The sequence below is a fragment of the Gossypium raimondii genome, chromosome 13 (assembly GCF_025698545.1).
Source record: "Gossypium raimondii isolate GPD5lz chromosome 13, ASM2569854v1, whole genome shotgun sequence".
Taxonomy (NCBI): Eukaryota; Viridiplantae; Streptophyta; class Magnoliopsida; order Malvales; family Malvaceae; genus Gossypium; species Gossypium raimondii.
This window is the reverse complement of record NC_068577.1, coordinates 7,914,994-8,038,672: the sequence shown is the minus strand read 5'-3', so window position 1 is coordinate 8,038,672 and position 123,679 is coordinate 7,914,994. Positions and strand designations below refer to the sequence as shown.

Sequence of the window (123,679 nt, the reverse complement as noted above, 5' to 3'; positions counted from 1 at the left end):
CATTCAAACCAAGACATATTCAACATGTTAATTTCATGCAATCATCAATAAAATTTCAAACATCATATGCCAAAATCATTCATTTATACCACTTTCCAAAGGCAAACATACTCATCCGAAATCCATAAGTTACCAAAACCAAAGTGACCATTTCCACCTCTATTCACCAAATAGGACCCCAAATAACAAACTACCATCTAACTTTACCTTTTCATCACCAAAACCATGATTTAACTTTTATCAGAATTATTCATACATAAAACTCAAACATACCATTATCTTAGTACACATTCAAAACTTACCATATCCAGGAATCAACACGTATACCTTAGCTATCAACTAACACATATATCAAGCGTTTCATTCAAGTTTATTCATTTCTCAACCATCTCATAATCTAATACCCAAGCATACCATAGTGGCCGTTAGATTCTTACCATTAAACTACATTCCAACTTCAACTTAGTACTTCCAAACCATCAACCTAAAATAAACTATATACATGCCACAAAACCAGGACAAAAGAGTCAGAATCTATCAAGATTGAAGCTTGATAGTGTGAGCCTTGATGTTGATCTGACTGCCTAGTTCCTCAAAATATCAACTATAGGAAACAGGAAAGGAAACAAAGTAAGCTTATAAAGCTTAGTAAGTTCATAGGTTTTTAAACAAAACTTTTACCTCAATTTACAATTAAGTAAACGAATATAGCTAAATTTAATACGATTTCCTATCAATACATTTAAAACAATTAGGTAAGCGTTTCACATATCAATCATATAATCTCTCAATCATTTAATATGTAAAATTTTCGTATCATTCAATAGGAAAGATTCAACATATAAATCATATCAACCATTTAATCATGTCAATTCATATTCATATTCCATTTCTTTTAACCACATACTCATCATCAATATCGTATTTACAAAGTGAGTGTTTCATTTCAATAACTATAAACTTTCCATATAATTCATATCGCTTTAAATAACCTTTAAACACATAATAACTATTTATTCAATATCATCATTTAACATTTCAATATTCATATAAACATATCATCTCCAAATAATTCGTGAATTCAATACATATATTTTCTTTCAACGGGTGACTCGATGAACTATACCAAAGTAATTTGGATATTCAGGTACCCCAAAACACACTTGAGAGCATCAAAATTCTAACAGAGGCACCGTAGTGCAAACAGAGGCACCGAAGTTCAATCCCATACAAGTGAGCGTTCTAACTAGAGGTGTTCATGGGCCGGGCCGGGCCGGGTTCGAGCCGGGCCCATAAAAAATTTTCAGCCGGCCCGGGCCGAAATATGGGCCTAAAATTTTGTCTAGGCCCGGCCCGAGAAAAAATTCTTAGGCCCAAGCCCGGCCCGGCCCGATCCGTTTTTTTAAAATAAACACCAATTTTTTTTAAAATTTTAAAAAAACATTATTTTAAAAATATAAAAAATATTTTTTATTATATATTCGGGCCGGGCTCGGGCCAAAAAAGTCGTGCCCAGTTTTTTTGCCCAAACCCATGTTTTGGGCCTATATTTTTACCCGAACCCTATTGGCATGCCAACCATATCCTAATCATTTACTATGTTCAAACGAGCATTTAAATAAAATTATTAACATTTATATATTAGAGTCACTTCCATAATAGCCATACACATGCAATAAATCCGTTACGTTCATTCCAAGATCATATAACTCACATTTCACAATCATTCAACGATTTCCAATTAAATACTTTATTACCTTATACTTAATTGTAAATGATTTATAATTATAATCCGATATTAAATATTCAACCATATATCAATTTAATCTAATTCAAAACAATATAAATTCCAATTATTTATATATACATTCATCACATTTCAAGTAAGTCTTACTCACCTTACATTCAACCGTAAATAATTAATATCCTTAATTCAATATCAAGAATTCAACCAAAATTTAATTAACTAATTCATACAGCATATAAAATGAACATATAAACATATATCTATTCTATGAATTTACCTAATACAATCAACAAGCAAATTTGTTTATAGGGACTATTCGCAATTGTCCCTTTTCTCAACTTTCCTCCATACAATTCAATCATTCATTTATATAATAATTAAATTCAATTTATTAAATTAAAATACATTATCATATTCATTTTTATGTATATGACTTATAATTCCCATTTTACAAATTTTCCCTACACTTTTACACTTTATTCAGTTTAGCCCCTAAAGTCGAAACTATTAAAAATTTTACATTTAAGCCCCATTGCACATAACCGATTCTAATTCCGTCCATAAACAGCCTTCAGTCCCTTAAAAATTACAATAATTTCATGCTAAGTGTAACAAATTTACATATCACTCCTTAAATGCAAAACTAACAAAATTCTCTTAAATAAATAGTCCTAAAACATTTGCAAGCTTCAAAATATTTCATTTAATATCAAGAACATCCAAAAATCATCAATGGTAATTTTAACAAACTTTTACAGTTTTGAAAACGAAAATACGGGTTAGTTGGATCTAGTTGCAACGATATCAAAAATATAAAAACGAAAAACTGATAAAGGAATCACTTACATGCATCCATTTTAATGGAGGTGTTTCTTTTGTTTTTCGGTAATGGAAGAAGATGAATGAATTAAAACCTTTTTTTTCATGTTTAATATTTTTATTGTAATTAATTTTAACTTAATTTAATATTATAAATAACAAATTTTACAAATAAACAACTCCCATCCCACTTATTATAAAAGTGGTTAAATTGCCATGCAAACCCTTGAAAACTTCTAATCTGAGCCTTTTGTTAACCAAAATTCAATAATAATCAACTTTTACTATTTTTACGATTTAGTTTTTTTTCATAATTAACTATCAAATCATTAAAATTTCCAAACCAACTTCGACAGACTAATAGAATAACTCTGTAAATATTGAATAAAAATATTTACGGGCTCGATTTACAGAAACAAGATCTCGAAATCTCATTTTTCAAAACCATTTGACTTTAGAAACAAGCTACTTGTATTTAACTTTTCATTCAATTAAAAAATATTCAAATCAAAACTTAATAAAACATTATAATTCAACTCTTAATATTAATAAATAATATTTACGGACTCACTTGTTGGAATTGTGGCCCCGAAACCATTGTTTCTGACACCACTGAAAAACGGGCTTTTACAATCCCAGACTCAAGAGTTGGTGATAGTTTATTTTGGGTCATGGCATGTACCTAAGGAGTCTTTGGTTAAACAATTCTTAATTTTGATCTTGTTAGCATTTTGAGAACTTTGTATATATGCTTGTATATGTAAATGATGACAATGTTATCTTATTGATTTGGTTGGTGTTTTGGTTATAAATTGATAAGGTAATATGCTTGAGATAAGTTAGTAAAATAATGATATGTAATTGCTAGGTTGAATGGTTTTGGTATGACTTGGTGCTTGTTTATATGTTTGATCTTGAATCATGGTTATATGGTGTATGAAATGGTCAAAAGATGTATGATATGCTACTTGTTTTGAGGTGCCTTGGAAAACATATTGGACTTGTTTGAATATGAATCTATATTTAAGTTTGAATTGTTGAATTGAGGTGTCAATTGTGGCATATTGGTTAAGCACTTAGGTTGGTTAAGATAAGTATGTTTAGGTGTTGTATTGATGCATTTTGAATTGGCTGAACTTGGTCTACAATGTTGCTTGTGGTATAAGTGAATTAGGTTTAAAAGTCTTGTTTTGGAAGGTACCTACAGGTTGATACAACTTGATACACGGCCTGGCACACGATCGTGTGTTATAAACGGGCATATGGCATGCTCGTGTTGTTTGTAAGTTTTTAGGTGATTTTAGTGCACACAGCTATAGTCTGTTACATGGTCCAGCGACACGATCATGTGAAATATTTTTAAATATTTACACCTTTGACCCACACGGCCTTGACGAGTGAATATGGTTGTTTGCACAACTATGTGACTCCAACACCACAAGGCATCAGTCTACTGCACGATTTGCCCACACAGCCATATGATCCACCCATATGGCCTCGACCTTTCCACAAGGTCAAGGGACATGGCCATGTGACCCATGAATTCATATTTTTCCCAAGTTTTTGTTTTAGTTTCAAAATTATCCTTGTGTACTACCGAGTTAGTTTTAAGCTTTTGTAAGCTTGATATTAACCTGAAATTGATGGAATTGCATGCTATATATGATTTAATGTAGTTAATTGATATTGAGATTATATTTTGGACTATGAAATAAAATCAAATGTTCTATATTTTGCTTGTAGCACCTTATGGCTCAGGTTTGACGATCGAACTGGGTATATGGGGTGTTACATTCTAACTATGCAATTTCGAGTAACCATATAATACACATTTTTATCAATTATTTAGGCATGCAAATTAGAACAACATTATAATACATTCCAATTTGTTTAGTAATAACCATAATTGTAATAATTTATTCAATTCAAAACCAACATTTAAATGGTCTTATATGTATGATAATAACACATCATCACACAATTAATTATTAAAAATTATTATATAAGGCATTACACTAGTTGGGACACTTAAATTTGTTTGCCCTGTTTCAGACCAAACTAATCAGCAGCAAATTGGGTATTTAAAATGTCCAAGTTTAAGTTTCCAACACCATAAATTCATAGAAATTAAAACTGCCACTTGACCACTTTCAAATATCATTTTAAGCACCTTTAAATATCATCAAAGCATACAATCAGACACCAAAATTTTTCAGCTATTAAATCTGCCATTTAACAAATTTCGGACATCATTTAAATCATCTCAATACGAATTCAATTTCACATTTTTAATAATACATAGTACTTTTAATATATATTCAATTTAATCCTTATGACAAACAACCAATCAAATCAAATCGATTTCACTCGATTTATCATTTATAACCCGCCTTATGATCTTACCATGTAAATGAGTTCATAAATGCAACAATTGAAGAGGTTCAAGATATAAAATTACAAACTGTAAACTCCGATTCTTCGACAACTTTACTTTTCCTTTCTTTTTTGAGAAATTCGGGTTAACGTTAGCTACGGATTAACATAAACACGACAAATCGTCAATATACAAACAAATTCACACTTAATTGAAAATTTAAACAACATTTAGAATTTATTCAGTTTAGCCCCTAAAATCGGGACTAACCTAACTTTCAATTAAAACTCAAATATTCAACCCGATTTCATCATAGTCCAATTTGGACCTCTTATTTTTCATTTCTAACACAAAATTTTCAATTTATGCATTTTAATCCCTATTGTAAGAAACTATCAAACAAATTCACAATCTAGTCCTTTTTCACTTTTAAGCTTAAAGTCTACCAATTTAATACCTACAACTTCAAAGATTCATCAATGGCATCTTTCCAAACTTTAACATTTATAGAAAAATAACATATGAGTCAACTGAATTAAACTCTCCAAATTTCAAAAATATAAAAATTATAAGAAAATAACTAAAATGTACTAACCAATTAAAGCTCCAAACTTCAAAACCCTTATGGCGGAATGTTTCTTTCTTTGTATCATATAGTGAATTCACTATTTGGGATAGATGAGAGTAACTTCTATTTCTTTCCACTCTCAAGTTTTATTACATGATTTGTTTTATCTTATTTTTAATATAAATGTTATAAAATAATTAAATTTTATACTAGGACACATTATCAAACCATCCACCACCGTCCACTATTAATAATATGGTGGCCTAATTCCCACATAAGTCCATTAACTATGATCTAAATAAATATTTTTAGAAATTGAACTTTTACAACTTTTACAATTTAGCCTCTGTACCTTAATTAATTACTAATTCGATAAAATTACCTATCCAAAACTCAAATCACATAGAATATACTTACCTAAATATTTATTAAAAATATTTACGGTCTTGATTTACGAAAACGGGTCCCAAAATCAGATTTTCCAATACCACTGACTTTATTATCATTACACTTGTACCTTAGTTAACTATTAATTAAACAAGACTATCAGACCAAACTTTATTATATTTCTATACTAGCCTTGTAAATATTAAATTACGAAAATGACATTTTGGAATGGTAACTTCCAATACCACTAGAAGCCGAGTCATTACAATTAAAGACTTAAATGAACTCTTATGTGATAGTAACGAAGTGTAGAGTGATATAATAATTATTGAATTTTCATGAATTTAAGAACTAATTTGTAAAATGTTCAAAAGTTACTATGTGTGCTAAAATAGTGAAATGACTATTTAAGAAAGAGTGTTTTATGAAAGTAAAGTCTTATATGAAAGTGAATTAAAATCTAAAGTGTAAAGCATTGTAAATATGTGATACGTTAGTGTTCAAGTGAACTAATGTATGAAGTGAGGACGTATTACATGTGGTTATGTAATTCAAAGTGACTAAGTAATATGATACAAAGTGATATATATTATATGTCAAGTATGTTATATGAAAGTGAATATACGAATGTGTGAAATGAAAATATTATGTATATGTTCATATGATTTAAAATAAACAAATAAAATGTTATGTGAATAAATGCCTTAGTGAGCTCAAAGGATATAAGATATGTGATAATGAGAGGATTTGGAAGTTGAGAGGGATTGGAGGTTCGGATGGGACACGGGCTAGTGTTGTGGAGGTTCGAAAGTGATTAAGAGAGGAGAAATGAGTTATATAATGTATTTAATGGAGTTCTGTATATTGTTTGGAGTTCTGTTATCAAAATCCTGTTAAAGGCCAGGAGTTCTATTTTGGCCTGAAGCTTTGGAATTTATCAAAATATAATGTGCTCTAATTAATTGAAACGCCTTTGAGACTCATTAAGGACTGCAAAAGTGACATGAGAAAGTAAAAGCATTACATGTGAATTAAGTGTTTATGTTCTGTTTGTGATATGAGAAATTTTTTTTGATATGTGAAAGCGAAAGTTGATTACTGACTATACATGTGAAAGTAAAAACTATAAGTTATAAAGTTAATTTAAATGATTTTATGTTTTGGAAATGAATTTAAGGTTTAAGTATATTAGTGAAAGAAACTTTGTGGATAAATGTTATTAAAATATTATTTAAATTGTATATATAATATATATATATATAAATTGTAATATTAAATTTGGTTGAGTACTTACTAAATTTGGTGAATGAAAGTAGATTGATGGTACGTGGACTACTTTACGAGGATTGTTACTTCAACTTGGAGCACATCACTAATCCAAGCTACAAGATCAAGATCTTTTTGGTACATATATAATTTATGGACTTTAGAGATGACATGTATTTAGGTTTTGGTAGTGTAAATATGAACTATAAATGTATAATAAAAATGTTATAAAACAAGTGTATGGATGTGATTTCAAAAGATAATTATGTGCTTAAGTGTAACATCTCTTACTCGGATATGTTATTGGAACAGATGAGAGGTGTTACACTACAATCAAGATCAATGGGCTGACAAGTGTCCTATAGGGGTATAGTATAATATTTTTAAAAGAGGCACATGACAATTTTTTAAGGCTACTTGTGAAATAAAAAAAATACATTGCCAGTGTATCAAATACTCACCCATTAAATAAACTCATTATATTTTAACTTTAAAAAAATTAAAAAGAAATATTTTATATATAATTTGTATACGATTTTTAAATTGTATTATTTTTAATGTATTTAATTTGCTTTAAATTTTGTTTGTGTTTCTAACATGTTATAATTAATTAATGGGATAAATCTCTAAATTATACATGAACTTTAATTTGGTGTAATTATGCATGTGAAACTTCAATTGTGGTTCAAATGTATACTTAAAACTTTAATTTTCATTTAACCATACACATTTAAATAAATAAATAAATTTATTTTTATATTGGATAAATATAATTATTTATGTATGCAATATATAAACATAAAATGATGTTATAACAATAATTGTGTTGATAATTTACAAGAATTGAATCAAATCAAAATTTCTTGTATAAAATTTCACAAAATCAAAATTCATGTATACAATTGCACATTAAACGATAATTGATGTATAATTTTGATAATTATCCCTTAATTAATTCATATTTTCTTTTTAATACTTTTTTCTATGATATATCATTACTTTTAATCATTTTTATTTTAAAGTCTGCCTTGTAGCACGAATTAGGGTTTTCTCTGTCTGCCTTGTTACACAAGTTTGTTTCTTGGGATTTATTTGCTAAGGTTTTGTCGTTTGCGGGACTTTTGGTTTTTAGATTTGTGGATGCGACGTGGCTAATCTCAGTATGGTGGGTGCAAATCTGGCCAATCTTAACATTATGGATGAAGAGGAAGATCCCTTGGTGGTGGTAGGGGACGATATAGTTGCTGATCCAGAATATGGGTTGTGCCTAGTAGGGAGAGTTCTTACGGATAGTATTGTGAATTTTCCATCTTTAAAAAATAATATGGTTGATTTGTAGCATCTGCTGAGAGGGATGTCTATTAAGAAAATTGAAGACAAGCATATTTTGTTTCAGTTTTATAGCGAGATTGACTTGAATCGGGTTATGGATGGTATGCCATGGTTTTTCAATCGACACCTGATAGTGTTCTATAGACTAATAAGTGGTGAGGAACCATCTACGGTTTTACTCTGGACTACGATTTTCTGGGTGCAGATCCACAATTTACTAGTTGGACTTATAACGGAAGGGATTGCGCGACAATTCAGGGATTTTATTGGAAAATTCATGGAGTATGATGCGTCATTGGTGATGAGGGGGATAAGTAAATTTATGCAGATTAGAGTTGTAATAGATATTAGGCTTCCACTTAAAAGGAAGAAACGTATTGGTACTGGGCAGAATAAATCTATATCGTTGTTTCAATATGAAAAATTATCGTTGTTTTGTTTTTTATGTGACCGTCTTGATCATGGCGAGAGTTTCTGTCCAATTAGATTAACATTAGGGAATCATCAAGTGGATTTTGGTTAGGACTTGTCTTTGAGGGCTATGCCAAGAAAGGGAGGGCAGTTGGTAAGCAAATGGTTGCGGGAGGAATCAGGGAATGATAGGTGGGAAAGTATAGAAATCGACGGGGAGAGTAAGGCAAGGAGATTTAGTGTTGATGTAACCAATTAAAGTTACCATAAAGGAGGTACGGGTTCAGTGGGGCGTTTTGTGCGACACATAAGGAAGCCTATGGATTTGAGGATTGAAGATAGTATGGGGCAAATTGAGGAAATGGGAGATGGATCGGAATTGGAAGACATGCCTGTAGAATTTGTTGATGGGAAGAAAAGGCAGAGATTTAATTTAGAAGTGAGAGATTCTGATAAAAATAGGGGATTGGTGGAGTTAGGATTGGAAAATGCAATATTGGCGGTTGCTACCAAGCAGACCGACCGGGCACAATGAAAATTCTCAGTTGGAATATTCGTGGCTTGAGGCAACCACGAACAATCAATCGTCTAAAAAACAAGTTAAGACACATTCAGCCTCATATTTTGTTTCTTATGGAAACAAAGGTTGCTAGTAAACAGATGGAGAAAATAAAAAGGCAGTGTAGGTTTGAACATGGAATTGATGTCGACGCGGAAGGGAGAAGAGGGGGCTTATCGTTAGGGTGGAAAGAATGGTTGAATTTAACTTTAAAAAGTTTTTCGAAGTCTCATATTGACGTGGAGGTGGATGAAGGAAATGAGATGATAGTATAGAGATTTACGGGTTTTTATGGAGTGCTTGCAGAGTATGATAGAAAGGAGTCATGGGACTTATTAAGGCATCTAAAGCGTGGGAATGATAAGTCGTGGCTAATTTTGAGAGATTTTAATGAAATCATGTTTCCTTTTGAAAAATAAGGAGGTAGAATTCGTGAGGAAAGAAAGATGGTTACTTTTAGGGAAGTGCTAGAAGATTGTGAGATGAGTGATTTCAGCTTTTTTAGCCAATGGTACACATGGGAGAGAGGTAGTTTGGTTGGAAATAATATTAGGGAAAGATTGGACAAAGGGGTAGCTAACCCAGGATGGTGGGATCTTTTTATAGAGTACTCGGCGAATTATTTACAACATAGTTTTTTAGATTATTGTCTTGTGTTTATGGATACAAATAGGGATGGGAGATTGATATTTGGAGAATGACAAAGGTAATTTCATTTCAATGTCGATTGGATATTGAATAAAGGTTTTGAAGAGCAAGTTAAACATGGGTGGGTTTCAAATGAACAAGATGATTGGTGAAGCTGAGGGAGTTGGGGGTAAGTTTGAGCAATTGGGTAAAAAATGAGAAAGGATTACTGGAACGTTGAACAACAAAATTAAATTCTAGACTGTTTGAATTGAGTACTGATGAGATTAGTGATAAGGTTCTGACGGAGATTACAGAGGTTAAATTGGAGATGAATCTCGAAGCTGACAAGGAGAAACTTTTTTGGAAACAAAGGGCGAGAATCAATTGGCTTCAGATAGAGGTAGAAATATGACATTCTTTCATAGGTGTGCTTTTTACCGCAAGAAAAAGAGCATGATTAAAAGGCTGGAGAGTGATTCCGGGAAATGGTGTAACACCCCTAATTTTGGCGTAGAAGAAATAGGTTTTGAACAAGGGAGCAGATAGGAGACTGTACATAAATATTTAGTTGTGCAAGGAAGTGACATAAATGAATGTTTGTTTCAGTGGTTAAGAGATTTAGGAGTGTTTGGAAATGCCTGAGAAGTCAGAGGTTTAAGCCTTGGCTTATGCAAAATTTTTTTATTTTAAGTGAATAAAATCCTTGGATCTAGATAGTAGGTTCTTAAAGTATTGTGGTTAAAATATGATACAAAGGAGTTATTGGTCTAATGGTAAGGGGTGTGTAGAGTGTACATGGGGTCTAAGGTTGGTGGCGCATCAAAAAAAGGAGTATTTATTTTACTGCCTAATTCGTGTGGGTGGTAGGGTTGGATTGAAATACTGCTAAATGGAGTTTGAACTGGTCATAGAGAGAATTGAGGAGGGATATTTGGAGCGATTTGATGAGAGAATATTGAGATTTGGGGAAGGTTGTTGTTGTGGAGAGATATATATCCATCACATTTGTTCCTTGTTCTCGATGGGAGATCGGCAAGGTTTTCAAGGTTTTCGTCACTTTCTCCAACTTGAATTACTTCCATTCCTAACTGGTGGTGGTCGAGGTTGTTTGGCACTATAACCACCCCACTGTAACTGTAAAACGGTAAAATTCGAATAGCCGAAATACGGCATTGAGACCACATGAGTGTGCGATTGCTCGTGTGGAAAGCCAAACCTGCGAATCATGGGCAATAAACTGTAGATGCCTCCATGAGCATTTCTATGGGCTTAGGCCTTAATGGGTCACGTTGGGCCGAAATGGGGTGTGTGGGTTCAATGGGCTTGTGGGCCCCTACGGATGAAATCTACGATTTGTGGTAAATTCTGGACTGGGTTGTGTAGATCTCATAACCGTGGCGAAATCTGGGCTGAACGGGCCACACGAGCGTGTGGGCCTACTTGGGCCGAGTAATGGGCCTTGGGCCCATTTACACTGTTATAACCAAAATACCTCCATAGGGTTAAATTATCGAAATACCCCCATACGATAGAATGGCCGAAATACCTCCATAGAGTAAAATGATCGAAATACCCCCATAGGATAGAATGACCAAAATACCCCCATAGGGTAAAATAACTGAAATACCCTCATAAGGTAAAATAACCGAAATACCCTTATAGGGTAAAATAACTAAAATACCCCCATAGGGTAAAATGATCGAAATACCCCCATAGGATAAAATGACTAAAATACCCCCATAGGGTAGAATGACCGAAATACTTCCATAGGTTAAAATGACTGAAATCCTCATAGGGTAAAATGACTTTTATACCCCTAGGAGATGAAATTATTGTTATGGCTTTATGTTATGTATGACTGATTTGCTCTATAATATGTATAACTATGATTGAGCATGACATTTTACATACATGTATAATATTATGCCACGATATATTACATGGGGATGGGTTGTTATATTTGGAGGAAGTGTACCGTACTGATAAGGTTGCACGGGCCACCCAAGACGACTGTGGACCTACTGATGGCTATATGCTGTTTATTTTACTGGCAGTTTTACTACAATACTGTTTAGTGCTGTAACAGGTGCTAATCTTGGTGTGTCTGGCTGGGTGGGTCAATTTTATCCCCACATGGTGTGTTTGGCAGGACGGAGTGGTGTGTAGAGGTTGGATTGGGTAGGATATCTAACTGCATATCTGTACTGATTAATGATTTTGTACTGTTACTGCATTGATTAATGATATTATATATTGTTCACTGCATGACCGATATATGTTTCTGTTATGGGCCAAGGCCCTACTGATAATATTATTGAAATTGTGCAAAGGCCCTACTGATTACTGGCTTTGTGATGGGCTCAAGCCCAATCGTTTACTGTTACGAAAAAGGGCTTAGGCCCACACTGAACTGGACTGTTTCTGTAACGGGCTCAGGCCCAAACTGCATTTATCTACTGTTTAATTGATTGTTTGCTTGTTAGGGGATTCCACACTGAGTTTTCGTAAACTCACCCCTCTGTTTAACTGTACAGGTAATCCCCAATTGTAGGCAGGTCGGTGCTGCGAGGACTCGGAGGTGGCCATACAACTACAGCTATGCTACACTTGCTTTTATTTAAAATTAAAGTTTGTGTTGGGTTTTGTTTATGTAATAAGGTCATTTATGTTTGTTTAAATTTTTAGTTGGGCTTTTGTTTACTTATTTTAAACTGCTAGTTTAGCAGAAAATGAATTTTCAAAATAATTATTGTTTTCAAAGACATGAAATTTAAATATTAGAGTTTTCAAAAGCGTCCGTAATTTTAGATCAACCTTTTATAACAATAGCAGATAACAAGGTAAACGTTTTTGACTAGATGATTTGTTAAAAATAATAATATGGTTTTTAAACCTAAAAACAAATTTTTACCGAGTTCAATTTTCACTAAACACCTCAATGTGACACCGTCAGATTCGGCCATAACTCTTAGGCTGGGTTTGGGGTGTTACAGATGGATTAATGATCTCAACAAAATGTTTAAAACTGCTACAAGGTATTTCAAAGAATTGTTTTTGTCAAAGAGGTTGTCAATTGTGATAGATTACTCTCGGTAATATCACCATGTATTACGAAAGAGCTTAATGAGAAATTAATGGTGAAATTTAAAGCAGAAGAGGTTGTTGAAGCAACAAAAACCATAGCCCCTCTTAAAGCATCGAGCAAAGATGGCTTTCCTACAATATTTTTTCAAAAGTATTGGCATGTAGTAGGGGATGAAGTCACTAGGTATTGTTTGGACGTGCTAAATAGTCGAAGGAACATAGAGGAGGTGAATCATACAAGTATTGTTCTTATCCCTAAGGTGAATTCACCGAAGTCTATGAGTCAGTTTCGACCCATTAGCATTTGCAATGTGATTTATAAAATTATTTCGAAAGTGTTAGTCAACTGGTTTTGTCAAGTGCTTCATTATTGTATAGAAGATACCCAAAGGGCGTTCGTACTAGGAAGGCAAATCACAGATAACAATTTTGTGGCTTACGAAATTTTGCACTCGTTCAAGAGAAGAAGAGGGAATTTGAATAGAGGTTTTAGAGGTTTTGCTTTAAAACTCGATATGAGCAAAGCATATGACAAGGTCGAGTGGTTTTTTTAGAGAAACTGATGCGTAGAATGGGTTTTTACGGGGAGTGGATTTCTCTTATAAAGAGGTGTATCACTACCGTATTGTATACAGTGGTGATTAATGGAAAACATGGGGAAGAGTTTTGACCTACAAGAGGATTGAGGCAAGGAGATCCCCTAAGCCCGTATTTGTTTTTAATTTGTGCTGAAGGATTCTCACGTTTAATTGACATGGCCAGGAAGGAGGGGAAGCTTTTTGGGGCAAGGGTAGGGAGAAGTGGTATTTTGGTAACGCATCTATTTTTTTGTTGATGACAGTGTGTTGTTTGGAGAAGCATCGGCTGACGGTGCAAATATTATGAAAAATATGATCAATGAGTATGAAGCAATATCGGGATAAATGGTTAATTTCGGCAATCTCTAATCTATTTCAGTGGAAATGTTTAACAAGAAATATAGGAACAGGTGGGCAGAATTTTGGGAGTGCAGATTTTTAATAATCCAGATAAGTATTTAAGATTGCCAACAATGGTCGAATGGAGGAAAAAACATGCTTTTGTTGGAATTAAAGAACATTTTGTTAATATGATAAATAATTAGAGCGTACACTACTTATCGGTTGGGTACACTACTTATCGGTTGGGGGTAAGGAAGTATTTCTAAAATCCGTTTTACAAGCTATTCCAATCTACACGATGCAATGTTTTAAGTTACCAGTTTCATTTTGTTGTGAACTTGAAAAAATAATGTGCAAGTTTTGGTGACGTAACTCCAAAACCAACAAAGGCATAGGTGCAAGTGGAGTGAAATGTGTATCCTCAAAGCGAATGGAGGGTTGGGATTTAAGGAACTATTAATATTTAATGCGGGCCTGTTGACGAAGTAAGGGTGAAAAATTATTACGCAGCCTAATTGTTTATTTGCACACGTAATGAAAGCAACATACTTCCCAAGGGGGATTTTATGAGTGCAAGAGTAGGATCTTACCCTTCCTATACCTAGTGAAGTATATGGGGAGCTAGACGACTACTTGAGGAAGGGGTTAGATGGAAAATCAGGGACGGTAAGACAGTAAATATCTGGAATCACGCATGGTTGCCGAGACCTAGAAATGGAAGGGTGCAATCTCAGCATATTGGCATTTGATATTCTATGGTCTCAGATTTAATTGAAAGGGATTCTATTACTTGGAAGCAAAATGCCATTCGTTCATTATTTGGTGAGGAACAGCTGCAGAGAATTCTCTTAATCCCATTAACGAGCAGTAAACCACAGAATGCGTTAATATAGAGAGGCGATAATATAGGGACTTATACAGTCAAAAGTGGCTATAATTGGCTAAATACAACGGAGGAAACTAGGATACAACATGAATCTCTATCTAAGTTTTTTTACAAACATATGGGATCTTAAGGTGCCAAGCAAGATTCGCATACATTTGTGGAGGGTTGCTAACAAGTTCATGCTTGTACTGTATAATCTGAGAGCTCATAAGCTGGTGGTAAACACGCTTTGTCCAGTATGCCGAGCAGAAGAGAAAACGGTGAGCCACATTTTTCGGGATTACAACTTTACTCAACAGGTATTGCGGGAGTTAGGAGTGTTTAATTCAATAACCAACAGAGAACCAAATTGGAAAAAATGGTTAGCATTAGAATTTGAGAATCATAGTAATGAAGAATGCAAAATCCAAACTATCTCTTTCTGGGCTATTTGGTACAACCGAAATAGAATTTATCATGAAGGGAAATGGGAGCGAGTGCATGAAATTGTGGGCTTTATCAATGCATATTGTACAAAAATAAAGCATATAGGTGAGATCTTGAAGAATGTACATGAGATTAACAGTAATGTGTGGCAACCACCTAGTGATAATGTTATAAAAATAAACTTTGATGCTTCATTTAATCAGAATTCTCGTAGATCATATTCAGGAATCATTGCACGGAATAAGGAAGGATTGGTGATGGCAGTGTGTACTTACACATGTGAGAATATTTCAGATCTGACTATGGCCGAGGCGAAGGCATGTTTGCAGGCTGTTACTATGGCAAAAGAAATGGGAGTTTAAGATATATGTATTGAGGGAAATGCGTTAACTGTAATCAGAAAACTAATCTCTACAGAAGAAGATAGATCATGTATTAGCAGTCTGATCCAAAAAATCAAAGGGAAAATCCTCAAATTTAGAAGTTTGCGTTTCAAATAGTACCAAGGGGAGCCAATAAAGCGACACATGGGTTGGCGTTGAAAGGGCGAAGATATGAAGGTCCTTGATACTGGATGGAAGAGGTACCGCGTGCGGTGGAAGGATTGGTGAACCGCGATAGGAGTAGCAACGATGACGGAGGATAACTGGTATTGTTGAGTCCAGACTTTGTAACGTCTGGTCGGCCCGATTAACTCGCGGAGAGTGACAGAGACTGGAGTTTGAAAAGTCAGTATTTGGTTGTTCATGGGTGATCCGTCTCTAGAGTGGCTGATGCACAAATAGAGTTTGCTTAAAGTGATAAGGAAAGAATGAGATTCCAGGCCTAGTTTTTCTTCATTTTTGTTCAAATTGAGTCCATTGGCTTTCTTTTCCAAGTTTGTTTTTCCTGTGTGCTTTCCTTTTCTTTTATTTATAATTTTACGAGTTTCAAAGCACTGTTCTAGTGGCCAATTAATGAAGGACAATTGTAGGGACATTTATTTTCAAGTCTATAATCGTTTCAGTTTCTTTTCTAATTAATAAAGGATCAGTTGGTATTAAAAAATCATTTTTATTTTAAAATTGATAATTTATCTATAATATCATTTTATTTAAAAATTCAATAGATAATTATAAACTAAAAAATAAATACAAAAAAGAGAAATCACCGCTTGTTGCGATTTTAATGCGTACCTCATTATATGATATGATACACGATAAATAATATATACTTCAAAATATATATAAATAAAATATAATAACATATATTATTTACAGTTACACATCGTATTAATAGAGAAAACTAATTACTATTGATATTTCAAATAAAGAAAAATGAAAATCCAACAAAAGGTGAAAGTATCGTGAAAGCCTCTATATTAAGAATTAAATTATATTTTACCTCTTAGTTACATTATATCAAAAGTAAATTAATTATTCTGTTAAAATTTTATTTATTTTTCTGTTAAAAATTTATCTTTATATATCCGTATAAAATACATGTGACATTTCACAAATTATTATTTAATTATTTTATCAATCATGTTAATTTTTAACCGTAAAAATAGATAAATTTTTTTTATAGAAAAAACAAATGCAACTGCTAATCCTGAAAATTTCATTATAGATTTACGTGGGACGAAATTAAACCAAACTCATCTCTAGTGCCGATTCGGTTCTTATGGGGGGCTAAATTAGTCCTTCACTTCCACGGCGCGCGCAATGAAACGAAGATATATAATTCGCTGCTTCAATAAAACCCTAAACCCCGAAAAAAATATCCTTTTCTACTTTTTCATATCCCGCTAATTTTTCTCTAACAATATCAAAAACAAAACGATCACATCTCCGATTTTACGATCTCTTTCCAGTAGCCATGGGAAAATCAAGCAAAAAATCGACCCCCAAAGTAGTCTTCATCTTTCACTCTTCAATAGTTTTCTCCAGTTTGTTTCGTCGTTTTAAAAGAAAAAAAAAAACTAATTTTGATTTTGGTTTAACTTTTTGTGTTTTTCTTCTCTCTTCAATAGGTTGAAGCAGCACCTGCTGTAGCTTCTCCCAAGTCCGGGAAAAAAGGTATGTATATTTTCTAATTTCTTTTTTTTTAGCATATGTGATAAGCATTTAGATTATTTTGCATGGTTCGGTAGCTGCTTATTTATGGGTTTTTTTTCTTATTATGATTATATAGGAAAGAGAGAAGCTCAAGAAACTCTTGAGAAACAAGTGACTGTGAAAAAGCAGAAGAAAAACGATGGGGTCGCACAGGCTATTGTAAAGAAGAAGGTTGAAGCAAAGACCCAAAAGAAGAAGAAAGACGAAACCAGTAGTTCTTCAGACGATTCTTCTGACTCCGAGGATGTATGCCCAATACAAACTAATCCCATTTACTTATATGATTTTACATTTGTTAGTGATGTTGATTTATGCTGATTGTTCACTTTTCATATCATGTTCTGTTTTGTGTTGTTTCTTTGCATTATGTTTGACGGTTAGCTCATAATTCTCTTAATTGTATGAGTAATGCGTTTTTAGGATAATAAAAATGAATCATAAGAAGGCATATCTGAACCTGCTTTGTGTCTTTAATGTCACTTTATTTTGTGGTTCAGGAACCGGTGCCTCTGAAAAAACAGGCAGCTACTACCAAGAGTGGCTCTGTACCTGCAAAGAAAGCAAAGCAAGCTAGCAGTTTGAAGTCTTCCGAGTCTAGTAGCGAGGAAGATTCATCTTCTGACGAAGTGAGTATTCAGCTCATGCTTATAATATGACACGCTCATTGGTGGGTTAAAACTGTAACACTGACTGATAACTGATTTCTAGGGGCATCATAATATTAGCATGGTCAAGATGTATTCTTTGTATGATCGTTAATGTTCAAATATTTTTTTAATATTCCAGGAAGCTCCTCAGAATAAAAAACCTGTAGTTTCTAAAAATGGCCCTGTTCCAGCTGCCAAGACAGTGAAAGCTGATAGTGGTTCTGAGTCTAGCAGTGAGGAAGATTCATCCTCTGACGAAGTGAGTATCATGCTCATGCTTGTAATATAGCTTGGTTGGTTATATTCTTTTCTATGATTTTTGATGTTCAATATTTTGTTTTATCCAGGAAGCTCCTGCTAAGAAGAAAAACCCTGTAGTTGCTAAAAAAGGCTCTGTTCCAGCTGCCAAGACACTGAAAGCTGATAGCAGTTCTTCAAGTAGTGAGGAAGATTCATCCTCTGATGAAGTGAGTATTATGCTCTTGCTAGTTAAAACGTTCGCATAATTGGACCTTCTTTTGTATAATTGTTAATGTTCAATTGTTTTTTTTTCAGGAAGCTCCTGCTCAGAATAAAAAACCTGTACCTGCAAAACCTGGCTCTATTCCGGCTGCTAAGACTGTTAAAGCTGATAGTAGTTCTGAGTCTAGTAGCGAAGAAGACTCATCCTCTGATGAAGTGAGTAATATGCATGGTTTTATTTTGAGTATGGTTGGGAGTGTTCTTTTGCATGATTGTTGATGTTCAATATTTTGTCTTATCCCAGGAAGCTCCTGCACAGAATAAAAAATCTGTAGCCACTAAAAGTGTATCTGTTCCAGATGCTAAGACTGTGAAAGCTGATAGTAGTTCTGAGTCTAGTAGTGAGGAGGGTTCATCCTCTGACGAAGTGACTATTATACTCATGCTTGTAATATTAGCATGGTTGGGAATATTCTTTTGCATGATTGTTAATGTTCAATTGTCTGTTTTATTCCAGGAAGCTTCTGTTCAGAAGAAAAAACCCGTAGTTGCTAAAAGTGGCTCTATACCAGTTGCTAAGACAGTGAAAGCTGATAGTAGTTCAGAGTCTAGTAGTGAGGAAGATTCATCCTCCGATGAAGTAAGTATTATGCTCGTATTATATTAGCTTCTTCTTTTGTATGATTGTCAATATTCATTTAAAAAAAAAATCCAGGAAGCTCCTGCTCGGAATAAAAACCTGTAGTCGCTAAAAATGGTTCTGTTCCAACTGCTAAGACAGTAAAAGCTGAAAGCAGTTCAGAACGCAAGAATTCCTAAATAAGGTCTTAATTTTTTATCTTTGTTGTCAAATCTTGGTTAGGAACGTGTTGCAAAAACAAAGGTAGTGACAGCTGTTAAAAATGACTCTGCACCTGCTAAGAAAGGTGAGTCCTCCAGCAGCTCTGATGCTTCAGATGAAGATAGCAGCTCAGATGAAAATGAAGTAAGTGCTGGATTGTTGAATGATATTTGCTTTTTAGTTCAACTGGGTAGCTTGTATTATAGTTTGTTAATATAAGCATTTGCCTTTTGCATATACAGGAAAAATCAAAACCTGCCACTAAGAAAGGACCTACCACTGTTCCAAAAAAAGGGACTAGTGAAAGTTCAGAAAGTGATATCTCTTCTGATGAAGAGGATGTGAGTGCTGCATTGTCTGCAATGTCACAATAAATGTGCCGACCTTTTTAATTATTATTGAATTCCTTTTTGATGTTTGTACAGGAACCTCCTCAGAAGGCTACTTTACCTGCTTCTGCTGCGAAGAATGTACCTTCAGCAGTTGCAAAGGGTAAAACTGCATCCAGTGATAGCAGCTCTGAGGAGGATTCTGATGAAGAGGTGTGATTTATCATTAAAGTTTCCTTTTCCAGTTTTTTTGGTTTCCAGGCAGCATTTTTTATTACTTTTGTTGCTTGGACTAGGATGTAAAGAAAGCCACTGTTGTGAAGAAAGCTTCTGCTCCCACACCGAAGAAAATGGAGGATTCCAGTAGTAGCTCCTCTGATGACAGTGATTCTGAGGAAGAAGAGGTGTGATTTGTTAGTATATCAAATTGTTTATGGTTCTTCCTTTCTGTTGTTCTTATTGTTAATGAATAAATTTTAGCAGAAAGATGAAACAAAGGGTGGTAAGAAACCTGTTACTGGGAAAACTGCAAAGAAAGAAGATTCTTCTGAAAGTTCCGAAGACACTGATTCCTCCGAGGATGAGGTAATTGGTAATCCTGTTGTCTTTAGTCTGGTGGAAAATTTCTTTCTAACAAGATCCTGAGTACAAAGAATTAACAATTTCTCCAAGGAGGTTTTTCCTATTATGGTGTTTTCTGTTAGACGTTGAACTTGTACTAATTTGTGTCTGCATTAATATCAAACTGCAGGCTCCTACAAACAATGTTCCTGTTGGTTCAAAAAGGCCAGCCCCCACAGCTGGGAGAAAAACTGAACAGGTTTCTTCTCTTACAGTTTTGTGCTTGTAGTTGCTCTCCTGCATTTGTGCAACTCCTGATATTATGTATACCTGCTTGGATATGTTAATATTTTTTTTTCTAATGAATTTTTATCTTAATTTAATGGGCTTGTATTCTCTTGTGCATTAATCAGACTGTCTGTTTTGGTATTTGCTAAGTATTGATAAGGGGATGATAATTTGTCTATGCTTTGCTTGAATTTTTGGGTTGGTCTTTTTTATTTTGTCATGTGTTTTTCTTGCCGGTGATGATTTTCTGAGATTTGCTCAGCAATTCTAATTTTTCCAATGGATTAATTGATTCAGGGATTTAAATGTATAAACATTATTTATAAACCTTTCAACATCGTTTGAACTATGACCAAAATATGATTATTTTTCTTACCAACCTTCCTTCTGTCATTGCAGGATAGTGATGATAATGAAGATGATAGCTCTGATGAGAGTGAGGATGAACAACCTGTAGCTGCCAAAAAGGTCTAATTTTCTAGATCATCCATGTTTAGATGTTCCTTTTATTACCTAACATTGTTTTACTGAGTTGTCGAGTTTTATAAGCTGCAGTCTAAGGTTGTTTCAGATGCTGGAAAAGATGCCAAGGCTGTTAAGAAAGTAAGCAGTAGTGAAGAGGAGGAATCTGAAGAATCATCTGATGATGAGGAAAATGATGAAGAAACTCTTAAGAGAAAGGTTGGGTCTTTGGAATCTGTATTCTTCTTTTTACTTTTTGAAGGTTGATATGATGATTTTCTAATGAAATTTTGTATATTGGAATCAGGACACTGATGTAGAAATGGTAGATGCTACAACACCACAGAAAATTACCAAGCAGGAGGATTTGAAGTCTGGGAAGAAAGCTGTAAGTGCCAATTTCGGCTCCAGTTTCTTTCAAATCTTAACTCAATTGCTTCTTTGTGTCATTTTGTCAATCAGGTGGGAATCTAATGAGGTTCTTTTTGCAGCCCCAAACTCCCACAACTCCTCAAGTTCAATCTACAGGATCAAAGACACTGTTCGTTGGAAACTTACCTTTCCAAGTAGAACAAGCTGATATGTAGGTTTAGGTTCTCCGGCCCTTTTAATTTGTATTTTTTTTTTTACTTTCTTTTGATCAATGTTATTCTGCAGAAAGAATTTCTTTAAAGATGCTGGTGAGGTCGTGGATATTCGTTTATCCACTGATTTTGAAGGGAACTTTAAGGGGTATGGACATGTTGAATTTGCTACTGCAGAGGCTGCACAGAAGGTAATATCTTTGTCTGAGTTTTGGATTTGGACATGGTCGTCTGATCTATAAACTAAGCTCAATATATATTTTTTTTTTGTAATTAATCGATCAGTCTGTGTTAACTGTGTACAAAAATAGATTTGTCAAGCATGTGCTTTGAGTGTGATATGTGGAATAATTCTAGGCAGCATGTCAGTCTATTAGTGTAAGGTCTTGTTTAATGAGCTGCGAATTTCAATCATGAAAAACTGCTGAAATTTAGAATTGAAATCTATAAGCCTTGCATTCCTTCCGTAAAAAATTTTTAACCAATGAAAACTAAACAACAAATAGATTTAGATTTTTGTAAAATGGTAATTCAGATGAAAATATTCTATTAATGGTTGTATAAAATTGTAACCAAACCTCGTTAAATACTTTTACACATTACAGAACTATCTTGAAGTAATTAATTGTAAAGCTATTAGCTAACATCATCCTGCATTCCAGGCTTTAGAGTTGAATGGTGAATATTTGATGAATCGTTCCCTTAGACTTGATTTGGCTCGTGAAAGGGGTGCATATACACCAAGCAGTGGGTAATTTTTCACTACTTGAACCCTTGACTCCGTATTTTACTTTTGTAACCTTAATCTTACATTGCCATTTATCGGATCAATTCATTCAACCTTTTTCTGGCACCTTTTTATCACAGCAGTGGTAACAATTCATTCCAGAAAGGTGGAAGAGGTCAGGCTCGAACAATATATGTTAGAGGATTTGATCAATCTCTTAGCCAGGACGAGGTGGGTTGTTTTGTTTTTAGTATCAGCTTTTATTGCTCCCTAATCATGCTCCACTCTAATCTTCTGTGTCCAATACATTTGCAGGCTAAGCAATCATTGGAGGAGCACTTTGGTTCTTGTGGCGAGATTTCTCGGGTCGCGATACCTGTGGACCGGGAAACTGGTTATGTGAGAGGGTTTGTATCTAAAAATTCCTCTTTAGTGATATATATATGAGTGTGTGAGATTGTAGATAAGAAGCTTTAAGCCTTTGCTGCAGCTTTTAGCTCTTTTAGTTGTACAAAATATCTGATTATTATAACAATGGATTGCAGCTATGCTTATTTGGATTTCAACGAAGGTGATAGTTTCAACAAAGCTTTAGAACTTAATGGATCTGAACTTAATAACTATTCCTTGACCGTGGATGAGGCAAAGCCGAGAGGTGAATTCCGTGATGGTCCTGGCAGTGGAAGAGGTGGTGGCAGGAGCGGGGGAAGGGACGGAGGTGGCAGGAGTGGTGGATGGAGCGGGGGAAGAGATGGTGGTGGCCGCGGGGGTCGTGGTGGTAGACGTGGGGGTGGTCGATTTGGTGGAGGACGTGGAACACCTAACAAACCAAACCTTGCTGCTGCTGGTACAGGTATCTTTATTAGTACCATTTATTTTTATTGCATTACTTAATATCGCAGCTTGGTTTGCTTGAAGATAGATTAACATCATCTCATGCTTTCTCTCTTTTTTTTTTAATTAAGTTTAGTTATAATGCAGGAAAGAAGACTACTTTCAATGATGACGATTAATTGAAAGGCCTTTCCACCTGCTTGCTTATGGCGATTAATTATTTTGGTGCTAGATTATTATTATTATTATTATTATTATTGTTGTTGTTGTTTTGGGCGGCCACCATATTTTTGTTATCATCTTAATTGGTGTCGAATTTCTTGAAATCTCAGGTGTGGCTATGTAGTTATTTTTGATAGCTGTGTTATAGAAATATGAAGCGGATAATTGTTGAGGTAATGATGAAACAAATAATTCAAGACCAAATTTCATCATATGTAAAAAATGGGGCTGTGCAACAAAACTGGAAAAACCTAAGTACCTTGTGTTTGCTTTGATTTTAATTCAAGTTGTGAAGTTGCCATCATGCGAATAAAACTCAACTTCATTTCTCTAGTTATTCATTTTATATTACAAAAATTAACTATCTGTATATAAATTAACCAAATTAATTACTTTCTATTCTATAAGTGATTTGGATATTATACATTCTATTCTATATTTGACTTGTATTCCAAAATTACCTCAAACCAGCAATGCAGATTTATCATTATGGTGCTTTAAAATCATATGATCAAGTAAGTTTGCAGACTTTAATAATAAACCAAAATTTGCTCTTCAACTTATGGTATGGAAACATACCCGGAGGGTAAAAGTATCCCAAAACCGAGAAAATAAATAAATTAGAGTAAAACAGTATTTTCATTAAAATTACACCCTTAAATGTTTTATGAGACGTAATATTAAATTTAGTAAAATTTTAAACTAATAAGGTCAAAAGGTTCTTAACAAAATTAATTAAACCCTTTTAAATTTAGAAAGAAATCATAAAATGTTATAAAAAAAATTGGGTAAGATATTTTCGCTCTTTTTATTTTTCCTCAAACATATTGTTGATTAAAGTAGAAGAGAGGCTCACCCTTTTTTAATCTGGAAATGCAATAATAAGAGGTGTTATGCTTAACTAACCCACAATTGAACGTGCATCCACATGCAAAGCTTATTACTTGTTTCGTTGTGGGGCTGCATCTGTCTATTGATTCATGATCTGAAGTCATTAATTCGGGTTTTATACAAAGGCAATGCACAAATGGTAACATCAGGATTTAGTTTCTACACTTCTTTCCTCTCTTTTTTATTTTAAATTTCAACACTCATCAATTTTATTATATTATATTTTATTAATTTTAAAATTTTATATGATAAATATATTATCACAGTAATGTTATGTCTCTTATTATTTCTTAATACTTACAAAAAATCTTCATCATTTTAATTAATGGATTCAATTGTTATCATTTGAGTTTAAAAAATCATCCGATAAATTTCAAATTGATCCGTTTCAATTGAAGTAGATTTTTTTTTTTTAGAAGTGAATATGGGGCGAGGTGGATATTTTTATTAGAAAATAGGTATGGAGCATTAATGATAATTGCTTACCCCGCTCCACCCGCCTCACTATATGAAGCTACCATTTAACTCTTGTATATGTAACTATTACAAGGGCAAAATTATAATAATTGTTATAAAAAAAAAACTCATATATTTTATGTTTATTTTTTTGAAGAATTATTTATAAATATTTATTTGTCTTTAAAAAGATTGAAAATATTGCAAATGTTAGTAAAAATTAAATTGAAGTGGAGTAAGGTGGGTTGAGACGGGAAATGGATACATTATGGAGGTGGTAATAATTTTCAAGATTATACATCTATAATGGAGCGGAGTGGGTGGTGGAGTTGAGTGTACCAACTATTGAGCGATGGTGAATTTGGTAACATCTACCACTGCCCTTCTTCATTTTCCCTATTTGAGTTAACACTGAAACTTCAAAATTAAACAATTATAAATAAAAATATCAAATTGCAAAAAATAAAACCACAATTTAAGCATATTATGAAACTAATGGTAGAATTTGACCAATTGCTATCATTTGAGTTAATATTGAAATTTTAAAAATTGAAAAGTATATAGACTAAAATTAACCAAATTAGAGGATAAAATTAATTCCATAACTTACATATAATGCCTAATAATAGAATTTGACCTTATTATAAGTTAAGATATGCCATAGGTCACCGTAAGCTTCACAAATTTAGAATTTAGTCCTCTACTTTTCATATTTCAAATTTTAGCATTATTAAATTTGGTGTGACATTTTGAAACAAAAAAATACTCACTGTGTAGTAGTGTAAGTAAAAAATGGTGTTGTAATGAAATTAACTTAAATGAAAACTTTCAAATAGTTCAGTGACCATTTTATAACTTTTTAAAGTTGAGTGATCAAAATGTAAACTTACTAATAATTTAGTGACATTGAATGGAGTTTACCTAAAATTTTAGTTTAATCATTACCATAGTTGGTAATTTTCCATTAAAGTTTATTTAACTTCACATGTTGATTGGATTGCTCTGACATGTGATTAATAAGTTATGATGAAATTACCAATAAGAATTTTTGGTAAATGGAGTAAATTTTAAACTTTGTTACAATATAAGGACTGAAATGATATTTTAACCAAATAAAATTATACGGGGCGGGTGGTTTAATTGACTTGTTCATAGCTACGGTTTTAGGTTTGATTTATGAAATTATGTGTCAACTTTTTATTATTATATAATTTAAAGTTCATTGTAATAAACTCAACTGCAGTTTTCTTTTTCTTTTAACTTTCCAAATTTAAATTCAATATGTTTCCATAAAAATAAAATAAATGTGTCAAAATTAAATTTGAAAATATTATGGTATTTCAACAGGTTCGAATTCTAAATGGATATGCCGTTGGTGGAGTTCGACATATAAAATTCAAAAAAAAAAAAAACAATATGGATAATATAAAAATAATAAAAAATAAATTAGAAAGCATTATTTTTCCCCCGATTAAGTGTTAATTTGATTGGTATCGGCAATGTTGTTTAGTACAGGAGAATGTGGGTTCGAGTGTACTGAAGCGTAAATTCAGAAGATTACATTGATCACCGAAGTGACCCAGAGAGCTATCAGGGTTTTAAAAACAGACGTTTTGAAACATTTTTTTAATTTGGTAGAAAACTTAGTTAGATATCATTTTATTAATCCTTAAAATTTAGTTGTAATTTAACAGTGGTAAGTAATATCTAGTTGTTTTTAATAAAATCGGGGTTCATGCATAATAATTAACAATCATAACATAGTATCCTAAAAATTTAAAATAAAGTGTCAAACAAAAGAAAAAACAAACTCAAATCCTAAGTCTCATACCATAATTCAAAAGAAATAAAGTTTTTAAGTAAAAATAATAATCTTAAAACACTTTAATAAAATAAATCCTTTCGAGCCAAGACCCTCCAGATGTCACGTTCGCGTCCTAACCTGGTGGGTTATTTGTAAGGATGAAGATTAAAAGGGGAGTGAGTATAACGCTCAATGTGAGTCCATTGGCAAAAAAAATCAATTCGACAGTTATTAAGACATATTAATTAACATTGCATAAAATAATCATAGATAGCAATTCAATTCATAGTATCGATTTTACAACGCAAACATCATTATTATCTATGAACTCACAATAGCAATTTTCAAAATAACCAAATTCTCAGATTTTCCCATAATAATCATATCCACTCACATATATACATATATATTCACTCATATATATCGTAACATAATTTTCCAGATTTGTATGCACATGTTTTAAGTGATGTCATACAATTTTGGTTTTAAACAGAATATATCCTACCCCACTGCTACACATCACAATAGGAGTTCCCTAGAACTAAAATCGCCAACACATTAGAATGTGGATTATCCACCAATAGTTTGCAGTTTTACTGCCAATGACTATGAACACACAACAAAATACTGCAGATGAAATCTGAATACGATTGTGGGTACACAACAAAGTATTGCAGATGAAATCTACCAATGACCGTGGAAGTACAACTTGCTTGCAAATACAAGTTGTCAAAGGGTTATGAGTGCAAAACAAAACGTCGCAGGTGGAATCTGCTATGGTTGTGGGTACAGAGCAAGACTATCGCAGATGGAATCTGCCTATGGCTGTAGGTACACATAAAAAATAAATGCAAATATATTGTCAATATTTTCTCCAATCATATCATCCCATCCTATGCAATGCAGTGTAGTAAATTTAATACAAATCACATGTGGTAGCATTTAATGTACTAAAACATGGCGAATTAGTGGCAAAATCATGCTTTTCATGAATTCAGATTAACAGTAATATAGGGCATGTCGTTCATATGGTCGCAGGTATTTAGATAGAATAGTAACATATATTGTTCAGAATTTATACATATATATAAGCAAATAAATATCACCTTAATTCGATCAATCAGTGAATCTAACATATCAATCAGTGAATCTAACATACTTCATAATATCAGGGACCAAACCACATAATTTAATTCACTAAAACTAGTTCAAAACCTATTTAGGGACTAATATGATCAAAACATAATATTTTGGGTTAAAACTGTAAAATTTGAATAACAAGGGACACATGATGGTGTGGCTAGGCCATGTGTGATGCCTTAAGCCATGTGGAGGGGTTACATGACCGTGTAGCCAAGCCGTGTAACAGACTGAGGCTGTGTGGTAATTGTAAAATCAAGGTACAGGAGAGACACGACCGTGTGGAAGGCTTTGGGTCGTGTGAGATTCAAAATTCTTAGGGTTTCAGGGGGATATGGCCGTGTGAGGGGCCGGGTGTCCACACGCCCATGTGGCTGGTCGTGTGGCCTTATTTCGAGACACAGTTTGCCCTAATTCGCTTGTAAAAGAACACACACATGTCTTTGGGTTCACAAACGTCATTTCTTATGCTTAGATTTGGTCCGAGGTACCTAAACCGGGTCCTTCAAACGTCAATAACCAAGAATTAACATTTGATTTCAAGAATCGACAGCGTTGTTGAAACATTCGACAAGTATCGAGAAAGATTTAGAAAGCGGGTTTCAAGATTAATGTAGATCAATACTATTTTGATAATTGCAAATTTTACTATTAAAAACGATCGGACTTACCGAACTTGGATGAGAGAAACGGGGTTAGAAATAACAAGATTTGCTATAGGTGGAAGGACAATTCATGCTCGGGATTGATCTTTGATTCGAGAGAGTGTAAACAATTTTCAGTAAGGAAAGAAATTATTTGCAAAAAGGAAAGGATGAAAAAGAAAAAGGGAAGATATAGGGGAAACAATTATTCTTTAGGTTGAAAAGGGAAACCAAAAATCTATTATGATTAGGAAGGGGATTAAATAACTAAGTTAAGTAGATTTAGAGGGTTTTTTTGGTAAATTATCCATATTATCGAAAATGAGAGAAAAAAATAAGGGAGAGTGGCGTGGATAGAACTTAGGATTTAAGGAGAATGGGGTGATATTTAACCATTAGACCTCTACTCAATCTTGGTTATTTTCTACTACATTTAATATATATACTAGATTGATTTTGCTCCTTAGTTGCTGAAAAAAATAAAAGGAAAATAATGGGAAGAGTATGGTTTAAACCTAGGATTTCTTAAGGATTTCTCTAACTACATAATCATCAAGACTAAGCCATTTCTTGGTGATTAATTAAATTTCTAACCCTATGTTTTTTGTAAAGAAATTTTGTCCTCGAAATTTATCTGGTTTGAATAGATAAGGATATTGTTAACGAAACGTGTCTTTTATTTCCCATGTGGCCTCCTCAACTCCATTGTTTCGCCACAGGATTTTAACCAGAAGGATTTGCTTCCTTCTCAGAATCTTTACATCAGATCCTAGAATTTGCACAAGTTCCTCTTCAAATGACAAATCCGATCACACCTCGATCTTTTCGATTGGAATGATGTGAGAAGGGTCAGAACGATAACATCTCAACATGGAGACGTGGAAGATGTCATGAATTTGATCTAATTTGGGAGGAAATTCGAGTTGGTAAGCAACTAGATCGATTCTTCTAAAGATTTCGTAAAGTCCTATGAATCGTGGACTTAGTTTACCCTTTCAACCAAACCTTAACATCTTTCGCCATTGGGATACTTTCAGAAAGACTTAGTCGTTGATATTGTACTTAATGTCTTTTCTTTTTACATCTACATACGACTTCTGTTTATCAGAAGTCACTTTTAGTCTTTCTTGAATCAGTTTGATTCTCCCTCGGGACCCAAATCTTTTCTTTTACCTAGTTCGGTCCAACACAAAGATGTTCAGTATTTGCGACCATACAATGCCTGATAAGGTGCCATTTGGATATTTGATTGGAAGCTATTGTTGTAGGCAAATTCGACTAAGGGTAAATGTTCTTCCCAACTGCCCCGGAATTCGATAATACAACCTCTTAACATATCTTCCATAATTTGAATCACTCGCTCGGATTGCTCGTCAGTTTATGTTCCACACACGTTAGTGAAATAAACAATAATGTAAAATATTTATTTAAATCACAAGATCGAACCAAAACAATATAGATATATATATTAGAAATAAAAATTGGATCGAAAATTTTATACTCGTGGGTACACAGGAAAAACTGACTGGTAGTTGAGGCCTATTTTCACAGTTTCCTTAAGACAGATTCGGTCGCTCCTTTGGTGCTAGAGAAACGTTGGTCGACTGTCTCCCAAGATACAACAATGAGATGAGCACGGCAGTAGCACGACTATAGTGATCAACGAACTGTAGCCTTACTTTCTTCTATCACTAAAAATAGGTTCGAAATATGCAGGGAAAAGATCTCGAAATTTTGGAAATTTTAGTTTGTATATCTTTTCCTGCAAATTATTTGGTTTTAAAGAAAATTCAAAAATTAAAAGAACTTTTAGAAATTTTGACTAATGGAGCTAATAACATTTGTGAATTGAGGAGTCATTAACTTTTGAATTAAATGAGCCATTAACCTCAATTTAATATTTGTCCTTTTAATTCCAAGCAGAATTTGAAGAGATAAACTCTGGTGAGAAAAATAAAAGTACATATTAGGCTAAAATATCTGCAAACCTAAAATAAAATAAAATAACCTATTTTCATAGATTCGGTCGCTCCTTTGCTGCTGGAGAAATGTTGGTCGACTGTCTCCCAAGATACAACAATGAGATGAGCACGGCAGTAGCACGGCTACAGTGATCAACGAACTGTAGCCTTACCTTATTCTATCACTGAAAATAGGTTCGAAATATGCAGGGAAAAGATCTTGAAATATCTGAAATTTTAGTTTGTATATCTTTTCCTGCAAATTATTTGGTTTTAAAGAAAATTCAAAAATTAAAAGAACTTTTAGAAATTTTGACTAATGGAGCTAATAACATCTGTGAATTAAGGAGTCATTAACTTTTGAATTAAATGAGTCATTAACCTCAATTTAATATTTGTCCTTTTAATTCCAAGCAGAATTTGGAGAGATAAACTTTGGTGAGAAAAATAAAATTACATATTAGGCCAAAATATCTGTGACCCTGACAAGTTTAGTTTCACACCCCCTCTTGTGCTTGAAAGAAATCATTAATTTAGTCATTTAATAACTACAAAGTTGGTTTATATATATAAACATATTCCACATTTGATATCTAATGAATGTGGGGCTAAGCTTTCCATTTTCCTCAACATAATTCACAAGTGACTTACTTTGAGCATCAATTTCTCATTCATCATTCGACCATTTTGAGCATAAAATGTACCGTTATAAAGGTCTCATGAGGTAGAATATAAAACTATAATTTTATGATTTAAATCTCCACATTTACTAATCAAGAATATGCCTCAAAGCTTCCAAAATTCTATTTTTTCCAACAGGCAATGAATAGTTTTAAACATTGTATCATTCTAAAAAGAACATATATTATAAAAACCTATAATAAGATTAATGTAAAAATAAAATAAAATTAGAGAGACGTTTGGTTTTGGTGAAATGAGAGGAAAGAATAAAATAAATAAAATTTTGTTTTGTGCAAAATGAATGAAAAACAAAGGTCTAATTTTGATTTTAATCCACCTATTATGCTGCAAATTTGAATTTAATCAGTTTTCTACACATTATAAATGTTTACATGCAGTGTTATCAATTTCAACATAGAAATAATAATATTATAAGAGTTGAGGTCTCGTTAATAATTTTTAAAAAAGGGTAAAAGACCATAGTTAGGTCTAATTTGCCCCACAGCCCTAAACTATTCAAAAAAAATTATAATTATTTTATTTTTAACTTCAAGAGTCTAGTCTTTTATTTGGCGGATTTAAAAAATCAAAATCTAATTGATAATTTTTTAAAATTTGAAAATAAAACTTTGAATATTAACATACTGCATATTCAAAATTAACAAAAAGTGCTAGGACTTGTTCGGAATTGGAGTTGGAGTTCTTTTTCAGTCCCTAAATAACATGAATTCAGATCTTGTCATCCCTACCTCCCTCTACAAGTTAACCAAAATTCATTAATAATATCATCCATTCAAGTTTTAACATTTAAGTCAGAACTATAAATAAAAACAAAAAAGACAACAAATAACAAGGACACCAAGTCAGGTCAAATTAGAGCAAGGACATAGAGGGACTAAAACCAGAATTAGACCAGAAAAAGAAACAAAGGGACAGCCGCCGAGTGAGCCGACCGACAAAACGGGGTTGGCAAAAGGCGCCGAGGTTTCGGTGGGGACATCCCTATTCCCTACTGTAACACGTATAACGCCACCTGTTACTAATGTACCAAATGCACGTTGTTTTTAAATTATATATTTGTTTGTTATCAGTCCCTGTACTTTTCTCCATATTTGAATTTAATCTCTTTCCTTTTAGTTCCATCAATTTAATCCTCTACTATTTTGATGTCCAATTGATAGTCATTAAGTTGAACTATTTGACATTTAGAAAAAAAAGTTACTGAAGATAATAACTTTATAATTTTAATATTTGATTTGCTCATTTAGTCTAGTAATCCAATGTATCCGAAGTCGTGTTTGAAGAATTAATTCTTGATATTGAAAAGTAAAGAGATGAAATTTCAAATAATGTAAAAAGCATAGGGATTGAGAGAAAAATTAAACCTTATTATTATAATTATTTTTCAGTTTATAAATAATTTGTTGAAATAATAAAATATTTAGTTAGCCTTCCCTTCCATTACCTTGACCTTCTCTGCTTCCCCTCAGAACTTTTTATTTTATTTTATTTTTTATTTTTTATTATATTTTTTGTTTTGTTTTTCATGAAAACAGCGTAGAGGATCCATCATTCATTTTCCCGGAAATACTGGAACCAATGCCCCCTTCCGTTTAACTGTTAATCTTATTCACGATTTCCCCCACACCATATATCTACGTTTTTTTTTCTTTTTCTTTTTCACTTAAAAAACCGTATATTCCTTCTTCTTTTTTTCAAATAATTTCGATTCAATTTGGTTTCTTCGCTTCAATGCTCCAGATTTTTTAAATTTTGAATTCAACCCCCCGAAGAAAACCCAAGAATTCAAAGGTCAAAGGGAGGAGACTGATTAGATTAGGGTAAAAGAAAATTGGGATTTTTTTGTTTTTTTTTAAAAAAAAAAAGGGAAAACGGGGGAAATGCTGATGGAAAGGGAGAGGCGGAATGGCATCAATACAATTGAACAGTACAGTTACGATACGAATGGCCATTACAGTCATTTTTGCAATGATTATAGTCTATTAGAGAAGGATAAGATTCAAAATTTACCCTCTTCAACGATACCGTCTGCCGGTTTCATTGAACATCCCGTTTCCCGCTTCGATACCCTCGCCGGCGTCGCCATCAAGTACGGCGTTGAGGTAACCATGTTCGTCCTTTCATTTCTTTTCTTGCATTCGAAATTCAGGATTCTCAAATAAATTTTCTTTTGGGGCCGTGTTTTATTAGGAATTAAATCTATAATTTATGTCATCATTGGTAAATGACAAAATTATTGTTGTTGAAATAATTCAGGTAGCTGACATAAAAAGGATGAATGGACTGGTTACAGATCTTCAAATGTTTGCTCTTAAGACACTCCAGATCCCTTTACCAGGGCGGCATCCACCATCACCTTGCTTGTCAAATGATTCCACCACACCAGGGTATTATGTTTTTTCTTTGTTACTTGTTTATGAACTTTACCTTAAATTTTTTAACTCTCTTTGCTCCCTCATTAAGATGGTTGCATACAATATAATATGTTTTTTTTTTTCGTATTTTTCGCCTGCAATTCTGAAATGTTTTGTCAAGAAATCGAAAAAAACTCAAGGGGGATTATGGGTTTGTTTTAACAGTCAGTAAATCATGTGTTCTTACGATTATGAGTTATGACTTGAATTGTTATTTTGGGGTTTGGGGATAACTTAACCTATTGATGCTCTTGTTTCTTATGTTGTAATGTAGTAAGAATCTTAAGCTAGTTCATTTTGATAATAAAGTAATTAGGTGCATTCTTGCTTATTACCCCTTAAGTTATGAACTTCTCTTCACTCCATTAAGATGGTTGCATACAACATAATATGTCTTTTTGGTATTTTCTGCCTACCTAACTTAGCCTGCAAATGGGAAAGTTTTCGTCAACTTGAGGGGGAAGATTGGTTTGTTTTAAGAGTGGGTAAATCTTGCTTTATAGTCATGCCCTCTTTTGATTATGACTTGAATGGTCATTTTCAGGTTTTCGGTAACTTAACCTATTGGCGCACTTGTTATTTGTTACTTATGTTGTAATGTAGTACGAGTCTTAGGTGTATTCTTGCTTATTACATCTTACTAATTCTCATCTTAGAGAAATATTAAACACATTATCGTAATATTGCCTAACTATTTGTGTAAACAACATTTAAGGATTTATTAAATCTTTTCCTCTCCAACTACCATTGCTGTTCATAATAGTTCTGTAGTTTTTCAAGGTATTTTACCTTCATGTGTGGATTGATGGGGGATGCTTCCTCATCCAACAATATTTGCTCACTCAAACAAACTGCAATTTGCATGTAAACATTACTGTCTGTATCTTGATTGGATGTTGATGCTCATTCGAATTCGAAACATAGGATTTACAAAAAAAAAAAATTCCTTTGCTTAGCATTATCTTTGGTGTTGGGTTGTTCTACTGGTACCATCCATGACTAATGAAAGGTTTTGCTAATAGAAGTGGTACTGTAGAAATGGCATGGAAAAGGCTTTACTTTTTGCCTATGAGCCTCAACAATGGTTACAGAGGGTTTTCTGGTCTGTCATGTCGTTTTATTCTGCCGATGACAGCAGTAGTTTAAGAGCTTTGCATCAGCTAAACGATTTCTCTCACCTTTAAAATCCTGCGAGATGCTTGTCTGATCTCTGTATTCCCTTATTTTAATCAGTTGTTTCAGTTGAGCTCATGATTGGTTTAACTCTCAGCAGGCAAAGCAGTGCCAATGAATCCCCAGCAAAAAATTTGTCAGTCGATTGGCTCGACTCGTTCCAGTCTTTGAGATTGAAGAGTCCTCGAAGGGTCTCCCCGGCAATGAGCTCATTACAAGGGTACTATGGCCTTAAACCAACAGAAAAAAAGACCATGCCCGAAGGTTTTGAAATGGCACTATACAGGAAGGGTGAAGCTGATTATTTGGAAGATGGTCTGTTCCTTAAACCCTCATCTTCCAACCCTCTTTCGATGCTTAAACGGAAGTCTAGAAGTGTAGCTAATGGATTTTACGATGAGAATGGTGAAATCCTGGTAGATATCATGTCTGCAGGAGAGGGCAAAGAAGGCGAACCTGATAATAAATCCAATGAGAAACTTATTAGAAGACGGCAGAAATCCGAGGCCGACTTTACTGCCCGCCTATTGAAGGAAGATAACACTGGCAACGTAGGGTTTCCAGCGATAACCGCGAAACAGCTGGCACTGAGATCAAAAGCAGGAAGCCGGATGAATTCCGCGGCAGTCGATGGGTTCAATGTGGCAACAATGATTTTAGGAGAAGAATGCACGGTCAATGGATATGGGGAAGTGAGGAAATCATCGAGCACATCTTGTTTGCACGATCATCAGGAAAACAGCAGCAATATTGGTAGTAGTAGTTTGTCATCGCTGTGGCCGGCAGCGTCAAAATGGAGCTTGAAGCCTGATTTGCAAGCACTTTCAACTGCAGGCATCAAGAGACCTATTCTTGATGGGTTTACGAAACCCATGCCCGCTCGTAAAAACAAAGCGGCGCTTGATTAGCGTAGCGTTTAAAACTTAAATGCCATTTTTCTTTACTACAACCTTGAACCAACTGCTACATGCTAGCCTTTTGAGGAGTACATATTATAGAAAGAACTAAGGAAAGGAAAAGAAAGGCCTTATAAAGAGCGTCAAAAAGGAAAAAGAAAAACAGTTAATGAATTGAAATTTAAATAATAATTTAATTTTTTTATTGTTTTCAATTCAGTATTTTCTTCTTATTCCATTAGTTGAATTTCTAAATGGCTGTTATCACTCAAATAAATTTTTGATTGGATGAAAATTGACGATGACACAGAAAAAGCTTAGGAGAGAAGAAAAGTAATTCTCTTTTAAGATGTATGATCTACTTCTTGGATAATTATTTTGAGCAATTTACCAATAAAAGTATTTTTTTTTAAATTATCGAAATGGACCCATTTTTTAATTATTTATCGAAATGGTCCTTTTTCCGGGAAATTGCATCCACGTCAGCGCGATGTCAGGGTACGCGTTAGGAAATCGCGTCCACGTCAGCGCGAGATGCTGACGTGGACCCGATTTCGACCTGCGCGTGAACAGTACCCAACAGTCAAAAAAATAAAATACCGGGCCCATTTCGATAAATTTTAAAAATATAGGGTTTTTTTGGTATTTTGAAAAAATAAATTTTGAATCTTTTAGTGCTTGTATTTATTTTTTTAATCAATTAACTCTTCAATATTACATCAATAGCAACAAGTACAAAAAATATTCAAAATTGTTACCAACAAGATTTGAACCAAGATACTAAAAGAAAAGAACAAGCATCTTAACCAACTAAACTAAACTAATTAATTGACAAATTATAGAAATACTGTTATTATCTTAATTATATTACTTACGTTCTAACGATTTATCGAAGCTATTCCATACACGTGTCAAATCAGAAAAAATAATACAACAATTCTGTAAAAAAAATCCGGTGTTTACTTCAAATAAATAAGGAAAATAATGATTTGAATGTTTCAAAATTTAATTTTAAACCGAAAAAATCAAAATTTAGGGGCAAAAAAGGATCTTCGGCCAACCGCCTTCAGCCGTTTGTCAGCACGTAGATCTCGAAAAGTTATTCGAAATCAAAAAAAAAAATCGTCTCAATCGGACAACCGAGCGAAAAGTTATGGCCTTTTAAAGTTTTCCAAGCTAAAAAATATAAACTGTTCATCCACGTCAGAAAATCGCGTCCTCGTAGGCGCGATTTGTGTCCACGTAAGCAAAGCGTGCTGACGTAAACGCGATGTTCTGACACGTCCCCTGACATCGCGCTGACGTGAACGCGATTTCGGGAAAAATGGCCCATTTCGGTAAATAATAAAATACCAAACCTATTTCGGTAAATTTTAAAAAAATAAGACTTTTTTTTGGTATTTTTTGAAAATTATCACAGGAAATAAAGTTGTCCAGCTGGTCATGGCAGAAAAAGTTTTAAAGGCTTAAATTAAATCATAAATTTTGGGAACTGAAAAAACAATTTTATCATTATATTTATTTATAATTTCATAATTTTCAAAAGGACTCATAAGCAGTTTTTTTCATTTAAGGGAGGCCACTCAATGGAAAGAAAATCACGTATGAACCTCCCAATCTCAGCTCCGGGGACCTCTACTTCATTACCCATTAAGCTCAGATTGTCTCAAATCAAAAACCTTATTTATTATTTCTAATATCACAATATTTATTTTTATAATTAAATTTAAATAAAAATTGGATTTTTGCCCATCACATTGGGATCCATGTGGGGAAAGCCTTAACAAGTACAAGAACCTCCAAAATTATCCGACCACTGTTTAGCCACTAAAGGCTTAAAGGCTCTCACCACCACAGTAAGAACCTCCACCTTTTCATCAACAACTCTAAATTTAAATGTTTAGAATTCTTTCAAAAGAAGAGCCTTTTGAAATTCAATGAATGTCTAAAATTAGCAGATAATGGTTTAAAACTTGGGTCTGAAGAATTTCCAAGCCAAAGGTCCAGATAGAACTAGACAGCACAAGAACAGACATTTAGGCTTTAGCTATAAAACTATATGAAACCTGAGGAAAAAGAATCATCATGAAGCTTCATATTTCTTTTGTATAGAGCCTAAATAGGAACAAAGAAAATAAAAACAACAATACAACAACGAGAATCTTGTTAGCATTTATGATTGAATTTATTTTCAGAATCGAGACCAACAAATGTTTTAATCCTGTGGAAAGAATTCTTATTTTTTCACCCAAGATAACCCCTTTTCATGACAAAAAGCATATCAAGCCCATCCATCTAATGAATATACATTTCCACTTAAGTGCACATGATTCTCAAACAAAAACCTTTGCAAGCAAAACTTTATATATGCATCTCATCTGATCTTGTAAAAGTACTGATTGCAATAGTAACTGATTAGCCCCCTAAATTCTCTCAATTCCAGAAGCATAACATTAATCAACAGCCGAAAAACTGCTAGGAAAAGAACAGTTAAGACAATGAAATCAGATGAAAGAGCTTACCAGCTCCGATCCTAATTGGAACCTTTGTCTTTGCTGTCTTTGTCGTCTTGGTTATCTTTGGTTTCATTAGCAACAGCATCGGTGACCAGAGCCATTGGCCTTCGATCAATAACTTCATCAATTAACCCAAACTCTTTAGCTTCTTCGGGGGTCATGAAATAATCCCTATCCATATTCTTCTGAATCACATCGACTGATTGCCCCGTGTGCTTGGAATACAAAGCGTTCAATGCATCCCAAACACGAACGATCTGCTTAGTGTGAATGGTCAAGTCTTTAGCCTGTCCACTGTATCCACCAGAAGGCTGATGAATCATGATGGTGGCATTGGGGAGGGACCGCCTTTCACCCTTGGCACCTGCAGCTAAAAGGAGAGAAGCCATAGATGCAGCTTGCCCCATACAGATTGTGTTGATTGGAGACTTTATGTATTGCATGGTATCATAAATTGCAAGGCCTGTATAAAAATGAATAGGTACAATTATGATTTAAGTCCCTCTGCTGAAATTTGAAGTTAATCTTTTTAGTTTATTTTGACATAATTTAGTCCTCTACTTTTAGTAAGCCAACATTAACAACACCTTTAGTCGCATTCAAGTAATGACACATTTTTTTTGGTTCGGTCACAGTCATGGCATATGAAAATCCAATCAACTACGTTCAACAAATAATAAGTTTAATCATAAGTTTAACAAATAATAGGTTTACAAGTCCTCCCGAATGCTTAAAAGCTATTTTTTAAAGAAACTCATGTCAATCACTTTCACAGTAACAATTGTGTTATCAATTTCGACATAAGCATCAAAATATGCCAACCTAAAGTAGAAAGTTGAAATTACCATTAGACGATTAATAAATTTATATTCAGCTGAAACCATTTAAAAGAAAATGGCAATTAAAGTGTTGTCAATTTGAACTCATTAAGGATCAAAATTATAGCAAATTAAAGTAAAAGATTTAAATCTAAATGTCAGCATAGTAAAGGGACTAAAACTCCAATTAAACCAAAACAGTGTCACTATGGTTGTTGAGAAATGAGAACAGCGCAGAATTGGGTATTTTTCGAAATTGAAAACTGAAAAAAAAATGCAAAGTACCTGCAGTGACTTGGCCGCCGGGAGAGTTAAGGTACATATGGATGGGCTTGGAAGGGTTTTCGGATTCGAGGAAGAGGAGCTGGGCAACGACAACATGGGCAGTGTCGTCGTTGATGGATCCATTTATGCAGACGATCCTTTCCTTGAGGAGACGAGAGAATATGTCGTAAGCTCTCTCGCCACGCGAAGAGTGCTCGATCACCATAGGTATTAGGCTGTATTTCCGGTGGACGGAAGGCGATAAGGAGGCCATGATAGCGGAAGAAATGAGGCGTTTGGTGCTTGAAATAAGGGCCCTCATGGTTGCAGATCTCTGGGTAAGGGTTTCGGAGAAGGGGGGAATATGGGATAGAATCTTGGAATTGGAGGATGTATTAGCAAACTACTTTTGTGAGCGAGACTCACAAAGGATCCTTCTTTCTGGACTATACTTCAAGGTGACGTTGTAAGATCCTGCTCCTTGATCCAGACAACCGATTTTCGGTTTAGTAGATATAAAATAAAACAAAATTAAGAAAAATAATAAACATAATAATTTCATCTATAAATTCTATAACAACAAAACTAAATATTTAAACAAACTTAAATCCATCTCTTCAATCAGATGGTTTTTAACCCTTTTTTATTTGATTCAACTAATTTTTTAATGATTAAATCCATCTTCATTTCTTCGATTTTATGATACCAACAAGTTCAATTATCAACCATGCTTCAAGTCTCTCTCTATTGTTTATTTCTGTTTTTTATGGGTAAATTATGCTTTTAAGGCTCGAGCTCGTGGACTAATTTTAACAAATATAGAACATAGAAAAATTACATTAAAAAGAGAGAGAGAGAAATATTGGGAGAAGTAGAAGAGAATAAAAAATAAAAAATTACGATGATATAAATTAACCTATAATTTCTGTTTGAAATGATAATTTAACGTGTCACGTCGACTTACCGTTACACCGTTAACGACAATTAACGGCTCAATGACTAAAATATAAATAATTAAAATGTAACCTAAATAAATTAAAATGACTATTATAATAATTTTCCTCATTTTGATAGCTAAATATCAATTTAATCAAAATCTAAAACCCTACTAAACCCAATTTGATTTACCATAAGTTGGAATAATTAAAACTTGGAATAATTTAAAAATATAATAGATTGGAAAGCCGAACTTAAATTTAAAATCTCAAAATTAACCAACAACTATTATCACAAATCTAAAACTGATTCGATCTAGTAAAAAATTTAGAAAACCTATTGATCTGATCCAAATAAAGTAGGACACAATCATCTCAGCTCGTTTTGACATCAACTCAATCTAATCAACATTCAAGTCTAACTAAATTCACACACATATATTATTAAATCTCTTTAAAGCACAAATTCAAATAGATTTAGGTATGCAAGAGCAGTAAAGTAAAGAGACTAGAATCATCGGAATATGAGTACCCAAAAAGTATTGGATCGAAAAGACGGCCAAGACAGAGTTAAGTGTACTAGAGAAGCGTATGTCTTGACCTACTAAATATCATGCAATCTAAAAAATGAATAATGTAACATGCAAGCGACAGATACTTTATCCATGTCAAATGCATGATCCCAATTATACGAAGCTTGGGATCATAGAGCCGACAAAATTAGTAATATTATCCGTGAACGTATTGAGCAATATAATAGAAAAGTAAAGATTGTAAATACTGGTACTTCAAGTGGGCAACGTCATTGCTCGTATTCATGGTCTTGATAAAGTAATGGCAGGTGAATTAGTAGAATTTGAAGAGAGTACTATAGGCAATGCCCTAAATTTGGAATCAAATAATGTTGGTGTTGTATTAATGGGTGACGATTTGATGATACAAGAGGGAAGTTCTGTAAAAGCAACAAGAAAATTTTACTCAGATACCAATGAGGGAGGCTTATTTGGGTCGTGTTATAAATGCCCTGGCTAAGCCTATTGACGGTCAGGGTGAAATTTCAGCTTCTGAATCTCGGTTAATTGAATCTTCTGCCCCAGGTATTATTTCGAGACATTCCGTTTATGAGCCTCTTCAAACAGGCCTTATTGCTATTGATTCGATGAAGTTTCTTCGTTAAGGGCGTTGACCTACAAGATCTCAAGGAAGTGATGCGAGCTAACAAGATATTGATATAACAAACCAATGACAATTGCTATCGATGAGTGTGACCGATGCCATTAACCTTAAAAAACACAATATCCTCTTAAAAACAACATTAGAATACTAATACCAAACTTAACAAAACTCCATTCTGCGTTAAGTTCCAAGTAAAAACCCATAACATAAAATTTGACATGAATATCATCACATCTAGAAAAGTGATGTTCCCTTCCCCTTCTTGTCTCCACCAATTTCAAAGTGCTTGCACCTCTGCCACCAAAAAGAACAACCAAAAAGTTAGCTCATGAAACAACATGGATAGCCACAAAAATAACACAGTAAAGGGGGTTCTCACTGCACCAACCTTGATCGGATGCTGTGAGACATGCTTGCAACCCTGGCATTGCAGCCTTAGCACAATCTTCTTGGTGGTCTTTGCCTGTTCAACGGATACATGGTCATATATATATATGCAACGGCTTGGACTCTCGAGAAAATAGCACTAATCGAATTGACAAAATGGACAGAATATGCAGCATGAGACTCTTGATCTTTTTCAAGAGTATGTCTAACATCCATTCAAGGAATAAATGACAAGTGACACAAAAATTTACCTTCTTGTGGAAGACTGGTTTGGTCTGACCACCATAACCTGATTGTTTGCGATCGTAACGTCGCTTCCCTTGAGCAGCCAAACTATCCTTACCCTTCTTATACTGTGTAACCTTGTGCAAAGTGTGCTTCCTGCACTCCTTGCTCTTGCAATAAGTCTTCTTCGTCTTAGGTACGTTCACCTGCAATACCGATTCACAACTAGCTCAAAACAAAAGAAAATTGTTATAAATTTAGCAACCATTCCCTCAAATGTAAACCTAGATTACACTTCATTGACAGCACGAAGAAAACAGCACCACCATGACCAAAATTTACCCTTTGTAATCTCATCAAACCCTAGGCTACTAATTCATCAAAATAGAACAAACTCTGCACCTTCACTGGTGATTTCTTGAATATAAGTACCATTAAACGTATAAAATTAAAAACTGAAGTAGCAAACCCTAAAAGTTGTGGAATATATTAAACCAGAAGCAGATAGGCGAAAAAAAATCAGCATAGATTCCTGGAAAAAGGGAACATAAAGGGAAAAAAATCCCAAGTCCTACATCCCACTACACAAATGTTCTCATACAATAATAACCATAAGCAGGAACAACATATTCTATTAAAACATTTTGTAAGGGAGAATTAAAACCAGATTCAAAATAAGCTCAAAAGACAAATGAGACCAATCAAAGAAGAGAAAGAATTAGGCAGAGAAAGAGAGAGTACCATGGTTGCGGCTGGTGAGAGATGACCCGAGCTCTGTTTCGGTGTAAATGGTGAAGTAGGAAGCAGCCAATTGAAGATTTTAACCTAACTAGGGTTTTTAAATGGCTCCCTTTTTAGGGTTGGGTTTTGGGCTTAAAAAAAATAACGTGAATTATACCTTTGAATTAGGCGAGTGGGATTTGTTTTAGGGTTTAGTTAATTATAATTTTTTAAATAAATTATTTTAGTTTGGATTAGTTTTTAAGTTTGAATAATTTTGAGTTTAGTTAATTTAGTGTGAGGTTTAGATTTTTTTAATTTGGATTATTATAGGTTTTATATTGAGTATTGGTTCCAAACCTTTCAACTTTTATTTACTTCGAGTTCAAATTAATTGGGTTTTTGTGATTGCACGTTATAGCCATTTTGAGTTTAAATTGCTTTGAATTTATGTTAACTATAGAATTTGGATTGGATGAGTTTGGGATATTGAATATTTATGATTAAATCGGATTGCGCTAAGTTTTGAGTTCAAATTGATTAAGATTTTTCGAGTTGGAGAATACGATTAACTCTTTTCGACTTAAAATTTAGGTATAGGTACAAGCTAAACTCAATTTGACTTTAAAAAAAACAAATTTAAATTAATTAGTTCAAGTTAGTTTCCGAGTTATTCGAGTTTGAGCTCATCTAGAAACTTAGGGTGAGTTGGATGGGGGATTTACCTGCGGTTAATGAAAAAACAACGGTAATGATGTGATTAGATACTGTAGCTTGAGACAAAAAGTAAGCTACCGCACTGTCCATCTAAACCCACACTTAGTCAATTTAGCTCAGACAAATTTATGCTGATCGACTCAATTTGAGTTTTATTTCACTTAATTCAATTCACAAATTTTTAAAATTGAATTTGGTTAATATAATAAGACTATTCAACTTGAATAACTTTTCAATTCGATTGAATGTTCACTTCTCTAAGTCGAGTCCAATGTGAATGCACCAATAAGTGTATCATTTTTCTCTTGAAATTAATATGTGCTCGTATTGATTTATTTTCGATGTACCATTTTAATTATCAATAATTTTAAATATTTATAAATGTCGAATTTAAATATAAAATACTCATTATAAATTTCACAAACAAAATCTTATACAATACACATTCTTGAAGTTTGTAAATATTTTGTCCTTTTCTTTCCCTTCTTTTGTTTGTTTTATAAGTTATTTAATTTTATTAATATTAAATAATTTTAAAGTTAAAGTTGCTAATTTTAATGGTTAAACTTTTTATCATTTATTATTATAAGGTAAAAAGAAATTAGAGTGCTTTTTTAATACATTATTTATGCACTTATTGATACATAATGTTTCATTCTATATTTTTAGAATTGGGTATGACCGATATAAAATGGATTTTTAAACATGTATGAAAATTTTAAATATTTTTTTACCTTTTATTTTCTTTCTTTTGTTTGTTTTATAAGTTAGTTACTTGTTTTACTATTTAATAATTTTTCTACAAAATTTTTAAATTGGGACAAATAACCAATAAAAGCCCCTTTATTTTTAAAATTATCGAAATGGGCCAGGTTCTGAATTAATTACCGAAATGGACCATTTCCCCCTAAAACGCGTCCACATCAGCGCGTTGTCGGGGGATAAAGCAGGAAAACGCTTCTTTAAGGAAGCACTTTTCCCGTTTTATAATTAATTTAATTAAGAAACCCTAAACCTTAAACCCTTATTTATTTAATTTTTTCCTTAAAACCCTAAAATCTAAAAACTCAAAACCCCAAAACCCTAACTCTGATTGCAAAAAACCCTAAATCCTAAAAAACCTCAAGGAAGCGTTTTCTATCCACGTGGACAAAACGCTTTCTTGAAGAAGCGTTTTTCGTCCACGTGGACAAAGTGCTTCATTGAGGAAGCGTTTTCCTGCTTTATCCCCTGACAATGTGCTGACGTGGACGCGTTTTAGGGGGAAATGGTCCATTTCGATAATTAATTCAGAACCTGGCCCATTTCGATAATTTTAAAAATAAAAGAGCTTTTATTGGTTATTTACTCGTTAAATTGACTGTTAAAATTTTTATTATTTAACTTTTAACATTATTCATGCACTCAATTGATGTTCAATGTTTGAATCAGTATGTCAAGAATAGGGTAGAACCAACCATTCTAACCACTACAAACTGATTTTTAAGAAAGTTAATTATTCTGTTTTTTTTTACTAAAACAGACTGCTCCAAACATGCTTCAAATCTATGTATTAGAATTTAGTCTTTAGTTGATGTACAATTTAGTTAAAATATGCTCTAAATTCTTGTACATTTCGTGTATTTAAAATTAGTTCTTTTATTTTTATATTTTACAAAATTAGATTCAATTGTTAATAACGTTAAAGTTTTCCTATATAAATTCAATGGTGTGATATTTTGAGATAAGAAAATATCACTTGTTAGCCATGTAACAAAAAGAATGACATTGGAATGAACTTGAATATATTAACAATTAGACTTGGATTTTTAAATTGAAAGGTAAGGGTCTGTTTGATTGCCAGTAAAATGTTTTCCGTAAAATGATTTCTGGAAAATGTTTTACTTTTCTGTAAAATAATTTACTAGAAAATATTTTCTGCTGTTTGGCAGATTTCCTGAAAATATTTTCCGGAAAAATTATTTTTACATATATTAATATATATTAATAAATTTTTATATTTTAAATTATTTTTACATATATTGCAATGATTTATTTATAATAATACTCAATTATTAAGCTACAATATTAATCGTTATAAATTGAAAAAAACTAATATCAAATAAATTATCTGTAATTGTGTTAAAAAAAACAAGTATTGAATAATTAAAAAAACAAGTTACTGGAAAATCGATAAATAGAAGCAATTTTCTACCGGAAATGAAGGAAGGAATGAAAGAGGCGATAGAGATGAGAGCACGGAAAATGTCTTACGGAAATTGAAAGGGTAAGACATTTTCCTTAAATTGTAACCCATTTTCCCTTATTTTGGAGTTCATTTTCCAAATGGAAAATGTTTTCCGCCAATCAAACGCTGGAAAACTTGGAAATGATTTTCCGGAAAATCAATTCCGTCAATCAAACAGACCCTAAATGATTAAATTTTTGGAAATATAAGTAAAGGGATTAAATTTTAAATGTACGAGGAGTACAGGGACTTGAAACATAATTTAATTTAATCTTTCAATTTTCATAATCGCGTATAGCCATGGCGGCGAGGCCCACATCAACGATACAATGAATTTATACCCCAAATGTCCGCCCATCAGTCAAAATCAAGTTTCTCGGAAAAATCGACGCCAATGGCCTTCAGAGACACCGTGAAAAGGGCGGAGCAGCTGGTGGAGACGTCGATGAAAGGGAACGACGCCTCCCATGATGCCTCGCACGTGTGGAGGGTCAGAGACCTTGCCCTCTCCCTCGCACGAGAGGAAGGCCTCTCCTCCAACCCTGACTCCATGGAAATCGTAAACCATTTCATATTTGATTTATTTCCCTTGTCTCTGTGTTTGCGTAGTTTAAAAGACTCAATTCAAGTTGACCCTTAACTTTAAGCATGCCAGCTTTTAAAACTACTGACTCTAAAACTGAGCAATTGATTGAAGATTCAGCTCTTTATTTGCATTATTATTGGTATTTGATATTGTACTGATGATTGGAGCTTATCAAGTTTCCATGGTCTAATGTTTAATTTCAAAAGCGAAGGTACTAAGTTCTTGCCTACTAAATTTCTCTTTGCCTTTGGTTTTGTTTCCATGGCAGGTGGAGCTAGCTGCACTTCTTCATGATGTAGGTGATTACAAATACTTGAGGTTTGTATTTCTAGCTTTTGTTCAAAAACCATGTATTAACCAGTGTTCATGGTCTGGTTAGAGGAACGAAAACAATGTAAATAGCTATTTGCTTGGTACTAATTCAATAGGGGTAGTTTTCTTTGATTGTATATAGTATTTTCAGAAGTTTGTGAATTGTTTGTTGTCTCAATAATTTTATAATAAACTATATGCTAATTGGATTGTTAGTCTTATTGGATTGGATTGCCATTGTTCTCTGATTGAAATCATGCATACTAATGCAAAAATTGCTTGGAGATGGTGATTTCTGGTAACAGGCGTATTAACATTCCTATTTGGCCTTTGGCATAAGAGTTGTCTTTCTCAAATACAGTGGTCCATTATTGCATTTCTTCTAGTTAAGTTATTAAGGTTGCTACCCAAAGATGGTTTTTCATTTGATTTGCTATGAATGTGTGAGTTCTTCTACATTGGCATGCAGGGATCCGTCTGAGGAGAAGCTAGTTGAGAATTTTCTAGAGGAAGAAGGCATAGCTGAGAGCAAAAAGATGAAAATATTAAGCATCATAAAGGGAATGGGTGAGTTTGAGTTTATTTCTCAGGCTAATATTTCTTCCATTTGTGTTTTTATTAAATTTAATCCTAGTCTCTTAGTCATTAAAACATCTTATTGTCAATCTTATTCAATCTTTGAATGTCAAGTAGGCTTCTAAGTACCCTTTTGTATGTACTTTTTTCACTTCATATTAAATTCGAGTATGATAGACGTTGTGGTTATTACAGGTTTTAAAGATGAACTTACTGGTGTGGGAAACCAGGAATTTCCCCCTGAATTTGGGGTTGTGCAAGATGCTGATCGTCTCGATGCAATTGGTGCCATAGGTAATTTGCATGTTCTTCACGTTAATTTATTCAGTCTCTATGTTAGCTTCCGAAGGAAACGCGTTATAAAATCTAACTCGAGACAGTTTCATTGTTTATTCTTGGCTGGCTTGAGTTATCGATTCAGATTTCTTTTGCCTGTAGGATGGTTTATATAAGACACTGCAGGGTGTACTTACTAATATGCTTGCTTACAATTACATAAAGATACCTATACCTTTCTTTTTATCCCATTTGCTCAACATGCAAAAAGACCTAGATGTCTTGAGCTGAACCAGAGTTCTTCGGTTTAGGAATCGCTCGCTGCTTTACATTTGGTGGAAACAGAAACAGAGTGCTTCACGATCCTGCTATCCAGCCACGATTGGACTTATCCAAGGAACATTACATGAAGAAAGAGGAGCAGACTACTGTGAACCATTTCCATGAGAAGCTTCTTAAGTTAAAGGATTTGATGAAAACTAAGGTACCCCGATATGCAAGAAAATTTCCTTATAACCGGTGTATTATATTACTTTAGGTATTCATACATATGCGTATCACTGGTATTGTTAACTTTGACTATGCTATTGAGTTTGCACACTGATGGAAACTTCCAGGCTGGGCTAAGGAGGGCCGAGAAAAGGCATAAGGTCATGGAGGAATTCCTTAAACAGTTTTACGCAGAGTGGGATGGGAAGGCCTGAAATGAGGTGATTTTCCTTCACCTAGATATATACTAAGCAATCACCTTACAAACTCTGGTTCTGATAATGAAACAATGTTTTGTTGGGAATAATTTCAATTTTCAAATGGAGATACTGTTGAGGACATGTTGTTGGCTAAGTTACTTCTGCGTACTATTTCCGTATTTTCTACGATCTATACCTGGACTAAGATTTGTGTTACTATGTCTATTATGACAAGTCTCATGTTTCTATAGAATATGTATCATAACTCTGCACTGTGCTTTGTTATGATTAAGATTTAAGTTGGATTACAGCACACCACTTACTAGTTCATTTTTTGTAAGCCCTGATATCATTAGATGATAAATAGATAGGTTTTTCTGCAGGAGCGCTGCATGTATTAGTCTAATCCATGTATTTTGCTTCATTAACTGTCATGATCCGCCCCACCAAGCCTCGAGTACATAATTCGGAATTGTTCTCTTTGAGTACTTGCAAGTTCCTCAAGGTTTTGTCACTTTCAAATATATTTCCACACATTTGAACCCGAAACATAACACACTAAAAAGTGCATTCTATCAAACTGATTATGTACACACGCTCGGAGGACCAAATCGTAGCATTTGTGTTATATACCTTCATCATCATCTACCTAGGAGATCCCATGTCAGCCTAGCTTGTTAATGAAGGATCAACAACTTGAGTCTATCCAATTTAGACTCCAAGCAACTCGAACAAGAAATTTAGAAGTAACTTAAAACCTATTAATAAGTGTTGGATGCCAAAACATATATTTAGGTTTAAATCTTGAAAATAACTTTATTAGGAGTAAGGGTGAGTGTTCGTTCAAATCGAATCGAATGAAATAATTTTGAGTTAATCGAGTTTACGAATCCTATTTTATCATTCTAATTTGATTTGAAATTTTTTTGAGTCGAGTGAGATGAAATTTGAATCGAATATATTTGTTCAAGTTAAATTTAAAAAAAAAAAGATTTTGGGTACTTGTAATCATTGTCACCTAAAGTAATTAAATTTGCCCAACGTAATCAAATTTGTTATTAACTTTCATTCCCTCATAATTTATTTATTAATCTTTTATATATAGGTTAGCTTCTTTGCTTACTTAGTTGCTTCAATTATCTTCTAATTCTTGCCACTATGTATTTTGAAATTAAAAAATATATTAAATGTAAAAATATCATTTTTAATAAAAGTTATCTTAAGATAAAATGTAAAATTGATACCAACGTAAAATTTTAACACTAATTTTATAGCATCATCAATAATTCAATTTTAACAAAAATTATAAAGACTCAATATGATTAAACAATTCAATAATAAAATAGTACAAGATGTGGAATTTAATTTAATAATATAAATAGTAGATATAAATAAAATTATTACTATTTAGATTTAGAGAATATTTTTGGATGATTTTAATTATTGATTTGGGGTAAAAGTTAAGAATTAAAAGTTTAGGGGAAAATAAAAGGTTTTAGGGTTGAGGGAGTAAAATTTGGGGGGTAATATTCCAAATAAATTGGGGGGGATGATGGGTTTGGGTAGAAGGGGGTGGGATAGGAGGGGAATAAAAGTTTTGGGAAAAAATAAAAAGTTTGAGCGGTTGAGGGAGTAAGATTGTGAGGGGAAATATTAAAAAAAATTTGGGGGGGTGGGAGGGATGGTAGGGGAGTACAAGTTTTGAGAGAAAGTAAAGAGGTGTGGGAGTTTGGGGTAGTAAAAATATAAATTAGATTTTTTTTGAGTCGAAACAAGTTTTGCTCAGCCCTAATTAAGAGATACAATCATGAACTTCGAAAAATTAATCTTTAAAAATCATAAAATAGATGTAATTCAAAATAATATTTGAATAATCCAGATTTAACTTGGACCGTCTAAGTGAAGCTTTATATTTTGACATACAAGTATGGATATGATTTTCAAATATCTAAAAGAGTGAGTACAACACAATAGAGATACATAGTTGAATAGTTATAAAAGTTTATGCAAAATTTATCCTCAAACTGTAGAATTTTTATTTAAGTATTAAAAGTTTTTTTATCAAAAGTGATATTTAAATATTTAAACTTTTAATTTTGCATTAATTTACTTTAAAACCCAATTCTAGCCGAACATGACATGCGGCATGTTCTTAATTCGTACTCTTTCTTGAAAAAAAAAAAGAAGAAATTGATAGTTTAGATATTGTATTTTGAAAAAAAAAACTTTAAGAATATAAGTGAAAAAAGCAATTTAATTTTGGCATTACTTTTATAAATAAACCTTCAATAAATAAATAAATAAATAATCAAATCCACCATTGAAGCTTATCTCTTTCATTTGAGGTACTCGTGGAGCCCTGATTCGTGGCGGTTGATGAGGTTCACCATAAGCCCATACTTCATGTACATTGTCAAAGCAATCTTGGGTGCAACAGGATGACCTTTCACGGTGTAGCGGTATAGGATGGAGGCGGCAGTGAACTTCATCTGGTAAAAAGCGAAATCTTTGCCTAACAGAGGCGAGGACCGCTGTTGAAGGTGAAGAACTTGTAAGCTGACTCGCTCATGTAATTGCCATCTCTTAGCCATCTCTCAGGTTTATATTCTCTGCAATCTTTTCTCCAAATGGATTCTATTCTTCCCATTGCGTAGATTGCATATATTACTTTCGTTCCTGTCTTTATCACCGTTCCATCGGGTAATACGTCGTCTTCAACAACCTGAATAAAGATAAAAATTACTGAGCAAATCACAGGGTGCTAAACTTATAATTTTACCTCTGCCCAAAAAGTGTATATACTTTAGAACACAAATGTATTTAAAAATAATTTGAAACTAATTAATAACACAGGAAATATGGTACAATATCTAATTTCATTATAATGTTCAATCAATAGGCCTTGCGGTGCGTTTACATTACTCTTTGTCTTACGCTAGAATATCTAATCTCATTGCCACCGTTGTTTTTACACTAATAACAAGAAAATGCACCGCTCATCCAAACTCACACTAAGTTACAAACTCAATCAAATGCATTATTAATATATATAGCTGATAGAGATAATAAATTGTATATATTAAAATAAATTTAAAATACATTAAAATGAAATTTTTATTGAGTGTTAAATTTTAAGATTTATTAATCCGATTGATGCAGTTTAAATCCCATAATATTCATATTTTTATTGTTTTTTAAAATAAAATACTAAAATACCCATAAATAATATAATTTATTTTAATTACAAAAGAATATTTTCATAAATTTCATAACTGAGTTGGTGTCCTTAATTAGATTAATAGTCTATTAAAGCTTAGTTTAAGAATTCTTCTTAAAAATGCTTTGGAGTCTATTTTAACTTAGAGAAGCACTTTTTCTGTAAAAGGATCTCAAAATATTTCTTAAAAATAATATTAAATACACCTATTTCGTGACATCAGCTTACCAAAAGGTTTATTAAATATAAAATAATAAAAATATGATTGAGTTGGTTTAAACAAATAATTTTGATAGAAGCGAGTGAATAAGTTGGTATCAATCAATCCATAGTAATTTAATTGCTTCTCAGCTACTCCAACAAATCAGGTGTCACCAAAATCCAAAATACTACTACCTAAAAATCTAATTTAAAACCCAGAAATTCATTCAACCCAATAAAAAAGTGATGATAATCAAAACTATATCGAAAATGTTAAAGTTTATAATTAAAGGAAAATGGTTAATGCATATAATTTTAGTATTTAATTTAAGAAAAAACTGGGTATGAAGCAAACATGGTGTACCGGATTCGGGAAAAAGAATTACCTCCTTCAGATCAACAGGTACAGAAGGATACAATCTGAGAGCCTCTGATAATGCAGCTTGTAAGTAATCCATCTTCTTTATCTCCTCCGCTTTAAATATCAATTCGCCATTTTTTATCTCTTCCCTTTCCTTAACAATCCCGCTAATCTCTGCTACAATTTTTTCTTCCACCCTCGGGTTCTTTCCTACCAACCAAAAAAAACCAGCTCAACGCCACCGCCGAAGTATCTCTGCTGGCCAGTATGAAGTTCACGCAGATATCTCGCAAAAACTTATCGGAAAATGGCTTCCCCTCCTCGTCTTTGGACGCCATAAACACCGTCAACAAATCTGATCCTTGCCGTAGTGACACTGACAGCTCCTTCTTCCTCGTTTCGATAACTTTCTTGGCGAATTCATCGACGTCCTTTATCAACTTTTTCAGCTTCTTTTCCGACCCCAAATCAAGGCACTTCATGGTTTTCCACACCCATGTCGGGGTCACAAACCTGAGCGCCGTCACCTCCGTCGCGTCCTCGAGCGCTTTAGCGAACGGTATGTTGGGCAACTCGGGGATTAAGCACCCAGGGTCGACCCCCAAGGGCTATAATGCAAATGTTATTGAGCGTTAATCTCAATAGGATATCTTGGAGTTCTATGGGGATCGATTTGTTTGTGGCATTTTCTAAGACAGATAACAGCCTAGCGTGGACGAGCTCCACCGATGACTCGGTGGTTAACCGCCGGAACTTAGCCGAATGAAACTCGGTGCTCGCCGCTTTCCTCTGACGTCGCCAAGTTTCGTCGTCGGCACTGAATAACCCGTCGCCGAGGAGGTCGCCAACATTTTCGCGAAAAGAAGGTCCTTTGGGGTAAACGGAGAACTTGGTCTTGAAAACATGCTCAAGATTCCTAGGATCGGCAGTGACCACGAAACTTAGGCTACTAAACCATGGACCTATAAACAAAAAAGTTCCATTCTGCTGGCAAACTACGTGGGAAATCAGCTCAAAAAGATCGGACCGGAGACCGGATATCAACGTCGTTTCTGCCTCAAGTAATGTATAGCAATGAAGACTATAAGGGCAAGGATAAGCTCTACGATATGAAGATGTAAGAAAAACAACCACCGAGAAACAAATATTCCGGCAAAATTGTCATCGTTGTCGGAGGAATTTAGGTTGGTATTAGGGTTGATCGTCATGGTTTTGAGATGATAGGAAAATTAAGCTGATTTTGCATAGCGAAAGACACTGCGTTTTTTTTATAAGGTATGCCTATGCCTTTTATTGGCATGCAATTCGATAGGGGTATGCAAAATTCGGATAAAATTGAAAAAATTTAGTTAATCGGTTGAATTTGGTTAATCGGTCAGTTAACTAAATTTTTTTGGTTGGGGTTGGTTAATTATTTTTTGATTTTTCGGTTAATGGTTAATTCGGTTCAAAACTAATCGGTTAACCTAATTTCTTCGGTTTAACTGAAAAAATTAATAAATAAAATTATAATATATAAATAGACCCACTATTCACTTAAACCCAATCTAAACCCAAGTATCCGACCCAACCCAATTACTCAACCCAACCTAATCATAAAAATTACAAATAATTTAATAAATTAAAATAAAAAACATATAATTTTCAGTTAATGTGGGTAATTCGATTAATCCGGGTAATTCGGTTAATTCGATTAATTTGGTTAATTTTTAACCAAAAATAAAAAAATATATAGTTTTCGGTTAATTCGGTTAACCGACCGAATTAATTGAAAAAATTCCGTTCGGTTAAATTTTTTTTTAAATTAGTTTGGTTAACGGTTAAAAAGTTTGAAAGGTTGGTTAATTCGGTTAATGTTATTTTGGGTCGGTTAACCGGCTGAACACCCCTACATGTGGGCTTGTTGAAAAGATGGTAAAGGATCAACAAGAGTCTATCCAACTCCAGCAAGTAGTTTAAAAGCAACTTAAAATCTAATAACAAGAAGAGTGGGATGTAATGGACAATGAAAACAATATTGTTAGAAGGAACGGCTTCAAAAAGCGTAAAATAATTTTATAAGAAAAAGTAGTAATAATCTAAATTTAAAATGAGTTGATGTCTTTATACTTTGTGTAAAGAATTAGTGAGTCAGTTAGGAGGTTAGGAAAGTTTTTCTTTTCTTTTCTCTTGTATGTAAAAAGATATTGAAGATAGTTCTATTCATCATAATCTTCTTAGTATCTTCAAATCTCTAAAAACAGAGATACAGAGTTGAACAGTTATAAAAGTTTATGTAAAATTGATCCTCTAAATATCTAAACTTTTAATTTTGCATTATTTTACTTTAAAACCCAATTCTGGCCAATGAGAACATGACATGCGCCATGTTCTTAATTCATAATTGATAGGGAATAAAGCAACTTAGTTTTGGGGTTAATTTTGTAAATAAACCTTCAATAAAAGAAAATCATCAAAGCAAGTTTAGCCTTTAGGTGCAACAGGATGACCTTTCACCCCCTTCACGGTATAGCAGTATAGGATGGAGGCGGCGGTGAACTTCATCCGGTAAAAAGCGAAATCTTTGCCTAAACAGAGGCGAGGACCGCCGTTGAAGGCGGAGAACTTGTAAGCTGACTCGCTCATGTAATTGCCATCTCTTGGCCTTCTCTCTGGTTTATATTCCCTGCAATCTTTTCCCCAAATGGATTCTATTCTTCCCATTCCGTAGATTGCATATACCACTTTCGTTTCTATCACCGTTCCATCGGGTAATACGTCATCTTCATCCTGAAATGACGATAAAAATTACTGATCAAATCACAGGGTGCTGAAGTTGGAATTATAACTTCTTTTAGGGTTAAAATATAATTTTAACATTAACCTTTTCATTTTTAAAGGAATTAAACTTATCCCCTAGAAACTATAAATTTAGAACACATGTTTAAAAATAACAAAAAAATATATGTTTTAAAACTAATTAATAATAACACATGAAATATGTATCATACTAAAATTTAAAAATTAAGATTAAATTATTTATCATTATAGTATTGAGATAATAAATTATACATATTAAAATAAAATGTATAAAACACATTAAAATTTAAGAGTTTACTAATATGGTTGACGCATTTTAAATTCCATCATATCCATATTTTTATTAGTTTTGTTAAAATAAAAATACTAAAATACTCGTAAATAATAAAAGGAATAATTGAAGCTTAGAAGTCATTGTCAAGGTGGCAAACAGTACATATCATAAATCAAACAAAAGGTCATACAATTTAATGACCTTCAGCATCAAAGTGTAAGGTCTTTGAATTATGTTTTCATCAAGTTTTTCTATCAGGTTATTCTTTAGCTTAGGTTTTAATTGTTAGTTAGAATATGATGTATGCCATATTTAAAATATTTGGATGAAATTTTAAACACGTCGCTATTTATTTTATGGAATCATTTATGTTTAATTTGTTAAAGAAAATGAATAACTCTCGTAAATTTTAATAATATTGTAATACTCAAATTTTGCCCGGCCCGAGCCCAACTATTAAAACCCACATACATTTCAGAATAAATAAATAAATAAAGTCTAAATGTCCATTACATTGACCCAATTTAAAAAACCCAAAATTACATACCCAAAGTCCAATTAACAGAAACCCAATGCCTAAACTATTCAAACACTAGCCTAGCCCAAAGCCTAACACAGCCCAACCTAGCCCGAAACATTCCCTAAACGCAAACCCTAGCAGCAATAGCTCCAGCAGCCGCAACAGTGGCCTCCCACACGCGCACCTCCACGCCACGCTCCTCCGTACGGCCGTACCTGCAAGAACGACAAACAAACAAGCAGAAACGAACAAAAAACGACAGATAACAGTTGTAAAAAAAAAGAAAAGTTGGAGATTTTGATTTTCTCGGCATTTTCTTTTCGGCTATATAGGCCATTAAACAGAATCTGTAAGGGTTACGCACCCACGCATACTGTATCAAAAAAAAAGAAATCAAAAAAACAAAAGATCAGTTTTTGAAGCTGGTTCTTTTTATTTTTTTTCTCTGCGTTTTTGGTGTTGTTCTTTCATTTTTTTCTATTTTTTATTATATACATATAACAATAAAAAGAAAAGAAAGGAGAACGTACCTGGCAGCGAGATCCCGACCCTCTCCGTTGTCATCGGAGTATGGGCTAGGTTCGGAAGCCGTTCGCATGCCCTCAGTACAGAACGACGCAGAAACCTTAGAGTTTCTTTAGGTTTTTTTGAGAAATGATTTAGGTTTTAGGTTTTGTTTGTCTTTGAGTGAGTTAAAACGTCGTCGTTTGGAGCCAATATGGTGGCTTTGAAACGGCGCCGTTTAGAAGCCTCAGACCCGCGCGGTGACCCGACCCGGGGAAGGATCCGCGCGTTTTGGCCTCTGTTGGGAGATTTTCGAAAATGGTCCTCTCTCTTTTGTGGCTTGTTCAAATCGATTCTTTTCTTTTTTAATTTTCGCCCTTCAATTTGATTTTCGTTTTATTTTAGTCCATACTGCAACGCAGCGTTTTTTTTTGGGGGGGGGGATATTTTCTGCTTTACTCCCTCCTTGTTCCTCGCGCACCCGATTTGGCCCCTTTTCGTTTTTATTTATTGCGGATTGGCCTCAGAATTTCTGTTTTCATTCCAATTTAGTCATGATTGATATTTTTTGCTATTAATTAATTTACTATTATTATTTTTATTACTATTTATTATTGTTATCATTATTATATTTGATTAAATTTCTATTTACCTGTCTATATATATATTACTTTATTATTTACTATTATTTTGAAACTGTTTTATTATACATATATGTACATATATAATATATATTATTTAATTTTAAACTATATATTTTTATACAGATATAACTTTCATTAAAATTATTTTTACCTCACATACATATAATAGATTTCCTTTGATTATAATTATTTACCTTAAAGTTGTCTTGTAAATATGTATATATGTTTTAAACCAACATTTTCTTTTACATACATATATAATTTATTTCTTTTGGGAAACTTACTTTGTTTAATTTACCATTTTCAAATTTTACATATATTGTTGTATGTATATCACTTTATATATTTTAAATTTCTTCTTATATAATATTTGCTTCAAAATTCATCTAAAATGTTATTATTTATGTATTGTATCTTTAAATTTTGGTTAATAATTCATTTAGTTATTATTTGTACATGATATGAGATAATTGCTTACGTGTATTATATTGTTTGCTCATATCTATTGATTCTTTATCGTTTATTAGCGTGCATCTTAATTTACGAATACCATTTCGCATTCTACATTATTATTTCATCGTTTTATTTGTTCAAAAGACCATTATTATTTCATCATTTTATTTGTTCAAAAGACTATGTTTAATATCATTTAAGTATCAAAACCAATTTATTCAAAAATCTTCAAAATACTCGAAGTTTGGATTCCTCGAGAGAATTGAGCCCTAACGTATTGGGTTTCAATTTTCCTCGTCGAATCTAAATAATCGAATTTTTTTTAAACATACAAATTTCAAATAAAAACCCATTCTCGAGAATTCGACACGTTGTGTCCTAATGCATTGGATATGACATGTTATTTTCTTGAGACGAGGATTTTAAAAAATAAAGGCAATGTTCGATATTTAGGAATTTTTGTGAAAATGAACCCTAACTTACTGGGTTTTGATTTTCTCATTTGACCCAAATAATCGGATATCCTTCTCAAAATGCATGAGTTTTAAAGGTCAAGAGATAAATTTAATTTTAAGGATTTAAAACGTTGCACTCTAACTTACTAAGTGTGACGGTTTATTTCTTTGAAATAAGTAAATCTCATCATCCAATTCTTTTTACTCAAATTTTCTTTTCAAAGGATCGTATTTTAAAATCTTTTCAAAGTTTCGACACTAAGACATTAAACAATCGATTCGGTACCAATTTTGAGCGTTACGAGGGTGCTAACCCTTCCTCGTACGTAACCGACTCCCGAGCCTATTTTCTCAAATCTCGCAGACCTAAAATTTATTTTTAATGGTGAACCGATAACACCTTAATAAAAGATCGGTGGCGACTCCCAATTTTCTTTTTTAAGTCGACAACCAAAATTTTGTTTTTTAAACATAAAAGTGGTTTCGACAAATATCATTTATCATTTTTTAAGACATCATATTTAAATTATCTAAATAATATGTATATAATGCTCCAACTGATAATATTATAAAGATTCAATTATAGCATTTTAAGAACTGGAGCAATTTAAATCATTCATACATGACCCAAGTTAAGCTGAGGGGCAAAAGACTTTGTTTGCCCCCTAAACTTATTTTAATTTCTTAAAAAGAAAGAAAAAAAAAAAGACCTTACGTCTTCACATGTTGATGTTTGCACTTTTCAATTTCCATAGTCACTCTAATTGAATGTACTAATTAGACCTGTGTATTGGTCAGGTTATTTGTTCAAGTTTTGAAGATTTGTCTGAAATTTGGGAGGGTTTGGACAAAAAAGTTTTACCTGAAAATTGGCTTGGGCAAAAAAAATAGGCCCGTTTAAAATATAGGCCAGGCTCGAGCTTGAATATTCAAGGCCCCATCCTGACCTGACCCGTTTTAAGTTTATAATATTTTATATTATGTTATTTTTATATATTATGTAATTTAGTACACATTAAAAAAATAAATCTATACTAAATATATAATACGATTCTAATATAAACATTAAAATAATGTTAAGATGACTATATAAAAGAATTTCAATAAATAAAAAAAGGTATAAAATTATTAAAAATAAAATAATTTTTTTAAATAAAATTTAAAAATAAGATGGGCGTGCCTAAAATGAGCCTGATTTAACCTTTTGCAAATATGAGCAAGTTTGGACAAAATTGTAGATCTAAATTTCGGGTCAGGTAGGACTTAGGCAAGTATAAAGTATGTTAATATTATACTTAGACCCAACCCATAAACACCTCTAGTACTAAACTTCTTTAGTACATTTTTATACTTTCAATAATGTGATTTTCAGTATCTTTATAAAATAACAATTTTATGAACCTTGTATTGCACAAATGGATAATAGAATTACGCATGTTTCATCATACATGCTCTTATATTTCCCTACTTCTCTTGTGATAATATAATACAATAAGTGTGCTAATTAGCATGATTATACATGTTCCAAGGGTTTTTCATTTTACTCCTTCCCTTAGAGAATGTATTACTTTTTATTTATTTATCAATATAAGTTGAGTTTTTCACATTCTCCACATTGTTATCTATATAACTTATGTTATATTCCTCATGTAACTTTATGCCATAATGGTCAATGGTAATACCGTTAACACAAATTTATTACCTTCTGTAAATCTTCCTCATGCTTTTGAGAGTACTGTCATTATTTTCACCTTCCATAAGTCTTCCCCATGTGTCTGGGAGGAGGGTTATTATTTACATCTTTTGTAAGCCTCACCTCATGCACCTGAGAGTAAGGTTATTTCTCCTTTATTCCTAGAAATGTTTGTGTTATTTCTCCTTTATTCCTAGAAATGTTTGTGTTAACCATGCAAACCATCCACGTGCAAGACTCATGATTAATATTTCTGCGGAAGACAATGTTCCAACCCTTATGCAACACCGTACACTCGACTTAATCGTTGGATCCGAATGTGTGATGCTACATTACGTTGACAAAGCAACTCAAACTAATTCACTACTATTATTGTAATGACCTAATTTTCAATGGTGTTGAAAAATGTAGTTTCAAGACCTTAATTTTTCATAAATCGAGTCAGTAAATATTAAATAAGGATATTTACAGAGTTAGGGTATACATGAATTGAAATTTGGTTAAGTGATTTAGCCGAAATTGTGAGTAATTATGGCTCAGACACTAAATCGTAAAAGTTCAATCGCTATAGATTTTTAATTAAATTAAGATTTAGGGACTTAAATAACAATTATCCAAAGGACTAAAATAGCTAATAGACCAACTTTAAATGGAGGATAGTGGGATGTGATGTTAATTACCATTAGATTAAAGTAATTGATGATTAGTGATTAATTAGTTATGATTAAGTTAATTAATTAAGTTTAATTAAAACTAAACTAACTATATATACTTAAGATAATGAAAAAATATGATAAAACATCTTCTTTTTCATCTATTCACCATCGTCCACCCTAAAAGACATGGGAGAAAGCTTTTGAAAGCTTTACACATTCGACCACCATTTTTAGGCAAGTTCTTAGCTATTTTCCATTAATTTTTATATATTTGATATCATGAGAGCTTGGTTTAACTAGCCCATGTACTAATTTGTAAAACTGTTAAAAGTTTTGAAAGTTTTCATTGTTGAGAATTGAATGAAATTTGTGTGAAATTGTTAGAAATTAAGCTTAAACTATGAAAAGGATTAAACTGTAATGCTTAATTATACTTTCATACATTAGGGACCAAATAAAATTAAATACAAAACTATTCTGAAATATTGGTAGGGATAGAAAATAGAAGGTGCCTAATGAGCCATGGTGAAATCAGATTCTAATCCGAGGTCCTAAATTGGAAGTTATGCTTGTCCAAGTTTTAGGGACTAAATTGAATAATTTGCAAAAATCTATGTAATTTGGTATTTGATTCTAAATTGGTTTGAAATTGATTGTATGATATATTTTGTGATTACTCGTAATTAACGACAACACCAAACTACCAAGAGGGAAAGGAAAAGCGAAAATCGTTGACGAGTGATGCGTGAAATCTCGATTTGTACATTTATAATTTAAGGCCATGTTAATTGATTGCATTTTCATGTTATCTGCATATGGGATTGTCAAGGTGGGTATATAGTGATACATTGAACCATTGGATTGAGCTTGAATATGGATTACTGAAATAGAGGACTAAAGTGAATAAAATGTAAAATATCATGAATTGCTTGAAATATGATATGTGTTATGGGATTGGGTGAAAATATGTATTGAATGATATGAATTACATGTGATATGTTAATGAATTGGATTGTGATAGTGAAAATGATTGAGAAATGGTATGTGTACTAAATTGTAAAAATGAATTGAATATTGATACCCTATTAACTAGTCGAGATGAGTTGGATATAGTTGGCATACCATATGATTGAATTAAGTATGGGATTATGCACTTATGCACCAAGAAGCACCTCTTGTTCCAATATGTGCTTTGTGCGCCAGTACATACTTAGTGTGCCAGGATGCACTTCGTATGCCAATATGCACTTTATGCGCTATCATGTAGTTTACGTGCCAGTTACCCCTACTTTAGTTTATCTGATGATGCACTTCGATGCTAGTTTGGTGAGTTGGTTGGACGATCTGAGTATCCATTCGAGTCTGATTCAAGTTAATAGGGGTTATAAATGATATATAATGTCGAAAATGAAATTGGTAATGATATGGAATTGATTGTATATACATATATGGTTTATAGATTGAGAAAAGCATGTAATCTAACATGCGAATTGGCTGAAATGAGCCCTATAGCCCTAAACGAAAAAGAATAAGTCGATAAGCTCCAGAAATGAATTGTATGGTATGAAATCAAAATAAATAGATGATAGCCATGAAACATGAATAGTATTATGTTAATAGCATATGGTATAATTACATAAATGTGTGTGTTTGATTCTTAAATGTATTGTATGATTGGTGAACAAATTGGAATTGAACATTTTTGTGCATTGTTGAATAGGTTGGTTGATAACATATTAGTATGCTTATACATGTAGATTGATAATGAAGCATGATTGACAAATTGGAATATGGTTTGGTTAGATATTGAGGACATAAATGCATGATTTGTCTTAAAGCATACTGTTAATGTTAGATTATATGTTTATATATTGAATCATAGATGTACTACTGAGCCTTATTACTCAGCGTATGGTTTGTTTTCTTCGTGCGTAGGTTTAGGTACCCCTCAAAGCCCTGAGAATTGAAGCCAACATCCAAACCGTCGTTTACGACTCAATAAAGTTTGTATAGTTCATTCATTTTTGTCTTGTAACATGTACCTAGGGACACTTAGCTAAATGTTTCAAATGGTTAAGTTGTACATGTTGTGATCTTATGCAAATGTTAGAAATTATGTTTGAATATGTTCCTATAGTTGATTTGGAGTTTTAAAGTTAAAAGTTATGTATTTGTATGAATATTTGGTTGGTATTTGGAAGATTAGTAGAAAATTTTGACCTAACAAATTGAACTGTTACCATTCGAGTTAGGACTAAAGTTTGATTTTAAAAAGAGCAAAACTAAAATTGATCAAATTAGAGTATAGAAACTAAATTCATAACTTATGCATAGTAAAATGACTAATACAAAATTCCACTTAGTCAATACTAATTTATTTTCATTTCTAAATACTTATCTTAAAATAAATTAGTTTAAATAAACAAAATCAATGACTAAATTATTAAACATATAATTCCAAAAATAATTTTAAAAAGAGATTAAGATAAACCAATGAGCTAATTTTATATAATTTTGTATCTTTTGAATATTATTTAAAAGTCATTCTAATTTAATTATATTCAATGATTATTTTGTATTTCTAATCAAAATCATTAAAAATAATTTTTCAAACAATGTTATTGGAATTAGATTAGATCAACTGATTGGATTGATTAGATCAAAAATTAATTAGTGTATTGATTTAGAGAAATAAGTTAAACTTAAATTGATATGAATTTATTGAACCGAGTTAAAAATTCTATTGAGTTAATTTTTTAAATATTTTATTTAATTAAATGGGATCAACCGATGGATTCGAGAATGCGTGATTTAACTTCCCTAACCAGCAATCCGATGGTAAAAACATTGCTTTCGAGCCTCAGGCAAGCCCGATACTCCTTAAAAGGAGATGAAAAGCCATGGAATTGGAACCTATGTTTAAACTCAATCAAGCCCAAACAGAGCACAAACCTAAAGGTCCCCAAAATTGGGAAATAGGGACTTTCCTTAATCGACTTTCTTCCACCTTCGCGTCTCTAAGCTGAGCAAAGCTTAAAAGTCTCAGACTTTCACTAGGGTTCTTGTTAGCTGCTGCTTTGGCAATGGCTTCTTTTCTCAACAAATTCCAAGATGTAACTACCCTTTTCTCAAGTAGCTGAACAGATTATGCCTTTTTTTTTTTTTGCCCATCAATTGTGATATCGTGCATCGGATTTATGTCGTTTGTGAAATTGGGTATTGATGAATCAATGGTGGAGTTTAAATCAGTCCATTTTTGTGCATCAAATAAATGTTTTTTTTTTCTCTATTGATGTTCCAGGCTGTGAGAACCTTTGCAAGAAGCCCCAGATTTACTAAGGACCCAAGGAAACTCCAGTTTGAAGTTGACATTAACCGCCTTTTTATGTATACCAGGTTAGTGGTCTCCCACATCCATACCCATCCTCTCATTCATTATTAGAGTTATCAAATTTTATCTGAAAACGCAACCTGATTAATCTTACTCAGTCTGATTTGATTATAAAAATTCAATAACCCGAAGCTGAAATGACTTGAACCGGAAACCTGAAAGGACCCAAATCAAGTGTCAAACTCGATAAAACCTGAAACGACTTGACCTGGAAATCTGAGTGGCAAACTTACTGTAACCTAAAACGAACCGAAGCTGATAGGCACTTGAAATGATTTGAAAATATTAAATTTTGAATTGGTTCCAACTCATGTTGACCCGACTCAAAATCAACACAACCTGCTTGATTGACTGGTCTATTCATTGTCATTATTCTTAGTTCAATATTTTGATTACCTGAAAATGTTGCTTGTGCAATGTTCAGTTACAATAATTTGGGAAAGAATGTGGATGAGGCTGATGCGGAGCAGATCATCGACATGGCTAGTAAAGCCTCATTTGCCGACCAACAGAAGCAAGTGCAGGAAAATATTCATAATCAAATTAAAAACCTCTGCACTGTAATGGATGCAATCCTTCTCGATGTCAACGAGCCGCAAGAATCTCAGTCCAAAGCTACTCCTTCCCGAAGTGGTCTCAGTTTTGCTATTGGGAGGAACGGCCCAACTAATAACCATCCTGGTGAGTATATTTTTCGTTTATTTTGGTTGTAATAATATGAAATACAAACAGTTTAACTAAAGTTTATCATCGTTGCTAAATTTGTCATCGTCTCATAGATGAAATGAAATAGCAACAAGTTTTTTCAAATATTAATCTTTTTATCCATTGTTTGGCTTTGAACGTATATACCTTTGGGATATCTGTTGTTTGACTTCCATTGTATATGCTGCTGGTCTTGAGTTTGCACTTTGTATAACAGAGATTAGAGGAAGGCCCTGCTGCTGCTGATGTTCTTTTCGGTTCTAACTATTGATGGTTTTTCAGTCCAGATGTTCCTAAGATAAGGCCATTAAAACGTACCGAACTCTCACAGAGGCCATTAAAAATGTCACAATGATGTCCTCGGTTCTTACTATTGATGATTTGTCATAGATGAAATGAAATGGCAACATGTTTTTTCGAATATGAATCTTTTTATGTGTTGTTTGGCTTCTATCATACATGCCTTCGGGATATCTGTTGTTTGACTTTAATCTATGTGTCATTGGTCTTGAGTTTCCACTTCGTACTAATAATAGTAGTGATTAAAGGAAGGCCCTGCTGTTGATGATGTCCTTGGTTCTAACTATTGATGGTTTTTCAGTGCAGATGTTCCTAAGACAAGGCCATTAAAACGCACCGAACTCTCACAGAGGTTGAAGGATTCCATTGGGTACACTCTTGATGTCAAACAGTCGCAAATACCCCACAGCGAAGCTGGACAAGGTTTATTTTTGAATGGTGAAGCTACTGTTGGATCTGTAATTGCCATATACCCTGGTGTTATATATTCCCCGGCTTATTACCGATACATTCCTGGATACCCAAGAGTCGATGCACAAAACACGTATCTGATAACGAGATACGATGGGACTGTCATCAATGCCCAACCTTGGGGTTTTGGAGGTGAAGCACGTGAATTATGGGATGGATCGAAAATGCTAGATGCAAAGCTCAACAGGGATGCAACAGAGAAAGGCTCGGATCGGCTTTGGAAAATGCTTAGCAAGCCTTTGGAGAGCTCGCGAGTGGGGAACGGTGAAGTTTTGGAACGTAGGAACCCTTTAGCCTTGGCTCATTTTGCCAATCACCCTGCTAAAGATACGGTGCCGAACGTGATGATCTGTCCTTACGACTTCCCACTGACTGAGAAAGACATGAGAGCTTACATTCCAAATTTATCATTTGGAAACGCTGAAGAAGTAAACATGAGGAGATTCGGCAGTTTTTGGTTCAGATGGGGTTCGAGAAACAGCGAGTCAAATGGTCCGGTTTTGAAGACTCTTGTATTGGTGGCTACTACAGCACTTTGTGATGAAGAAGTGTTGTTGAACTACAGGTTAAGTAACTCGAAACGAAGACCGTCATGGTATACTCCCGTCGACGAAGAGGAGGATCAACGGAGATGGAGCTAAATTCAGGGATATGAGGTATTGAAAAGGAAATTGCAGTCAGTGTAGGGTGTAGACATATAAACTAATGAGTGTTTTGATAATTTTCCATGTTTTTTCCCCTTTCCAATAAATTCTTTACACATAGGATTTTGAATGATTCGTTAAAGTATGCCATCAACATTGCATCTTAACATGCCATTACCGTCTATATGGCGGTGTTGGCGAGGTGATTTGGTTATTTCGATTTTTAGTTTGGTCGGTCGAGGGAGTCATTCGAAACGTGTAAGCCAGTCGATTGTTAATTTTTATATCAACTAGAATGATGTTCCATCTATACTTCGTTTTAAAATATGTCGTAAGGACGTGTTTAAAAACGATTTGGTAATTAAATTTAGATATAATTCACATCGGTAGCATGTTTGCTAGTTATTGTATTTAGTGTTTTAATTAAAAATTCACTTACCTTGTAATTCTGCAACTTAAATTAATTTTATACAATAATGATATTTTGATTTTAAGATATTTTTATAAGTAGTTAACTAAATTATATTATAGTTATTATAAATTAATTATATTAAATAACTAGATTATGTAGTATTTAGGTAAATTATCCCGTTAGTTACTGTAGAATATTTTATTTTATTTTTTGTTAATTTTGTCATTGTCGTTATATTTTTAGTTCATTTTTGACATACGTTAAAAAAATCTTATAACCAATTACAAAGTGCTACATAGGCGTCTTTATATAAAAAATAAATATGTTCTTTTATTAAATGTATATACATATTAAAAATATAAAAAAGAAATAAATATATAAAAATTCAGAAAAATATATTTAAATCTAAAAACATATAAATTATAAAAAATTTAAAACAAAATTTTAAAAATACGATAATTGAAAAAATAGTTGAAATTAATAATATTATTACAAAATGTAAAAAATTGTAAAAATTATAAAAAATGTAATTTCTTTCATTTTTTACAAAATTATAAAAAGGTATTATAAGATACTTTTTAAAATTTTTATAACATTTTTCAATTTTATTTATTATTTTAATTTTAAAGTTTATAATTATAAATTTTAGAATTTTATAATTTTTTTAAACTTTTTTATATATTATATATTATTTTTTTACATTTTTGATTAATATAATATATTTAATATTAAAAAAAAAGGACACATGGTGTATTCTAATAGTGCCACGTGGCCTGTCAATGCTCCAATCAACACCGGTCAATGGTCAGTCAAAGTAAAAAGTGTTTTGGTTTATCGATCGTTGACCAGCATTGACCGACCGTGTGGCACTATTAGAATACACCTTGTGTTCTTTTTATTTTAATATTATATATTATATTGATTAAAAATGTAAAATAAATCATATATAATATATATAAAAGTTTAAAATAATTTAAAAATAATTTTTATAAAATTCTAAAATATATAATTTTAAACTTTAAAAGTTAAAATAATATTTAAAATTGATAAATTTAAAAAAATAAAATATATTTAAATTTCAAGTAATTGCAAAAAGAAAATTGAAATTCAAATACTCTTTTAGAAATTTATAATTATATATTTTATAAAAATTACTTTTAATCTTTTTACAATTTTTGTAATAATATTATTAATTTCAACTAATATATTTTCAATTATCATTTTTAATTTTATTTATATATATTTTATAATTTATGTCTTTTCTAAATAATATATATTTATTTCAATTTTTATATTTTTAATGTGTATGTACATTTAGAAAAATAAAATATTTAATTTTTACATAAAGACACCACATGACGCTTTGTGATTGGCTATAATATTTTTTAACATTTGTCAAAAATGAACTAAAAAATATAACCAAGTATGCTTTAGGTATCAAATTGAGATAAAAAATTTAAGTATCAAAGTGAAAAATAGGTATACTTTAGGGACCAAATCGTGAATTAAATCTTATTTTTATTGTAATATAATTTTTTATATCTTAATGCAAAAAGCTTTTTCACCCAAGTTGTATCTATACAAAATTTAAATTAAATGTTATTTTATAAGCACCTGTATTCTAAATATTTATGATACAATTATTGGTATATAACTATATATTTCTAAATATTTAATAATTTGGCAACCAATTGACTTAACTTAAACCATAATTAACAAAATTAATTACCAATAAAATTGATAACGAGTTGACCAATTGAGTCAGTTAAATCAATTATGATTGATTTTCAACCACTCCTGCACAATAAAAAGTCAACTGATTTTATTTAAACATACTAAGAGCACGTTTGGTTCGCTGTATTGGATTAGAGGTGTATTGGATTAGAGGTGTAATGGATTAGAGGTGTAATAGAATAGAGGTGTAATAGCAAATCAAATGTTTGGTTGAATGTAATGGAATAAAGGCGTAATAGTAATCTTGTGTTTGGTTGAATGGAATAGAGGTGTAATAGCATAATGGAAAAAACTAAAATGACTAGAATACCCTTAGCATAAATTTGTTTTGGTAAATGATTATTGTTATTGTTATTTAAATTTTAATAAGATTATTATTATCAATAATAAATAATTTAATCATATTTAAACATAATTATTATTAAATATATTTTAATTAAAATATATAATTTAATAAAATTCTTAATAATTAGCGAAATTTGTTTTGGTAAATTATTATTGTTATTGTTATTTAAATTTTAATAAGATTATTAATATCAATAATAAATAATTTAATCATATTTAAACATAATTATTATTAAATATATTTTAATTAAAATATATAATTTAATAAAATTCTTAATAATTAATATTCTTATATGAATTTGCTCAAATCATAATATATGATCTTGTAAAATATAAATTAACATAATTATTATTAAATATATTATAACTATATTTGTTTGCAACATCATAGAAATTCAATACCGTAGCTCACTCCAATTTTCCTATTTAAACTCTATAACTATATTTGTTGCAACATCCAATGGAAGCAAACTAGACTAAAAGCAGATAATAGCCAAATGTTTCCATTTTTCTTTTCATGTTTTTAAGATACAGGCATACATTGAAAGCAGATATGCACACTTGAGCACGATATTCATCATACAATTTGAAGAAAAACACTGCTACAAACAACGGCTTTTAGATAAACTTTACAAAGGTAAAAACATCATTAGCACAAATTCATAGCGCCACTGTTGGAGAGATCTTGGTGATGATCGATGACCCGAACCAAGCTATGGTGATCCGATGCGGACCAACTACTAGAAACAACACCATAACGATGCGAAGTCTCTGCGTGTTGTATCCGGACGATTTGGGAGCCATGATCATTAACACACTTGTCAAGTAGCCATTAGTTAGACTTAGAAGGCAAGTCGATGCTGAGACCGAAACTCGTTCGGAAGAGCCGAGGGCCGTGCAAGCAACCTATGAAGAGAGGAAAGAACGAGAACCTCACAACACAAGCGGAAATAGCAACCTTTGCATTTTCAAGGAGATAGACTGCGATCAACGATTTGCCAACCAGTCAAACACATTGTAGCTTTGTTATAAGGAGGACCGGATACAGGTCCTTGAGAACCAATGAGTGCACATCCTCATGATGTATCCTGAAATATTGATAAAGTCACAACATATATGAGGACGATCCTAAATCCATACCACTTGACTGTTCCTACTATATTCTACAAGGTTGCTCTCCAAACAGGCCGGTCATGGGACTTTTCTCCTTTTCCTCCTTATGACCTCGACCTTTAACTCCTCATAGTACTGCATAATCGGAAGTTTGTGTGCCACATTGTACAAGACTATGCATATGACCATAAACACAATGCTAGTAAAAAAGTAAAGGTAGGCACTCTTTCTCAAGCCATCAGCACATTGTGGAAATACAGCTTTGGTTAGGATCCTTAGCATTGAAACAAGGACCCCTGCGCCCAACAATTTGACAAATTAAAATTTCATTAGACGAGGAAGCAACACAGTTCTTCATATAATATGATTCAATACAAAAGATAAAAAATGAAAGAAATGAATTTTGTATCCAGGAATATTCAAGTGAAACTACTGACCACATGGGTACTAATAGTAACTATGGTTTAATTTCTATTACACCATATAAAAAGCATAGCCATAGACCATGTGTGGTAGAGGAAAAATGTTACAAGTGGTTCAAGATTCAGAGTTCATAGTGTCATCAAGAGCTTTATTACATACCTGGCGAATCAAGGCAACTTTCAAGTACTAATGACTCCTTTAAGTACCTATTAGAATAAGTTCTCTCATTAGATTGAACAAAGATGAAATGGAAACAAGAAAAGGAAATTATATAAAAGGTAAAAGATTTTCATAACATAAATTCATCTTACCCAAAGACAATAGCACCAATGATTGCTAAGCCGAAAAGGGTGATTTCCCACGACCACGAAAGACAAGCAAAGCAAGCAAACTTCTGTCAGCTCTTGTCCAAAATTGCATCAAGAAATGTAACAACGACTTTTCCCTAGAAAAAAATATACCCATCAAATATTCCAAAAAAAGTTAGCCAAATTTGTTAGCCACATGCGAAAATAGTAAAGGAGATACTGGTTCCTACGATCCGATGTACAACACTTCTTTATCAAAGGACCAACAGGAAAATCCTCACTTAGTTCTTGTTTTAAATTCTTGAGTCCCTTCAGATTCGACAACCCTTGAGGTCCTTTTGCCAATCGAGTCGAAAAGTTACTGAGCATAAAAATGCCTTCACATTCCCAAGTGACTTTCCTAACTTATGTTGATGAAATGTGGTTGCCAAAGAAACAGTTACTTCAAAGATTTCTCTGGCACTCACATTCTCTGTAACTTTTCTATTGAATGTTGGAAAATGTGGTTGTAAACAAAAGGTTAAATTAAAGTTTCCTATAGCACTACAAAAAATGTTTATAGTTTCTAGAATCATGATACACAGATACAAAACACGAACATTTCCAATCGACCCATACTCAATAAAGAAGTCGATAGATACCTCATTAACTGGGCTGGGTTATTGATTTTATATGAGATGAAATTGGTAATATATTTAGCTCATCATCCATGACCACACAGGCTTTGCATGATGCAAGAGATAACAAAAAACGTTCATTAAAGCGCCCAGCAGCTTCAGAATGGGACTCTGTACGATATCGCTCATGAACATCCTAAATCGACGGCAGTGATGAAGCTATTCCATGGGAGGAGAAAGCCAACGCCCAAAGTGAAGTAGATGATGTAGCCCAAATTGAATTTGTCTTCTGGTTTTAGGAATGTGCGGAGGAGGAGGGCGGATTCAGAGTCGGGTTCCGGGCCTCCGTCGATTGCGAATTTGGGACAGAAGAGGAGAGGGTCGGGTAGGGAGGGAGGGTAAAATAGAGAGTTGGGGAGGGAAGCCAGACGTAATACCTATTACTCGATTTGGGAAGGGATTAGAAAAGCAGGGAATTTGGGGATTAGGTCGGGATTGTATTACGCGCGTAATACCTATTACAGCGAACCAAACGCCGGATTAGGGGCGTAATGTAATAGGCGCGTAATCGGTCAGTAATGGATTACCTAATACATTGAACCAAACACAGTGTAAATATATAACAAAACTAGTGTAAAGCTAAAATAGTTTTATACTCTTTATACGATTAATATTTTAACAATGCAAATATCTTATTTTATACTCCTTTTATGTATATCATGCATGTCAAATTTGACATAAATTAAAAAAAATTAATTTTTCGTTTTATGTAAAAGAAAAAACTCTTAAACTATTATATATATATATATATATATATATTAATATAGATAATATTTAAAATTGATACATAAAAATATTAAATCAATTAAAAATTATATATCGACAAATATAAATATCTTGATAAATTCAATGATTGAGTCGCATTAAAAATCAATCAAATAAAAGATTATGAAAAATGTAAAATTATTAAGTTACCCTCCTAAATTTATATATTGTTTAACCCAAACCCATTAAATATTTTTCAAATCCAAATAAATATACTCATTCTATAACATCCAAACCCATTAATTTTGGCTATTGTACAAAATTATTGAATTAATTATTCCACTTTATCCTCAACTTTTAAAATGATTAATTTACTCATTATAATTATTTTTTATGAGCATGAGATAATTTGGTATGCATTAGAATGATAGAAATGTGAAGAAAAAGAGGACAGGGGGATGAAATATAAAATTTCAACATAATAGAGGGATTAAAACCAAATTAGACCTAATATATAGACTAAAAAGCTGTCAAATGTTTCAATGCAAAGCAATTGACCAAAATTTCGACTCTCTTTTTCACTCCATCCATTTTGGTGCTTTCCAAAATTAACTCCAAAATTTTCGTCTAAGCAACAAATGATTCACTTACAGATCATACACTTCAGTTACTGGAAATGGGAAAAAGAATCAAATCATATCAAAATAAAATCATTCATTAAAAAAATCTTTGACTAACCTCCTTGAATATATGAATCTTCCATATATATATTCACACTGCGCGCCAGAGGCAAATAATATGTACGGTTTTCCGGCCAAGAGAGGAAGGAATCAAGTGTAGGTCTCCAATGGCTTCCAATGCAGCTGTTTCTTTGACTTTTGTTGTGCTCTCGCTTAGTGTAAGCGTGGGTATAGGGAGAGTGAATGTTGGTAATCAAGGATTTCGGCACGGCGACGATAGGCTGAGAGGCGGTGTTTTGGATCGGCAAGAAGCCGACCGGGTGACCAAGCTTCCGGGTCAGCCGACGGTGGGTTTCAAGCAATATGCAGGTTACGTTACGGTGAATGAGAAGCATGGAAGAGCACTGTTCTATTGGTTTTTTGAAGCCACGAGCGAACCTCAGAAACGTCCTCTCCTCCTCTGGCTCAACGGAGGTAAAATTAACACTAAAATCCTTTCTTATTTTGCTTTGAGGGTGCAAGAACATGGGGTGGGACTGTTGAGCTGCTTTTAGATTTCGATGAATATCGTTTTATCTTTAATTAACAGTTACATTATGGTTTTAGTCCCTCTCTATTATATTCAATTGATCTCAATTTTCATTCTAATTAAAATGATGGAAAGCTTGTAACTTACAACTTATCATCATTGACATTATAAAATTAGAGAGACCTTACCATCTATACTATACTCTTGGTATCATCCATCAATCTGCTTTCAACATGGTTATAAAATTACCAATATTATTTTTAAAGTATTTTTATATAAAATTTAGAGAAATATTCATTTATCTCAATTTTATCATTTCCATCAAATAACATTTAGTTTTTATATCCATTTTCTTCTATAATTTTGTTATAAACATTTCACTCATCCAGTGAGTTTACTATAATTTCAAATTTGAGTGAAGTAGAAAGACTAAACTAATAATTTGACAATAATTTACCTATCCAATTCCCAAGGATGAGGCTCATGTTGAGAGATTGGCTTTTACATTTATGATTGATTTTATCACATCTCCCTTTCAAGTCTCTATGGATTTGGCCATGACCTGACTCGTAACTTTCGCTTGGACCATTACTACATGATATATGAACTACCTTCTTCTTATTGGCTATCTTCACATTAGTCAAAATTGTCATCTTTTGGCATTTTTCTAAAAAAATCTAATAATTCATGCATGTTCATCTAATATTTTATATTATTTTTATTATAAACATGTTCACAAAATTATATACATATAAATTTTGGTACATTATTACCCGCAAAGTATAACCTTACTAATATAAATATGTCAGTTTACAATAATCATCACTATCACCATTTCTATCAAATACACATAAATACTTTGAATTTATAGTAATACATTTATATTAAATATTATAGTCAATAATTAACTAAATAATTTAAAATACATTACAATGAATAATTTATTTAATATGGTAATTTTGAGAAAATACTATACTGGTAAAGAAAATCCATATAATAATCGGAAACTATGTATTGTAGGTGTAAAAATCTCCTTTTATCTTTCCACAATCAGTTCATCTTTTACCAAAGTTTAAAATTAATTAAAATTGCAGGTCCTGGGTGTTCATCAATTGGTTATGGACAAGCAGAGGAACTGGGACCTTTCTTCCCTAAGAAAGACCAACAAACACTAAAGCTCAACCCTCATAGATGGAACAAAGGTATGTGTGTCACTATGTAATTTGAGTATTGTTTCAATTTTTTTTAATTCCTTTTGTTTTCCCATGCAGCTGCCAACTTACTATTTGTTGAATCTCCTGTTGGTGTTGGGTTTTCATATACCAACACTAGCAGAGACCTCAAAGAACTTGGTGATGAAATTACAGGTACAAAAAAAAGAACCCTTTTAATGCAACAAAACTTCTAAGATAAATCTCAATTTTCTGATTATTCCTTGTTTTCTTGAATGTTTAGCTAAGGATTCCTATGCATTTCTTGTGAACTGGTTCAAAAGATTCCCACAGTTCAAGTCCCATGATTTCTACATTGCTGGAGAAAGCTATGCTGGTATGAATGGCAATGTTTCTCTTACATAATACTATATTTTCCTCTGCTTTGATCCAGTTGCTCCATAGCTTTCTTCATTAACCATGTTTGTACTGTTTTTAATGAAATTTCAGGGCATTATGTTCCACAGCTAGCCGATGTCATTTTTTACAAAAACAAGCATGTTCCCAAGTCAGATCACATAAATATCAAGGGAATTATGGTAAGGGTTTAATTGCACTGACATTCTTTTCTGTCATTAAGTATCGAATGAGGGTATGCATCTTAGAATATACATAGAATCCGGTTGAAATAGATTATGTCCGAATGGAAATGAACTGTGTGATTGTAGAATAAAGAGTTGATAAAATAATTAATAACATATATGTATGAAAATGAACTTTGATACAGATTGGGAATGCATTGTTGGATGATGAAACGGATCAAACAGGGATGGTGGATTATGCATGGGATCATGCAGTGATCTCTGACAGAGTCTACAACAATATTAAGGCCAAATGCAACTTCAGTAGTGAAAATTCAACTCAGGATTGCAACGAAGCCCTCGATGATTACTTTGCCGTATACAGAATCATCGACATGTACAGCTTGTATAGTCCTATTTGTGTTATCAACTCCAACAGTAGCAGTAGCAGACAACGCCGGACAATTCAAGGCATTGCTCCTCAGATACTGTCCAAATTTGTAAGTTTCGAACTTCTAAATTGAACTCCGGGTTAACCGCTTGTGACATATCCCCAATTTATATCGAATCCGGTTCCTGCAGGATGGGTGGCACAAAACACCAGCAGGATACGACCCTTGTGCATCAGACTACACAGAGAGTTATTTCAATAGGCCAGATGTTCAAAAAGCACTTCATGCCAATGTTACCAATATGTCCTATGCATGGACTCATTGCAGGTATTATCAAAATTCATTCCCATTTACCAAATATCAACTTTAATCAACCACCATGGGACAAATACATTAAATCCGAGTTTTTTTATTTGTCTGCAGTGATGTGATCTCAATTTGGAGGGATTCACCACCATCTATGCTTCCTACAATTAGAAAGCTTATAGCAGGAGGCATTCGCATATGGGTTTTCAGGTAAAATTTTCTCAATTATCTTGGGAAAACAAATGTTCTTTCATGGTAGAACTTTAGTTTTGGTTTATCATTTTTCTCCCCTATTTGCAGCGGAGATACTGATGGGAGAATTCCAGTCACTGCAACTAGATTAACCCTCAAAAAGCTTGGATTAAAAACCAGTAAAGAATGGACACCTTGGTACACCTACAATAAACAGGTGCTACTGCTTTGCTATTTCATGTGAAAATATATAGTTTAAATAGCCTTTACCGATGCTTACTGATTATCACCTTTTAAAAATGATTACATGAATGAATCGGAATAATTCCTGCTTTTTAAATGTCACAGGTTGGTGGATGGACGATCGAGTATGATGGGCTTACCTTCGTCACCATTAGAGGAGCTGGTCATCAAGTTCCAAGTTTCAAGCCAAAGCAGGCACTTCAGCTGGTTAAGCATTTCCTGGCCAACAAGAAACTGCCACACAAACCATTTTAGGTCATTATTGCATGCATTATTTTGGGTTGAATTAGAAGAAACATTTTTTTATCAGCTTTTTTAGTTAAGGGTTTACTTGGCCTGAAACTTGTACAGCATTGTTTCATCCATTGCATAAAGTGAAAGCACATTTTGAAATGAATTAAAGCTCTATCCTCCTAGTTTTTATTATTTTTCCGACATCTTTCTTGGGATTATAGGAATGTCATTTAAAAAAAAAATCGCCATTTTCAGTTGTTTTATAAGAAAACCATGTATTATATATATACAGTATTCCAGAACGAAAAAGAGCGTCTCGATTATAATATCCAACGAACCCTGTAATCGCCATCCTTTGTAGATTTGAAAATTATTGCTAATTTTGGCATTGATGATGATAATTGGTATTCGATGATAATTGCCTCTTCGGAAGACTGCCGTTTTTTTTAATGGCATAAGTGGTCATCGAAATTAGACAGGTATCGGACCTGCTTTATTTTCCTCCTTTTTATCCCTCTTTTCTCTTACTTTTTCATCCCAAATTCTTTCAAATCTTTATTTTTCATTGTTAAAAAAAAAAAAATTCAAAATTTAACCTTAAAATTCATTACCCATCATATTTTAACAAAACTCCTTCGTTCAATTGCTTCAAAGCTTTGTTAGCCTTCAAAATACGAAAGAGAAAACTATCAAGAGAGAGAAGATGAGAGAAAACACAAAGAGAAAAGAGAGAAAATTTAGGAAAAAAACTTGTATTGTATTCATTTCATGCCTTGTTGGTTACAAAGGAAATGCTTAAAAGGAAAGAGAAAAGAAAACTGTTTGAAAGTTGGTTACTGCTAGACTGTCCGTTATTGGCTTAGCTCAAAAATGCTCTGTTTCAATAAAACTCTTATACGCTCCGTTTTCATTGAAATGTTATGCAACATTTTTTTATTTAATCTTTTAACTCGTAACAACTACCCCCTCCCTGTCGAGATCCTTGCTCTCAAGGATCAAACTGAGGATATTTGCTTCGCAATTGCTCGAGAGGTTCTCAAGTGCTGTCCTTTGAAAAAGAATCAGCCCATTCTACCAGAACTTCAGTGATTCTTTGGCCTAGGCACCATTGCTGTCAATTACATGTAGACTGTCTTGGGTAGGAGCTATTCCCACATGAAAAGTAGGGTGTACCTTTGACCCAAGAGGGAGCTGCAACCTGTATGCTACCTTCCCTACCTGAGCTTCCACTGGAAATGGTCTAAAATACTTTGGGGATAGTTTCTGGTTCCATCTTTTCTTGACTTAGTGCTGCCTATATGGTTGTAGCCTCAGGTAGACCAAATCCCCCACGTTGAACTGCCTCTCACTCCTATGCTTATCTGCCTAATGTTTCATTTTATCTTGAGCTCGCTTAAGATGATACTGCAGTATTTTTCTAGCAACTTCCCTCTATTGTAGGCTCCTATCAATCATGACTACTGGATAGGCACCAATAAAGTAAGGGTTATAGCCTGGAGGAGGTTGGCCATAGGCGCCTCATATGGTGAGCTATGGATGGCTAAGTGATGGGTTGAATTATACCACCACTCTACCAAAGATAACCACTAAAGCCAGTCACCAATATGCTTTCTTGACACGCAGCGAAGATACCTCTCCAGACATCTGTTTAATACCTCTATCTGCCCATCCGACTTTAGGTGATAGGCTGTTGACAAGTGCACTTTAGTCCCCACCCTCATGAATAAGTCCTACAAAAAATTACTGACAAAAATTCTATCCCTATCTAAAATGATCGAGTCAGGCAACCGATGCAACTTAAAAATATGAGACATACTTTTGAGCCACTATTATCGTCGTGTAAGGGTGTGTTAGAGCCAGAAAATGCCCAAATTTTGTGAGCCTATCAACTACTACTAGTATTAAGGTTTTGCTTTTAGACTTAGTGAGCCCCTCCATGAAGTTCATGCTAACTGAAGACCATGTCCTGTCTGGAATTGGCAATGGTTGTAGTAAGCCTGGTTTGGCCACAGTCTCAGACTTGCACTTCTGACATGTAGAACATTCCTTGATCCAAAGCTTCACATATTTAGTCATGCCCTTTCAGTAGATGATTGAAGCTATGCGATTTCTGGTAGCATGTACACCTGAGTGTCCCCCGATTGCACTCGTATGAAAATGTTGGAATAGGGCTCTCATAAGGTCCCCATCATTACCTACAATAATCTTTCCCTTTCTCCTTAAAAATCTTCCATCCCAGGTGTATTTTAAGGATGATGCAAATTGGTTCTTGACCTCTTCACAGAGTTTCTGAAGCTTGCAGTCAGATTGGTAAAGTGCTTATATCTTTCCTAGTAAATCAGAAATCATGGTAACACTAGTCATTTGCCAAACCTGAGCAATTTTAATAGAGTTGTTTCTCGAAGGGGCATTAGCTGCAGCATTGCTCGACCCTTTCCTGTAAATAACTTCATAGTCATAACCCAACATTTTTGCAGCCTACCTTTGCTGAAATGGTATGATAGCTTGTTGGTCTGATAAAAACCTCAAGCTTTGATGATCAGTTCGAATCTTGAAGTGCCTCTCCACTAGATATGCATGCCATTTTTTCACTGCCATCAACACAACTAACATCTTTTTCTCATATATCGACAGTGCTTGATGTTTAACCCCCAACCTATTGCTAAAAAAGGCTATTAGTTTGCCTTGTTGCTAGAGAACAACTCCCACACTAAACCTAGAGGCATCAGTGTTCATACAAAATTCCAGTTGAAAATTAGGCAAGGTTAACACAGCTGTTGAACATAAAGCATCTTTCAGCTGCTAAAATGCAATAGTAGCTTGATTGTCCCATTGCCAAGTATTTTTCTTAAGAAGATTGGTAAGGGTTCTAGCCAAAATTCCATAATATCTGATGAAACGACTGTAGTATCTAGTGAGGCCTAAAAAACTCTTCAATTCCTTAATACATGTGGGTGTAGGCCAATTCACAACACAAACCACTTTCCCTTTGCTCTTGGCTATAGTCCCTTGTGCTATCACATGACCTAGATACTCAACTAGTTCAGTCCCAAATTGACATTTGCTTTACTTGACTACAAATGTGTATTTCCTTAGGATTTGGAAAATCACCCTAAAGTGCTTTATGCATTCATCCCAGCTTACTGAAAATACTAAAATGTCAACAAAAAAATACCAATACTGTTTTTCTTGAAAGGAGCTTAAAGATGACATTCATGAGTGCTTAAAAACTTGATAGAGCATTGGTAAGCCCAAAGGGCATTACCAAGAACTCATAATGCCTTTCATGAGTTCTGAAGGCAGTTTTGTGGATATCAGCATCATTTATCCTTATTTGGTGATATCCTGACCTGAGGTCCAACTTGAAGAAAACCCTTGCATGACTTAACTCATCCAACAACTCATGATGATGAGAATGAGAATTTTATCTTTTATGGTTAGCTGGTTAAGCTGTTTGTAGTCTACACAGAGCCTCCAACTACCATTTTTTTAAACCATAACTATGGGTGAAGCAAAAGAGCTGGTATTGTCTCTGATCACACCAGTGCGTAAGATTTCTTGAATAATCTTTTCTATTTTAGCTTTCTGAACCATAGGGTATCTATAAGGTCGTATTTTGATCATAACATTCTCATCCTTCAAGGGAATTTTGTGGTCTTGGGGTCTTGCTGGGGGCAAGCCTACAGGGATCCCAAAGATGTTAGAAAAATCATCTAAGAGTCTTTGTATGCCTACATGAAGCTGAGGGCCATTTGCTTGTATGAATAATTGAGTAGTTTAAGTCATCAGCATTGTGCAAGGTCATAAGAGCTGATCAGTAGTGGAAAAAGATCTTGAAGACTGAGCTACTGACATGACATGTATGTTGTCAGGAAGAATAACTTGCAAGGTGCAATGTCTTTCACCGAAATCGAACTGCATAGTTAATGACCCAAAATTCTAAGAGATAGGTCCTTGTGAGAGTAGCCACTGTATTCCAATGACCAAATCATACCCTTTTAGAGGTAACAACATAAAATTTGTGACAAACTAGAAACCCTGATCTCCCACTTAACTTTCCTACATGTTCCTCTAGTCATTAAGCACCTACCATCTGCTACAACTACTTTTAACTATTCCTGGTATAACTACTTTTAACCATCAGAATGAGATTCCAACAACATCTGGTATAACTGCCTTTTGACACATTTGTGACCAATATGGTACTTGGCTGCGCACCAAAAGCATAACCCATTTTGTTTCCTTTCAGTCATTAGAGTTGGACTAATTCCTTTAGAGGATGCTCTGTGCCATTAGTTCCACTAAAAGACCTTGTAGTAATAGTGACAAGAGCTCTAAATGTAACCAATGAAACAACTCTACTTAGAGCAGCACTTTGTTTAACATTCGAGCCAGACCAAAACCCCCTCCTAGGGAAGTGTTCAAAATATCCTCCACCTGATTGGCTAAATGAAAAACATCAACTAAGGTTTGAGGTTTAAATAACTGTAAATATTTTTTGACATCATGTTTCAAATTACTAATGAAAATAATTAAAGCATGTTGTTCAAGCAGGTCTATCTGGTTCAACAGGCTTATAACTAAATCATGAAAATGCTCTACAGAATCTTGTTGCTTAAGGGTTACCAGTTTTGGCATGGGGTCTCTAAACTTCCTTGAGCCAAAACGTTCTCGCGAACTGATGGCATATCCTGGCCAATCTAGAATGTGCAACACTTTATGTTTTTGGGCACGAAAGTGATACCAGTCAAAAGCTCGACCCTCCAAGTTTAACATTATAGTATGAACTCTGTCATTCTCAGGAACTGTTTCTGCTTCAAAAAATTACTCCAACTTAGAACACCAAGCTCTTAATTTGTCCAATCAAAATGAGGGCACCCCGCTATGTAACTCTTCTTTTGGGACCCTCATGCTTGTGTAGGAACTGCTGGAGATAGCGAAGCTTCAATGGGTTCTTTTGGAGGGAGTCCTGGGGATGGTCTTCCCAAAACGCCACTTCCTCGATCTTGAACAATAGCATGAGTTGGCACAGCATGACTACCAAAATATTACGTAAAAAAACTGTAAAGATCAGATTTGAGATAATGAAGTTCAGATCTAATTTCTCCAGAAAACTCATCCTTAAATCTATGCAGTCGATTTTCCAGTTTTGCGTCGAACTTAACATCCAATTGGGAGAGCTCTACTTGAATCTTTTCCACCTTTTGTTGCAACACATGAACCTCCTTTTGTACATGGGTAGTTACTCCTTCACCGACTATTGTGATCGAAAAGCTCTGATACCTTTGTTAGTGTCCAAAATACAAAAGAGAAAACTATCGAGAGAGAAGACGATAAGAGAAAACACAGAGAGAAAAGAGATAAATTGTAGGAAGAAAACTTGTACTGTATTTATTTCATGCATTGCTGGTTACAACAAAAAATCCTAAAAGGAAAGAGAAAAGAAAACCGTTTGAAAGTTGGTTACTGCTAGACTGTCCGTTATTGGCTTAGCTCAAAAACGCCCCGTTTCAATAAAACTATTATACACTCCGTTTTCATTAAAATGCTACGCACCGTTTTTTATTTCATCTTTTAACTCGTAACAAGCTTATTCAAGTTCTCTAACTTCAAAAATCATCAATATATAAAACCTTAACTTTTCTTTTTCTATTTTTGTTAAATTTTATTATTTTTTATGATATTTTTCTACTTTGTACTCGTAAATTATTTCAATTTATTATAAAATATTGTAATTTTAAAAAATATGGTATGTTTTAGATTATTTTAAAAAATATTATAGTTTTCTCTCATATAATTTTTCATGATTTCATAATAATTTTTTTTTTTTGTGATAGCAAGGCACATGTTGAAATCAGGTGAAACATCCATGTCCTGTGGCAGTGTCACCTAGTTTCAATACGTGTCATTTCTAATTAAACAAATAATTTTTATTTTAAAAGCATCTCCTTACACAGCGATTTCAAGATATGAAAGAAAAGACAGTTTCAGTCGGCTTTGGCACGTGTCATTTCTAAGATAAAAAATATTTTGTAACAGCCCAATTTTTAGTAATGTCAAAAACAGTGGTTCGAGGCCACCAAATCCGACAAGTAAGCTCGTAAATTTTATTATTTAATATTTATGAGTCAAATATGGTTTAAAAAATTTTGATTTAGTAATTTATGTCTTATAATGAATTATTAGATTCGAGTGACAAAACCCTAGTTCAAGTGGTTTTAGAAAATGAGGTATCGTGACCTCGTTTCTATAAACCAAGCCGTAAATATTTTTATAAATATTTACGGAGTGTCATTAAGGTAGTATTAAATTTTCATTGAATAATTTTAACGTTTGACAGTTAATTAATTAAAAGGACTAAACTAAAAAGGTGTAAAACTTGCTAATTATAATAAAGTGATTAAATGGCTTGATTAATAAATAAAGAAAAACCTAAATATAAATTATGCCTAAATAAAAATATGAGGCGGCATAACATGGAAAAAATAATAAAATAAAGCCATTAATGGTAAAATTATAATTAAATTGAAATTAAAATAAAATAAAAGTGAAATTAGAAAGTTTCTAGGCAATTCTTTATTCTTCTCCCAATTTTCGGTTCAAAAACAGACATGGGAGAGCTCCTTGAGCTGGTTTTTCAATTTTGATTCATGTGAGTTCAACTCTTACCCGTTTCTTGTAATTTTTATGTTTTTGAGATTGTTACAATTAGGTCCAACTAAATCTTACTCTAGTTTTTTTTTATTTTGTTAAAGATTTTGAATATGCCATTGATGAATCTATATGATTTTAGTTATTAAATGATGAATTTGATATGTTGGTTGATATTTAAAATATTTTATTAAGTAATTTTGATGAATTTTTGATTATGGACTAATTTGTTGAAATAGTAAAAATACAAGGGTTTGTTGTGAAATTATTTCAAAATTGGGCTGTATTGAATGCCATGAATATTTTTCTAGCATGAGTTTGCATTAAAAATGGTTAATTTGCATGATTTGGGCTTAGGGACTAAATTGAATAAAAGCAAAATTTTAAGGGTAATTTTGTAAAATGTCAAAAATGACCAAATTGCATGAAATAAATTATTATTATTTAAATTAATAAATTGAATGAAGTTATTAATTTAGATCAAGATCGAGTGGAAAATCGAGAGAAATAGAAAATTACCAAAATGCCACTGAATCTTGGTATTTCTGCAATTTAGCCTGGTAAGTTCGTATGAACTATATTCTCTATAATTTTGATTAAATTGAATGTTATTTGGTGATGGATATTATATATATGTGTGTGTTCTATTGTTGGAATTAAATTATTATTGAAAATATATTATTGAATTTAATGCGCAGTTTGGATTGAACGCGGGATTTGAGTACATTTAATGCGCAGTTTGGATTGAACGAGGGATTTGAGTACATTCTAATATATTAATTTTGGTATTTACAGTATGTGATTATATATGTGTGAAAGTTTCGTAAAGAAATTTTACTGTTTGAATGCTTAATTCGGTAAAAAGGACTAAATCGCATAAAGCGTAAAAGTTGAGTTCTAATAGCTAAATGTATTAAATAGCTATAGAAATTTAATCTGGAAGTCCTTATTTGGTAAATAGCCCATTTAAGAGATAGTGGATTGTGATGGCTTGGCATTTTGTGTAATAAATAATGTTTATAAAGGTTAGTTTTGTAATTTAGTTAGTAATGATATAATAAGTTTAAAAAAACATTTAAAAAGGCTTTGATATTTCTTATGTTCTTCAACCGAAAATGGAAGAAGAGAAAGCCATGGAAGCTAGGTTATTCGGCCATCTTTAAGCCTTCAATTAGGTATGATTTTTGTCCCGTTTTTGATAATTTCTATGTTTTCGGGATCGTAGCTTCGTGTTCTAGCTAGTCCATGCCCTAATTTTTGAATTGGTTGATGAATTTTTGAGTTTCCATTGATGATAGCTTGATGTTTTGAATGTTGATGATGGAAAATGAATAATTGTTGATAGATTAATATGTTTTGTAAAGTGATTTTTGACAAAAATGTCAAATAGGGATTAAATTGTGAAATATGCAAATTGAGTGGTTAAAATATGAAATAAATGAAAGTTTTGGGCTGCTAGTGGCACTATAGTAATTCAGCTAAGCTTGGGTTATCTAGAATTGTGTGAATTTTGTGTATTTGTCAAATAGGGACTAAATTGAATAAATGTGAAACTTTAGGGGCTAAAGTGCAAAAATGTCCAAATAGATTTTTTGGATGAAATTGAATGAATAGGTGATTAAATGAGTTAAATTTGAATTCATATAGATCAAGAAAGAAAGAAATCAGATTTAGATCGGGGGAAATCGAAAGTTGACGAGTAGTTGATCTGATCCGTTCGTTTCCGTACGAGGTAAGTTCATACGTAAATAAATGTTTTTGAATTTAAATTTATATGTTTTATACATTGCCGAATTTGATTTGTATATAGATATATATTGTCAAATTGATTTGAGCATTGGATGACTGGTTTCGTGCATGAATTGATTTAATTATAAAGTTGAAAGCTCTGAATGAACCTTAGTAAATGTATTGGATATTGATGTCATGATATTAGGACTTCCGAGGTGTGATTTCGTGTAATACCATAGCTGAGCTATTGGCATCGATTTGAGATTTCGTGTAAGACCATAGTTGGGCTATTGGCATCGATACGAGATTTCCATGTAAGACTATGTCTGGGACATGGCATTGGTACGATACATTATGTACGAGTTTTCCCAAGTATCCTTAGTGTTCCAAGTGGTTCAACGGGTAATCCAAAGATTATGTCAAAGAAAAGACATTGTATGATCATGTTGAAAGGATACAGGTATGTACGAAAAATTCATGAGTAATGAACTCGATGTATATTGGATATTTTGGCAAGAATGTAAATGAGTAAGTCATACTTATGAGAATGATCTTGTGATGACCTTGTGATTATAGGTCTATACTTATGAGGTATAAATATGTGGTAAATTTGATTGATGAATGTGTGAGGCTTTTAGGCCAAATTAAATTGAGACATGATATATTTAAAGTCTTTGTTGTTGATGTATAGGTGAAATTGGCCAATGAATGGCATGTGAATATATGATAATGATTAGCTATTGGAATGGCTAGTTATGGATATGCTTTGGTGTTATGTGTGTCGAAATAAATGTTAATACAAAGAAATCATGAAAGAGTAAAATTTGCAATAAAATAGTTTTGGATAGAAGCAGTTGTATAACTTTGAAAAATCACCAAAAATTGTGGGAATCACATTAGAAGTTTAATAATACATGAAATTAAATCTTATTTAGTCTAATTTCACATAGAAGAAACAGTGTAAGCAAAAGAATCTCATATTATGAGATATTTGAATTTTTGTGAGATAAGGTCAGAATGATTTCGAAATCCTCTATTCTGACTTTATAAAATCATTAAAATTGTATAAAAATAATTATGGGTTAGAAATTATATGATTAAAATTATTAATGATTCTATTTTCAAGAGAAACAAACGGGAACATCATCCGAATCCTATACTAAGAGATAATTAATTTTTAGAGAAGAAAGGTCGGAACTGTCAGACAGTAAAACAGAGACGACTTTGAAGAATTAGCTATACTTATTGGCTAAACCAAAAATTTTGAAAATTTTATGGTAAGAAGATATGTGAGTTTAGTTTTGGGAAAATCAAGTGGATCTTTATTTGGAGTTCCGTAGCGCAAGATATAACTAATTTAGTGACTATGACTCGAGTAGACAGCTTGATGTGAACATGAGTAAATAGTGAAACTATGTACAATTATGATTGCATTATCTTGAGAACATATTGTGAGGATTGGTAAAAGCATGTTAACAGATTTTTTATTATTTACATACCAACTTACTAAGCTATATAGCTTACCCACTTTCTTTCTTTTTCCTATGGTGTCACAAATACTAGCTCGGGTTGGAGATCGTCGGAGATTCTATCACACTATCAAGCTATTGATCGGTATCAACGTGTTCAAGCATTTTAAGTTTATGGCATGTATAGAGACTCAGTCATTTTGTGTATGAGTTATTATGTTTATGCCAAATGTTTTGGCTTGTAATGGTTAAAGGTTTGATTTATGTGTAGCCACGTAACTTGGCTTATATTGGCTAATTGGTTGTAAGCCTATATATATATTAATTATATGTAAAAGTCTTGTGATGTGAGTTGTGGATGCTCATTTGTTGATGACATCATAAGCAGAGAGTTACACGGGTTGAGGACACGGGTGTGTCCTGAGCCACATGGGCGTGTGACCCTTCAAAACATGAAAATTTTCTTAGTGTTCCAAAGTTTTCAGTTTAGTTTCGAACCACTTCCAACGTATTTTTAAGGCCTCGTAGGCCCTTATAAGGGACGGTATGCATGTGTATAAATAGTTTTAAATTGAGTGAAAATTTTATCGCTTGGTTTTGTATGGTTGCTTGTGTTTAAGACCGGTAATGCCTCGTATCTTGTCTCGGCGTCAGACACAGGTAAGGGGTGTTACAGAGACATAGGAATATTACCCAAGTAAACCAGGGTTCAACATCTGTTGTGAACTCTCATGTTTTACTTTATGTTTGGAGTGATTTGGGTGGATCAACTCTCGCGAGCTTCTGTTCAGCTCTTATGAGCTTCTGTTGGTATGTTCTGGTTGACTAGCTCTATGAGCTTCTGTTGATGATATACTTTTATCCGTAAGTCATTCTTCGTATGAAAAATCTCGATAAGGTAAATTGTTAAATGAATTTGAAAGATTTGTTAATTATTGAATATTGACCCAAACATAAATGAAAATGAGATATGTTGTGACTAAATGTGATACATGAGTTATGTACTCATGAATTAAGTATTGAATGGCTAATGCCAATGTATAAACAATTGTGGTTTGATATGTGAATAGCTATTTATATAGCAATTGTGTGAAGTGGGACATTGTTAATCAAATAAAAGATGTTAGCATGTGCAATTTGAGTATTTGACACTTTGTTATTGAATTGAATTCAAGTTGATTGAATGGATTGAAATTGATATATATATATTGAATGTATTGATTATTTGAATTGAAAGTAATATTGGTTGTATTTGAAAAATGAATTGGAACCCTATTAACTGTATCGGGTTGAGTCAGACATAGATGGTATGCCATAGGATTGGAAGAGTTCAAGAATTTCTTCGACTTCGAGTCGATGAGACACTGGGTGTCAATTTATTACTTCAGATTTATTCGATGAGGCATTGGATGCCAACTTACTTCAGTTTAACCGATGAGACACTGGGTGTCAATTTACTACTTCGAATTATTCAATGAGGCACTGGGTGCCAAACTGGTGTGTTTGGTTAGATCCGTGTACCCGTCTGAGTCAAAGTCGTGTTAATAGGGGTAATTAAATAAAACGGTACTATGATTGATATTGGATGATATTGCATGAGAATTGAAAATAGGATAGTGATTTGAAACATGAAAATGAGTTATATACATAAATGTACTAACTTGTGTATTGATGATGGTGATTAGGCTTATATTAAGCTTGAGATTATGATTGATGTATATACTTATGTCTAGTATTATACAAATGAAACAAGAAGTTCATAATTGAAATGTGATACGATGAAAAAGGGATTGATGAGTTGATTAATATACTTATATATATTAGAAATTACGTATGTTATGGTTGAACTTTCCTATGTTATGAATAAATATATTAATTAGTTAATTGATGTTGTTATTTAAGTTTATTTTAATAAATAGAATGGAAAATAAGTAAAGGAAGTTATTCGTAGTTTTATGAAAAGGTTAATGATGGTGTATAATGTTTATAAAATCCTATTAAATTAGAAATGAATATATAAATGATGTTGATAGACTTACTCATTTATGAGCTGGTGGTTATGTAGTTGATAAATCTTGAGGCATTGGTATAGCTTTATATTTAATATATAAAATTTATTATTGAATTGGAATATTATGTTTAAAGTTTGTATGAGCTTACTAAGCATTCATTGCTTACGTAGTTGTTTATCCTTTATTTCACAGATTATCGAAAGCTCGATTGGGTTGGAAGCTTGTCAAAGTTATACCACACTACCCATTGGTTCTATCGGTACTTTTGAATGTTTTGATTTTGGTTACAATGACATATACAGGTTATTTTGGTTAAATGCTGGTCTATATGTGTTTTGTTGAGATTAGTCATATATTTGGTTTGTGTTTTGGTATTTTAGTATGTGCTTAAAATGCCTTATAATGTTGATGTGTGGAATAATGAAAGTTAAAATAGTAGTTGGAAATGCATATGAGGTATGTTTTATAACTTGGTGTGATTTGGTACTATGTTATAGTAAGTGTATATGTATTTTATGCTATTGAATAAGTGGTACAACTGGTACCAAATGGTAAGTTTTAGTAAATGATTTACATGTTGTGTATTAATGCGATTAGACATAAAAGTTAGTTGATTACTTGGTTACATGGTATATATGGTTAAACATAATTGTATTGGTCATTTAAGATGCCTAAGGGCATATTGATTTTATGTGAATATACTACATGTTTAGGGATTTATTTTAGATGCTATAATATGACTTGTTTATATACACTATTTATTGTAGGTTGACACCAAATTGGGTGGGAAAAATGGCTTATAAAATAGCCTATTTTCATCCACACGGTCAGAGACACAAGCTTGTGTCTCAGTCGTGTGTGACACACGGTCAGGTGACACGGCCGTGTGCCCCCTTTGGCTTGTAAAGGTTTGCAAGTCGGTATGTTCACACGGCCTAGCACACGGGCGTGTGGTTTAGCCATGTGACCCCTATAGCTTTTAAAATTTTTAATGTATTCCGAAAAATTTCCTGAGTTTTCGAATTAGTCTCGACTTATTTCTAACTCGTATTTTGGGCCTCGAGGGATCAAATAAGGGAAAATATGTATGAGTTTGATTGATTTCTGACATGAATGCTATGTTATATGAAATGATAAAACTTGTCTGTTTGATCTGTAAACTCCAGTAATACTCAATAACCCGGTTCTAGCGAGGGATATGGGTTGGAGGTGTTACATTTTTATTTTAAAAATGCCCCTTTACTAGTTTAGGGGCGCTATCAAATCCTTTTTTGCACTCAATTGAAGTATCCATTTGGCAAAAAAAGTCAAATTTTAAAAACTTTTATTTGGCATGCTCCTTTCTATCCATCAAAACTCCAGTCCCCAACAACATCACACTACATGGCACTTTAATACATTATTTTTTATGAAACCGCTAGGTCAAGCGACAATTTTAGACTTTGAGATATCAAAATTGAGAATAAAATTACAAAAACACCTCAATGCATTCTATATAACTGCCTCCTCCTTTAACAACCCAATTTTAGTGGTGTCGAAAACAGTGGTTTTAGGACCACAGTTCCAATGAGTGAGTTATTATTTTAATATTTATTTAATGTCTACGAGATTATTTTAAGGGCGTATTAAAGTTTCGCTAAGAAATTTTAAAGTTTAAAAGGTTAATTAGGTAAAAAAAGACTAAATCGTAAAGGTTGCAAAAGTGGGTTTCTATTAGTTAAAAGGGCTAAATGGCTATAGAAAGGAAAGTTAATGTACTTATATGGTAAATATATCATAATTAAGTTAGTAGATAATTATGGACAAGGTTTAATTGAAAATTTTAATTAATGGTAAGGGTAAAATAGTAAATTAGTAAATAAACTAAACTTAATTAAGTGAAAATCATCATCTTCTTCATTTTTGTTGTTTCAAAACCAAATCTCCATTGTTGAAAGGAAGAAATATTTGACCAAGCTCCTTTTGATGCATGGTAGGTGATTTTGATCCCGTTTTTAATAATTTTTATGTTTTTGAGTTTGTTTTAGCTTAATTTAGCTAGCCCGGGGGTTAATTTGAAAATTTGTTAAAGGTTGAGGGACTTGCCATGGTTGTTTTTGAATAGGTTTTGAAGTTGTTTGATAGATTATTAATCTTGGTTGTAAAGCAAACTTATTTTGTTAAATGATTATTTATGAATTTTGAATTAGGGATTAAATTGTTGAAATTGTAAATCCATGGGTTTTTATTGTGAAATTTTAGTAATTATGGGATGTACCAAGGTCCCTAGTAGAATTGGTTAACATGGGTTTAGGTTAAAATGGTTCAATTTCAATTTATGAGCTCAAGGACTAAACTGTGAAAATTTAAAATATTAAGGATAATTTCATAATTTTTCCATAAATATGAATTATTGATTGAATTGAATACTTGAAGTACTTAATTGAATGAAATTATCTATTTAGACAAGAGAAACAACAATTGGACTTAAATCTAGGAAAGGCGAAAGCTTTAGATCAATTTTCAACTCTACTTTTACGACCATAGTTATCGAGGTAAGTTCGTATGAATTATAATCGTATTAATGATAGCTAAATTGATTATTTACTATATTGTGTTAATATAAACGGGCTTGAAAATGCTTATGTATCTATGTTTTGAGTAATTGACGAATAACGATTCTCGTTTGAACCTTAATAATTCTTAGTATAAGAATGAGATGTCATTAAGGATTTCATGTTTCGAGTGTTGGTCTTGAATGTCCTACCGATGGCTGAGGTCTTGCATTTGTTGCGGATACTCCACAGCTCGTGTGAGCAGCATCGTATAGCCAATATTCTGACCTACAGCTCGTGTGAGTAGACCCATTTCATAGCTCATGTGAGCATTATTGAAAAGGAAATGTTACAGTTACATGGAAAGACACAATATGTGTGAGTATTCCCGAGTATCTGGTGCAATTCTCGATTGTTCAACGAGTAAGTAAAGGAAATGACATGGTATCTATACAAATGAGATGGTTCATGATCTTATGAAAATGTTGATGAGTTAAATGTTGTATATTTGAAATCTAATTATGATACAATTGAACTCATATGTATCATGGATGAACTTACTAACTTGTGAGTTTGATGGTGCTTGTATAGGATTTTACTGAGCTTATGGTCTTGGTAATGATATTATGCTTATTCTATAGTTTGTGCTAAAGAAATGGTAAGTTATGTTTAAGTTTACACAAGTTTACTAAGCATTAATTGCGTACGTATTTACTTTCCTTTGTTTTATAGATTATCAGAAACTCGATCGGTTGGAGGCTTGTCAGAGATCTATCACACTATCTAGCAACCATTTCGATATTTTTTGAGTATTTTGCCAAGGTTATAAATGGCATGTATATGACCTTTTGTAATGGTAGTTCATGAATGTGTTAATGGTTGATTTGGCATGTATATGCTTTTGAAGTTTATGTTTGGTTTGATGAACTTTGGAGTTTTGACAAGTGAGGTTATTTTGGCCATTCTTAAGTACTTGTATATAATATTCTTTTTGGTATGTTTGTGATGGCATGTAAATGGTCATATGTGGTATCATTTGGTAGATAAATGAACTAGGTTTTGTGCTTGAAGTATGGTTATATTGATTTGTTTGGTTAATGATGTTTTGATATATATGTGATACATGTGAATGACATATTGGTTAGATGAAATAGGATGTTTGAAATGACATGTTTATAAGTGTTTGAATGATGCTTAGGTCAATTGAATGTGTGCACAAATGGGATGGATGGTTAGGTGTGTTTTGGCCTTGAAATGGCTTGTTTTTAGGGTCAAATTATTGATCACACACTGTCACACGACTGTGCGACACGCACAGACGTGTTTCATTTGTTAATTATTAGTGTATCAAGTCAGTGTGTTACACGGCCTAGCACACAGCCGTGTGTCGCAAGTCAGAGAGATACACGGTCTGGCAGACGGCCTACGTCACAGCCGTGTGACCCAACTGAGTGAGTTACACGGGTTGAAACACGAGCTGGGACAGGACCGTGTGTCCCTTTGTTTGATTGTTACACGGCCTAGGATATGTCACACGTCCTGGCCACACGGCCGTGTGACCCCTGTTTTTAAATTTTGTAACTTTTTCCCAAATCTTTTTTTGTTTCAAATTAGTCCCAAATTGCTTCTAAGCTATATTTAGGGCCTCGAAGGCTCGATTTAGAGACCACATGCATATGTTTGATAGGTTTTAATGAGATTAATTTATTTAATGCTATGATTTTAAATAATGTTTCGATTATTCGATAATGCTCCGTAACCCTAATCCAACGATAGAGACGGGTTAGGGGTGTTATACCTCCATTTCTCCCCCAAAAATATTCTCACAAGTTCTTTTCTTTGTAAGTTACTTTTTGTTTTGTTGAAGTAAGTTTTCTTTTCTTAGTTGCATTTTTAATTTTTTTTAATTTGGATAATTTGCACTGTTGGAGTTGATAATGTTATTTGTATACAATTTTTATATTGTTTTGTTATTTTTTTGAATGTGCAGGTTGGTTTAAGAAAATGGACTGTAAATTCAATGTTATGGTACATTACAAGAGATGAGTTCACTATACTGAAAATGATGCTATATTTAATTCGAGACACTTGTTAAAACTGATGTTCAATAAGAACATCAAAATAGAAGAATTGAAGGCAAGAATCTGTAGGAAAATCATCGCTTGTTGTGGGACTCTATTTTATAGGCTTATGACATCTTCAAATCCAATTGTTTATGCTGCGATTGAACTAGTTGAAGATGATGTTGAAACGATGATGGCAACACATTCCTCATTCGAGAATAATGCAGTGGAGCTTTATGCACCAGTACGTGATGTTGAGCAGGGGAACATGTTACTTAATGTTCCATCTTCATCCAGTGATGTTGCAGATATGTTTGGAGCACTTTATGCATACGGGTTGGATTTTGATTTGAACTTAAGTTTGGAGCGGGAACTTCCACAACGATACAACCTTAGTAGTCGGGTTTGCATTAGGTTACATTGAAGAAGAGGAAGAGGAGAGGGATGCTAACACAAATGTAACGGAACTCAGTGATCCAGACCGCGATGAAGAAGTGGATCTTCCACCTCATGAACCTTCCTCTCATATGCACTTGATCGATGAAGATGCAATTGTAACGCCCCATTGCACACCTACTTTTCATTCCTTTTTTGGTATTCTAAGATGAATATTCAATTTGCACGAATCTATGTAAATCAATAAAAATTTATAAAATATAAGTAAAATAATTAAAGTTATGTAAAAAGATTTGAAAGAATGAAAAAAAAGTGTCACAGATTGTATTTAATTCTGGTTGACATTGCTAACTCTTGAATTCCATAGTTTCATTGAAGTCCAATTCCGTTTGACGGCGGCTCTGGAATCACCATATTCAAAAGCATGAAAACATATAATATAAGTAGCAAGTTTTACCCAAATGGTTATATATCTTCTAATTTAATAGTATTAATAAATTTGAAAACAAAGATTATGGGTAATTTAAACCTTTAAAAATATAGCAATAAATTATTATGCCATTCAATTATGGACATATATTACTATTCCATTAAAAGTACGTTATGTGATAATGAAAAATTAACGAAAGCTAACTATGTTATCACCATGAATGTCACTTGTTAATCAAAACTTCAGCCATTATTATTTAATTTTTTTGTAAACGTAATTTAAGGTTATGTGAATGATTAGAACATTCTCCTTTGTATACTATTTATTTTGTTACAATGTCTAATAGCTAAATGCTAATAGGAGTCGTTCATATAGATTGCTAAGCGTCGAATTAAGAGGCTATACTCATAAGTTTTTTTCTAATTTACTGTCGTATGATATTAAAAGTCTAGCCCTAAGCTTGAAATAGCTAGAAAATTTGTCTATTAGCTGCAGCAAAAGGGTTATTTGAGCATTTCTTTGTTGAGACTTAAAATCTAATTTTTCTTCCCCTTGTCCCAACCGGTTGAAAATTGAAAATTGTTGGTAGAAAAGAAATCAATGAAGTGAAGAGTAACATATAATAGAAATTAAATATTTCTTCTTTGATTAATATGGTGGATTCTTGCCGGTTAGATTGTAGTTATGATCTAAACAATCCATTTCCTTAGCCACTCGCCTTCCCTGGAGGCTTCTAACTATGGTTTACTTTCTTTTTAAAATCGTTTTTGATGTGAATGAGTAAGGTTCCTGGTTGCGGAGAAAAATAAAGTTGTCTTTGTGGTTAGAGAGACTAAGGAATTGGGAAAAGCTGAGTCTGGTTGACTTTTCCATCACCAAGGTTGATATTGTTGCTCTTTCCACTGACAATGCCTTGCTCGCTGTTTCTATAGCGGACACCATTCATTTCTTCCACCTGAGCTCTTTTCTTGCTATAATTAAGTATTATCGTTTCTTTCTTTATAGTTAACATGGTGTTTATAATAATTCTCAATCCCATTTCTTTATGATAAAAAACTGTAATTATTAATTTAAATCAAAATTATTATTAACAACAATCTCTTAATATTATTAAAAAAATAATTTATTTTATCGTTTGGGAAATATACAAAGAAGCATAGTTCACAACTGTCTTGCATTTATATAATCTACAACAACATAGCATATTAAATTATTTCAACAAAAAATATGGATCATGTTATAAGTATAATAATTTAAATATGTTTACATAGATTTGTTATAAAAAAGAATGCCTAGCAATGAGCAACACTGGGAATAATAGCCAACCTCAGGTAACACAAGTAGGTGGTCGGGCCACCAAAAAGGTTTGATTCCGAGAGGATGAACCACCTGATGAAGGTGGCGTAACTGAGGCAGGGGTGGAGAAGAATCGTACGTCTTATAGAAATATGTTGATGCAAGAAAACGGTTTTTCTACTTATGAGAATAAGGCGTTTGAGGATGATGATAGAGAACTACATGAGGGGGACACGATAAGAGGAGTGGTTAATGTCATGCCTTCGATCCATTTTTTGGACTGGGTACGGAATCTACTAGATGAGAGCATGTTAAAAACGGTTATCTTGAAACTTTTTGGGAGGAAGATTGGGTTCCATGCGTTGACTAATAAGGTTCATTTGCTGCGGAATCCCACGAAACCTTTCCAGCTGATGGATCTTGAGAATGATTACTATATGGCGAAGTTATGTCTGAGGACGATTATGCGAATGTTGTTGATGAGGGACTTTCGGTTCAATCATGGACTCCTTCGTTCTCTACATCTGAGATGTTCCCTTCGACGTTGGTGGTTTGGGTTCGCTTTTCGGGTTGCATGTATAAGAAGAGTGTTCTGAAGGCCATTGGTGAATCTATTGGATGGATTGTCAAGATTGATGATAATACTGAAAACCGGACGATAGGTCAATTTGCTAGGTTGGCAGTGTGTTTCAATTTGACTAAGCCTTTGGTATTGAAGATCAGTGTGGAAAACCATACGCAAAGGGTGGAGTACGAATCTCTCCCGTACAATTGCTACAACTGTGGACACTATGGACATACAAGGGAGAGATGTATGGCCACGACAACGGATAAAACGACGGCTAATGGACAAGAGGTGCCGAATGAACCGGAACCAACAATACAACATGTAGAGAAAGAGAATTTTGGTTCATGGATGGTGGTGGAGAAACGTGGAAGACGACCGACAAGGAGGGGGCAAAGTTGGTAAGCGGAAGTCGAGTCATTGATTTTGGAAATTCTAAATTTAACATACTAGCAAATTTGGATGATAAAAATCTCACTAATTCAAGGACAAACAACAATAATGGAGAGAATCGAGGGGAGACCAGCCCTGGGCTAAATTCGGAACATAAGGATGTTGCAGCTAATAATAATGGATCGAGAAGGGATAAGGGGAAGAGTGTTGTTGGGAGTATTAATGGCTGGACTAGAAATGGGGCCACAAAGAATGTGGGCCATTCATCCTTGTATGAACCAATAATAAAAATGGAGTGGACTTAGCAAGACTCTTAACTTTTCCTTTTTTTTTTTTAATTTAGTTATTTTAATTAAAATAATTACTCGAACATATTATTGTTGATGTGGCACATTAATAAATTATTTCAACATATTACTGCTATTTTTTTTCAATTTAAAATGATTGTTTGACATTTTTTTACTAAATTAATTCAAAATATTTTTTCCTTTTCCTCTCAGAATGGATAACTTTGAATGGGCAACATTCATACTTAACTACGATGATCGTCCAACTATGATCAGAACTCCCTAACTTTCTGCTAAATGGTTTCAACATTTTCTTGCAAACAGAAGCAGTGCAAGATTTAACATACAAAGGTTCGTGAATGGAAGACACATATCTCCATATTTTCGAAAAAGCAAATATATCATAATTGCTACAACTGAAGCTAATGCAACAGATAGTGAATGAATGATTTGGATATCCCACATTTCTTTGTTATTGTATTCATCTTACAAACTTTTAAGCTTCCACCTTCAGTAGTTTATGGATCAACCCAATAAAGAAAAACTTGTTTGTATTTTCATAATTATATTTATATAATATATTTATTTAAATAGTAATTTTTTGACATTTTTTATTATTATCAAAGTAGCAAAGGTGAAGCCAAAAATTATTTTAAGGAGCAGAAATTAAATTTTAATTTTTAATAATTTATATCTTTATAACTTTTAAAAGATTAAACTAAATTTTTTTTTTTGAAGTTTAAAAGTGTACTTTTATTTTTATTAATTTTAAATTTTAAAACTTTTAAAAGATTTAAATAAACAATTTTCTATTTTAGAGGTTCGGAACGCCTACCAGCCTCAACTACTCCATTAATGATATGTGGGAAAGATAAAAGGAAGGAATTTAGGTGGATTGGTACAAATTCATGGAGCTTTTATTCAAGGTTTAAATTGGCTCTATTGAACTGTGGGAATGATGGCTAAAAAAGAAGTGCGATTTCTTTTAGAAAATAAGAATCTCTTAAATAAATATAAATATATACAGACAATTCAGCCAATAAAAAAGAGTTGGGTGCTTCAGATGGTCGATTTCAGAGAGAAGGAAAAGGAAAAGGAAAAAAATGTTTTAAATTAATTACATAGAAATCCTAAGCTTTAGTAAAAGAATTTAAAAAATGTCATATCAGTAATTCGTTAGTGAATTAATGAAAATTTTAACGATATTGATTAGTTCGAACAATTATTTTAATTAAAGTAACTAAACTGAAGAAAAAAGACCAAATTATAAGATAAACTCTATTTTAAAATGATGTAGTCTATGATGCAAAATTAAATTATATAGTGTAGGACATAAATGAATGAAAAGAAAGTATTTATTATTTAATATTTACATGATGCTTGTTTAGAACTGGATTTCTACTACCTTTATTCAATTTGTCTGATGAACTATTAATTAAGCTTCAATTTATTTTTATCAATTTCATCTTGCGCTTTTGGTGACAATCCATACTATCTTTCTTTAGAATTACAACCTTTCATTTTTGTTTTGCAATAACAATAATGCATGATGTGAGAAATTAAAGACAGAAACGGAAAAAAGATGAATATTAATAGTGCTGTGTGTCAGCTTTTAGGAAGTGCTACTGCAGGTAGAATAATCTATGTATGGATTCCAGGCTTCACAAGAAATAATGGAAGTTGCTCGATACTCATGGCTGAACTCTGAGGTATGCTTGATGGTCTCCAAATAGTGTGGAGTCTCGGCCTGAAGAAAGTGATTCTTGAGACAAACGGTAAAGAAGCTATTTAAGCAATTCAAGAACTAGAAAAGAACAACATAGTTTATTTTTTATCCGTAACATTAAGGAGCCACTCCAATGCGATTGGATAGTTTGCTTAATTCATGTTTTCAAATAGGGCAACAAGGTAGAGGATGGTTTGGCAAAAATGGCGACAAGTTTATATTCATGCAACCCTCGGGTGAAGTCCTTCTATCTTTGCATGATTATCTATCTAATGTAGTGCGACCTCGTTTTACTTTGTTTCAGTTTAATCTTTCTTTTGTATCAGGAAAAAAAAATCCCACTCTTAAATGCAATGAGCTTTATGTCTAAATATATATACATAAGTAGAGAGAGATGAAATTTAAAAAAGAAAAATACAAAATCCCAAATACATAGAAATCTAAAAGTTATTGGCTGAATTGTTGGTGACATGATGAGGAATAGGTAAAAGTTTTAAAGTTATTAATTTTGATTATATAAAATTATATCAAGCCTGTTTAGATAAAGTTGAATAAATTTTGTTGGACTGAATGGTGGCTTCTCCATCTGCTCTAAAATAGGTTTGATTTTTGAGGAATCTGGCTTGCTTAAATCTTGTTTTTGTTGTGTGTGTGTGTGTGTTTTGTTTGGACAAAGGCGCCTCATTTGTTAGTGTTGGTTGCCTTATATGTTTTATCGAATATTTCAAATCAATATTTGGGTATATGGAACAAGTCTATTAGCTTGGGGTTTAATTATCCCTTTTTGGTTTGATTTTATCAATGAAATTTGTTGGATAAAAATAAATGAATTTCAAAAATATATATTTATTATGTAAAATCAATATTTTGAAATTTTACATGTCAATAAATTAGGTAATTCATGTGCTAATAAAATAGACAATTCATATTTGAGTTTGAGATTTTATAATATAATACATATGATATAATTAAAGATGTTTTTGAATAAACGGTATGTTTATCTCTAATAAGATTAAAAATAATAATTATAAAATTAATTATTGTAGCGGTGAAATTAATATCTTTAACTAAAGACTTGCCAACTTTGAATATAATCTTGAGGCGGAGAGATCAAGGGACGAGGGGAGGATTTAGTTTTTAAATGATTTTGGGTGCGAGAATCTAGTCTAATTGATTGGACTAGTAGCCTGGAAATCTGTGTAGGCAACTCAATTTTGCTTCCTTAGATTACTTGACCATACATTATCGACAAAACAATTGATCGATCTTTATTTTTTGACAACTTTTCTACTGCCTGACTATTGATAATGTGAATAGATGTTTACTGAGAGATATCGGTCCGGGTAAATCAATTTTGGGTTATTTTATCAAAATGACCCAGAAAAATAAATAATTATAAAAATGATTCAGGTTTAAAAATAATCACCTAAATGACTTAAAATAAACAGTAAATTGGGGTTTAGGGGATTTAATGGCCGACACCACCATGATTTTTGACTCAATTATTGCATGATGATTATGTCAAGCTTAAAATTTTGATTTTTGGGGTTAGGGGACTTAATGGCTAGCATCCGAGTATTTTTTTTTCATACAATAGCACACTGGTATACATTTATACCAGTATTTGAAAAAAATTTGGTTGGGGGGATAAGTGGCCAACACCACTTTATAATATTAAACATTGATAGCCGGTACCCACTTTATTAGATAAAAAGAATTGGGTTAGGGGTATTAGATGACCGACATCACCTTTTTGGGGGACCAAATTTTTTCTTCAAGTGTTAGGACATTGATGGTCAGCACCTCAATACCAGATTTGTAAAAAAATTTGGGTGTTGGAACACCCTCCTAGGTCAATCACCGTCCTCAGCACATGCTCCCGCATCGCGGCTACCCACATTTGAAGTTCATTGTATGACGCATCAAAGTCACTATACAACTGTTGCATAGCCATTTGCTTCACCCACCATGCTTTCTTATAGGAAACTTTGTACTTGAATCGAGCTTGCATGTCCGCAATAAGTGTAGATATAGGGATGGTGGGCGAGTCATTCACCAATGGAATAATGCAGTTGCATATGGTTTTTTCATCCAACTTTCGATGGTCTTGTGACATACGAGCGACCGTGCGTGTATGAAGACCTTCTATTTTCATGATTTTCCACATCTGTGTCCATTTTATTAATGTAACTTGAACACGCCACTTATAGCTACTTGAAAATTTCCAGTATTCTTCGATATATAAAGACTACGTTGACTTCGTGACTTTGTAGTCGACAGATAGCTTCAAGCTGTACTGCTTTATTGCATATAAGCAGTCTTTCTTGTTACCAAATTGTTGTTCTGTAAACAACTCTTCAGCTTCTGATTCTTCATCCAATAGGTGAGCCGAGATTTTCGGAGAACTCGAGCGCAAGTGCCGCATTAAGATCTACATCAATCAAGAAAGCCCCTAGATTATTACGAATAACTATATCGAATCTCGTGTTCCTGGCCAAGTGGGGATATACATCTTCACCCTCCACGAGGCTTTTATCGTCTATATTTTCAGGGATGTCATCCAAATCGAGGTCACTCAAATCTTCACTATCGGACCCTTCATTATCAGACCATTCATCACCATATTCTATGGTAGCCAATACCTTTGGATGGATCTCTAGACAATTACACAGGATTGGGACGTTATACGAACATCCACTATAGTTTGGATTTTCGAGAGTTTGCAGTGACCATCCACAACCCGACTGATCTTTTCAGCAGACATTAAAATCAAAATCAATTTCATAATGTTGACTTACTAAAATTACAACTTGAACAGGTTCCGGTTTAGCTATCTTTGCAAACAACTCAACCGAGTTGGGATTATCTATCTTAGGGGGACAATAAATTGCTATCATTGTCTCAACATCATCATCATCATCATCATCATCATCAAGACTAATTTCTGAGAACTTGAGCAAGTCGCTTGAAACCGAAAATTTATAAAACAGTCTCAACATTTGCTTCCCGCAATAAATAGCTATTTTTGTACTGATCTTTTGTTTCAAATCCGCAAGCAAAACTGGGACACAACCTTTCGATTTTCTGCCGACTTTGAAAGACACAACCTTCTCTAACTGTATTTATCATTTCATCATCAAAATGAACATAAACAAATAGAATTTGGGAACTCATCTTCAACAATTTTTGCTTCCTCCTCAACAAACAAAACTGGTATTATTAGTATTGATTTTCAACTGATAAAGCAAACAAAAAGCTCAAATGAAAGACAAAACAACTCTATATATTAAAGGGGTGTCGACTATCAGTATCCCAACACCTCAATTTTTTTTTCAAATCTAGTACAAGGGTGTCGACCATCATTATCTCATCACCCAAAAAAATATTTTTCGGTTCCTGAAATAGCTGATGCCGACCATCTAGTTCCCCCAACCCAAATTTTTTTATCTGATAAAGTGGGTGCCGACTAGAGGTGCTCATGGGCCAGGCCGGGCCGGGCCAAAATTTTTTTCTGGGCCCAGCCCGAAATATGGGCCTAGAATTTTTCCCAGGCCCGGTGCTGGGAAAAAATTCATAAGCCCGGGCCCGGCCCGTTTTTTAAATAAATACCAAAAATTTATTTTAAGAATTAAAACAAAAATAAAAAAATATTTTAAAAATATTTTAAAATTAAAAAAAATTAAAAAAAGTATTTTAAAAATATTTTAAAAATATTTTAAAATTAAAAATTTTTTAAAAAAAAGTACTTTAAAAGTATTTTAAAATTAAAAAAATAAAAATATTTATTATATTCGGGCCGGGCCGGGCCGGGCTCAGGCCAAAAAAGTGATGCCCGAGGCCCGGCCTGTTTTTTAATCGGGCCTAGTTTTTTTGTCCAAACCCATATTTCAGGCCTATATTTTTACCCAAACTCTCCCATATTTCGGACGGGCCGTCGGGCCGCCCGGTCCATGAGCACCTCTAGTGCCGACCATTACTGTGCCAGCATAAAAAAATATTTTTTAATATGAATAATGTGATGCCAACCATCTAGTACCCCCAACCCAAAATTTTTTTATCTGATAAAGTGGGTGTTGGCCATTAATGTGCCGACCAAAATTTTTTTTCAAATATTGGTATAAATGTATACCAATGTGCTACTATATGAAAAAAATACATAGGTGTTGACTATTAAATCCTCCAACCCCAAAAATTAATTTTTTAAAATATGGCACAATCATTAAGCAATGATTGGGTCAAAAATCATGGTGGTGTCGGCCACTAAGTCCTCCCAACCCTATTTTACTGTTCATTTCAGATCATTTGGGTATTTTTTTTAATTTGAGTTATTTTTATAATTATTTATTTTTTTGAGTTATTTTGGTAAAATAACCCAATTTTAGGCTCCAATGGGAAATCTTATTTTATTTTGATAAAAAGTATTATTTTAGATATATATATATATATATATAAAAGTGTATTATTGGGATAAAAAAAACCTTTTTTTTATTGCACCGAAGGTACATTGATATCCAAAGGCAGCACCAGTGGCGGTTGGTAGCGTGTGATCAACGCATTTTCAGAACGCGTGGTTTATAACATACCGTTTTGAGATCGAAATTTCGAGGGTGCAAACCAGTTAAAGGGAAAAAAAAAGTAGCAGCAGGCAGAGAGAAAGAGCGGGTAACGACGTAACGCTTTAAACGATGTCGTATCTGCTACCACACTTGCGTTCAGGGTGGGCTGTAGATCAGGCGATCCTGGCAGAGGAAGAGCGTCTCGTCGTCATCCGATTCGGTCACGATTGGGATGAAACATGTGTGCAGGTACCTCCACTTGTTCTTCTTTTATCTCCCATTCACTCTCTTTTTTTTCTTCCTTTTGTAACTTTTCTCTTTTTATTGGAACTTTCCTTTGCCGCCGGGGGAGATTTTCCCACTCCAATGGCGTTAGTTATTTCAGTTTTATCAGTAGGTTTGGGAATAATATCAAATGAACCCTATATTCGCCGTCCTTTGTAAATTTGAAAATTATCGTCAATTTTGGCATCGATGGTGAGTTCGATGATAATTGCCTCCTTCGAAAGACATTTGTTAAAAAAAATGTTGAAATTGGCATAGATGGTGATCGGAAATCCGATGATGATTGACTCCTTCAAAAAACTTCAATTTTTTTTTTTGAAATTTCTCGTCTAATTTGGCATATATGGTGATCGACATTCGATGATGATTGGCTCTTTCAAAAGACCTTTTCTAAAAAAAATGAAAATTATCCTCAAATTTGGCATAGATGGTGATTGACATTCGATGATAAGTGACTCAGTCGATGATAATTCTCTTCCAAATAAGCAAAAAAAAAATTCTTATTATTTGCTGAGATTAAATGGCACCGAAAGAGCACTTAGAAACAAGAAAGTTCAGTTTTCGGTCACTTGTAAGTATTTCCTTAGTCTTGCTTATGCTGGATTTGAAGGTGAATGCTTGACGTAGTGTATTTTTGAATACGGGTATATTCAATTTTTTTCATTTATTTGGAGGATAATACCCTCAGTTTCATATCCAGATATATGGGGTTTCGAATACTTATAGACATGAAGAGTCCTGGTGGTAACAGAGAGTATAGGGTAAAAGAACACAATTTGGTGCCCTAATTCGGGCATCTTATATATAGAGTTGTATTTGCGGGATGATTCTAAATGGTCTCTTAGGTTGACCTTACTGATATAACCGAGCAATGGGTTTTTCATTTTGCTAATAGTTATGCTGTTACCTTTAGATGTCTATCGATTTTCGGGGCTCAAATGGCATTCTGAAAGGATTTTCTATTGATATGTTTCTTTTCTGAAAATAATTTACGTTTAGGCCCACATTTTCATAACTGTATTCTTTTGTCATTATTTATTGTATATGAAATGAGTATTTTCATATGGATTTGCTCTGTTCTTATTTAATTCGATTAATGTTTTCAGATGGATGAAGTGCTTGCTTCTGTTGCTGAAACCATAAAGAACTTTGCCGTGATATATCTGGTGTAAGTGCCCGACTTCAACACAATGTATGAGTTTTATGATCCATCAACTGTCATGTTTTTCTTCAGAAACAAGCACATTATGATTGATCTTGGCACTGGAAACAACAACAAAATCAATTGGGCTCTCAAGGACAAGCAGGAGTTCATCGACATTGTTGAGACTGTGTACCGTGGGGGTAGAAAGGGTCATGGTCTGGTAATTGCTCCTAAAGATTACTCCACCAAATACCGCTACTGAGTAATCATTGTTATGAATGTAGCCAATTGGAAGATATTGAAGATCTTCAAGTAAGTGATTTGGAGTTTCAACTGCCCTAGTATATACCTTTTTCCCTTTTAATTCGAACTTGTGGTTCTAATAAGAACCTTCAAACTTAGATTGAAAATGTGTTATACATTGTGTATTGTTTGTTGCTCGTATGTTGCATGCTAGTATAAGCATTTGCGCATTTTTTATGTCTGTTTAAATCCAATGGTATATACTCTTGAAGTGCCTCTTTTCTAATCAATGTTTGGGTTGAAAAGCACTTACAAAGCCCAAGTAGCAACTAGCAAGTTACAAATGTGAGTGAACTAAAGTTGCATTTAGAAGCTGTTGCTGCAGGATTAGTCAAATGCAACATATGCATAGAAGAGCATTGTATGTAGCATAGTGTCCTCTCAACGAGCATGTTGCCATGTTTTTGAGGATTTCTTATATATATGTATATTTCTTCAAGAAGACTTGGTTATGACTTGCCACACACACACATATACATGTGTGTACATATATTGCCAAGAGTCTCGGGACTTTTTTACGAAACATGGTTCTGAACCTCAAGACTGTCGGTGACAGTTGCTTCAGTTTTGTAAGTATTTTTCCATTGGTAGGTGCATTTTTCTGTAATAGAACTGTAATATGTATTCCAGATAACTAAGTGTTCATCAGATTTTGAAGTTTTAAACATGTTCTTGATATATATTTTGAATGTTTGTGTATCAGAACCAAAACGTTGGGAGATTCTTTTATAGCAGCGTAGATAGGTATAATTTTCTTCCTCCTGAATGATAAGTTCACAATATATGGTTCTTAGGATTTACATAGATGAATCTAATTCCAATATGCCTTTTCATTGTGCATGTTGCATGGAGAAATGGGGGCAAGAACCAAAAGACAAAACTTGGAACCTATAATTTGGTCTTTAAACAAAATAAGAGTAGTAAAATGAAAGACATACCAAAACAGCGAAGTATATAACTTATATTTTATTTATCTGTGCTTGCGGTGTCTTAGGAGTGCAGCTTCACTGAGGCCAGGATTTCAAGTAGGGTTTTTTAGATTTTATATAAAAAAATCCTTAAATAATATTTATTATTTTAATATTTTATTCCCTAAACTTAAAATTAATCAAAATCATTTTATAAAATAGTCGTGTCATTATTGATAAAATCGAAAGTGATGTCTCAACTCCTGAGCAAGGAGCGAGTATATAGCGGGCCAATTTTGCAAATGTCCGAAGAGGTAAATAATGTCTTTTTTGGCTTAATATGTCATTTGTATTAATGAAGTTTTTACGAATCAACCTTGTGGCTCCACAACTTTCGGCCCCAATTGTGCCTACCCCGATACCCTCTAATCCTAACAGTTCTTCTCCCGTATGTGTACATAGACCTCCCATATATAAGATTCGTAAATGTAGGGTCGATGAGTTTTCAAAGGCAAGACAGATGATGATCCAGCTAGAGCTGGATTTGATGCTTAAGTAACTAAATCGTTGGGTTAGAATGTCATAGTCAGTTCAATTTGTAAAAAGTGTACTGAGAATTCAGGGTTGTGATTTTTTTTCCTGCTGACATGATGTTATTATCGTTTCACGAGCTTGATGTAGTGCCGAGTATGGACTGGTTGACTCTTCATGATGCTGTAGTAAACTGTAGTCAGAAACGAATCGATTTGAGATATTAGATATAGCGAGTTGATTACTATTAAGTAAGACAAAACTGGTTAAATTATAAATGTTATATTTGCGATTTCTACTCAGAGAATGATTTGTAAAGGAGGTAAAGCATTATTAGTTTACATTCTACATACACGAGCATCACAATCGAAGATTGATCAGTTACCGACAGTCAGGGAATTCATTGATATGTTCCTTCCTTGGAATTGATTGTCTGATAAGTCCAAATATCTGAAACTGGTCACTGAAGAACACGGGGAGGTTGCCATTGAAGCTATTATTGGAAAGATTTAAATGGCGCAACTTTGGAAAATTCAAGTTCATATCTTTGGGTAGTGTCCCGTGTAAGAAATTGTCAGAAATGTCAAGAAGAGTATGCTTTGAGGTTATGTTCTGAAAATTGCTAATGAAGGGACCGGTCAAGTTATTGCCACTTAGCCATAATTCTGAAGTGGTATTGTGAAGCATCCAAGGAGAAAATTTATTGACATTACAACCACCTAAAGACAGAGTACTTAGTTTGAAAGAAGGAGAACAACTTGGTAACATCATCTTTGCTTCCACTTCCAGTGATTAAAAGAAATATCAAGTTCATTTAGCCTTGACAAATTGACAAAAACACAGAGCAAAATCATGCCTTGAAACTCATTGCTTGATAGAAAAAGTGAATATTTGTTAGGTTGCTAATTAGCAATGAAGGAAAAGTGCCATTGAATTGATTGTTAGAGAGATCCAAGTGTCGGAGTGAGATATATTTCTCAAGTATGGATTGATACTTTCAAAGAGATTATTAAGAGACAAAATTAGTTCTTTCAGAAATAGGTTGTCGCGTAAACAGTTTGGAAGATTACCTTGTAACTAGTTACCATATAAATCCAAATTATAAAGCGAAAGATATTTCCCCCAACAGAGATTGGAGCCATTTTTCATGGAACTGTAACGAAGATTCAAGTTTTGGAGATGTTTTAATTTTTTGAAAACTGCATAGATTTTATTAAAAAAATCTTTGCAGTTATTTGATTTTTATATTAAGCAGCATATAAACATGTCAAGATAAGCTATTTCATAATAAGTAAGTTATTTGTCTAGGTCTAACCAAATTGTGTTTATAAAAATTTTCACACTTGGAATGAATATGAACAAATAATTATCCAATTAATAATTTTAGTAACTAAAATAATTAAAATGCATGAATTTATAAAAAAATATAAATACTATTTCATGTTGAATGAACATAGACAAAAGTTATCCTTATTCATTTCAAACATGTTTTTTTAGTGATTCTATCTATTATTAATTTTTCATAAAATATTAAATTTTTATATTATTATTTTGAAATTAAAATATATACCATCTAAATTTAAAAAAGATTTATAAAAATATAAAATTAACATCATTTAAGTTTAAAGATAATTTAAATAAGATTAACTAATTAAAGCTAATTTAAAAATACACAAAATTATAATCAAATATAAAAATTAAGACAATAAAATAAGATGAGTTAATTAAAGATAATTTCATTTAAATTAAGACCATTTGCACTAGGAAGGTAAACAATTTCCTAAAGGCTTCCAGTTCCACCTCTCTAAAATTTGTTTTCACAAAGTAGCACTCAAAAGATTTTATCACAAATGTTCATCTAATTAGTTTTACACAACTTTTGACATATTTGTATAGTATTTCCTTAATATTTTACATGATTTATCGTAATGACTTAATTTGGATTGAACAAAATTAGTTAACACGATAAGTTTGAAAAAAATGAAATGGAGTAAAATTGATAGAATATGGTATAATAAGCATGAAATCAAGCAAATTCTCTCTTTAACTTGTGAGATTAAAAACAAAAGTGAATTATACCTGCTTTGAACCACTTAAACAGTCCAAAAGAAAAAAAAATAGAGAATAAGAACCCCACATACCATCTTCTAACTTAGCTTTACAATCCTACTAGAATCAACAATACAAATCAATTCTTTCGATAATATCGATTCGCATTGTTGAGGCATTATCGAGATTTTACAATTGGGTTCCAGACAACCTATCGTAATTATGTTCTCATTCTTCAATTTCGTCACGATGTGTCACTGAATGCAATCGTAACAGAAATGATGATCCCATCCATATTTTAGATTTTAAACTTAAATTAACATAGAAATTTTAAAATAAACTCAACTACAAATGCATTAGATAATAATATATATTTAAAACAAAGTTTAAAAAGAAAAAAAAAGTATATTGAATATAGATATTACAAAACAAAAACAATATATTTTAAGTTTGAAATTTGAAGGAGTTCATTAAGCTTATAAATTATGGAAAAGATAAATTAATAAATGAATTCATTTTGATAAATTCTCTTTAAAATCAACTTTCTCAAATAATAAAAACACTTTGTAACCAATTTCTTAATAAAGACCCTGACACCTTTAAAATAATTTCTTTCTTTCTTTAAACCCTCTAAAATCTATATTTAATTTTAATAGTGAATATTTAACAGGAGAAAGATTTGAATTTTTTTAAAATATATAAAAAGAATACTTTATTTTTTTATAAATAACCATTTTATTAATATTTAATATTATGTTAATTAATTAGTTATTTTAATTATTTAAATAAAATATTTAAATTATTTTATTTAAATTAAATTAAATTAAAATTGAAGAGTAAATTTAATCAAAATCAAACTTTAATTTTAAAATTCATTCTAATAAAAGTTAAGAACAAAATTCAGTATAGAGTTGAAGTAGAGTGAAAATTTTACCATTAACTTAAAATCTCAATGCCAAGTAAAAAAAAAAAGTAAAATATGATGACAAATCTCAATTTCTAACTAAAGTATAGAAGGCAAATTTGTACATTAGCCCAAGCAATTATGTAATATATTTATAAAAATTTGGCATAAAAACTAAAAGAGGAAAGTATAACAATAGTCACCTAAGTATTCAGTTCATTCTTTTTGGTCACATAACTATTAATTTTTTTATTTAGTCATCAAATTTTAAAATTAAATATTTTAATCACTATTGCCGTTAACTTAGTAACGAGAGTCCAATCTATCAAAATACTATATTGTCTTCTTCTAGGAGTGGCAATGTGATCCCTTAGGTCTGTAATGCGACATCTTAGGACAACCGAACAATCAATAGGTGTGAGGTTGTATGTGCTCAAGGCGAAAAAAACCCATAGCAGAGATCTGTTGGGTGAGAAATTCACACAAAGGGGGGCGTGTGTAGTTTATGAAAGTGATATAATATGATGCATGAAATATAAATTTTAAAAACTTTTAAATATTTAACATTAATTATTTGTAAAATTTAATTTAACATATAAACCATATTTTAAATTTTAAATTCAAATGCAAACATAATTCTTATAAATTCAAATATATGTAGCACAAGTGTTTGGTGGTTTACAATTGTAAACTAGAAATATATGATTTTTGTTTTGTAATATTGATTATTATCTAATGTAAACCATATTGACTTGCTGTCTTCTCATTTTATGTAGTTAAGTTAGTTGATTTGTTTGATGTTTTTGGGATGGGTGAAGTGCTTGGTAATTTTGGGAGATTCTCTTATGACACTGTAAAATGACATCATTTCCTTCCTCTTGAGTGATAAGTTCATCATATATGGTTCTTATTCTAAACAAATAACTATGAAAAAAAGACATATCAAAACTGCAAAATACATAATTGAAACAGATTTCTCTGCTCTAGCGTAAATTGGTGGTGTCTCTGTACTACCATTGCATTTGATTTGAAGTGGGTGTCCACAGAGATCGGGATTGCCTAAATAACTGTCACTTTCAAATGTCCCAAATTGGTGCTCTATTGGTATCATGCCTGATAGATTGTTGAATGATACGTTAAAAGCTGCGAGAAGCCCAAGACCAACTAATTCATGGGGTAACACACCGAAGATATTGTTATGTGAAAGATCTAGGCTTTCTAGATTTACCAAGTTTCCCAAGGAAGAAGGTATTTGACCTGTGAGAAGGTTGTTCGACACGTTTAGAATTCTAATCCCCTTCAATCGTGTCATTTGGATGGGAATTTTACCTGCTAGCCTATTGCAAGAGACATCTACTCCCATTAGAAATGACAACACCACAGCCTTATAAATATATCTCCTACCTTTGGTCGTAAAAACAATGCCGTTCCTAGAGCCATCTGGAAGATAACCAACAGCAGTTTCTGAACGACCCAACCAAGAAGTAACATTGTCAACACAGTCGGGAATGTCACCAGAAAGATCATTTTCTGAAAGATCTAAAAGATGCAAATCCCTCATTTGGCAAATTTTCACTGGTAATTGTCCTTCAAACTGGTTCCCCCTGAGGATTAGAATATTTAACTTTGGGAGGACAGGCAAGTATGAGGAAAGCTCACCTGATAATTCATTATTCTGAATGTCAATAATTCTTAACTTCATGCTTTTCGACAAGGCATATGGAAATGTTCCAGACAAGCGATTGTTGTTGAGATGAAGCCATCTTAGGTTCGGCAAACTCGAGTTTTTTGGAAACAAATCACCTGTCAAATTGTTTTGGGATAACCCCAAATATAAAAGACAACTCATATTACTTTTGATGCTATAGGGGATTTCTCCTTGGAACTGATTGTTTGATAAGTCCAACATCTGAAGTTGGTCACTGAAGAACATGGGGAGGTTTCCATTGAAGCTATTACCGGAAAGATCTAAATGGCGCAGCTCTGAAAAATTCAAGTTGATATCTTCAGGTAGTGTCCCACGTAAGAAATTGTCAGAAATGTCAAGAATAGTAAGCTTTGAGGTTATGTTCTGAAAATTGCTAATGAAGGGACCAGTCAAGTTATTGTTACTTAGCCATAATTCTGAAGTGATATTGTGAAACATCCAAGGATAAATTTTCTTGACATTACAACCACCTAAAGACAGAGTACTTAATCTGAAAGATGGAGAACAACTTGGTGACATCATCTCAGTTTCAACTTCCAAGTGATTAAAAGAAATATCAAGTTCACTTAGCCTCGACAAATTGGCAAAAACACACAGCGAAATCATGCCTTGAAACTCATTGCTTGATAGAACGAGTGACTCAATATTTGTTAGGTTGCTAATTAGCAACGAAGGAAAAGAGCCATTGAATTGATTTTCAGAGAGATCCAACAAGCGGGGTGTGATCATATTTCCCAAGCATGAATTGATGCTTCCAAAGAGATTGTTACGAGACAAAATCAATTCTCTCAAAAACAGGTTGGCACACAAGCTATCAGGAAAATTGCCTTGTAACTTGTTACCAGACAAATCCAAGTTATAAAGAGAAAGATATTTCCCCCACCAGAGATTGGAGCCATTTTGTATAGAATTGTCACGGAGATTCAACTTTCGAAGATGTTTCAGTTTTCTGAAAGCTGTATAAATTTCATCAAATCAATCTTGACAGTTATTTGATTTTTATAAAAAAATCCATTTCATAAAAAGTAAGTTTAGTTCAAATTTATCATATCTCTCTCACTCTAACCAAATTGAGAGGGTGTAGAATGTTCATAATAATTTTCACACTTAGAATGAATATCAACAAATGAATGTCCAAATAGTATTTTTTGTAACTAAAATAATTAAAATACATGAATTTATGAAAATATAAATATTATTTCAGGTTGGAATGAACATAGACAAATGGTTGTGTCGATCCATTTCAAACATGCTTTTCTTTAATGGTTCTATACATTATTAATTTTACATAAAATATTATATTTTTATATTATTATTTTGAAATTAAAATATATACCATCTAAGTTTCTAAAAATATATATTTATAAAAATTAACACCATTTAAGTTAAAAGAAAATTTAAATAAGATAAATTAATTAATTAAAGATAATTTTAAAATACACAAATATAAAAATTAAGAAAATTAAAGTAAGATAATTTTAATTAAAGATAATTTCATTTAAATTAAGACATTTGCACTAGGTAAATAATATTAGATAATAAAAATTTATCTTTAATTTAAATGGTCTTAATTATTTTTTATAAATTTATATATATAAAGTTTTTCTTTTGAGGTTGTATATATTTTTAACCCCAAAATAAAAATACAAAAATAATATATTTTATGTAAAATTAATAATATATTAAATTACTAAAAAATCTCTAGGATAAATTTGGAATTCAAATTTTATTTGTGTAAATTCATTATTGACATAATAAAAATATTTTTATTTGTTTGAGAGATTATTATGTGTTTGTTGTGAATATCACATTAGTACAAATTAACTGTATTAATGCAATCGAATGTTTAAAAATCAACTAAGTACGTATATAACTTTTTATAAATTTCCAACAAATAAAATATAATGTAGAGATGTAAATTGAGAGAGTTTAGAATGTTTACCTTGAATTGAGATGAATCCTCCGATATGATTTCCTGGCAGTTCAAGTTCTTGCAAATCTTTGAACTCAGCAAATAAAGTAGCGTTTGGAAACCAAGGTTCGGAATCATCACTTCTCAAATGGGGAAAGAAAATCCTTTGAATACGAGTATGAGAAGGGTCACACACAACTCCCTCCCAATCGCAGCATTCTTTTACGTACCAGTTTGAGAAAGCTGACGATAAGTAGCTGCCCATGGAATCTTTGATTTGGAGAAGAGCTGCTCTTTCTTCTTCTAAGCACCCTTGGCTTTGGAACCAAAGAAGCACAAGTATGAAGCACCAACAGAAACTGGTATTAATCCCCATCACAAGCTCATATATGATCTATTTTTTATTTCATCAATTAATGTATAGCTGCCCTGGAATGCTTTTTCCATAGTGGAATTTCATTTCTAGCCCTTCAACTAATTCATGGGTGGTTCTGCAATAATACTGAAGTTTCAGTTGTCAGAATCAGAGGTATAAGATAAAGAAAGCAAAGACCTTGTTGGAGATTGTAGTCAACACGGCCAAATAAAGGAGGTTCGGGGATTATATTTATTTATTTGGTACATGTGTTATTTTTAATTAAATTTGGTACTTATATTTAACAAAAGTTATATATATTTTGATATCCAAAGATAATAGTGTTAACTTTTTAATATTTAATTTAAGTTTTAGCATTGATTTGATGAAAGTTAATTACTAATATTATTAGCTAATTTATGAATTTTTATCAAATTAATATTAAATACTAAAAATTAACACCGTTATTTTTGAATACCAAACATAAAACTTTTATCAAATATGGGTACCAGATCAAATAAAAAAACACATATATCATATTAAAAAAAATCGAACTCAGATATCAAATTATATATTAAACCTAATATAAAATTATATAGTATTAGTTGATGAAATATAAAGTCATATGGAAAAATGAGGGAAAAAAAAAAGGTGATAGTGTTTTTCCACAAAATCAGCACAGACAATACATCTCTACTTCCAGGATGCTGTAAGTTTCTTGGTAGATCCGGGGGATGTTGTCCATTATTAGGACAATGTCATACGTACGTCTTTAACACGTTTAAGCATTACTATATTTAGATGCTGATTTGAAGATACCACAATTACTTTCTTTAATGATTTTTATCTACATTAGCTTTCATTTTTTTTTCTACTTTCTTTTTTAATTTAAGCAAACTTCCTTAGTTCTTAAATTCTCACTTTAGAAGTCTAATTAAATTTTAGATAAATCTCATATGAATTTTGATTTTAGTTTAATTATAAATATAACAATTTTCAGTTTGAATAAAATATAATTATTAGTATATGCAACATGTAAATATAGTATAACGTTATGTCAATAAGGTGTTAATGAATTATGAAAATTAAATAAAATTCAAACTTTCATCTATATGATTGCTTGATTTATTTAAATTCTTGTCCACGCTAAATCCTAATTTAAATCTTGACAAACCCACTTCTATGGAATAAAAAGAAGGTTTTCTTCACGATTTAGTCCTTAATTATATCGTTTTCTTATTTTGATATTTAAACTTTGTCTGTTATTATTTTAGTGCTTAACAACTAAGGGCGTTAAGAAAAAACTCAACTAATGATGACATGACACGTTAACTCTACGTTGATCGATGTTAATCTATATTGACTAGACATTGATCAGTCAAAATTATAAATATATATATAAAACCATTTAGCAAATTTTTATTTTATTTAAATATGTATAAAAAGTATTTTAAAATATTAAATAGTTATATTTTTTAAAAAATTGTAAAATTATTAAAAATTATTATTGCAAAGAGCACAATATTATTCAAATAAACAGATTGAAGATTCATCCCTATGCCCATGGGTTGGCAACCACAAATTTCATGCAGTAATTGGTCACCATCTAATTGAAAATTTTTCAATAAAATGCTTGAAAATTTTTGACAAATAAACAAACCTTTGAATTAGAAAACAAGCATTAAATTCAAATATTATAAGATAGTTTTAGAAAAATTGTAAAATTCAAATTTCTTATGATACTCACCATTTTAAACAATTTTAAAATAATCTTAGCAATTTTAATCATTTTTAAAAATATTTTAATGATCTTCACATTTTTACAAATTCACAAATTTTTATAATTGTTAAATGATTGTTAAAATTTTGTAAAAAAATAATAAAGATTGTAAATTTTTTAAATGTGAGAATAAATTTCTCAATTCTAAAAAAATTATAGTTTATTTAAATTATTATAATTTTACAATTTTAATTAATTTTTTAAATTTTTTATATTTTTGCAACTTTCTACTTTTATATATATATATATGTTTATATTTTAAAAATAAAATTTATTAATTTTTGCAAATTTTTTCATTTTAAAATATTTTATAATTTTTAAATAAAATTTAATGATTCTTTGATCGATCAACGGTTGATCAACAATGGTTAATGCTGATCAACATGCCACATCAGTCAAGCTGCCATCTCATTGATGATGTGGTGCATTCTGATTGTCCGAGTTTTTTAACGTCGACAGTTGATAGGTACCAAAATGAGCAACGGTGCAAGGTTCATGTACCAAAATGAGATAATAAAAAGTTTAATCAAATTGGGAAATCATGAGGCTAATTTGTGCAAAAAGCCTAAAAGAAAATGTATCGCAATTAGCCATTTACATTATTTTTTGAGTTAATACAACATTTGGTACGCGAATTTGATTTTAATATTCAATTTGATACATAGACCAAACAACATCACGTGGCCTAATGAATGTTTGACATATGCACTCTAGTAAAAAAACATAGATACTTAGTTTGTACCCAAAAAACCCATGTACTAAATTGAACATTGAAACCAAACTTTAGTACTTAACTGGGGAAAAAAATTTTAAGTACCAAAGTAAACATTGAAACCAAACTCATGTATCAAATCGGGAAAAAAAAACTTAAGTACCAAATAAAATATTAAAGTGAAAATCAAGTACCACATTCTATATTAACCCTATTTTTTATATTGTTCATGCTTGCTTCATAATTGGCCTTAATTGCACCATACATCCCCAAATTATAACATTCATAATACATTGGTCCCTAACTTTAAAACATTCCAATTACACCCAAATTATCCAAGTTATATCAATAAGGTCATTCCATTTCTAAAATCATTAATTTATTTGATAAATGAGATGTCAAATCTTATGTGATATAGTTTAAATTTTAAAATGAAAAGTTTAAAGAAAATGAATATTATAAAATGGATACAAAAATCTTTGTTTTAAAATTTTGAAGCTTTTACAAAAACTTTGTCGTTCATTCTCTTTTTTTTCCCGGTTTAACTTTGTTTTAGTTTTATTTTTAAAAGTTATGCGGTAACATTTTGTTTTTCTTTAAAATTTTCATTTGATATGTCATCTAACAGTTAAATTAACGGTTTTAATAATTGAAAGACGTGATTGATATAACATTGATAGTTTAAGATGTGATTAGAATGTTTCAAAATTTGTAGGTGAATTTAAAATGAATGTTATAGTTTAGGATTGTCTAGTGCTATATTAACTTGAAAACCAATTCCTTTTAATTCATTTATCTTTTACAAAAGAACCCAAAATACAAAAATGTTAAATTCTATTATTAGTCCCTATATTTTGTAAATATTATAGATTTAGTCTATATACTTTAATTTGATCAAATTAAACCTTTGTACTTTTCAAATTGGTAAATTTTAGTCCTTTTACCTTTTAAAGTTTGAATTTTTAGTCTTGATCCAAACCCTAGCGTTAAATTCATTCATTAAATTCAATTATTAGTAATATATTATATATACAATTGTAGATTTAATGTATATTCTCTAATTAAATCATTCTAAGCCCATATACTTTTCAAGTTTGAAATTTCAGTCTTGACACAAATAACATAAGTTATATTATTAATCTGGATTTTTAGTGAGTAATATATGGAAATAACAAGTTAACATAACATTACACACGTAATAATTTGTTTGCTGCATCGAATTTTAGAAATATCAAAACTTAACCTAATGAATTTAACAATTATCATTTGGTGAGGACTGGAATTTTAAATTTTGAAAAGTAGAATGACTAAAAATAACCAAATTAAAGTACAAGGATTAAATACACCATTTTCATAAAAGTACAGGGACTAATAGTAGAGTTTAACCTAAAAAACAAATAAAATGAAAAATTAGAAAAATAAAGAAAAGGGAAGCTAACCAATACAAAAGAGGGCTTACGTTTTTCGGTTCCTACAGCGCGAGAGGCAAAGGAGATCCATCACTAAACCAGCACCAGCAACGTCAATGGCTAGACAAGCCTCACGACTCCTCCGATCTTTGTCATCCCAGTTTTCTCATCACAAATCCCTACTCAGTCCCCAACATTCACGGTCGTTCTCGGCGGCTCCGGCGCCTCAACCGGCGGTTTTCGTAGACAAGAACACACGCGTTATTTGCCAAGGCATAACCGGAAAGAATGGTACTTTCCACACCGAGCAAGCCATCGAATATGGCACTAAGATGGTACTTCAAATTCGAATCCAACTTTTATCCTTTTTTTTTTTCCTGAATCTGATAAATGAGTATCTTTTTTTTTCACAGCAAATACTTGGGGTATTGAGAAAATATGGGAAAGTAAAAACTTTTATATTATTTGTTTATACATGTCTGAGAACAGGGTTTAAGTTAGTGTTGTAATATGTTATGTAAAATTCTGCATATCGTAATGTTAAAAATTTTATAATGTACTGTACGAATTGTGGGAATGATCCAAGGGTTCTTATTATTCCTTTGTTTTATGTAATTTTTTGTTTTGATAGGTTGGTGGAGTTACACCGAAGAAGGGTGGCACAGAGCACTTAGGACTTCCTGTTTTCAACTCAGTAGCTGAAGCAAAAGCTGAAACCAAGGCCAATGCTTCTGTCATATATGTTCCTCCCCCTTTTGCTGCGCCGGCTATCATGGAGGCCATGGAAGCTGAGCTGGACCTTGTTGTTTGTATCACAGAAGGAATTCCTCAACATGACATGGTAAATGAATTGGAGGACCTTAGAACCAAATCTGTTCGTTTAATTGAGTGTCTAAACTTTTTATTCAGTCAGCTTATTTGCATCATGTGTAACACCAAGAGCATAACTGCAATATGCTCCTAGGGCCTGCCTTTGACTCAAGTTACAGTTTATACCTTTGGAGTTATGATTGGAAATGAGTTTTATTGATATTTTGTGATCAAAGCTGATATCTTTGTGCTGCAGGTCCGTGTGAAGGCTGCCCTTAATCAGCAATCAAAAACCAGGCTGATTGGTCCAAACTGCCCTGGCATCATTAAACCTGGGGAATGCAAGATTGGAATTATGCCTGGATATATTCACAAACCAGGTCGCATAGGAATCGTTTCTCGATCCGGCACTTTAACATATGAAGCAGTAAGACCTTTTATTTTATACATTTTTTTAAAATGTTCCTAGATTACTCCATATCTGTGCGTATTAGTCACTCATTTAATATCTATATGCCTGACGATACATCGCCACATGTTTTTTTTTCCTAAACCACCCAACTTATTTCTCAAGACATTTTGAAGAGGGAGTTTTTGCTCTTCTGGCAGAGCTTGTGGCCAAACTGCATGCCTCTGTCTTTTTAGTATCTTTGTTCTGTCCACATGGTCTTGTCCTTTTAATACATCTATGTATGTAACAGACAACTTGGAGTGGTTGTCATATAACAGTGTTTCTATTTAATAAAGAACAAATGTCCAAAGAGGAAAGTTTTCAAGTGATAAATTTGATTTGATGGAAGTTTTTGAATTGTATGAATAGAATTAACCCTATGAAGTTATGTTTGATACTTAAGTTAAACTACCCTGTCCTTCAGTATAATTTCATACTATATGTATAAGCTCATAGTTGTTATATTTAAACCACCATAGAACTCAAAAAAACTCGCAAAAAGCTGTGTCTTACACTAAATTAACACTGTCTTTCATATGCTGATGCCATGTGTACTCCTGTTGAGTTATTTTTCGATAATAATATTTGTCATTTTATCTTGTAGGTTTTTCAAACAACTGCAGTTGGTCTGGGGCAATCAACCTGCGTAGGAATTGGTGGGGATCCGTTTAATGGGACCAACTTTGTTGATTGTGTGACCAAGTTCCTTGCTGATCCTCAGACAGAAGGTAGCATTTTCCTAATTTAGTATTATTTGACTGTCATTTATTCTACTTTAGTTATTGAATTAAAAGGTCTTTATTACTGTGTGGCTGTATCTTGTCTATTGTGGCTGGTTCTCTTCTTCTTCTTTTTTTTCCATTTCTTGTTTTCTTTTCTCTCGTTTACACTTTTTCTTTTCGGTTGACGGAGTTGGTAAAACTTACCATTGTGGAAAATGCTTTTAACTGATGTTTAATAGGAAGGCATACTATCTGATTATTGCAATTTCATTCAGGTATCATTCTAATTGGTGAGATAGGAGGCACAGCAGAAGAAGATGCTGCTGCACTAATAAAGGTAATGTTAATATTTTACTAAAGGAACTAAGGACTCCTTGTTCCAGAAACTGATATTAATATTTACTAGTTACTGCTTGCGGTACATATGTGGGTAAAAAAGGGTAGCCTTCCATGCAGATTCTCACTTGGTTAATAGTAAGATCAAATATACTTTTCAAGAATTGGTTTATAATTTATAGTTCTTTACCCTGGATCTACAAATGAGTATGTGTTTGTCCTCATATATACCTATATGATGAAGACATAATTCAGCCCCTCTAACGTATGCTTAACTGGTTTTGCTCTATTCTACATTTTGTTAATTTTACTGCCATATATATGATGGAAACGTTTGCAATTTGTTTTCTTTTTTCCATAGTGCAATACAATAGTTTGTAATATCGAACCTTCTTTATCGCATTTCTACTGCACTCCATAAAACTGAAAGTGGCTAGAGAATTGTCTTCCTTTATCACTTGTGGATTTAACATCTTGTTTTGTTGTATAAATGAAACAGGAAAGTGGGACTGAAAAGCCCATTGTTGCCTTCATTGCTGGACTTACTGCTCCTCCAGGACGGCGTATGGGTCATGCAGGAGGTAATACATTGCTTCAATGTTTTGTTTATTAGGCTTCTGATTGCAATTGCAAGTACTTTATATCTCTTGCATGCACTCCTGCATAAGCTCAAATATAGCAATCCTAAGACCCTCTTTATCCTTTAAAAGGAAAATGTTCAACCTACATAATAATCAAAACACCTTTTTTTCACATTTTAGATGAACGCTAAATGGTTAACTTTTTTGTTAATGTATGCAAGTATGTATTCAAGTTGGGAGGATACACGATTGAAAATTACTCTTGTGGGCATGGTTTTAAAAAACCGAACCGGTTAGACCTTTGGTTTCCTGTTCAACTAGTTGCACTAGAAAATATAAATTAATAATAATCAAGTAAATTTCAAAAAAAATGAAGAAAAATATTTTTAAAATGGAAAATTTATATTTACAAAATACGAAGGATGAAAATGAACCAGAAACATAGTGGAAAATCTCAAATTTTCGTTTCAAAAAATCCGGGTTTTTCCAGTATTTTGGTTCTTGGTTTCTCTTTTTTCCGGTTCTGGTCGATATTCTAATTTTTAGAGTAAACTTCTATGATTGAACTGCTGGAATTGGCTGGTGTGGTGTGGTTTTTACAACCAATAATATAGCCATGTCTTCTTGCTCTAAAATGTTTTATTCAATTACTCATTATTCTTGTGATGTCTATACAAACAGCTATAGTATCAGGGGGCAAGGGTACTGCACAGGACAAAATCAAGACTCTAAGGGAAGCTGGAGTGACAGTTGTTGAATCACCTGCAAAGATTGGTGTAGCAATGCATGATGTTTTCAAGCAAAGAGGTCTCCTGAATTAGCACCCTTTTCTTTCCTAGAAAAAGGAAAACCTTTTTTCCTGAATAAGTTTCAGGTGAACATTTTTCATATATTTCCATTGTTTTTATTTTGTCCAAAATTATTTTTATACTGAAAAATGAGGGAAAAATCTTGTACCTCAGTTAATGAAACCAGATTTGGCATAAACAAGACGGGCTATACTTTTAACTCTACTTTATTATGTCAACTTAATTTAATTAAATGATAAGAACAACAAAAAAGAAAAAGCTTTATTATGTTAATTTTAATTTTTATATTTTATGAATTCATTGATTTTTTAGGGTGATATTTGGCCTTTCATAATTCATTTATATATATTTGTTATGTTAAGAGTTTTTAAAACAACATAATAAGTAATCTTATTTTTAATAATAATATATTTTTGCTCATTAAAATTTAATAAAGTAATATGCATTTACTTTTTATCTATTTTCTCATTAACAAATGCAAATAATTATTTAAGTTAGAAAATTTATAACAGTTATAGTATTTTATTGATTTAGATCATTTCAGTTAATCAATTTTATGATTACATTATTTTTACTATTTTTAAATATATAATATTTAACTTTATATTATAAAATCCTATAAATTAATTATACAAAAGTTAATAATGAAAACGAAACTTAATAAAGGAGTTCTTTCAACTCATTAATTGATATTTAAAAACAAAAGTAAATAATGAGAGATAAAAGTGTTTTTAACTTTACTTATGACATGAACCATTTGTGAAATTAGAAAAAAATATTAAATATTAAATATTAAATATTAAATGTAAATTAATTTAATTTGAATAATATTATATAATAATAATGCAAATAATACAAGAATAATAAATGAGAATAAGGGAGATTTCTATTATGCTTTCTATTCTTTTCATCATCATTGCAAATAGTGGGAGATTAAACTTCTCATTTTCTAATACATAAATAGGATACAATGAGATAAAAAGGTGAAGAGTTAAAAAGATAAAAAGTGAAAAGTTAAGGAAGATGAAAGGTGAAAAGTTAATTATAACGAATATTCCCTTAGTAGTATTCATAACGCTTCTCCTTAGATGTTCATTGTACAAAAGATATGCATCATTAAAAACTTTATTAGAAAAAATCACGTAAGATAAAAACCTAGTGAAGGAAAAAATAGTACATGATCTTTTAATACATAATATGTCACAACCTTAAAAGAAAAATATAGTACTAATTTACTCCTCTCATTTAAGCATCACTTAAGATCTTTATAACAATGCAATCCAATATTGAAATAAACTTTTCAAATGTAGCAGTAGGGAAAACCTTAGTAAAAGAACTATCAAATTCTTACTTGAATGAATCTGTTGAACATTTATATCTCCATCTTTTGTAGATTATATTATATCATTCACTATTACCAACACAATGAGTGCATTAGGCACATAAAGAAATGGAACTTCACGATCATTGTTTTATAACATTATTGTTTGACAATTTTGTATTTCTTTTCAATATCTCTAGTCTACATGTAAAATTAGCTTGATTAATTTTGATTATATAAACACTATTGGATACTCAATAGTAATTCTTTATAATATCATTATGGAACAATTTATCCTTATTGAACACTCGATCTTCACGTCGAGATAAAATTTCATTTTAGATATACTTTCATTATAAAGTTTATCTACCGAATAATTATTACTCTTGAAAATTCTTTAGGAACTCTAATGATATTTGATACATGAATATCAACAATACGATAATAACCTATATGTATAAATACATTAATTAATAAAAACTCTTGAATAAAATCATATTTACATTTAATGTTTTTCTCATGAAATTGAGTTTTATGCTTCGACTTCAATATTATTAAATAATTTATATAAGATGAAGACAAATTGTTAGACCTAAATAAATAATTTATTTAGTGTTAGACTATTGCATCTGCAGCAAATTAATCATTTTTCATAATAAAATTCAAGTGTCTTGTGAAAGTTTGTGTTACAAGTCAATTCTATAAATTATGACTTGTATTTTTTTCCGCTATTATGCTAACATGTACTTAGACCTGTCCATGGCCGCCCGGCCCGACGGCCCGCCCGAAATATGGGAGGGTTCGGGTAAAAATATAGGCCCGAAATATGGGCTTGGGCAAAAAAACGAGGCCCGTTTAAAAATGGGCGGGCTCTGCTCAACTTTTTGGCCGGGCCACCCGACCGAATATAATAAATATATATTTTTATTTTTATTTTTAAATTTTAAAATACTTTAAAAATATTTTTATTTTTAAAATATTTTTTTTGTGTTTATTAAAAACCGGGCCGGGCCGGGCCGAGCTCGAACTTATTATTTTTTTTCCGGGCCAGGCCTGGGCAAAATTTCAGGCCCATATTTTGGGCCGGGACGGGCCTGGGCCTAAGAGTAGGGCCAAAATTTTTTCTGGGCCCGGCCCGGCCCATGGACAGGTCTACATGTACTCCACTTGGCTTTACACCTTCTGGCTGTTTGGACTTCATGTCTGATAGGCATTTCATAAGTTATAATAAGAACATTTATTTATTTTGATGATATGTTCTCATCTTAATGTTTTCAATTATATTTTCATTCAAGATCCTCACTTTTTCATAATATTTAAGTGTTCTATGTATATTATCACTGTTGACAAAAAATTTCTTTTATTAGCTCAATCATCTTTGATTATGACATAACTAATTGAGATTTCTCATTATTCATAATTTCAAGTACTTAAACCTCTTCTGGGGTTTTATCAAAAGTTATACTTTGGGTTTCTTCATGAGTACCCGCCTCCTTTAACATGTGATCATCTTTATTTCTTTCTCCTTTCTTTCAAGAATTTTTCATTTTATGGAATCGATTAGTTTACCATACTTCTAGCATGCCCAAGACTTATTTTAATCACATTGTCCTTCTTGGACATATAATTATTTGGAGCATTTTAGCTGGTATATGTATCAACTAGTATATGCAATCTCTAAATGTCATCACTAAACATGTCTGGAAAATAATTTTGTCCTTCAAACTTTGTGCACAAAATATTAGTGAGGATCATAAAAAATAATGACATAATTATTTAACCAACTTATCTCCCCTTAATACTAAGAAAATTTGTAACATGACAATACTTTTTCAAAATTATAAATATGTAACAACCCGTTTTTTAGTGGTGCTAGAAACAGTGGTTTCAAGGCCACCAAATTCGACGAGTAAGTTCGTAAATACTATATTTTATATTTACGAGTTAATTGTGACTTTGAAAAGGTTTTTGATATAGTGATTTTTTATTATAAGCCATTTATTAAGTTCAAGTGGTTTTAGAAAATGAGGTATCAGGACCTCGTTTCTATAAATTGAGCCGTAAATATTTTTATAAATATTTATGGAATGTCATTAAGGTGGTATTAAAGTTTTGTTGAAAATTTTAACGTTTCTATAGTTAATTAATTAAAAGGACTAAATCGCGTAAAGTGTAAAAGTTAAGTTCTAATAGCTAAAAGTATTAAATAGCTATAGAACTTTAAATTGGAAGTCCTTATATGATAATTAGATCAATAGTGTTAGTAAATGATAGTAGCTTGGCAATTTTGTAATTTTTAAATATTATAAAGATTATATTAGTAAAAGGGTAATTAAAGGTATATTAAATAAAACAAAATTCTAGCATCTTCCATTAATTATTTCTTTTCAACCGAATGTTAAAGAACATGAAGCTATTGTTGAAGCTTCATTCGGCCAATCTTATTCTTTCAAATTATGTATGTATTTTTGTTCCGTTTTTGATTATTTTTACGTTTTCGGGATCGTTGTAATTTAATTCAGTTAGCCCATACTTTTGATTTGAAACTGTTAAAGATTTTGAATGTTGCCATTGATGAATCTTGTAATTTTTATGTTAAATGATGAATCTGAGATATTAATTGTTATTTAAAAGTATTTTATTAAGTGATTTTGATGAATTTTTCGATTAGGGACTAAATTTTTGAAATAATAAAAATACAAGGGTTTGTTGTAAAATTATTGCAAAAATGGGTTGTATTTACTGCTATGAATATTCAGCTAGCATGGGTTTGCATTAAAAATGGTTAATTTGCATGTTTTGGACTTAGGGACTAAATTGAATAACAGTAAAACTTTGGGGGCAATTTTGTAAAAATATAAAAAGACCAAATTGCATGAAATGAATTATTTTATTGTATAAAATAATAAATTTAATAAAATTATTAATTTAGAGTAAGATCGGGTAGAAAATCGAGAAAAATAAAAATTACCAAAATACCCCTGAATCTTGGTATTTCTGCAACTTAGCCAGGTAAGTTCGTATGAACTGTATTCTGTATAATTTTAATTAAATTGAATGTTAATATGTTATTATATTGTGATTAAATCAATATATATGTTAGTATGCAATTTATTGTGTTATGAAACGACGTAAATCTAAAGATGTACGATGATTACCGAGTCCCGTTTGAACCTTAAAAATTTGTAGGATGCAAATGACATGTCATTAGGGTTATCGATATGGTTTCGGTCCTGCATGTGTTGTGGACACACCACAGC

The 123,679-nt window shown here is 32.4% G+C and overlaps 11 protein-coding genes, 2 long non-coding RNA genes and 3 pseudogenes across 21 annotated transcripts; 9 read left to right on the top strand and 7 right to left on the bottom strand.

The window, feature by feature from the left end:
- Positions 1-15,412: 15,412 nt before the first annotated feature.
- On the bottom strand, positions 15,413-16,274 carry LOC128036071 (uncharacterized). The gene is made up of 2 exons (XR_008192923.1): positions 15,913-16,274; positions 15,413-15,820 (listed from the first exon to the last, which is right to left on the bottom strand). It is a non-coding gene; the product is annotated as an uncharacterized LOC128036071 (long non-coding RNA).
- Positions 16,275-17,090: 816 nt separating this feature from the next.
- On the top strand, positions 17,091-23,795 carry LOC105783395 (nucleolin 1). Of its 8 annotated transcripts, none has more exons than XM_052626691.1 (25): positions 17,091-17,299; positions 17,421-17,466; positions 17,582-17,751; positions 18,003-18,131; positions 18,292-18,411; positions 18,500-18,619; positions 18,708-18,830; positions 18,919-19,041; positions 19,132-19,254; positions 19,477-19,599; positions 19,698-19,796; positions 19,881-19,997; positions 20,081-20,188; positions 20,265-20,369; positions 20,536-20,604; positions 21,033-21,101; positions 21,189-21,314; positions 21,403-21,483; positions 21,587-21,678; positions 21,753-21,870; positions 22,342-22,430; positions 22,550-22,637; positions 22,722-22,813; positions 22,952-23,259; positions 23,377-23,795. In XM_052626691.1, exons 1-25 carry the CDS (start codon positions 17,267-17,269, stop codon positions 23,421-23,423), a joined length of 2,718 nt encoding a protein of 905 aa, XP_052482651.1. In that variant the 5' UTR covers positions 17,091-17,266; the 3' UTR covers positions 23,424-23,795. The 8 variants fall into 8 exon arrangements, with proteins under 8 accessions (XP_052482651.1, XP_052482654.1, XP_052482650.1 ...); XM_052626690.1 differs by having other exon boundaries at positions 17,092-17,299; positions 22,547-22,637; XM_052626692.1 differs by having other exon boundaries at positions 17,093-17,299; positions 20,268-20,369; positions 22,547-22,637.
- An 8,687-nt stretch (positions 23,796-32,482) lies between these two features.
- On the top strand, positions 32,483-35,758 carry LOC105782419 (uncharacterized). 2 transcript variants are annotated; one of them, XM_012607145.2, is made up of 3 exons: positions 32,483-33,162; positions 33,317-33,447; positions 34,748-35,758. In XM_012607145.2, exons 1-3 carry the CDS (start codon positions 32,941-32,943, stop codon positions 35,553-35,555), a joined length of 1,161 nt encoding a protein of 386 aa, XP_012462599.1. In that variant the 5' UTR covers positions 32,483-32,940; the 3' UTR covers positions 35,556-35,758. The 2 variants fall into 2 exon arrangements, with proteins under 2 accessions (XP_012462599.1, XP_012462598.1); XM_012607144.2 differs by having other exon boundaries at positions 32,484-33,162; positions 34,745-35,758.
- A 1,932-nt stretch (positions 35,759-37,690) lies between these two features.
- Positions 37,691-39,663, bottom strand: LOC105782420 (ATP-dependent Clp protease proteolytic subunit 2, mitochondrial). Its single transcript, XM_012607147.2, has 2 exons — positions 39,163-39,663; positions 37,691-38,522 (listed from the first exon to the last, which is right to left on the bottom strand). Exons 1-2 carry the CDS (start codon positions 39,461-39,463, stop codon positions 38,077-38,079), a joined length of 747 nt encoding a protein of 248 aa, XP_012462601.1. The 5' UTR covers positions 39,464-39,663; the 3' UTR covers positions 37,691-38,076.
- LOC128036113 (ATP synthase subunit alpha, chloroplastic-like) lies at positions 39,462-41,253 on the top strand (annotated as a pseudogene).
- A 72-nt stretch (positions 41,254-41,325) lies between these two features.
- LOC105782423 (60S ribosomal protein L44) lies at positions 41,326-42,766 on the bottom strand. Its single transcript, XM_012607153.2, has 4 exons — positions 42,606-42,766; positions 41,891-42,070; positions 41,641-41,715; positions 41,326-41,546 (listed from the first exon to the last, which is right to left on the bottom strand). Exons 1-4 carry the CDS (start codon positions 42,606-42,608, stop codon positions 41,487-41,489), a joined length of 318 nt encoding a protein of 105 aa, XP_012462607.1. The 5' UTR covers positions 42,609-42,766; the 3' UTR covers positions 41,326-41,486.
- A 3,105-nt stretch (positions 42,767-45,871) lies between these two features.
- Positions 45,872-48,280, top strand: LOC105782421 (uncharacterized). The gene is made up of 6 exons (XM_012607150.2): positions 45,872-46,087; positions 46,383-46,432; positions 46,896-46,993; positions 47,198-47,296; positions 47,590-47,762; positions 47,896-48,280. The coding sequence occupies exons 1-6, from the start codon at positions 45,875-45,877 to the stop codon at positions 47,980-47,982; spliced, it is 720 nt and encodes a 239-aa protein (XP_012462604.1). The 5' UTR covers positions 45,872-45,874; the 3' UTR covers positions 47,983-48,280.
- A 1,390-nt stretch (positions 48,281-49,670) lies between these two features.
- LOC105784626 (cytochrome P450 86B1-like) lies at positions 49,671-52,969 on the bottom strand (annotated as a pseudogene).
- Positions 52,970-55,291: 2,322 nt separating this feature from the next.
- Positions 55,292-56,017, bottom strand: LOC105781843 (uncharacterized). The gene is made up of 2 exons (XR_001129629.2): positions 55,870-56,017; positions 55,292-55,712 (listed from the first exon to the last, which is right to left on the bottom strand). It is a non-coding gene; the product is annotated as an uncharacterized LOC105781843 (long non-coding RNA).
- Positions 56,018-62,616: 6,599 nt separating this feature from the next.
- On the top strand, positions 62,617-65,565 carry LOC105783792 (uncharacterized). The gene is made up of 4 exons (XM_012609437.2): positions 62,617-62,857; positions 63,046-63,140; positions 63,560-63,816; positions 64,447-65,565. Exons 1-4 carry the CDS (start codon positions 62,828-62,830, stop codon positions 65,250-65,252), a joined length of 1,188 nt encoding a protein of 395 aa, XP_012464891.1. The 5' UTR covers positions 62,617-62,827; the 3' UTR covers positions 65,253-65,565.
- Positions 65,566-68,406: 2,841 nt separating this feature from the next.
- On the bottom strand, positions 68,407-70,236 carry LOC105778106 (equilibrative nucleotide transporter 1-like; annotated as a pseudogene).
- A 1,306-nt stretch (positions 70,237-71,542) lies between these two features.
- Positions 71,543-75,472, top strand: LOC105784557 (serine carboxypeptidase-like 34). Its single transcript, XM_012610462.2, has 10 exons — positions 71,543-72,126; positions 73,276-73,383; positions 73,453-73,548; positions 73,637-73,729; positions 73,843-73,931; positions 74,120-74,413; positions 74,496-74,632; positions 74,729-74,821; positions 74,912-75,020; positions 75,152-75,472. Exons 1-10 carry the CDS (start codon positions 71,820-71,822, stop codon positions 75,299-75,301), a joined length of 1,476 nt encoding a protein of 491 aa, XP_012465916.1. The 5' UTR covers positions 71,543-71,819; the 3' UTR covers positions 75,302-75,472.
- Positions 75,473-94,310: 18,838 nt separating this feature from the next.
- On the top strand, positions 94,311-95,125 carry LOC105781353 (uncharacterized). The gene is made up of 2 exons (XM_012605896.1): positions 94,311-94,828; positions 94,915-95,125. Exons 1-2 carry the CDS (start codon positions 94,311-94,313, stop codon positions 95,123-95,125), a joined length of 729 nt encoding a protein of 242 aa, XP_012461350.1.
- Positions 95,126-101,422: 6,297 nt separating this feature from the next.
- Positions 101,423-103,369, top strand: LOC105784012 (thioredoxin-like protein YLS8). The gene is made up of 3 exons (XM_012609757.2): positions 101,423-101,638; positions 102,781-102,842; positions 102,909-103,369. Exons 1-3 carry the CDS (start codon positions 101,519-101,521, stop codon positions 103,078-103,080), a joined length of 354 nt encoding a protein of 117 aa, XP_012465211.1. The 5' UTR covers positions 101,423-101,518; the 3' UTR covers positions 103,081-103,369.
- Positions 103,370-108,372: 5,003 nt separating this feature from the next.
- On the bottom strand, positions 108,373-111,697 carry LOC105784011 (receptor-like protein 15). The gene is made up of 2 exons (XM_012609756.2): positions 111,164-111,697; positions 108,373-110,177 (listed from the first exon to the last, which is right to left on the bottom strand). Exons 1-2 carry the CDS (start codon positions 111,507-111,509, stop codon positions 108,421-108,423), a joined length of 2,103 nt encoding a protein of 700 aa, XP_012465210.1. The 5' UTR covers positions 111,510-111,697; the 3' UTR covers positions 108,373-108,420.
- A 3,721-nt stretch (positions 111,698-115,418) lies between these two features.
- Positions 115,419-119,279, top strand: LOC105783744 (succinate--CoA ligase [ADP-forming] subunit alpha, mitochondrial). Its single transcript, XM_012609370.2, has 7 exons — positions 115,419-115,724; positions 116,021-116,230; positions 116,456-116,626; positions 117,255-117,378; positions 117,648-117,709; positions 118,208-118,289; positions 118,971-119,279. Exons 1-7 carry the CDS (start codon positions 115,506-115,508, stop codon positions 119,108-119,110), a joined length of 1,008 nt encoding a protein of 335 aa, XP_012464824.1. The 5' UTR covers positions 115,419-115,505; the 3' UTR covers positions 119,111-119,279.
- Positions 119,280-123,679: the final 4,400 nt, after the last annotated feature.

Bases quoted from the DNA above. Each gene is read 5' to 3' on its own strand.
- LOC105782419 (XM_012607144.2), top strand. From the start codon at position 32,941: ATGCTGATGGAAAGGGAGAGGCGGAATGGCATCAATACAATTGAACAG. The intron at 33,163-33,316 runs GTAACCATGTTC...GAAATAATTCAG, and splicing joins CCATCAAGTACGGCGTTGAG to GTAGCTGACATAAAAAGGAT. The intron at 33,448-34,744 runs GTATTATGTTTT...TTTAACTCTCAG, and splicing joins AATGATTCCACCACACCAGG to CAGGCAAAGCAGTGCCAATG.
- LOC105783744 (XM_012609370.2), top strand. From the start codon at position 115,506: ATGGCTAGACAAGCCTCACGACTCCTCCGATCTTTGTCATCCCAGTTT. The intron at 115,725-116,020 runs GTACTTCAAATT...TTGTTTTGATAG, and splicing joins TCGAATATGGCACTAAGATG to GTTGGTGGAGTTACACCGAA. The intron at 118,290-118,970 runs GTAATACATTGC...CTATACAAACAG, and splicing joins GCGTATGGGTCATGCAGGAG to CTATAGTATCAGGGGGCAAG.
- LOC105783792 (XM_012609437.2), top strand. From the start codon at position 62,828: ATGGCTTCTTTTCTCAACAAATTCCAAGAT. The intron at 62,858-63,045 runs GTAACTACCCTT...TTGATGTTCCAG, and splicing joins TTCTCAACAAATTCCAAGAT to GCTGTGAGAACCTTTGCAAG. The intron at 63,817-64,446 runs GTGAGTATATTT...TTTTCAGTGCAG, and splicing joins CCCAACTAATAACCATCCTG to ATGTTCCTAAGACAAGGCCA.
- LOC105784011 (XM_012609756.2), bottom strand. From the start codon at position 111,509: ATGGGGATTAATACCAGTTTCTGTTGGTGCTTCATACTTGTGCTTCTT. The intron at 110,178-111,163 runs GTAAACATTCTA...AAATTTATACAG, and splicing joins AGGATTCATCTCAATTCAAG to CTTTCAGAAAACTGAAACAT.
- LOC105782423 (XM_012607153.2), bottom strand. The intron at 41,716-41,890 runs GTAAATTTTTGT...TCCGTTGAACAG, and splicing joins AACCAGTCTTCCACAAGAAG to GCAAAGACCACCAAGAAGAT. The intron at 41,547-41,640 runs GTTGGTGCAGTG...TTTTGGTGGCAG, and splicing joins TCTCACAGCATCCGATCAAG to AGGTGCAAGCACTTTGAAAT.
- LOC105784012 (XM_012609757.2), top strand. From the start codon at position 101,519: ATGTCGTATCTGCTACCACACTTGCGTTCAGGGTGGGCTGTAGATCAG. The intron at 101,639-102,780 runs GTACCTCCACTT...TAATGTTTTCAG, and splicing joins GGGATGAAACATGTGTGCAG to ATGGATGAAGTGCTTGCTTC. The intron at 102,843-102,908 runs GTAAGTGCCCGA...GTTTTTCTTCAG, and splicing joins TTTGCCGTGATATATCTGGT to AAACAAGCACATTATGATTG.
- LOC105781353 (XM_012605896.1), top strand. From the start codon at position 94,311: ATGTCTGAGGACGATTATGCGAATGTTGTTGATGAGGGACTTTCGGTT. The intron at 94,829-94,914 runs GTAAGCGGAAGT...CACTAATTCAAG, and splicing joins ACAAGGAGGGGGCAAAGTTG to GACAAACAACAATAATGGAG.
- LOC105782420 (XM_012607147.2), bottom strand. From the start codon at position 39,463: ATGAGGGCCCTTATTTCAAGCACCAAACGCCTCATTTCTTCCGCTATC. The intron at 38,523-39,162 runs GTACTTTGCATT...ATTTTTATACAG, and splicing joins CGGCGGCCAAGTCACTGCAG to GCCTTGCAATTTATGATACC.
- LOC105783395 (XM_052626690.1), top strand. From the start codon at position 17,267: ATGGGAAAATCAAGCAAAAAATCGACCCCCAAA. The intron at 19,042-19,131 runs GTGACTATTATA...GTTTTATTCCAG, and splicing joins AGGGTTCATCCTCTGACGAA to GAAGCTTCTGTTCAGAAGAA. The intron at 21,484-21,586 runs GTAAGTGCCAAT...TTCTTTTTGCAG, and splicing joins TGAAGTCTGGGAAGAAAGCT to CCCCAAACTCCCACAACTCC.
- LOC105784557 (XM_012610462.2), top strand. From the start codon at position 71,820: ATGGCTTCCAATGCAGCTGTTTCTTTGACTTTTGTTGTGCTCTCGCTT. The intron at 72,127-73,275 runs GTAAAATTAACA...TTAAAATTGCAG, and splicing joins CCTCCTCTGGCTCAACGGAG to GTCCTGGGTGTTCATCAATT. The intron at 73,384-73,452 runs GTATGTGTGTCA...TTTCCCATGCAG, and splicing joins CCCTCATAGATGGAACAAAG to CTGCCAACTTACTATTTGTT.
- LOC105782421 (XM_012607150.2), top strand. From the start codon at position 45,875: ATGTCCGCCCATCAGTCAAAATCAAGTTTCTCGGAAAAATCGACGCCA. The intron at 47,297-47,589 runs GTAATTTGCATG...TCTTCGGTTTAG, and splicing joins CGATGCAATTGGTGCCATAG to GAATCGCTCGCTGCTTTACA. The intron at 47,763-47,895 runs GTACCCCGATAT...GGAAACTTCCAG, and splicing joins AGGATTTGATGAAAACTAAG to GCTGGGCTAAGGAGGGCCGA.